Raw genomic sequence first — 144,179 nt, forward strand, 5'->3', positions numbered from 1 at the left:
CATGTTAAAATAAACCTATTTCTTCCATTACCTACTCTGTGGAGCAATAACAAACCGAAAGCAGACCATCATTCTTGCCACTTCTTACTGTTGCTACTACACCTCCGCCATTCTTGCCACTAAGCTGAAACAACCCACCAATGGCTTCCGGTGACTTGAAAATGTGGAGTTGCTACTGAGATCTACAACCTGCAACCATTCCACCACTTTATTTTCCTTGCTACTGAGACCTACAACTCCTCCCATCTCTATTTTTGTTGTAGAGTAAGTAGACCTGCAACTCCTCCCATCTCGGTTCAATCTGCAAATTAAGAGCTAACTTGGCTGTAAGTAATTTACCCAAGTTATGATATTGCAATGGAAGTTAATTACTAATTAAAAAAGTATCATCTTTATCATCTATTTCATAGAGTTCACACTGAACTCGAACTATGTTACCTGTAAAGGGAAAGGAACCCAAAACACTCTCAGATGAGGTTGCAAGTATTAACAAAACCCATGTTCGAACCATATCTCTGTGAAGACCTTCTCATACCCAAACCCAAATTGGAATTAAAGTGATACTTAAAAACATATCTATGTGAAGACCCTCTCATACCCACACCCAAATTGTAATTAAAGCGATGCTTATAATGCATCTTTTCATTAAATTTCCATATTCTCAAGATGCTAAAATGTTATGATGTGCAATCTTTAAGGGTTGTTTTGTAAGCTTTCAAGTATTTACAAAATTCATTTTTTATCGATATCTCTTGAGAGCTAATGTTTAAATTCAATGCAGACTGCTATTTTTGCAGGTAAGTTGTTTTCTGCTAGTATAAATGAGTGCAATTCAAGGTACTTGAAATTTGAGAACAAGCAATGTTTTTGTAGAAAAAGAGCTGTTGTGAGGATCTTAAACTTGTCAATAACCCAACTTGAATTTATTATAACTATGCAGACAAAAACAAGGGCTGCAACTTCTTCCAATGGTGTACTATCATGGATGAACCAGGTCAATGTGGCTTCACCATTGATACACCAAATATTGTGAATGAAAATAGTCTTAAAGACCAACAGAGGAGGGAGCAACAGAAGAAGGAAAAGTTCCGTAGTCTAAAGAATAGAGTGAAGGCTTTGAAAAAGTCAAATGCTGAAATGAAGAGAATATATCAAATTCTATTTGCTTTGTCTTCAATTTGGTTGTAATTGTTGTGAAGATATGACATATTTATGGGAAGGGGAGTGGACCTTTGTTGAACCCTTGAGTCAGTTTAACTGACCAAGTAGATCCTTTAAGATTTAGATGATCATTAAGTGTATGCAAACTAAAATCAAATGGAAACTCATAAAACTACTGTCAGTTCAACTGACCAAGTAGATCATTCAAGATAAATTTGTTTCAAATAAACTACAAATTCATAAACCTGTTGTCAGTTCAACTGACAAAGATAAATATGTTTCAAACATAATACTATTCAAGCAAATCCAATCATCATCCCATCATTACATAAAACATGTTTTCAGACACTTCCATTCAACCTAAAATTGTTTCAAACATAATACAAAATAGAACCAATTGTCATCCCATCATTATATAAAACCTGTTTTCAGACACTTCCATCAACCTAAAATTGTTTCAAACATAATATAAAGCAGAACCAAATTATCATCCCATCGTTACATAAAACTTGTTCTCAGACACTTCCATCAACATAAAATTATTTATTACATCATACAAATTAGACCAATATCACTTGTCCCATCATTACATAAACTTGTTTTAACACACACACATCAACTCAGTTTCTAAACTCCTTCTCAACACCTAGACATCAGCAAATTGACAGCAACTCAACAAATGAAGATGGATCAATTCAGACACTCATAAACCACCAACTCAGCTCCTTAAGATGTAGAACTTAACGAATCAGCAACTTTGTACATGGAAGTAATACCTCAAATCAGCACCACAAACTTATATGCATCTCTTGAAACAATCCACTAATGATGCAATTAAATTCATTACATACCAGTTCAACAACCACCTTAGTTTTTATTAGATTTTCTAGCTCTCCTTGCCTTCTCTTTAGCAGCCTTGACTTTCATTTTTTCTAAAGCTTATATTGTTCAGTTTTAAGTGCAGTTGTAGAAGATTGTTTAGAGGACCTAGTTACCATCTGGGTGGATGTGAGATCGTGAAGTATATCACTCCTTGATTTACTCTATAGTTGCATCAACAAAACAAATAATTAAAATGCTATTGCTTTAAGTAAACATGCTTAAATGGGAATAATATTTGTATAGTTAGTAGTAGTACTTTGACACCAATAATCTTAGTAGAAGATAGTCTCTTTCCTTTAACTAGCCCTACTTTGCATCTCCTCCTGTTATGATTAAAGGTATGGCATCTACCACATCTAACAATGTTGGATCTCTTCTCTTAACTATATTTAGGTGCCTCATCAGGTTTGGTCTGCCAACTGACCTCTTCATTGGGGGAGGAAGTAGGTTAGTATCATCTAAAATACTAGGATCAGATAATGGATCTGTTGGACAATTTGAGAGTTTTGGAGTTGTGTTGTCATTGTTGGCAATGTTTCTAGACATATTGATGATACGGCAGTGGTTTTTGGTAAGTGGAAGAGTTGAAATGGTAAAAAAAGGCTTCTACACTATGTTAAGGGCAATTTGGTAATTTAACAGGATTACAGAGGTATATGATCATGGATGATGACTATTGGCAGTATATTGGATCCCTAAGAAGTGTTTGGAAAAGGCCCGAAGCCGCAGGTGAAGGCCTCGTACATCAAAAGTTGTGATTTCATAGGATTGCACAGTGAGGTCCACTTTGAAGCTATTTTTGAAAGTTTTAATGGCATATTTGGGCAAAACACTCTTCATAATAAATCTATCTTGTTGAATAATGGTTACAACGCAATTTGTTTCACCTCTTTTCGATGTTAGACGAGGAAGTTATGGAGTTTTTTGTGTCATTGCATGAAAATAGAGCGAATCTGGAGAATGACATTTTCTCTCATACTTAGCCAAATTTTTGGCCTAAATTTAATGACCATTCTATAGACATATGTTTCCCTTTAAGTTGATAAAGTTCCAGAGTCTCCACGAGCGTCGGATCAGCTTCAAGTGCTTAGATCCCTCTTGGACGTTGCAGATTGATGCAAGATTCTTTTCCAAAAAGAAGGAAGAAAGAAAGGAAATAAGTGATTCGGTAATGGAGTGTGACATCAGCATGACATCACCTATTATTTCTAATGTAGATGACCTTGTGAAATTCTCTGACACATGTCCTCGTTACATATGGTTTTGTCGCAAAGAATCTAGTTATTTACGATTCTGCCACTGGTTACCAGTTTTTGAGCATCCAACTTTGGAAGGCCGTGGCCATCCGGAGTCCAAATGGGACGAATTTGTTTTTTTTTTTTTGAAATTGGGTATTTTTTCGAGAGGAAGCCATTGGAAGTAGTTACAGAATCGTCTGAGCACAAAAAGTTGACGATATCACTGTTTTATGCTTGATGACTTCGTATTAAAGATGGTTCGAAATAGAGCGTACACAGACACGATTGCTATGCATCAAAGGCTTCATGATTGCTGGATTACTCTGCAAGAGATAATCCTCGATTATAAATCCCCATTGTGAGTTTCTAGGTTGCATGTTTAGTTAAAAAAAAAACCTTGTTTGATTGTAAGCCAGTATTGACCATTGTATTGGGGGATTTGGTTCTGTTATTTGCAATTAATTATTGTAACTTTGTCAAGTGGGGGCTTGTACAGAGATTGGGGTAGTTACCCTCATTTGTGTGGTTACACAAACTAAAGCAGGGATTGAGAGTTCCTGGGTGGTTGTAGCCATCAAAACTTTTGAGTAGTGTATTGTGCAATACACGAAACCCTGGTTAGGGTATTGCATCGTGGACGTAGGCACTTTGTCGAACCACGTAAATCATTGTGTTTTGTGTGTTGTCTATATTATGCAATTGTGTCATGCATTTTGAGTGCAGGATGGGTGTGCATACCTTTGAGGCCTAGCCAATCTGTTGGTTGTGAGGCGAGGGTGCACACGAACTTGACTGGTACAATTGGGGTGCCCTAGCCAGTTGGTGTTTTTATACAGTGTGAAACAATCAGTACAATGACAACAAGTACAATATTGGGAGAATTCGAAAAAGGTTTTGGTGACCCTGATTCACCCCCCTCTCAGTGTCAACCTGAGTTTATCCATTGGTATCAAAGCTAGGTTACCCTAGAAAAGAAACTTAACAGTTTCGGGTTCAAATCTGAGCTTGGTTGACAATGGCATCTACTGAAGGAAGAAGCATGCATAGGAAAATTCCAATTTTGATGGGTCAAATTATAATTTTTGGAAGATCAGAATGGAGGCTTATCCAGTTATCTGAAGTCTTTAGGTTATAGAGTCTGTCTAGCAGTGAAGAACGGTTACACGCTCCTACTACAGACATCACAGAGACAACAGAGATGAAGAAGTGCGAAGACGATGCTAAAGCAGTAAATGCACTTCTAGGCTTCCTTGTGAACAACGAATTTGCTAGAGTGGTCGGTTGCACAACATCAAAGGAGATTTGGGACAAACTTAAAAATGTCCATGAGGGAGATGATGAAATTAGAGAGGCAAAGCTACAACACCACAGGAACTTATTTGAAGGGTTAAAGATGTCTGAAGCAGAGACAGTTGAATAGTTCATGAGCAGGTAAACGAAATCATAAACTCTATTAGAGGGTTAGGTGAAGAATTAAAGGATGCAGTAGTAGTGAAGAAAGTATTGAGATCTTTACCTGAATTATACAACCGAAGGTGTCTGTCATAGAAGAGTCAAAATATTTGAACACCTTGAGCATGGATGAGTTGCATGGCACTTTAACGGCTTATGAGATGAGACTGGTCAAGTCCAAACCAATAGAGAAGGAAGCCGCATTTAAAGCCATGAAGAAACTAAAAATCAAGGAAGATAATGAAGATGAGGATTCTAATGATGAGTTAATAGCCTACTTGGCTAGAAAACTCAAGAGAGGCGGAGGCAAATACAAGGGAAAACTTCCCTTGAAATGTTTTGTCTATGGTGGAATTGAGCACTTTGCTTCAAAGTGTTCCAAGAAAGGCAAGGTTATAGATTTTGGTGATGAAGATACTCAAGAGAGAAGGTTCAAGAAAGGAAAAAAGAAGTTCAACCCTAGAAAAGGGAGTTTTAAGAAGAAAAGTCTCATCTTAAAAAGTGTATTTCTTCTTCAGATCAGTCATCAGAAGATGATGATGAGTCATTTGAGACTTTATTTATGACACTTGAAGACAAGGTGTAACACAAGACTACTAAAGAGTCTGAAGAAGAGGAAGAACATGAAGATGAGTATGACCTGCAAGCAGAGTTGTATTATGCTTTAACTAATCTCAAGGGTGCCAAAAAGAAGATAAAAACCCTGCAAAGTCAGCTTGTGGAGAAGGAGGAGCAGGTCAGTCAATTAAACATTATTGTTGAAGAGATGCCCAAAATCACTGATGAGTTAAATATCACTCTATCATCCAAAGCAGAGGAGTGAACTGTCCTTAAAGAGAAATTGAAGATATTGAAGATTGAACTGGAAGAGATACAGAAGATGAATTTACAAGAAGAAATTACATCATCTCCTCTAGTTAACATTTTAAAATCCTAGGGTAAGGAAGTTGTGTCTCAACCAACTGGAGTGGACATTTCATCATCTAGCAAATCAAATAAAAATGTGTTAGATGAGATCCTTAGCCTTCAGAGACCTTTACATTTGAAGACTGGCTTAAGATATGTGAAAGAAGGATCTTCTGGAGCAGTGAAGACCAAAAGCATAGGAACTGCAGGAAACCCGATGAGATTTGTTAAGGAGAAACAGAGGGGCTCACAGGTTAAAAAGGTGCTACGAAGATAGTTGACAAAGATGGGTTTACTTCAGTTAGTTATCCGAAGGAAAGAGGTTCTTGGCAACGATATAGCTTCAGAGGGTATTGCTATGAGTGCAATAGTTATGGGTACAGAGTAACAGAATGTAAAAGACAGTCCAAGCCTACAAAGTTCACAAGTAGGAACATGTTTGCCCCCTTGGTAGAACAAAGGGTGGAGTGTTACAGATGTCACAGGATGGGACACATTACCAGAAACTGCATGACTACACTTTCATCCTAGAGGCAGCCAAGAAGAAAACATAATGATACTCATCCACCCAAGCAAGGTCAGAAACAAAAGATAAGAGAACTTATTACTATAGCAGACAAGGCAATATGGGTTGAGAAGAGACGGAAAGGGACTTGTGAATCTTTGATTGTTTAGATAGCTTTCAAAGCACATAGCAGATCATCACCGTGGATTCTTGATAGTGGTTGCTTCACTCACATGACAGGAGATAAGGGAAGGTTTTTGAGTCCGATTTCAATTGAGGGTGGTTCTGTCAGGTTTGGAAATAATGATGGGGGCAAAGATAGAAGGTAGAGGCACAGTGAAGCTGGACGCAGAAAATGTCAAGTCAAACAATGTCCTATATGTTAGCTGTCTAAAGCACAACCTGCTCAGTGTGAGCCAGATTTGTGACAGTGGAAATGAAGTCTGTTCACCAAGGAGGATTCTATGATCAAGAAGATAAAAAAAATGGAAAGATTGTTGCACGAGGAACAAGAACTGCAAGCAATCTATATACCCTTTCAGAAGCACATGAAGATAGATACACATTGGGACATGAAGATGAAAACTTGTTATGGCATAGGAGATTGGGACACATCAGCTTCAAGAATTTAGCCAACTTGAGTAAGAAAAAGGCAGTCAGATATCTACCCAAGATCAAGTCTCCAACAAATCATGTTTGTGTACCGTGTTAGAAAGGAAAGCAGACTAGGGCTACATACAAGTAAGCCTTTGGACTTAATCCATACAGATCTATGTGGACCCATAAGAACTAAAACAATTAGAGGTCAAAGGTACTTCATTCTATTCATAGATGATTGTACAAGGATGAGTTGTGTCATGTTTCTGAAGGACAAAACAGAGGCCTTAGAGTGTTTCAAGATTTTCAAGAATAGAGTGGAAAATGAAATAGGAAGGATAATTAAGTGCCTCAAATCTGACCAAGGCAGGGAGTTTACTTGGAATTTATTTTCCAATTTTTATCATGAACATGGGATCGGGATTCAACATTTTGTAGCTTGTACCTCTCAACAAAATGGGGTAGTGGAAAGGAAGAACAGGACCATTCAGGAAATGACAAGGGCAATGTTGACTGAGATGGCAGACCTAAGGACACCTTAATACAGAAGAACCATCCTCCCCAACAAATCATTAGTGACCCAAGTGCTGGAATTCAAATAAGGGAAATAAAGAAGCCCAAGCAGATGTTTTCTTTGTTGTCACAAGTTGAGCCCAAGACAGTCTATGAGGCAAGTAGAGATGAGAATTGAGTCAAGGTAATGAATGAATAACTGGACCAAATAGAGAAGAACAATACACGGGAGTTAGTCCCAAGACCGGCAGCTAAGAACATCATCGGTACCAAGTTGAATAAAGATGGCCAGGTGATTAGAAACAAAGCCAGACTTGTTTGCAAGGGCTACGCTAAGGTAGAGGGAATAGACTTCGATGAGACATTTGCACTGGTAGCAAGATTGGAATCCATACGAATGTTCTTAGCTTTAGCAGTGTACAAGGGGTTCAAGTTTATCAGATGGACGTAAAGTCAGCGTTCTTAAACGACAATCTTGAAGAAGAGGTGTACATCGAGCAACCAGATGGCTTTTAGATTGGTAAGGATCCAAATATGGTTTGTAGATTGAAAAAGGCTCTTTATGGCTTGAAACAAGCTCCAAGAGCCGGATACTCTAGACTTGACACCTACTTACATCAATTGGGTCTGCAAAAAGGCATGGTTGATTGCAACCTATATATTATGACAGAGAATAGTAGTCAACTGGTGGTTGTGGTTTATGTCGATGACATAATTTTTTGTGGACATAGTGATGAAATGTGTAAGCAATTTGCAGAGCATATGTAGATAGGGTTTGAGATGTCTATGCTAGGGGAACTATCTTATTTCTTGGGTTTACAGGTAAACCAGAAGATTAATGGCATCTTCATATCTCAAGTGAAGTATATCAAAGAAATGCTAAAGAAGTCCATGATGGAGGACAGTAAACCGGTGGGTACCCAATGGTTGTAGGATGCAAGCTGAGTTCGATGGATGAGTCACCTTTGGTGGATCAGACTTTGTACAGGTCGATGATAGTCAGTCTACTGTATTTGACGGCATCAAGACCGGACATCTTGCAATCGATTTGTTTAGTGGTCAGGTTTCAGGAAGATCCCAAGGAGACACACTCGTTGGTGCTGAAACGGATTTTTAGGTACTTAACAGGTACAATGGATTATGGGTTATGGTACCCAAGGACAGACCGCTTCACACTTAATGCATTTTTAAGCACTAGTGGCTGTGCTTTCTATTTGGGGAAAAGCTCTTTTTTTTTTTTTTAACCCGAACTTATCTGGGACCCGGGGCAGCCCCTAGCATTTTATTAAGAATCGATTAAACAATAAAGAATACACGAGGGGGACATGGTCGCCTTACCCCAACCCATCTTAGAGTAACCTCTCACATACTTCTTAAATCTCTCTTACCCATCCCTACAACAGATGGAAAAAAACTTATGTCCTCACCACTGCTAGCCCGTAGGCATCTTCCCGAGCAATCCTATGCAGCTCAGCTGGGAGATCCTCACCACCCTGAAACTCCCTATCCATCTTGATACTGCACGTAAAATTAGCCAACTAGTCTACAGCCCTATTTCCTTCTCTGTAAGTGAAAAGGATCAACGGCCTTAGGGATCTGATCATCTCCATAAATTCATTGAACCAGTACCAACACTTTCACGAACCACATCTCCCCTTCAACAGGCTTCGAATTGTTCCCATCGAATGTGTGTTGACCACAATGCCATTAATGCCTAAACGAACACACAGTTTCAGCCCATCATTCAACGCCCTGACCTCAGCAATCGTGTTAGCGCAATCCCCATAGTACCTGGCAAAAGCTGCCACTACCACCCCCTTCTTATCTCTAATAACACCTCCCCCCCTCCCATCCCCGGGTTCCCTTTGTAGGCCCCATCTACATTGAGTTTCACCATGTTGATTGGGGGGCACCAATAAACCGGTACCGGCATTCTTTCATGGGGGAGGGGGGTGAAATGACACTCCAAAGTAGCTAAGAATTAGCCTCTCCTTCAACGGTGGCTGCTTCTTGCTAGTTGGAAAATACATAACCTCCCCAATCCATCTTCTCACAACTCTGATAATAGAACTAGCAGGGCGTGGTCTTTCACCATACTATGAAAGATGAAAGTAGCCCTGTTATAATACCACATACGCTCCTCATATTAGCATGATCATGCCAGAACATTATTTCGGTAAAAGCTTGGTGGCATGGCATAGTAAGAAACAAGAGTCTATTTCATTGTCGACAATAAAGGCCGAATATATAGCAGCAGTAGCCAGTTGTACTCAGGTTATATGGATGAAGAGGCAAATAGCTGATTTGACATTGAAAGTGATGAACCAGTTGCTATTATGTGCGACAACATGAGTGCCATCAAAGAATCCTGTGCAACATTCCAAGACAAAACACATTGACATCATGTATCATTTTTTGAAGGAGAAGGTCGGCACCAATGAGGTGAGACTTGAGTTTGTTCCTACTGAGAATCGGGTAGCGGACATATTCACCAAACCGCCACTCCTTAAGGAGACATTTGACAGGCTGTGAGAAAAACTTGGAATTTACACTCCATAGGCATAATAGTGGTCGATCAGGTGTAGGGGGAGTGTATGTATGGGCGTAGGGGGAGATGCCATGTAGGGGGAGTCACACTTTGTATTTGTTGTCAAAGAGGGAGAAGAATCCATGTATACAACTCAGAGTATGTCAATGCTTCGCTATTTAGTGTTATATGGATGTGGGTTGCCAACAATTCTAAAGGGGGAGATTGTTGGCAATTGAAGCGTTCAGGAGTTGTGTTGTCATTGTTGGCAACGTTTCTAGACATATTGATGATGCGGTAGTGATTTTTGATGAGTTGGAAGAGTTGAAATGGTCAAACAGGCTTCTACAATGTGCTAAGGGTAATTTGGTAATTTGATAAGGTTATAGAGGTATCAAAACATGGAGGATGACTATTGGCAGTATATTGGGTGATGAGCACATTTATGTGTGAAATCTTAGTACATAAAGCATACATTTTACTACATTGGACAGAGTTACTCGGTGTTTTCTTGTGCTTTTCAGGTTTTAGGTGAATTCTTGTGAAAATGGAGGAGATGATTCTAAGGAAATGTTTTTAAGCTGTTTAGAGGTGTTAATGGCTTGGATGTGTAGCCCATCGAGTCAGCTTCGCATCGGTTCAAACGGCACTTGATTCCGAGTTGAAACGAAGAAGTCACGGCCGTTTCCATAACGAAGCGCGAAAATGGTCTATAGGGGTTTATTTGTAATTATTGACAGTCGGACAGGGACACAATGAAGCAAAAGTTCAGATTCCATGGGTCTTAACGCAATAACCAGAAGTTATATTTCCTATACCCGAAAGATTCCATTTGGAGGGCTCTGGACAGTCCAACTTCAACTTGAGATATCTTGGGCTCCCGAACTCCAAATTGGACGAAATTTGGGTTATTTTGGGTGATTTTTCACAAGGAACACAATGGTGGGACCTATATAAGCACCCCATGCTCCATGTTTTTTGAAGGACAGAATGGGTATTTTATTTATTCTTGAAGGAATCCTAGTCATCACCTTACTCTCTCTCTCCTCCAACTTCTCAAGGGCACTTCTAGAATTCTACTTGGGATAGATTTATATTTTCTCATCTATGGAAGGTTGAAAAATCAAAGATGCTTTGATTTTATTGCTTGGAGAAGATATCTACAAAGAAAAGAAAGCACAAGTTAGAATTAGAAATTTACTTTTATAAAAATAGAAAGTTTATGTAAACAATCTTCTCTTCTTCTTCTTTCTATTTTTTTCTTTTTTTTCTTAGGATTCAAGGCATTGTAAAAGAGGAAGGAGAAGAGAATATTCTCTTTTCTTAGGGAATATTTCTCCTACACTTCCCTCTTCTCTCTTTTCCTCTCTTCCCCCTATAAATACCCCTTGCCCTTTGGGTTGTAATAAGTTAGTTTTTTAGTTCAATTTTTAGTTAGTTTCTAGTTCAATTTTAATTCAGTTTTTAGTGTAATTTTTAGTTCATTCACTTAGTAAAATTTCTTTTCTTCTTCTCCTTCTAAGTTGTGATTTTTGGCTTTTCTAAGTTCTAGTTTGCTTTTTGATTTTCATTTAATGGTTGTAATAGGTTTAGTTTATGCTTTAATTTCAATTTAAGTATTCAATTGGGTTGTAATTTCTTAATTCTAGTTTAGGTTTTAAGCCTTCTAGTCTAAGTTCTTAAGTTGATGACAAGACTTGAAGATTTAGAAGAGGAGGCCATGGTAAGTTTATGCAAGTATTCAAGCTTTTCAATTACATTCATGCAAGCACATCCAGGTTTTACTATCTAAACTCTCAATCTCATTCTCCCTCTCCTTTATGTCTCTCTATCTTCTTCTTCTTCTCCCTCTATTTCTTTTATTTTTTTTATATGGTTGTGGTATGTGGATGCACTTTTATTCTCTTATTTCTTTTTATGTGATTATGAAGTGTGGCTGCATTTTTGTTATTCCTTTCAATTTACGTTAGTTTGATAGGTTAGATGTTCATGTGTTAGGATGCCAATTTAATCCCTTAATTTTGTTAGATGCTTATGAGTTAGGATGCATTAATTTTCATTAGTTTAATTAGTTTAATTTAACATTTTAATTTGGTTCACTTTGCATTACTTTTAAGTTAGTTAAATAGAGTGGCATATATCTCCTCGTGTTCGACCTGTAGCTACGATTGACCCGTACGCTTGCGGTAATTTTTAAAGTCAAACAAGTTTTTGGCGCCGTTGCCGGGGAGATTATAGTCCATTTTATTTTCCTGATTTTTAAGTAGTTCGAAGTATTTTAGTTTATTATTTTCTCTTCTTTTTCTGGAAAAAAAAAATCAGTTTTTGAAAACCTCTTCTTATTTCTCTTCTGTTTCATATAGTGTGCGCCCAATCTAAAGTCCTTCATATGCCCAAACCCAGCCAATCTTGGTGCCCCTTGATTCGTTGGGTGGTTTGGATTGGCATGTGACTTATCTTTGGAGGTGACCACTCTTGATAACAGGAAAGCGACATAGTGAGAGAGTTTGAAAACAGAAACGTATAGTAGTCCTCCACTCTACATCAGAATCCACTAGGAGTCGCCCGTAGGTGGCTCGTGAAGACTATACGGGTTCCCTTGCTGTCAACCTATATGGCAACCTTACAGCTTTGGAACCACTATTTCGATTTTTGAGGGATAGATGCACTATCTACCTTGGGCTCCCTCATGTTTTTTTTTTTTTAGTGAATTTTTTTCTAGTCTTGTATTTATTTATTTATTTATTTTTCTAAGGGAGACCTCAATTTGGGATAGGTGGTTAGTTCAGAATTATGGGAGATACACTTTCAAATAAGACTTTGGGGGAAAGATGGACCTATGCTAAGGCAACCATGATTTTGGAGGAAATGTTTAAACAGGTTAGGAAAGCCAAAAGCAGTGAGATAGAGAACAATTTTGCACCACCCCAGTACAATTTTGCTCCCCAACCCAACTATGGGCTTTCGAGAAATTTTGATTGGTCACTTCCCCAGACAATCCATGTTATGGAAGGATGCCCTAATCTTTATGGGGGTAGCTATGGTAATGAGAATGTGAGTCCTCAATTTCAATACAATTCTTTTGGCACTTACAATTAGGGGTGGAGTGATCATCCCGATTTCTTGTGGGATCAATGGAATAACCAAGCTGGACCACCCAATTTCCAATATCATGATCAGTTTGGTCCTCCAATGCCCAACCCTCCATTAAATCTCAATGGGCCACCTCTCCTTGAACCATATCACCAACCCCTTGAGTTTCAAAACATGGGTGAGGAAGCCAGACTGAATGAACTTGAGAAATACATAGATCTTCTCACAACAAGCCAAAATACCATGGAGAAGCAACTCTCTCAACTGATCACCATGGTGCAGGAGGAGGAAATGGGTACATTACCTAGTCACCTGAACCTAGTCTATGTTACTGCATTCTGTTCGTGAATGAACCATCCCATCCCCAATTTAATGATATTGAAAGTCCACCACCCCAATTTGAGGTTAATGAGAGTCACTCCCAACAAGATGCTTTTCATGACAATTTATTTGTTGAGATTGAATCTCCTACAGATATTAGTGAAGCGAGGTTTGATGAGCTACCTGGGGAAGTCCACATTTTGCCTAAAATTTTTGATTTTAGTGAGCCTAGTGAATTTATTGATTTAGAATCAGATTTTCAGGATAACATAGAAAGCTAGGAAATTCGATCTCCTCCTCTCTCTTTGGAAAACTTAGATAATTGTCATTTTGAGGATTTCATTGTCTCACATATTGATTTGTGCAAACCTCCTAGGTTTGACGATGTTATTGAGGAGGACAATGTTAGTCATAATGCCTTTCAAGCATATTTCCATGATCCTTATTTGGCAAACCAAGTTATGCAAAGAGCGGATAGTTGTATTGCTAGGATTGATTTGAGTAAACCTCCAATTTTTTATGATTATTTAGATGAGGTTATTCATAATCCTTTTTATGCTTATTGTGATCCATTTTTTATTGGTTTTTCAAAGAATGATAGGTGTTCTACATTGCAAACGGGAGAGGAGGGACGGATTTATGGCCTGAGTTTTAATGCCTTCATTTTCCACTGTCCCATGGGGATAGATTTTTCTATTGGAAATTTCTCAGTTGTGCTTAACTTTCATATTATTTCTCGCTTTACAAAAATTCATGGTCGAGTGTTTTCTGGGTCTGAAGCTATTTCTCCATTTACTAGCCATGGATTGAGATTTCTGTTGCTGCTCCTAGCACTTTTTGTAGAGCTCATGACTCTTCATGATCCTCTTTGTTGATTATATCTGATAAGCCCCTTCATCTCCTCCCTTGTCCTTATTCTTTCTTTTATGCATACATTGAGGACACTGCATGAATTAAGTGTGGGGGGGATGTTGAGCTTAATTGGTGAATTTTGATTGTGACAATAGTTTGGTTTTGTGCATATGTCTCTTTCATTGCAAAGCGAGAGAAAGAGGGAATTAGGTGTCCTAGCATGCGAAATAATAAAAAATTCCTTTTCAAGGACGGTAATTGGTTTGTATCCGGTGAGAGGGATTGAATTGAAAAATATGAGCGTTATTTCATTTGATGGCTAGATTCCTCTATGTGTTTTATGAACCCTTTGATCTTTTGGCTAGTAGTTGAGACCAATTTGTTTGTGGCAAAGTAAGGCATGAAAGTGGTAGTGAATGAAAAAAAAAAAAAAAAACAAGGAATAGAAAAGAAAAGTGAAATTCCTTGGGGCTAGACAGGGCACTGTGCCTCATGAAGCAGGGTGACTTGATCGAAATTCCTTGGAAGGAAACTAAAAAAAAACTCTTGCATCAATGTCTCAAAGTCTCTATGGATATATGCAAAAAATGAAGCTACCAAGTATTTGGGTGTCTGATGTATGCTCCACCATGTCATTCAGAGAACAGTAGTGGAGTAGAAATAGAGTTTGTGGTTGAGAAAAAAAAAAACTTTTGCTTTAATGCTTGAAAAAAAAAAAAAAGTATGGTCAACAATACTCAATGCCTAAGTCTTTGGTTCCATCGATGCTATGGGGGGGTTTACTTGAAGGTGAGTAGTGTTCAGAAATATGAGGAGATCCCTTGAACTTGATGCATGCATGTTACTTGAATTGATGTGGGGTGATAAAATTCAAGTGTGGGGGAACCTTTGGCTCCTGATCTTTAGTTGAGCACTTTTTGGGATTATGTGCACTGTCCTACTTATGCAATGATTAAAATTTATAGCATTCATTTACAATTGAATTTTGGGTGTATATTCACTGCAAACATCCACGAGACACAACTCGTCCACTAGGGGTAACCTAGGGGTTTAAAGGCTTGTTGCACATGCTAAGTGTAACCGTGATTCCTACGAAAGTGAGTTAGAATTATTTGCATTCTAGGTTAGTTTTTCTTTTGCTTTACTTGAGGACAAGTAACGTTCAAGTGTGGGGGAATCTGATGAGCACATTTATATGTGAAATCTTAGGGCATAAAGCATACATTTTACCACATTGGACAGAGTTACTTGGTGCTTTCTTGTGCTTTTCAGGTTTTAGGTGAATTCTTGTGAAAATGGAGGAGATGATGCTAATGAAATGTTTTTAAGCTGTTTAAAGGTGTTAATGGCTTGGATGCGTAGCCCATCGAGTCAGCTTCGCAACGGTTCAAACGGCACTTGATTCCGAGTTGAAACGAAGAAGTCACGGCCGTTTCCATAACGAAGCGCGAAAATGGTCTGTAGGGGTTTATTTGTAATTATTGACAGTCGGACAGGGATAAAATGAAGCGAAAGTTCAGATTCCAGGGGTCTTAACGCAATAACCAGAAGTTATATTTCCTGTACCCGAAAGATTCCATTTGGAGGGCTCTGGACAGTCCAACTTCAACTTGAGATATCTTGGGCTCCCGAACTCCAAATTGGATGAAATTTGGGTCTATTTTGGGTGATTTTTCACAAGGAATACAATAGTGAGGCCTATATAAGCACCCCATGCTCCATGTTTTTTGAAGGACATAATGGATATTTTATTTATTCTTGAAGGAATCCTAGTCATCACCTTACTCTCTCTCTCCTCCAACTTCTCAAGGGTACTTCTAGAATTCTACTTGTGATAGATTTATATTTTCTCATCTATGGAAGGTTGAAAAATCAAAGATGCTTTGATTTTATTGCTTGGAGAAGATATCTACAAAGAAAAGAAAGCACAAGTTAGAATTAGAAATTTACTTTTCTAAAAATAGAAAGTCTATGTAAAAAATCTTCTCTTCTTCTTCTTTCTATTTTTTTCTTTTTTTTTCTTAGAATTCAAGGCATTGTAAAAAAGGAAGGAGAAGAGAATATTCTATTTTCTTAGGGAATATTTCTCCTACAGTTCCCTCTTCTCTCTTCTCCTCTCTTCCCCCTATAAATATCCCTTGCCCTTTGGATTGTAACAAGTTAGTTTTTTAGTTCAATTTTTAGTTAGTTTCTAGTTCAATTTTAATTCAGTTTTTAGTGTAATTTTTAGTTCATTCACTTAGTAAAATTTCTTTTCTTCTTCTCCTTCTAAGTTGTGATTTTTGGCTTTTCTAAGTTCTAGTTTGCTTTTTGATTTTCATTTAATGGTTGTAATAGGTTTAGTTTATGCTTTAATTTCAATTTAAGTATTCAATTGGGTTATAATTTCTTAATTCTAGTTTAGGTTTTAAGCCTTCTAGTCTAAGTTCTTAAGTTGATGACAAGACTTGAAGATTTAGAAGAGGAGGCCATGGTAAGTTTATGCAAGTATTCAAGCTTTTCAATTACATTCATGCAAGCACATCCAGGTTTTACTATCTAAACTCTCAATCTCATTCTCCCTCTCCTTTATGTCTCTCTATCTTCTTCTTCTTCTCCCTCTATTTCTTTTATTTTTTTTATATGGTTGTGGTATGTGGATGCACTTTTATACCCTTATTTCTTTTTATGTGATTATGAAGTGTGGCTGCGTTTTTGTTATTCCTTTCAATTTACGTTAGTTTGATAGGTTAGATGTTCATGTGTTAGGACGTCAATTTAATCCCTTAATTTTGTTAGATGCTTATGAGTTAGGATGCATTAATTTCCATTAGTTTAATTAGTTTAATTTGACACTTTAATTTGGTTCACTTTGCATTACTTTTAAGTTAGTTAAATAGAGTGACATATATCTCCTCATGTTCGACCCGTAGCTACGATTGACCCGTACGCTTGCGATAATTTTTAAACTCAAACATTGGGTCCCTAAGAAGTGTTTGGCAAAGACCCAAAGCAGCAGGTGAAGGCCTCGTACATCAAAAGTTGTGATTTTATAGGATCGAGCAGTGGGATCCACTTTAAAGCTATTTTTGGAAGTTTTAATGTCATAACTGGGCCAAACACTCTTCATATAAATGTAGCTTGTTGAATCATGGTTACAACGTAATTTATTTCACCTCTTTACGATGTCAAACGAGGAAGTTATGGAGTTGTTCGTGTCGTTTGGCGACAATGGAGCGAATCTGGAGGACATTTTCTCTCATACTTAGTCAAAAATTTTGGCTTAAATTTAATGACCATTCTGTAGGCAGACATTTTCATTTAAGTTGATAAAGTTTCAGAATCTCCACAAGTGTCGGATCAGCTTCAAGTGCTTAGATCCCTCTTGGACGTCGCGGATTGATGCAAGATTTATTTCCAAAAATAAGGAAAAAAGAAAGGAAATACGTGATTCGGTAGTGGAGTGTGACATCAGCATCACATCACCTATTATTTCTAAATAGATGGACTTGTGAAATTCTCTGACACGTGTCCTCATTACACATGGTTTTGTCACGAAGAATCTAGTTATTTACGATTTTGCCACTGGTCACCAATTTTGGAGCATCCAACTTTGGAAGGCCGTATCTTGGCCATCCGGAGTCCAAATGGGACGAAACTTTTTTTGAAATTGGGTATTTTTTCGAGAGGAATCCATTAGAAGTATTTTTAGAATCGTCTGAGTACAAAAAATTGATGATATCACTATTTTATGCTCGATGGCTTCGTATTAAAGATGGTTGAGCAGTGGAACACACACAGACACACTTTCTATGCATCAGAGGCTTCATGATTACTGGATTACTCTGCAAGAGGTAATCCTTGATTGTAATCCCCATTGTGAGTTTCTAGGTTGTATGTTTAGTTAAGAAAAAATAACCTAGTTTGATTGTAAGCCAATATTGGTCATTGTATTGGGGGATTTGGTTATGTTAATTGTAAATAATTATTGTAACTCTGCCAAGTGGGGGCTTGTACAGAGATTTGGGTAGTTGTCCTCATTTGTGTGGTTGCACAAACTGAAGCAGGTATTGGGAGTTCCTGGGTGGTTGTAGCCATCAAAACTTTTAAGTAGTGTATTGTGCAATAGACGAAACCCTGGTTAGGGTATTGCACTGTGGGCGTAGGCACTTTGCCGAACCACGCAAACCATTGTGTTCTGTGTGTTGTTTGTATTATGCAATTGTAGCAAAGTGCATTTTGAGTGCAAGATGGGTGTGCATACCTTGGAGGCCTAGCCAATCTGTTGGTTGAGGCGAGGGTGCACACAAACTTGACTGGTACAATTGGGGTGCCCTAGTCAGTTGGTGTTTTAATAATGTGTGTGACAATCAGTATAGTGACATCAAGTGCAGTATTGAGAGAATTCGAAAAAGATTTTGGTGACCCTAATTCACCCCCCTCTCAGTGTCAACCTGAGTTTATCAGGATCAATTACTCCCCCCATTAGCCAGAAGATATCTTTTTGTTGTGTAATATGCATCTCAATAGTCCAAGAGAGGTACCTTGTTAAACTGAGTGCATGCACCTACGTGTCTACATGGCAACCCGGGTTGCCATGTAGATCCCACATTCACATGTAAGATTTCTTAGGTCCATCACATACCTAGTAGAGCTATCTTGTACCTCATACCTATCTCCTCCAGAAACTGTTGGTCTATAGTACCTCACATTTTTTTTGCAAACAATCAAGCTTAGACTTGCTCCTTAGAGTCGGGATATCTGAAAAGTTGCAGCCGTTCACCAACCTTTTTTGTAACCTGCACATCAACTTCAGCCTAACTTGGTTGATTACGGTAAAGATGGGCTTGCTCCTCGTAGGTCCAGCCCATTGGTTGAATGACTTAGTCATATTGTTGGTTATATGATCACTCTTGGCACTGTGATCAAATGCATGTCTTGCTTACATATCAACTGGAGTCTTCATCAACCAATCATAAGCTTCTTTCATTTTTTCTTTCATCCCATTCATAGCCTTCTGAAACTCATAAACATTGTATGCTTTGTTGGCAGCCCAGAAATAACCCCTCAATGTGGGCCCACCTCCAAATGTTTCTTAAAAATGTTATATAAATGTCTGTTGCAGTGTCTATGGTTTGTTTATGGGAAAATGATTGAAATTGTTTCAATGAAACTCTATAAAATAAAATAAAACAAAACATATTAAAAACCATATATAATTGAAAGAGCAAACCATGTTAAACAATCATGACTTAAGAAAAAATTGCAATCATACATTTTGTTTGTCTGTCATAAATGTGATTGGTATATCAGGGACTGTGGCTATGGTTGTGTCTATGTTTGTCTGCATGGTCTCACTAGGTTGCACACACTATTGTCCAATCTTCAAATTTATGCATGTAATCACAAACAATATTACTCAAAATACATATAGAGTATATAACTGTATCATTGCACATCTATGGTTAGAAATGAAGAATTCTAGCACATTGCACATTTGTGGTTAAAAGTTCTTGATCAGCAGATTAGCATGTACAACCATTCATTAATATTTAGTTTACTCAAAACATACAATTAACCATTGTTCAACCATTCCATAATCTTACACCATACATTGAACCTTTAGTTTCCTAATTTTACACCATTCCATAATCCCTCCAAGTTGTACAACCATTAATGAATTTTATTAGTTCATACCCTTTAGCTGAACTATTGTTGAATCATTTCATGGAATATCAGAATCATGTCTTTAATTCAGTTTATTAGGTTAATGTTGAACAACTTGGATGTATAACCCCTTCTATAATGTTGAATCATTATTCAGCTACAGGGTATTATCAGGTTAATGCTGACAAGGATGAACTAATAAAATTCATGAATGGTTGCAGTAGCATTCCATAACTTATAATAGCTAATGATGGAGGTATTATTCAACTAAAGGGAATTATCAGGTTAATCATCAATGGTTGCAGTAATATTCCATAATCTTACAGTAGCATATTGTTGAATTAACCATTCTTGTCATAGCTCCATATTGTTGAACAACTTGGAGGTATGACAAGGATTATAATTTGCAGTTTCATACCCCAAATCCCAAAAATTCTCCTTAAAAATGACAGAGATGCTAGGTAATGATTCAACATACTATATAGTTCATTCATAGAGCAATAGAATATGGAAAAGATGACTCAAATCATTACAATTTAACTACACATGCTCAACACTTAAAACAATTTCAACCTGAAAAACCAAATCATATAAATTTTTTAGGGATTTTACCTTATAAAGATGGCTTCGGAAAGATGAGTTGCAGGTTGGGATGAACATAGCTGCCGCTAAATCATGTAAATAACCAAAAAAATTGGTTTAAGGTTTGGTCATGATTTGCAGAAGTAGAATAACAAAAAAGAATACCAAATCATGTAAAATTTTTAAGGGTTTTACCTTACAGAGATGGTTTTTGGTGCAGAGATGGCTTCGGGTGAAGAGTTGGAGGTTGGGATGAATAGGGGTGCCACTAAATCATCACTCCTCCAGGGATGGGTTGCGTTCAAAGAGGGTAAATCAGCATACAATTTTATCGCAAGTGGAAGAGGATGCTTAGCTTCTTGAGTACAAGTTCACAGCGAGGTAATCGTCGGCGGGGAAAATGAGTTGCACGTGTTCTTGCACAAAGAAGAGGAATTGCAAGTGGTCTTGTACAGAGATTTTTAGGGTCTTCAAACCCTAAACGATGGATCATGGGTGAAGGGCATTTCTATACCCTATCAAGGGTATATTGGTCATAAAATGACACTTTTACCATTCGCAATCAACAGGGACAACTAACGGAGTGAGTTTACTTATTAATTATTTTAGAAAGTAGGGAAGTACGTGTAAATATCCAAAACTCACAGGTGGATCTATAACTAGGCCTTACAGGTATGTAAAAATTTTTGCAAAAGAAAAAATGTAAAAGACATTTTTACCCTTATTGTATCTTGAACTAAAATGATAAAATGGAAATACCATTTTATATTCTCAAACCTAAAATCCCCAAATCTTCTTCTTCTTCTTCCTTCTCTTGCAACCCCCACCTGCGATTCAAAGTCACACCACCCATCCAAAATTCTTCTCGTTGCTCTGTAAGAACTTTTCTAGTGTCTATTCGAATTTGCTTTGTGATGAAACCACTTGCAACTGTTAGATAATGAAAAGAAAATCACAAGTTAAAATCTGTGTATTAGAAAAATTTGCAGTTTACCAATAAGAAGATGAACCTTCAAGGGACATTGAGCTTTGATGATATAAACTAAAGCTTGGAAGCACTACCCAAAGAACTCAAGAACACCATAAATATAAATCTCTCTAAGAGAGATGAACTGATTTCTTAAGTTATCTTCAATATTTTGTCACAGTTTGTACTAATTTTTCCAGTAGACACCATGCCATGGTGAGGACAATTGCCATAATTCGGCCTAGTACAAGTCCAACGAGAACAATCAAAATCATTAATATATCCATAATTATCCTTTGTTCTTTTTCCATTTCCTTCAATCAAATCGGCATTAGTGTTCACCTGTGAAACATAATTAGAACCATTGACTTCCTTGTCTTCCTTTTCTTCTTTTTCCTCCAATTGTTCTTTTTCATCTTCTGGTTCTCCTTCTTCTCTCTGTTCTTGTCCTTCCCCTGTTATTGCTTCCTCTTCACCGCAGCTAACAAATAATTCACAACTTAAAGCAGGTTGGTTCTCCTGATCATCTGCTTTCTTTGAGCTACAGAACTTATTTGGAACTAGCTTCTTCGGTTTGATTTTACCAATGCTTGTCTTATGATTTCTGAGCTCTGCACTTTGAACATTATTTTTTGGTGAATAAATATATTACCAAACCCCAGGAGGGGGTAGGGAAGGGGAAGGGAATATACAATAGAAACAAAAGAAAGGGGGGAAAGAGAGGGGGAGGGAAGAACAGATTGCCCAACCTACATAGAGGTGGGAGGCTGCAAAAGAGACAAATCAAGACCCTAGAAAACAACAATATGCCTATTCCTTGGGGTATCCAAAAAGTGCCTATGACGCATGCAATTGAGATTGGAGGACATGTCGAAGAAGATGGCTTTCCAAATCAAATCAAAAGATCGGGATTTGGAAGTCCATCTCCTGAGGTTCCTTTCCATCCAGATATGATAAATATCGGCGCAAAACACAAGCTTCCCAATAGTGTTACCTATAGAAGTCCCAAAGAAAGTCTTGTCAGAATTCTTCCCCCTTTTGGTTGAAACTGCAACTCCCCATCTATTCTTATGACTAAGCAAGCCCACATATGGTTCTACAAATTGAATTTCTCTACTTCGAGCTTGACCACCCTCATTGAAACGTGTTCTCCTTCTCTTCTCTTGACTGGTTAGATCCGAATCAGGTTCAACAAGTTGAATTTCTTTGCTTTGAACTTGACCACCCTTGCTCAGACCATATCTCCTTGTATTGACTCCAAGTTTTTGAGCTTTATTGATATCCCTCGGATCAGTTCCCCATCTTCTCTCACGAGTTAACAATCTAGACTCAGGCTGATGGTTGAATTTCTTTGCACCGAGCTTGATCAATTTTATCTAACAATAGTAAGTGGTTTCAATGTTGTGAGAGTCCTTACAATTAGCTTAAAAATGGCAGATATCTCAAAGATCGCCAGTGGAGAGTGGAGCTCCTCCCTCACAGATCGCCGGAGAGGACACTGGAGGTTTGCAGATCACTGAAGTAGAAAAAGGTGAGATAGATGGAGAAAGATAAGGTTGGAAAGATAGTTGAGCAGATGGATTTGGGTTATGTAACGTAAGTGTAAAAAGGTCATGTACATTATTGAAGGGTTATATGGCCATTTATGAATGTCTAGCTTCAACTAAACGGACAAGGCTTACTTTTAAGCCCCCCCAACAATGGGGTGTGTTTTGTAAGATTCAAACACGAGGGGGGTGCATGTAATTTACTAAAAAAATAGTATCCATCATTTTTAAAATTAATCCTAAAGGCTTAACCTTAAATGTAATATACAATTGGAAAAAAGATCTCTACTGGGGGGTGTTTCCTACGCCCTCTCATAGGGCACCGAGAAATGACGCCTCTCCTCCTAGGTAGATACTTAGGTGTGCTCCCTATTGATCTAGACGCTTGTGTAGAATCCATGCGATCAAGTAGAGATCTTTTGCCCTATATACTTATATAAGGGTTGGGGTTGGGCTGAGATCAGCTTGAGACTTAGCCTAGACCAAGTCTCAGAACTGAAAATCCCAATCTAGGCCCGCTATGTAGGTTGAAAAGTCCAACCTAGGCCCTGTCTAGGCTCGGGTGGGCTCTGAGTTCTCAAGGCCAACTCTACCATGACCGGACATTGGATCCCAACAATAAATAGGCCCCACGCTCGTTACCATTGCAACAGTTATAGTTTTTTTTTATTATTTTAGAAAAGCCATAGTTATAGGTTAACTATAATTAGTCGTGATGTGTGATATGAAGTATTGTATAATTTTTCATTCTTTATCTTATTACCACATTTATCAAGCTCTCCCTTTGGGCTTTGGCTTTGTAGAAAGGAAACCTCCAAAAGATTTTTCTTTTTACTAATTTTCAAACCCATCGCACTTGTACATAAAAGACATAAAAAGCTGCTAATTTCCAGCATAAATGGCACTATCAAAGCCGACAAAAAAAAGTGACGTCATACAATCCCTCTCTCTCTCTCACCCCCACATCTCACATTCTATGAAGTATTGCAGCAGCTGGTCCTACTTCTTTACACTGCAAATTCGTCCTCTCTGAACAAAGGATGAAGGGTCATTACCGAAACAAAAAACAACAAAGGATGAAGGGTCGAGTGGTCGACAACATTTATTTTCTTTCAATGTTTGGTTTTTGTGTTCTTCTAATCACACATTCATCTATGTAACATTCTAACCATCTTAGGTCTAAAAACCATCGTCTCTTTCTCTTCTTTTTCAAATTTTTTTTTTCTGAGTAAGAATCTCTCAACCTTTTCACACAAACATGTTCACTCATGTAAATAGTACTTTTTCTCCCGTAAATTGGTTAGATAAATTTTCCAAATATTCTTCTTGGACTTCCTCTTTCTTTACCACCTAATCTCTGTGGGGAGTGGGAACTGAAGCTTTCCTTCTCCATTGGACTTCACAGTCAAAATAGTCTTCACACATATCCACCATTACTGCATTTCTTCACACACACACACACACACACACACACCTCCTCTCTCATCCTGAGGGGAGGCTTCAAACTTGAACCAACAATGCACTTCTCATTCATTCCTCTCTCCTTCCTCCTCTGCAACTTCCCCTTCTTGACCTCCATCCCCATTATTCCCCTCCACCACCACCATCACCGTCGGATTCTCCACCAACCCTTCACTCCTCTTGACTCCTTACCTCCAACGCAACCCCCATCTTCCTCTCCCGCTCCTCCACGACAACCCAAATTTCCCTTCTCTTCTGGTTCCAACAACCAACCATTCTTCCCATCTTACACTTCTCCACCTCCCCCTCCACCTCCCATTCCCACCTCCTACGCCACTTTCCCTGCTAACATCTCCTCTCTCATCTTCCCCCAGTCCCCTCACCGCAAACCCTTCTCTCCAAAACTCGTAATACTCACTGTAATCCTCTCTCTCCTCACCATCTCCTTCATTGTCGTCTTCGTCGTTCTCCTCTACCGCAGAAGACACTACAGCAGTAGCAGCAGCAGTTTTACCAATGGCAAAACCTCCAGATCCGACAGCAACCGCTTGTTTCCGGCAAACACAGCCCCTTCCGACGCCCACCACCACAGGGTTCGTGGCATCTCTGCAACCAGCTCTGAGTTTCTCTATCTGGGTACTCTTGTAAACTCTAGTGGGATCGATGGTGATGGTGGTGGAACCAGTGCCGGTGCCGGGGCCCTTCTGGGTCGGAAGCTGGGCTCCCCTGAGCTACACCCGCTACCACCGCTGTCAAGACAGAATTTCAGTCAGAGTTTTCGGAACGTTAGAGAGAGTTCGTCGGAAAATGAGGAAGAAGAGGAGTTTTACTCGCCGAGAGGCTCTGTTGGTAGTAAGGAGAGCCCAGCTATTACTGGATCGAGCTCAAGAAGAATGTTTGAAGCTGTGGTTGCAGAGAATTTCGAAAGCAGGAGCTCGAACTCAAGTACTACCTCTTACCCTTCTTCGAATTTGGCATCTCGTAGTCCTTCTCCTTCTCCGCCGGTTAGCATCAGCTCGAGAAGCTCAAAGTCGAAATCGCCTGAATTTTTGACCAAGTTGCCTCCTCCACAACCTCCACTGCCGCGTTCATTGACTCCGTCCCCCCCTCCGGGGAAAGGTTTGGAGAAAATGAGTTCACCTGGAAGATATTCTTTGGAGAAGAACACAGAGTCTCCTGAAAGAAGTTCGTCGGAGAAGAACCCCCATTCGCCGGCAAGAAGCAAAGTGGACATGAACGCACTGTCGCCGGCCAGGAATTCCAATGTTTCACAGCAAAAGCCACAATCTCCGGCCTGGAATTCCGACGTTTCACAGCAAAATCCGCACTCTCCCGCAAAAGTAGGCAATATGTCCTGGCAGCCGGCGTCTGTTCCGCCACCTCCGCCTCCGCTGCCTCCTCATAGATTCTGGGAAGCCCCCATTCTTCCTCAGCCGATCCGTGAACCCATTAATTTGCCTCCAGAGATTGTTGTTCCTTCCAGAGTTGTAGGGTTCCAGATGCCTACTGCACTTTCTCCAGCTGAATTGACACAGAATTTAGATTCTGTGGAAAGAAATGAGGAAACTCCGAAACCAAAGTTGAAGCCTTTGCACTGGGACAAGGTCCGAGCAAGCTCTGATCGTGCCATGGTGTGGGATCAGCTGAAATCGAGCTCTTTTCAGTAAGATATTGAACACTTTCTATATGCTCATCTCTTTTGTTTACAGATAATTTAATTATCTTTCCTCTTGTTTTTGTTGGGTTATGTGGTGGTTTTTTGTGTAAGTTTGTAGAATTTGGATTTGATTGCAGGTTGAATGAAGAGATGATTGAGACACTGTTTGTAGTAAATGCCACGAACTTGACTCCAAAGGAGTTGACTCGGCCTCTGGTTTCTCCCATGCCAAACCAAGAGAATAGGGTGCTTGATCCAAAGAAGTCTCAGAATATTGCAATCTTGCTGAGGGCACTCAATGTGACTATAGAAGAAGTCTGTGAAGCCCTTTGGGAAGGTAATAGTCTTTCTACGAGGAGCACACTCCTTTGAACTCCCCCTACTGTTTCCTAGACTGATTATGTTACAATTTAGCATGGTAGAACAAATTTGTTTTCTTGGAGTTTATTTAATATTATGCTAGTTTGGTTCCCTATATGATTTTTTTAAAGGGAGTTTCATAATGTTTCAGTGACATTGTATTGAAGTTGAAAAATATTTGGCTAGAGTTTTTTTTTTTTTGGGGGGGGGGGGGGGGGAGGGGAGTAGGGGGTGGGATGCAAATTTAGCCAGTATTTTTTTGAATGGTCTGTGTGTGAATTTGAAAACAAATGTTCTTGATGTTTAAGACACATTCTTCCATTTTGTATTAGCTACTTTGTCTCTAGGGTTTAGTGCTTTTTCGGCCTTTTATAGGTCTAAACATGTGGCTCTAAATAGGGTGGAATATTGAAGCACAGATGCAGATGCATTTGTTGGGATGAGGCTTAGTTGATGTTGGGCATTTGGGATAGTTGTTTGATGTCAGTGTTGGCAACAGTGAAATGGTGGAGGTGTTCAGTGTGTATTGCAGGTGTTTGGGTCCATTTAACAGTGTTTTACATGCCCAAGGGAATTCTGGTAATTATGACCATGTTCCAATATGGTACAATATTTGTTTAATGTGTAAAGTGGGTCACAGTGTATTTGATGTGTTGAAGAGATGCTTAGAGTCATACAGGCTTATTTGGCATTGTTTTATAGCTCAAGGATATTTCAGTAATTTTGCACAGGCTCTGGTATGACTAGTGATGTGCCGCCCAGTATGCATGGCATGTTGATGGGCATACAGATCATGTGATTTGAGGTTAATAGCATGGTGGTATGATTGTTGATGGATGAGTTCATAGATGCATGTGAGCATAGCAATTTTATGGGGCCATATGATGAGATGATGATGTATATGTGCTGATGTGGTAACACATGAAGTGCCGAGGCAGCAGATGCTGAAGTGGCACCACATGGTTGTAGCAGCACACGACATTTGGCCAGAGTATGGGAGTATAGCTTAGGCTGGGGGCCATGACACATCAATTTGCACATCTGGGTGCGGCAAGCGGCAGGGGTATGGACCAGGCCATGCGTGCTGGGCGGCCTGCAGGCAGAAGCCCCTGCGTGCTGGGCCAGCCAAGCTTATTGGTTGAATGAGGCATTTAATTTTAAGAGTGCTTTTCACATACTGACAATTTTCCTATGTCAAATTTGAAGAGCTCTTGTGAACCTAAAGGTTGACAGGCACTGATCATTCAAATTAATTGGTTCCAAAGTTTTTCATGGGATTTTAGCGGCCATATGCTAATCCAGTGATGCACACATGGCCAGGCGGTGAAGATGCTCCCGTGTGTTCCCTGATTGGTTTGGTGTATTATGCCTTAGAGGTTGCACTCTCATCAAATAAAGCGCATACTAGCATTATGAGAAGATTCAGTTGAGTATAATATGGTTGGTCATGCATGATCTCATTAATACGTGGTGCAACATAATATACAAGTCCATATCTCACGATATTTGGATGTGTGATGGTGTACGTTGCACACTATCTTAGATACTATTTTCTTGGCTCGCAGCAGTCGCGCTGACGGAATCAGTCAGATCCGACAACCCTTGTTCCACGCACCGGAATCTCACAAGATCGAATGGCTCAAATTTAAGCTGACCGCAGTAGTGACATAAAGTTCTATAATGTCACCCCTCGTGCTGCTCTCCGTGTCACGATTTTTAACTGAATTGCCCAAAATGCCCCTGAAACTTTGTTCGGAAATAACTTGGGCTATTCAATTCCATTTTTTGCCCATTCAAGTAGCAGATTTTTGAGAAAAACAGGAGGAATTATTGGGAGTAAGTGTGGGAGCTTGGTGGTGATGGAAATGATGATTTTTGGTGGTCTTAAATGCTCTACACCTTTTGAGACTCCGGACTTGGGTGAACTGCGTTGAATACGTTGTTTGGGCTTCCTTGGAGCTTAGTGGAGTACATCAAGTAGTTAGACCTCTTTGGTGAACTCTAAACTCGATCCCCTTGTGTTTTTGTAATTAGTATGAGTTCATTGTTATGATGTGTACTAGTTACATGTAATTTGGGCTGGCAATTGTAATTTTGCATTGATTTTATCACTTGTATGGGTTGTTGAGTGGGTGCTCAACAAGTGTTCGACAAATTGTCTACTGACATAGTTGGTGCTGGTGTAAGGGGGGTTGTTGCTCTAGACTGTATTGAATTGGAGTGTATTGGGTAAAATATGAAGCCCAGGGTTGGGCATTACCCCGTGTATGTAGGCACACTGCCTAAACATGTAAATTGTGCTGTGCATTGTGCATAAAAGTGTACTCTATGATTGCAGCATGGGTATGCAATCCTTGGTAGGCCTGACCTCTTTCCGTTGAAGGCTAGGGTGTATACGATCTGTAGCCAGTAAAATTGGAATTGCTCCAACTGGTGGTGCTTACAGGTGACTGCATTACGGTTGGTACAGTGTGTGTGTTGTGATACAAGTACAGAATTGGTAAGCAACAGTCAGTGACAGTTCAGAGTAGGTTTGAGTTTGCAACCAGTGAGAAGAAAATTTTTACACAACACTGATTCACCCCCCTCTCAATGTCGATCTGGGAATATCAAGAAGTGTAATTGAGTGGAGTTTTATAGCTCAAAACAAGTAAGAGCTATTTAAGAAGGATACACAAGCATTTGCATTTGTACTCTCTCTCTGTCTCTGTCTTTCTCTTTCTCTCTCTCCACACACACACACACACACTCTGACACACACTCACACATGCACACACAGACTTAAACATACACTGACACATTCAGACACAAAAACAAAATAAAGGTCAATTTTTAGTAATGGCAAAGGTAGGCTCAAAGTTTGGGACTTGGCTTGCCTCCCATTAAATGGTGCTGAGTATTCTAAGCTTTGCTTGGATGTGCCTAAACATGGATTCCTGCTAATCCATTGATTCAATTTATATATATTCTAGCCAGAGACATCCTATGCTTTGATATGGTCTTCTGCTAGATGACATCCAAAATCACTAATATTATGTGTATCCTAGAAATTTTGGCATGGTTCTAAAACTTCCTTGTTTTTTTTTGTTTTTTTTTAACCTCCCACAGGTAATGCAGATACCTTGGGGACAGAACTTCTTGAAAGTCTATTGAAGATGGCTCCAACCAAAGAGGAAGAATGTAAACTGAAAGAGTACAAAGATGATTCACCATACAAGCTTGGCCCTGCTGAAAAATTCCTCAAGGCAGTGCTCGATATTCCTTTTGCGTTTAAGAGAGTGGACGCAATACTTTACATGGCCAATTTTGATCCTGAGGCTGAGTACTTAAAGAAGTCATTTGAAACTCTGGAGGTAAGGCAAATCCTTGTTTCATTTTGCAATTGGTCATTTTATCCCTGCTTTTACTTATGCTGCTGAAAACACATATACAGAGAATGCTTTAGTTTCTATTTCAACATGCCCCTCCCCACCCCCACCAAAAAAAAAAAAAAAAAAAAATCCTAAACAAGGAGGAGATTGGGGTGGAAATCACCGACTCTGCTATGCCTGGACTTGACCTGAATTCACCAATGTTAACCATTGTACCGTGGGGTACACTTTGTGGTTTAGTTTCTTAGTAGGACCAGGAATAGTTTAAGTCAAGTTTATTTTAATTTTGTTTCTAATATTTCTGATTCCTTCTATTAGAAGGAGTCCTATCTCTATGTAATTCCCAGGATATAAATAAAGTGATGGAGGGGACTGCTAGGTATCGGTTCTTCTTCTCTAGTTAATCCCCCTTTCCATCGATCTCTACTCTTTCTCTCAGCTTTCTTCTTCTTCACCGGTTCTAGTTCTCTAGTTCTTAAGTTGTCACATGGTATCAGAGCGATGAAGAAGCAGCAGGGAAAAAAATTCCTGCAAATCAGAGAGGAGAATAGCAAAGGTTTTTCCAAATCTAAGAAAAAAGGGGGTGGGGGGGGGCATTTCTGCTGTTTTGATTTAAAAACAAAACCCTGCTGAAGGGTTTCGAAGATTGAATCAATTGATCCCTCTTGTATGCTTATTCTCCTATTTGCTGGAGTGTGCTTGAGGCCTGCAAATCCGCCAATCCCTAACCAGCACTCTTCTGCTTGTTCGAGTCTGGTCTTCAAGTCCGCCATTGGTATCTTTATGTCTGTCTTATGCAAAAATCAACAGCAACATCATCATTACCACTACTGCTACTGGTATTTGTTGATGTCTTTTGAAGGTCTTTCTGCGATGGAGTGAATCTTGTTTTTTGTCGCTGTCCTAATTGCTGCTACTGGTTTCATCTGTTGCTTGCTGGTTCTAAGGGCTGGCAGTGATGTCTATTCTATCCTAAGTTGAGGGATATGCTTAGGTAATGGTTCTCTTTTTTGTTTTTTGGAATTGTCGCCCATTGCCCTTGTTTCATGGTATTAGTCTAGCTTACCACCTCCTCCTCCTCCTCTGGTTCTCGGTTTGGAGGAGTAGAGTTCGTGTGGAAGAAGACTCCCTCTACAACTTGAGTACAACAAGAGTCCCTTCATGACTTCTTTGTCTTTTATTATTTGAGTTCCCTTTTTGTCCCTCATGACGCAACTTGTTCTTTTGTGTCCATATTTTGTCAGCCTTCCTGTCCTTATTTAATAATTCAAATCCCAATTGTGTCCTTTGTCCTTTTATCCTACTTAGTGACCCCTTAAAGTTTCTGATTATTTACCAGAATGCCATTACTTTCTTAATTGGGACATGTATTTTGATTTAATTTCAATATTACCACTGCCATTATACATTGACATGTTCAAGCACTTGGGTGGGTCCATAGCAAGCCCAAATAGGGTTTTCGAACCCAAGATTCCCTGAATTAATTACAGATTTGCCATTTGTGTGTACATAGCCCTCAGTTTAGGGTCTTGGACCCCCAGTTCACATCAGTTTGGGATTTGAAAATTTTGGAAGATTGGTACTTGCATGGAATTATTTACTACTGTGAGGGGAGATTGGAGATTTTTTTACTAGATATTATTGAAACTACTCTTGATTATGGGATTTATTATGATGCTCATCCTTCGCGATGCTGATTATTGTAGCTACATGATGGTGGAATGTTTTTTATTGCATCCTCTACACTATTTGTCCACGTATAATGTTGAACGTGAGGGGGAGGATTGGAGTTATTATCTACTAGATTGGAGATTCTTATCCGCTCAAGTCATCACTTGGAGATTATTATTACGTATTTGTTCGTGTCCTCAACAACAATTTTATCTCGTGAAGATGCTATTCAACAACAATTCATATTTGTTTGATCTACAACAAAGATAATTTGAGCGTGTAGGAACACAACCTTAAAAAAATCATTTATTGTGAGTACGAAAAACAATGACTTTGCGATTAAGATCACGAGTAATACTACTAATGGAAAGAAGGTTAGTAGTAAAATTAGGAATATGTAAAGCAGAAGACAAAGGAAGAGAGGAAGTGCGGTTGATGAGTCCTTTTCCGAGATATTGAAGAAAGGGACCCATCACCACAGCTGACCTTATCTTTCCTGAGTGGGAGAGAATATCGTCAGAAACATTGACTAGAGGAACGGTCATATGATCAGCCAGCTCGAGAATCTATGATCCAAGGATGGGAAACCCACGGAAGCACAATGACCTACAAATGGAATACCTCGGCCGGGCAAAGTGTGAACCTGAAGGAGCCGAGGAATTGGCGGTAGCTGATGTAGTAGAGGCAGCAAAGACGTGAAGTCCGAGCATACGAAGGAGGGCTGTAGATCATCTGGGATAGACCGGTGTCGATGCAGAGCTGTTGCGATAATGATCTCGATCGATGGGCCTTGGTCTTTGTCTTTATCTTTGTCTTGCAGCCCTTTTAGTTTCAAAATCAGCGGGTTTCCCATGAAGTTTCCAACACTTCTCCTTGGTGTGGTAAGGTTTGTGACAGTACTCACAAACAACTGCACCTGTAGTAGAATCACCAAGAGAAGCAATGCCACTAGGTGTAGGATGGCAGGGGCAGCGGCTTTGGAGAGCCGTCGTCGATAATAGGAGGGTGCAACATGGCAGCCCTACGGTTTTCTTCAGAGGAGACGAGGGCATAAATTTGTTCAAGTGTGGGAAAAGGCTTGTGACCCAACACTTGAACCCGAATCTGATCATACTCCACATTTAATCCTCGCTTAAAGAAATCATAAACCCCTGATCTTGTCCATGTGTTGCTTATAAGAAGTAATATCTCGTTTGTACTTGGGTGAAAATCGGAAAAATGGTCCAATTGTTGCCAAAGGCTGCAAGGTAGCATAGTATTTGGAGACTGTCAATTCTCCCTGAGTAGTGTGAAGGACCTTCTTCCTGATTTCATATACCTGCAGGCATCATTGCCAAGTTTGTCCATAAGTCTCCTTGCAAGCAGCCCAAATTTCGAGGTCAGTGTCAAGAAGAAGAAAATTGTGTTGTAGATCTGTAACCATAGAACCAATCAAGTAGGACATAAGAACTCCATTGTTGGCAAGCCACTGTCTTGAGCAGCCCCAACCTCGGTAGGCATAGGAGTGGATCCCCTAATATGACCAAGAAGGAACCACTGGCCAAGCAATGGCAAAGGAGGCGAGACCTAGACCAAAGTAGGTAATTGGTGCCATCCAACTTGATTGGATTTGGAGAGAAAGTATGATACTCACGGTTTCTGTTTCCATCACCAACATAAGTAGCGATCGAATCCATAGAGTCACCCATGGAGCATAAGTGAAGAATCCCAAATCGGAGAGAAGAGGGCTGTTGTGAAGAAAGCCAAGAACACCTCCAAGTTAAGGGCTGAAACAAGGATGAAAGCCTCTAATAATAAAGGAATAAGTGTCTCCCCAAGAATCGCAAACAGCAGTGAGAGAAAACCTTGAGATCGATATTTTCTCGTAGGGTTTTGAAAAAACTGAAATTGCTGAAATCGATAAGATGATATGAGGCACATGAAAATGACTGTGTGGAGGCTAATTAAGTACACTTGAACAGATGTGAAGCACTCTCAAAAATCAGAATTAATCGATAAGTGGAACCCAAGATCGACAATTGTCGGGGTTTTGAAAAAACCACAAAGTGTGAAGAGATATCGATCTTGAGGGCTGGAACTTGATGTAGCTTGATGTAGGTTTGGAATACTGATCACGCACGGTCCAGTGCGAAGCTCCAATATAGTGAACAAAATCCTTGTAATATAGTGTGAATCTGTCGATGAAGGTGAAGTCTTCAATATTCGCAAGAAAGGAGTGCAAAGCACCTTATCGATCAATTCTTCATATCATGGGATGAGGTAAAGGAGGGCAGCAATTTGGATCAATTGATCACCTCATCGGTCTGCCCTATGGGGAGAGAAGAACAAAACGAAACAAAGGGAAGAAGAGAAGAAAAGAGAAGAGAAAGGGAGAAAGATCGAGAATTAGAGAGGGAAGGAGATCGTGGATTGCAATACGAGTTCTAATCCAGCCTCGATACCATGTTAAGAGGACGGTTTAGAACTCGATGCTTGGATGATTAATCCATCCCAAGCACATTCTTATTTATAAGAATAATTGAATAGTAAAATATGTACATGAGCAATGTGGGACTAAACCACATAATACAAAAACTAACAAAATAACAAAGAAAAGGTCCAGAATACCCCCACGGTATTCTGGCCATATATCTAACAGAAACTACTCTTGATTATGGGATTTATTATGATGCTCATCCTTCGCGATGCTGATTATTGTAGCTACATGATGGTGGAATGTTTTTTATTGCATCCTCTACACTATTTGTCCACGTATAATGTTGAACGTGAGGGGGAGATTGGAGTTATTATCTACTAGATTGGAGATTCTTATCTGCTCAAGTCATCACTTGGAGATTATTATTACGTATTTGTTCGTGTCCTCAACAACAATTTTATCTGTGAAGATGCTATTCAACAACAATTCATATTTGTTTGATCTACAACAACTTGATGTTGTATGGTCCATAGTAACCTAACTGCTTATCTGGTCCACGGTAACCTATACTGCCTATCTCGTCCATAGTAACCTATACTGTTTATCTGGCCTACAACAACCTGATGTTGTCTGATTTGCAGTAACCTATACTACTTATATATCATTGGAGTTTTTATCTTAGACCTCTGTTTAGGGCTCTATATTTGCCTTTGTTTGAGCAGAGTACTACTTACTACCTGCCTTCCTTGAGAAGGGATTTTGATGTTGTCGTTGGATGTTGCACTTTTATCTTTCTTTGAAAAGATGCCTTCCCACTACTGGCCTTCTTTGTGAAGTGCTTTTGATATTGTTGTTGGTGCTATGATATTGTGGATTGCGGTTAATGTTCACTACTGTCTATTTTGTTCGTTGCTGATTGGATTTTTATTCGACACGGAGATTATTATCTACTGAAGTTGCTGATGGTTGATGTGCTTGAGTTGATACTGCTACCTGAATAAGGTTTTCCTGTGTTCTCTGGTGTCTATCACTATTGTTTATGCTCAAAACTGATGCGACTTAAAATATCTATTCTTATTGGTCCAAGTTGTAGCCTTCTTTTGATATATGTATACTCCAGCTTGAGGGGGAGTGTTAACTATTGTACCTTGGGGTACAATTTGTGGTAGTTAATTTTATTTCAATTTTGTTTATAATATTTCTGATTCCTTCTATTAGAAGGAGTCCTATCTCTATATAATTCTCAGGATATAAGTACAGTTTTCCGGGAGAGGGGGGGGGGGGTGAGGGAATGCTATGTATCGGTTTTTCTTCTCTAGTCAGTCTCCATTTCCATCGATCTCTTCTCTCTCTCAACTCTCTTCTTCTTCACAGTTCTGGTTCTCAAGTTCTTAAATTGTTTCAACCACAAAGCATGTCCTTTCCTTTCTACTCCAGTCAGCTTGTCGTGCCTACTCTTCAGATCGAAGTGTAGATTTTTCACTTCTTTACACAAAATATGGAACAACAGACCTAAGCATACAAATGAAACAAAATCTTTTACTGGATAGAGTCATATGAGTTGCAAGTGATTTCCTAGCTGGGGTCCAATGGTGACATGAGTACTTCTCTGCATTGGTTTTATGGTCTAATGACTAACAGACTAATGTCTTGGAATTTATTTTTCCGTGGGCTTGTTCTTGGAAGTTGAAGTGAGAGTGTGAGACCGGCTTTGGAGACTTTACCTACTATAAGAATATTGATATTGTTTGTGATAACTTGCAAACATAATTCAATTCCAACTGCTTACAAGTTATTGATTTCTCCATCTAATATACCTTTTTTAGAGCTTAATATGTATCAGTGGTTTTCTCTCTCTTATTTTAACATATTAATTTGTGAAATGGGTAGCGTAATGAACTGTCCATAGTCATTTTTGGTGCTGTTGCTGGATCTGCATGGTAAATTGATTAGTTGTAAATGAACCATGCACGTGAATGTTAATGAAAAGAAATTTATGTCAATAGCAGAATAGAAAAGTGTTGGAATATGTAATCCAGAATACCGTGGGGGTATTCTGGTCCTTTTGGGGGTAGTTTAATTCTTATGGTATTAGGTATTTACTGTTGCTCTTATAGAGTCAATTAGTTGGGTAATTATGTCTATTTCAGTCCCTTTGTAACTTTCCCCTCTATTATAAATAGAGGGGCTTACCTATCAATGAATCTAATACATTCTATTCTCTAATTTTCTCTTTCTAATCCACGGTTCTGCCAACATGGTATCAGAGCATGTCTGATCTAGGTTAGAGAACAAGGAAAAACCCTCTTCCTTCTCCATCCTTTCTTTCTTTCTCGGCTTCTCCTTCTTTTGTTTTTTTTCTTCTTCTCATCCTTGTAAGGGGGCAGCACTAATGTGGTAATCAAAACATCCAATGATTTAGTTGCTGCCCTCCTCCCATACTACCTTTTTTTATTAAAAAATTCTGTTCGAAATCTGCTGGAAACATACCTGCGATATTGGAGCTTTCCAGAATTTTTTGGAGATCTGATTTCTATCACTAATGAGGGCTGATCCACCATTGTTGGAGACTCCTATGCACCTTTTTCCAACGCCTTTCTACCCTATTCCATTGTCCTCTATTTTTTCTTTTTTCTCCAGCTTTCATTAACCATTCCAGCCCACATACCGAATCGATCTCAACTTGTGAGGGTTTTTTTTTCAAAACCCTGACTCCAATCGATTTTTGGGTTTCTCCTTGCAGATGCAGCTGATTTTTGGGGGGTGATTCTCTACTACTATAAGTCCCACTTGACCTAAGTTTGGACCTTTTCTGATGGCTGGATTAGTTTTTACAACAAAGCCTCTTTAACCTTCTAATTTGGTTACCTGCCAAAAAATCCTGACAAAACCCTGAATCCAATCGAATTTAGGGTTACAGGTTTTAGCTTTTGCTGATTTTTGGAGGACTGATTACTTCTATTACTAGGACCACTTGACCTCAATCTTGCACCTATCCAAGTTTTTCAGAAGACCCCTACTGATCGTGTCGTTAACCGGTCAAAAATAAAACCGTAAATTAATCTAGCAAGTAGCAAGTAAGGGGTCGATCTACGGGGAACTGGAAGGCTAAATTACTAAAAGGATAAGTTGGAAATGATGAAAATTAAATTGCAATAAATCTGATTTTAAACTAAAAACAAAGGAAACAAATCTAAACTAACAACGATGTGAAGTTATGAGATGGAGGCTATCTTTGGGGTTCGAATCCCCAATGGAATTGTTATTCAATTCGGTTGCATGCTTCGGTTTATTATAACCATAGGCCTAATAATACCACAGAATGTAGGGTTCCTCCTAGGTATGGACTATCTTGACGAGTACTATCGTCCTTCACTTGTAGGGCTTGGCATGCTTAGTTCTTTCAGCTATAGTCCATCATCGGTACAACCACATAAGAACAAAATACTATTGCTTGAATGAAAAATAATGAATCACAGAAACAAAATTCCTCAACTAAATATATCAATTAAAATCATCCAAATAGGGATGGGGTCTCAACATCAAGCAATTAAGAATGCAAACCAGAATTTTAAATAACAAATACCATCAGTTCATCTACACCTAAAGATAGAAAGAACTTAGCCGATTATGGCTCTAAGAGACAGGGGGCAGCAATGGTGACGACGATCTTCCATGGTGATGAAGCTGATGGAACGGTAATCACTCTCTCCTCCCCTTGCTGAACCCAAGATCCAAAACAAAAAAAAAAAAAAGAAGAGAAAAACGAGAGAGAGGGCCGTGAGAGGGAGAGAGCAGGTTAGAGGAGAGATGGGACGAGTTATAAAAGGAGAGAAAAGCTAGATTGGGAGAGGGAGAGAGAGAAACGTGTGAAAGAGTGAAATCAGATTTTAGGGATGGGGAGAGAGGGATCACGTGGAAAGATTTGGGAAAAACAAAATAAAAAAAAATTAAAAAATAGAAAAGTGAATTGGAAAGTGGATGAAATCCTCTTTTTGAAAATCTCTCCATCTTGGCCCCGGATGGACTCTATCCGAGAATTAAAATTGCTCCAATTAATTTTCTGAACGATATGAGCCCAATATCAGATATCTTCTGAAAATTTCTTAATTTTCTGAAATTACGATTATGCCCTTGGGTTTTCAGTGAAACTTCTTCCCATCTCGCCCTTGGATCTTGGTCTCCAAGAGTGTAAAGAATCCAAATCAGTAAATTTCCAGCTCAACATGCTACATCACCCTCATGCAAAATGACCAATATACCCCTAAGACCAAATTCAGTGGAGATAGGTGGGGACCACCCCCTGAACTCGAAAATACAAGAGGTCTTCATTGGGCCGGGCTTGTGTAGCATTGAACTCTTCCAACTTGGTTTTCTCAATTTAGGCTTCGAAAATGCACTTTTTTTCCAATTCGTCCAATATGCTGAAAATACCCCTGTACCCTGAAAATGCAGAAAAGTACCCGAGTAGCTTCATTCTAAGCAGATAAAAATGCAGAATTAAATGGAGTAATTTCACACAAAATGTGCTCATCACCTACCTAATCGATCTCTATCTTTCAGGGTTTTACAAAACCCTGACACATCGATTTTTGGGTTAGGGTTGTTCACTGCTGCTGTAATTTTTTGGAGGTGTTTCTACCATCAAGAGAGGTAATCTACTTCAATTATTCATGGCTTGAAGAAGTATTTTACCTAAGATAGCGACTGCCCTATTTTTTTTGCACTTTTGGGTGTTTCTCCCTCTTGAAGATCAAGTCTCAAACACTACAAGAGATTGGTTGTTCGTATTGGAGATCCATTCAAGCAGCTGAGGACAACATCTATTACCTGAAATCATCACACTTTGACAAGTCATCATCAGTTTTTTGAAGCCCTCTACCCTCCAATCGATCTCAAGTTTCAGGGTTTTTACAAAACCTTGACTAGAATCGATCTAAGGGATAGGGCAGTCCTCTCTTGCTGATTTTTTTAGGAGTGTTTTATCACCATCAGAGGAGTACTCGACCCAAGTTTCAGCATCACCTGGAGTTTTTCTAACAAAACTCAGGTTTCATCCTTATGGTCACCTTCTACATCAATCAACCAATGTATTTTCTAGTTCCTATGTGGTTGGCTGCATCACTTACTATTGGATCTGCTGAGTTATTATCTTATACTTGCTGGTTCTATTGAGCTTTACTACATACCTTGCTGATTCTATTGATTGGCTTCTGTAAACATGACTGGTTGACATGTTACTGCTGCCTTTATGAGGACTACTGCTGCCTTGTTCTTGAGACTGAGTATCCTACTATTGGAGATCGAATTACTTTCATTGTTAAAGACTCAAATCTACTACCTTGGAGATCCTTTTATTTGGGATTACAACAGTGTGTTCAATGGTTATTGGTTGCAACTGCGAACCTATTCAGTTGTGTGAAGCTTTTCTATTGGTTCAAATCCAGCTTACTTTGAGAGTTTGATCTTAGCATTGTTCACTAATTCAGATCTGATCCAAGTTTTTTTGAAGTTTATTACATCAATTCTGTCCAGATATCTTCGTCAGTTCTATTTAGCATGTGGGAGTTTACAAATTGGACTTTAGCACACTGGCTCTTCCTTGTGTGAAGATCGATCAAGTTTTGAAGAATGGTGCCTTCTCCTTATAACAATCAGAACTGTTTTTTTTTATTTAATTCAGATTTGATCATTGGAGATTGGTGTTTCAGAGTTAGTTTGATCGATTAACGAAGGTTGAAGATTACTGTGTGTTGTTTTTGTCCTTGGTTCTTTATCCCACTGCCTTTTTTCTTTATCTATCTCCCATACCATACTTTTGGCATTTACTAATAGCCACTTTGGAAGTTTATGGTATAATCTACTTTACCATTACTTCCTCTTTTCCATTACCCATGGCACCTTTGGAGAACTCTGGCAGGTTATCCTTTTGCACTTTCTCATTCATCATCTCTGTTATGTCCATGTGTACCACTACCATAGTTGTCATGGCGACGCCATGGCGTCCTGGCGCTAGAGAGGTTTGCATGGCGACCGTCTTTGATTTCTTCTTCCTGTCTCTCTTTCCCTCTTCGATTTCTTCTTCCTGCCTTCGATTTCTTCTTCCCTCTTCGATTTCTTCTTTCCCTCTTCAATTTCTTCTTTCCCTCATCGATTTCTTCTTCGATTTCTTCTTCCTGTCTTCTTTCCCTCTTCGATTTCTTCTTCGATTTATGAATTTTCTTCTTAAAACTTGAGAGACAATAGAGAAAAAATAAAACATGGCTTGAGTATACATCTATTAACACATTAAAAATAGAGAAAATAAAAAATGAAACATGGTCGACATGCTCGCCATGTCGATATATCGATGTGACACCCCTCCACCGACTTGGATCGCCGTGACGCCGTGACAACTATGACCACTACACGTGAGGGGGAGATTATGTACAGTACACCTGCAGCCATTGTAGAAAGCAGAACTTGCAAGAACATTGGTGGAAAATTTAGAAGATCAGTCTTCTCCACCATTGCTATTGGGTATTCTTCATTATTGGGTTGAGTTTGCCGTAAGTGGGAGATGAAAAGTATTGAAGATGTTTGGTTATTGCCTACCTATTTGAGGATATACAGTGCCTATATGAGGATCTACAGTTGGGTTGATCATTACTACTGCCTGATTTATTTGTTTCTGCTGCTTGCTGCCCTAGTTACTTATCTTCAAGATTATCAGTCAGAGATTCATCACTAGACAGCTGTAGAAGATTGGTGAAAGCTGTCTCTTTTGCTGATCAAGTCTGCCCAGGTTTTGAAGATTTGTTTTTTCAAGTTCTTGAAGGTTTATTTGGGAGCTACATTCATCTGTCAAGCTGGATTCTGCTACAACTTAGTATCTTCCCATTTTGTTCAAGTTGGGCATTAGTACCTTATATGCGCCAACTTGAGGGGGGGTGTTAGCATTATTATGGAGTTCTTTTTTTTATTAATTCAAGTTGGATTTTCTTTCTTCTCTTATTTGTATAATCCAGTTGCTCTTATAGAGTCAGTTAGTTAGGGGTAATTATGTCTATTTCAGTCCCTTTGTAACTTTCCCCTCTATTATAGGGCTTACCTATCAATGAATTTAATACATTCTATTATCTAATTCTCTCTTTCTAACCCAAGGTTCTGCCAGCAAAAAGCTAATATTTCCTGTGTACCCCAATTATTATAAAGAGGTTTTCTGTGGGAAAAATAATGGGATAAAGACATGCTAGCATAAAATGTTTACTTTTAAAAAAAAAAAAGTATTGGGAAGATCTTGTCACCACATATGGTGACAAATGCTTTGTTAACATGGCTCTCATTCTGCCATGTGGAAAAGTTGTGGCAAATCCGACCATTGGTATCTAGGGAATGGTCAGGATTAGCCACATTTCCAATTTCAGCCTCAAATTCAATCAATTCATCATCCATGTAATTCCATACCCTTTTATGTATGTCTATGCATCTCTCTATAGTCCAATGCATCCTCTTTGTAGTCTCAAATTTTTTACACCTTTTTACCCTTCTGGATATATCTAATTAGGCTGGAACTTAACATGTGAACAAAAGGGACCATGGGATCCCGTCCACAAAATTTCAGCCCATCTTACTGTTGAGCGAGGTGTTTTTTTTTTTGGGTCAATTGTTGAGCAAGGTGTTGTTATTGAACAAAGTGTTTTTATTGTTGTCAATGCCTTCAGTCGGTCTACACACTCACCTGGACACTCACTTGGTCTTGGTAGCTTATGGATGAAATGTTTGAAGCAAGGAGTTGCAGATTGCAGGTTTCATGTCAGGGCAGTAACTTTTTTGACTTATTTCTTCACATCTGACTGTTGGGTCCTAGAGTGGTAAACATGAGATTTGTTGGAAATGAAGTTAGCTTTCATCTGGAATTTGAATCAGATTGATCGGAAATCTGGATTGAAAGTTATGACTCTAACATCAGACATGGTCTGTGAGCTTCAGGATTCTGCTCTTGCACATCCGGCAGCTTCAAGCCTAATTTTGGACCTTGTGCACTGAACATGAAGTTTGATTTTGAAATACCATGGAATCATTCATCAGACTAGTTGTGTTTATTATTTCGTTTTAGTCCCACATTGATTTTGTAATCTTTTTTATTCATTCATTATGATTATAAATAGAAGTGCTTGGTGATCACATTGATTATCCAAGTCTTACCCTAATTCAGTCCTCTCTACATGGTATCAGAGCAGAATTCGAATTAGGGCCACCCATCATTAAATCTTGATCTCTCTTCTCTCTCCATCTCTCTCGGATTTCTCCTCTCCTTCCTCTCTTCTCCCTTTGTTCTCTATTGTCACATAGGGCAGCACTGATGAGGTGATCATACGATCCAGTTGCTGCCTCCATCACCTCATGAATGATATTTAATTCTTCTCGATAAGAACCAGCCATTGCAGCTTGCGGAAATTGGAGCTTCAGTTTTTTTTTTTTGGGATTGCTTCTACTACTCATACAAGGAATCAACTCCACTTTTGAAGACCACAACCTGCCGGCAGTATTCCCTATTGGTTCAAGTTCTTATCTCAGTTTTACAGCACTGTTTCAAGACCTCCTAGGATCGATCTTCATCAAATCAGGGTTTTTTCAAAAACCCTGACAATTGTCGATCTAGGGGATTGGGCTCTCTATTAGTTTTGATTTTTTTGCATGCTTCTTCTCCACTTATAAGGAGTCATTCGAATGCTATTTGGGCCTCCACAGTTCTGGTTTTTTGTGGAGACTCCTTGAGATCGATTTCACCATCATCAGGGTTTTTTTCAAAACCCTGACAACTATCGATCTTAGGGATTGCTGCTGATTATTGGATCTGTTTTTTTTTTTAGGGTTATTTCCTCCATTATAAGGGCTATATTGACTTCAGTTGGGGTTATAATTCTGCAGTTTGGTGTCTTCTTATTCCCTTCGTCGATCTCAACAAATCAGGGTTTTTTTTCAAAACCCTGACCAATATCGATATAGGGATCCTACCTTGCTGCTGTTTCTGATTTTTTAGGAGCTCATTCAGCTTAGTATTTGAAGACATTAGTGGACTTCTCTGCTGCCAGTATGGGTGACTCTACCAACTCTATGGCTACTTCTGTTCATGATGGCAATAACAAGATAGGTTATCACAGCTTTCCACCTAATCCTATCAAACTGGATGGCAAGGTTCGAGAACTCGGGTCTCGGTGGCATCTAGGCCAGGCCAGAAACCGAGTCAAGTCGAGATCTTGGCGAGTGCTGCAATTTTTTTTTTTTGGACTCAAACCCCCAACTCGGTGGGTTGTACACATATTTTGGGTCTGAAACTTGGTATCAAGCATATTTCAGGCCATTTAAACACAATGGCATGCTCAGATTTGCCAAAAAAAAGCCCAAATATGAGTTTCACTTTGGACCATAGGTTGGTAGGTGACGAGTCGTACTAAAACAACCTAATCTACATATAATTTAGTAAAACATAGCAAATTAGCAATCAAAACATTCTAATTAGTACACATCAATCAAAACATTGAAATAAAATGTGCATTACATCAATGTTCACTTAATTTGTTACATAAAATGAGATTGAACAAGAAATTCATCCCCATATGGATCCACATAGAATTCCCATGACATGGAATTGCTATAGTGTTGCAAATAGTGTGACACAGTTTCCATATAAGTCTTCTGATCAACATATACCAATTTCCCTATCTTAGGGTACATGGGAGGTTGTTGGTATGAGGTGTGAGATCCACTGCTACTGTCATATTGAGTTTGAAGCATGTATGGCTGGTTTGGGACTAGGAATGTGTACCCAACACCTGACGCAGAGCTTTGACTGTCACACTCAGCTGCTGACGGCCCATACTGACCATAGGCACTATAATCAGAACCGGTGCTCTGTTGGCCATAGTCATAACCATGATGATGCTGAGATGATTGCCATGACTGATGCTCACTAGTAGTATCTATACTCATGCTTCCGAAACTTGTAAGTATGGTGTTCATACTGCTGTTGTCCTCCTCCTGAGCATATGACTGATGTGAGTATTTGCGATCCTTCTTTCTGTTGTATCTTTTAGGGTGGCCACCATGGTCTTGATCTTGAGTGGCATGCGTAAACTGAGACTCACCGGTGAAACGCACAGGGTCCTCCTGCGTTCCAACTTCTTGCTCGTACTCTTCGCGCATCCCCTCATGACGATCATCATAATAACCGCCACTCCGCATGCCACTAGCAGCAGCAGCTTCACCACCACCACCACCACCACCACCAGCATCACCATCACCATCACCATCACCATCACCATCACCATCACCATCACTAGCATCACCAGTGTCATCACCACCACCATCATCATCATTAGCAGGACTTCCTACAGCAGACTCAAAAGGTTTCAGTGACTCTGCATGTGCACGCCCCTCTTGCGTCGACATATATTCATCAACATCAGTGCCTGTTACAGACGCAATGGTGGGGTCGGGCCTACCCCCAGGCTGATCCATATCAGGTGTACCACGATCCCTCACCCACTGGAATAGGGGATCCTCATCGTCATCAGAGTCCTCTTGATAAATGTTGGACAGTTCAATGGGTTCTTTATCATTGGCCTCAATTCCTTCACGTATGTGCCTCATCCTTAATCTCATATTGTAGTGCACATACACAAGTTGCTCCAGTCGTTCGCTACCCAACCTGTTCCGCCTCTTTGAATGTATCAATGAGAATGTACTCCAGTTGCGCTCACATCCGGAGGATGAACAAGTTTGTGAGAGCACTCTCACTGCTACCTTCCTCAGGTTGGGTGAACTTGTACCATAAAGCACCCACCAGTCGGCTGCATTACAAATATAGAATAGTAAGAATATGTACATTCTAAAGAGACAAAATTATAATTCATAAATGTAATATCATGCCACCTACCAGGGTTTGACTTTTGTCTACCCTCCACTGCAGCTAGTCGACCAAAACTTGCTGAGGCCTCTCTGAAGTATTTGATCTATTTTCAATTTGAGGCATTAGTATTTCCTATTTAGTAATTACATTCATAAACTAACTACCAAAGTGCCAAAGTCCCATACTCTCACCTCATCATTGCAAGCGACTTGTATCTTTGGATGGGGCTCCAACTTCGAGTAAGACTTGAACGCCTCTAACAATTCTATGTCTAGCCCAAGATCATGGGAGTAGTGATACTTTGGATTCAAATAGTATGCTGGTAAAGTAAACACCACAAATATGATTTGTTAGTGACTTAATGGCTTTAATGCCTTTAGGGTTTTGAATATGTAAATGTAAAAAAGTTATAACATTTAAAGTATAAAGTATGTTGAACTCACCAGCCTTATGCAATGGATGACTCAAGTGCTTCTTCCACCGCTCATCAATGATGTTAGTGTAGGACTTTGCACTTCGAGGTATAGCAGCTCTAACCATTTCTTTCATTTTTTGGATGGCGGCATAAATGTGGCCCAAAGTAGGCTTCTTCTCTCGTATCAACCATCCTCGATCGCCACCACTGGCTCTAATATGCCAACCACTTTCCCCAAGTTCTTCCAAAATCCATCATTTGCAATGGTTTGTTGTGCTACCTTTGCTTCTTCCGACTTAGAACCTTGCCAACCAAACTATTCATGACTTGCAAACATACACCTTAGACCTATCGCCTTACTCTGAAAGCTCTTCAATGCAATGTAATTGGTGGCAAATCGAGTGACACCAGGCCTCACTAAATCTCCATTGCATTTCTCCCTCATCAAGGCTAAAGCATAAGAATGGTTGTACACAAAAGTTGTCACTTGTCTTGCCCTATTTACCACACCCGCCACCAAAGTCTTTTTCCCCATGTCCTTCAGCATTAAATCAATAGAATGGGCTGCACATGGGGTCCAAAAGAGCCGGATCCTCTTACTCTTCTTATTCATCAACTTCTCTCCAGCCTTTTTATAGTTGGAACCGTTATCTGTCACAATTTGGATAACGTTCCTTGGTCCTACCTCCTCCACCACTTGCTTCAACTCCTTATACAAGTATGATGCATCCTTTATATGCTTTGATGCATCGATAGACTTCAAGAATATAGTCTTTCCATTGTAACTCACCATGAAATTTATGATGGACAGCCTAGTAGGTCCAGTCCAACCATCAGCCATAAGAGTAACCCCATATGTCTCTCACATTGGCTTCAAACCATCAATGTATTCTTTTAGCTCCTCTACCTCCTGAGGCAAATATACATTGTATAATTCAAATGGTGAAGGTCCCTTCCATCCTGCACCAGCCCTCCCTGCAGCATCAAGGAATGCATTATAGTATGTTCCTTGTGCTACATTGGCTAGAATGCCATGGTAAAGCATGAACTTGTTAAAGGCTTTTCGTGCTTCCTCTTGTTTACCACCAAATACTTGTGGGATGGTTGGCTGGTAGGCATCTTGTTGCCTAAAAGTGGTGGGATCCTGCTCAAAAATGGGTTCTAGACCTTGTACTCGTGGTTGGGTTTGGGGTCGTGGTATATTTCTTGTCCCAGTGCTTCTCCTCCTCTCATCTTCTTGCACTGGTGCAGTTGAGCCAGATCCACCAGCTCCTCTTGCTTGCTCATATGCTCTTATATTATCAAAAATGAAAACTTTGTCTACTCAGCCAAAGTCTGCTAGTAAATTCTCCATTCAGCCTTTGATTGAAACTCACCAGGTGGAGGCCCAATGTCAGTATCATCGCCGCCACGGATCTCTACACCAGCCCTCTCTAGTGTTGCCTCATTAAACTCTTGTTGCATTCTTTCCCTCTCAGATTTTTTTATCTTCCTCCTTTCAAATGTTGTGCTATTGCCACTTTCACTTGGATAGGAACATTTGGGCATGATGAAACATCCTTGCCTGTACCAGACAAGTGTTGCTTTAACGTGGTGGCTCCTCCAGATAGCAACTTCCCACAATAATTGCATTTGGACTTCTTTTTGTCTGCGGACATGGGAACTCCATGTTGCCATGCTATATCAGACATTGTATACAAAATGTCTTATGTTTTACACTGGTACATAAAAAAATATCTATTAATAACCATGGATCACTTAAAGTAAGGTATTCAAGACTTAAAGTATGCTATTCATAACTCTTAAACGTAATGTCAAGCTACTAGAACTATGAAATAACTATCTCTTATTTAGCCCCTAACCCTAGTATTTATTTGTTAATTAAAAATAATATTTTGATTTTTTTTAAAATCTATTTATACCTTAAAGTATAAGAAAAATATAATGTAATGATGAATTTGACACCATTTGAAGTTCAATATTATGTACATATGTTGTTCATAATTTTCCATAAGCAATAAGTATTTTTCCTTAATATTATATATATATTTTTAATTTTTATAATATATTTATTAAATCTGAAAAATAAAATAATTTTTTTAATGGGTGAAAATAAAAAATTAATCCATGGGGCTGTAGAGCATCCCAAGTAGTTTAACATATATCAAAATCATTTTCAAACAATCACTATTCATCCTATTTTTTTTATTTTTTTTTCTTCAAATAAATCATTTATTTTTTCCAGAAATTATAATAAATAATTTATTAACTGAAAAAAAAATCCGACTCCATCAAGTGATAGATCGGGTAAAGATGTTCAACATATATTAAAACCACATGAATCTAACAAGGATTACAAAATTTTTTTTTGGAAAAAATAGATTTGGGGAAGAAATAGAAAACACCTTTGAAATCTTGCAAATAGGTGATGATGCTCCAAATTGGCACTTGAATCTTCACTTTGGTACTTCAATCTAACTCCAAACAGTGCATTCCAGCCAACAATCGAAAGAAAGAAGAAGAAATTTGAAGGAGAGGTGTTTTTCCCCTTGGTTTAGAGCCTATCGAGTTCTGTCCCTGCTCTCTCTTATGTTGGAAATGGGTTTTTGGGTGAAAATTGGGCTGAATACAAGTAAATAGCACTTTTGGGCCCAACCAAGATATCGCCGAGATCTCGATATCTTGCCGAGATATTGGTTTTTTTGCATTGAAAATATCTTGTTTTTGAGCTTCGAGATATCACTGAGATCTCAGCCGAGAAATTGCACTCCTAGGAACCGACTAGTAACTTGACTCGGTATTGCCCAAAACCGAGAAACTCGGCGAGATCTCGAACCTTGCTGGATGGCTCAAATTACCTTCTATGGTCCAGATCAGCCTCCTTTGCCATTGCTGGTCGTGGCCTCACCGACCATATTGATGGCACTAGTGTTAAGCCTAGTGATAAAGGCCCTGCTCAGACTAAGTGGCTTGCCAATAATGGTGTTCTCATGTCCTACCTCATAGGCTCTATGACTTCAGCTTTACAGCATAATTTTCTTCTTTTGGATACTGCCGACCAGATTTGGGCTGCTTGCAAGGAGACCTACGGGCAGCTTGGCAATGATGCCCAAGTTTATGAAATTCGAAAGAAGGTCCTTCACACTACTCAGGGAGACCTTTCTGTTTCGGACTACTATGCTACTCTCCGCAGCCTATGGCAACAGTTGGACCATTTCTCTGATTTTCACCCTTCTACAGTTGATGACATTGCTTCTTATAAGAAACATATGGACAAGATCAGGGTCTATGATTTTTTGGCTGGTTTAAATATGGAGTATGACCCCATTCATGTTCAAGTGTTGGGCCATCAACCTTTTCCCACACTTGAACACTCTTATGCATTGGTTTCTTCTGAGGAGAACCGCAAACCCTCCCATTACTGACAGATCTGCTCTCAAGGCTGTTGCCCCCTTCATTCCTATACCTAGTGGCACTGCTTCTTTTGGTGATTCTCCTACGGGGACTGTCGTTTGTGAGCACTGTCACAAACCATATCACACCAAGGAGAAGTGCTGGAAACTTCATGGGAAACCAGCTGACTTTGAAGCAAAAAGTGCTGCCAAGACCAAGACCAAGACAAAGACCAAGGCCCATCAGACTGAGATTGTTACTACAACCCCTACTACTGACACTGGTCTATCCCAGGATGGTCTACAGGCACTCCTACGTATGCTGTGGTCTTCTGCTGTTGCTGCCTCTACTACATCAGCTACTGCCAATTCATCCGCTCATTCAGGTTCACACTTTGCCCGGTCAGGTATTCCTTTTGGAGGTCATTGTGCTTCTGTAGCCTCCCATCCTTGGATCATAGATTCTGGGGCTACAGATCATATGACCGGTTCCTCTAGTTTGTTTCATAGATATTCTCCTACTTCTAGGAAGGACAAGGTCAAGGTAGCTGATGGTTCCCTTTCATATATTTCTGGAAAGGGAATCATCAACTGCACTTCCTCTCTTCCATTAACTTCTGTTTTGCACATTCCTAATTTTACTACTAACCTTCTTTCCATTAGTAGTATTACTCGTGATCTTAACTCTAAAGTTACTTTCTTTCCTTCTCATTATGTGTTTCAGGATCTGACCTCTGGGAAGACGATTGGATTGGGTAAAGTGCACGGTGGGCTGTACCTGCTTGATGATGGTCGCTTCTCTCCACCACCATTACTTTCTCCACTACACCAGAACTCCATGGTCTCTTCTGAACTCTACCAGTGGCATTCTAGGTTAGGTCACCCCCCTTTAGGAATTTTAGCACATTTATTTTCTAGTTTGGTCACCCTACATACTAAGGATGACTTTTTTTGTGAGGCGTGTGTTCTGGCCAAACAGACACGTTCAAATTATCCTATTTCAAATAAAAGAAGTTCTTCTTGTTTTCAGTTAGTGCATTCTGATGTTTGGGGCCCTAATCGTAAACCCTTTATTTTTGGCCATCGGTGGTTTGTATCTTTCATTGATTGTCATTCTAGGAACACATGGGTCTATCTCTTGCACACAAAAAATCAAGTTTTTTCATGCTTTCAACACTTTCATAAAATGGTCCAAACTCAGTTCCAGGCTACTCTCAAAATATTGAGAAGTGATAATGGAACAGAGTATAAAGAATCACAATTTCAAAAATATTTGGTTGACCGACATTTCATCAAGGAGAAGCTTGAAGCTGACCTCGTTTGTGTTCCCTTTGTGAAGTCTACTGATCAGCTAGCTGATGTGTTCACTAAGGGATTGAGTAGCAAGCTGTTTCATCCTATCTTAGTCAAGTTGGGCATGCATGATATATATGCTCCAACTTGAGGGGGAGTGTTAGTTATATGTCCAGAATACCCCTACGGTATTCTGGACCTTTCTTCTTTCTTAGTTGTGTTTATTATTTCGTTTTAGTCCCACATTGATTTTGTAATCTTTTTTATTCATTCATTATGATTATAAATAGAAGTGCTTGGTGATCACATTGATTATCCAAGTCTTACCCTAATTCAGTCCTCTCTACACTTTTTAAGTTCTTTTTGGCTCAAGAATCAAGTCAATCTGAGGATGTTTAAGCAAGTTATGGTCGATTTATTTGGGTACTTTTCAGGGACAGAACAATGATGGACGACGCCCTTCCGGGTAGGCCCCACGGAATTTCTCGTGTAAGGTTTCATGTGCCACATGAGGAGTGTTGAGAAAACAATGCCTACAATGGCAATTTGCAGAAGAAAATGCAAAGAGAAAGAGAAACACACACGTACAAAACAAGATTTACGTGGTTCACCCCAAGAAGGAAGGCTACGTCCATGACCGATGGAAAGTACGATTCTACTAATCTCTGAAGAAAAATACAAACCATCTCGCTCACATCTCTCAAAGAGATAACAAAATAATATAGGAAAACCCTAACCCCAAAAAGTACAAAATTGCCCCCCTTTGTAAACCACCCGGTTCGGACCTGAACCGGAATAGGTCGAAGGAATACATATCAAATCGAAGCTCTCGATGAGCTCTACAGGGTGCCTACGACACTGTTGTATGCACTTTTTGGCCGTTCTGGCATGTTTCAAAGGCGAAACGGCCCGCCGAAGAATCACCACAGCACTTTTTGGACTAAGATCAGGCTTCACCAATAACAAGGATGTGTTGTGAGTGCAAAAAATAATGTGAGAAGGCCCTACACAAGAGAAGAGAGGGCAAGAGAGTCTCTAAGAATAACCCAAGAAGTGAACCTGAAATCATTCATTGAAGCCATCAAGCATCATTTTTTGTGAAATAATCAAGGGTTTGCGTAGTGAAGAAAGGAAGAGGTTGAGAGAAGGTTTAGAGTTTTGTGAAAAGCTTCCAAGAAGTGTTTAAGCCTCCATAGAACATTGGGTAAAGCCTTTGAAGTGAAGAGCTTGAGTGGGAAAATCAAAGAGAGACAATATTGGTTATAGGTAACTAATTATTTGTTCTCTCTGTAAATAATTAGAGTTAGGGTTTTAACTTGTTGGAATATAAACACACAGTGTGAGGATCCTGATTACTTGAAATTATGAACTCAATGTGTAAGCTTTTGATCAAAGTTTCTTCTCTGATGATACCTTAGGGATCTCGTCGGGTTTCCTTCGACGGGAAATCCACACACCAAGTCCAAGGATTTCAATGGATATCCTTGGAGATTACTCACACACAGAAAGAAAGGAAGAGAACAATCGAGAATGTCAGTTAACCAGAATTTAGTAACCAGATCAGAGAATGAAGAAGGAGAAGAAGAAGAAAGAGAGGAGAAGAAGAAGAGAGATACACGCAAGCCTCAAAAGAGAGGAGAGGACTTGCAGACAGAATAGAATAATCTGCTGCAGGTCTGCTCCAATATATTTAGCATTAAGTCAAAAAAGTAAAGATGACAAATATGCCCTCATATAGAAACGACACAATAAAAGGGTAAAACCTAAAGTATAAAGACACCTCTGCTCCTATAACTACTTATTTCAACACTCCCCCTCAAGTTGGAGCATATACATCACCCATGCTCAGCTTGTTACAACAGGACCTAAAACCAGGGGCAAACAAGGACTTTGTGAACACATCAACAACCTGATCAGACGAAGAGAGAAATGGTGTTTCAACCAGTTTCTTCAAGATAGCGTTGCAAACAAAATGACAATCCACTTCTACATGCTTAGTCTTCTCATGGAAGACAGGATTACTAGCAATATAGATAGCAGCCTGGTTGTCACAAAACATCTTCATAGGGGTTGGAACAGGAAACCCCATCTTAAGCAGGAGAGACCTAATCCACATAAACTCTATAGTGGTATGAGCCATGGCTCTATACTCTGCTTCAGCACTGGATCTGGCAACCGTGGTCTGTTTCTTGCTTCGCCACGTAACTAGATTTCCTCCAACAAAGGTACAATATCCTGTAGTAGATCGACAGTCACTGGCTAAACCTACCCAATCTGCATTAGAGTGGGCAACAAGCTCTATATGTTTATTTGGCTGATAAATCAGCCCCTTTCCAGGAGCTCCCTTCAAATATTGAAGAACCCGAACAGTTGCATCCCAATGTGGCTTGCAGGGGGATTGCATAAACTGGCTGAGAACCCCAACAACATAGGAGATTTCTGGCCTAGTGACTGTCAAATATAACAACTTTCCAACCAAACTTCTGTAAGAGTGAACATCCTTAAGACCCTCACCTTCACCACAACCAAACTTGTGATTAGGATCCATGGGGATATCTATTGGTTTGGCGGCAAGCATACCAGTTTCGGTCAAGAGGTCTAATACATACTTCCTTTGAGATAGGCTGATTCCCTTTTTACTTTGAATAACCTCAATCCCAAGGAAGTAGTGAAGGTGGCCCAAACCTTTAGTTTGAAAATGCTGCTGTAAATAACTTTTCACCTTCTTGATCCCACTCTCATCATTTCCAGATATGATGATGTCATCAATATAAACCACAAGAACCACCAATCTCTCTCCTTGGCGGCGAACAAACACAGAATGGTCTGAAAAGCACTGTGTAAACCCAAAACCAGTCACAACAGAACTAAACTTCTTAAACCAAGCATGGGGAGACTGTTTCAGCCCATAAATGGCCTTGTGCAGCCTACACACACGTCTACTATCCTCCTCCTGAGCAACATGCCCCGGAGGTTGCTCCATATAGACCTCTTCGAGCAGGTCACCATAAAGAAAGGCATTTTTAATGTCCAATTGGTATAAAGACCAATCAAAATTCACAGCTAGAGAAATAATGAGGCGAACAGAATTCAGCCTAGCCACAGGAGAGAAAGTCTCAAAATAATCTACACCATGAGTCTGGGTGTACCCCTTAGCAACCAGGCGGGCTTTGAGCCACTCAACAGACCCATCAGAATGATACTTAATAGTGTACATCCAACGACACTTAACCAGGTCTTTACCAGGAGGTAAATCTATCAACTCCCATGTATGTCGAGTCAGTAAAGCATCCATTTCCACATCCATGGCTTGTTTCCAAGCAGGGTAGTGCCTCAGTATGAGTGTGAGGAACAGTATAAGTGGACAAAGAGGTAGCAAGACTATGAGATGAAGCCGGAAGATGGGATAGAGAGACAAACTTCTCAACAGGATAGGTTTAAAGATTTCTGAGTAGGCGAACGTTTACCTTTCCGAGTGACAATGGGTAAGTCATCAGGATCCGGATCAGCTGGTAAGTCAGGAAGAACATGTAAGACTGGATCTCCACCGGAGGTCGAGGAAGGTACAGGAAGCGATGCAGAAGGACCAGACTGATCTGTATGGAGCTGCCCAAAATGCCTCTTGCGCCGATACACCTGTGGTGGAGACGTAGACAAAGGAACGATCGTAGGGATGGGAGGAGGGTCAGATACAGCCAACAGATCACTGGGCACGGTGGGCTGATCGGAAAAATAGGATGTACCTTCAAAAAAGGTGACATCCGCACTCACAAATTGCCTTCTAGTGAGAGGGTCATTGCACCTATACCCCTTCTGGGTCCTAGAGTAACCCAAGAAGATACATTTTGTAGACCGAGGGTCCAATTTATCACCATGGAGATGGAGATTATGAACAAAGCAAACACAACCAAAAACACGAGGAGGCAAACTAAAACTCGAAACATTGGGAAATAAAATAGAAAATGGTGAATTGTCACCAAGAACAGAAGATGGCATTCGGTTAATCAAAAAACATGTAGTAAGAATTACATCACACCAAAAATGTTTGGACACCTGCATATGCAACATGAGGGCCCTGGCAACTTCAAGTAAGTGCCTATTCTTTCGTTCCGCTACCCCATTTTGTTGAGGAGTATAGGAACAACTAGTTTGATGAATCATTCCGTTAGCAACACAAAAAGATGAGATCTCAGTTTGAACAAACTCTAAAGCATTATCAGACTGAAAAATTTTAACAGAGGCATTAAGCTGAGTCTTTATTTCAGTGCAAAAATTTTGAAACATAGATAAAAATTCTGATCTATCTTTTAAGAGGTACAACCAAGTAGTTCGTGAATAATCATCCACAAAAGTGACAAAATGACAAAAACCATTTCTATTGCTTACACGACAAGGACCCCACACATCTGAGTGCACTAAGGAAAATAAAGAATCACTACGGGGCATAGGACAAGAGGGAAAAGTAGCACGATGATGCTTACCCAACTCGCAGCCCTCATATTCTAATTTATTTAAAGGCTTAAACTGGGGAAAAACAACTTTTAACCTAGACAAAGATAAATGGCCTAGCCTACAATGCCATCGAAACGGAGACTCTCCACTAACAAAAGTAGCTGCTGCTGAAGCAGATGGGGGCAGCACCATTCAGATAATATAGTCCATCTTTCTCACACCCTCCACCAATCTTCTCCCTCATGTGAAGGTCCTGAAAAATATAGTAAGAAGGAAAGAAGGTTACTGAACAATTCAGATTTTTAGTAAGCTGACTAACAGAAAGAAGACTTAAAGGAAATTGGGGAACATGTAAGACATAAGAAAGAGAAAGGTTAGAATTAAGAGAAATAGTACCATATCCGGTAAAGGGAGTAGAGGAACCATTGGCCACAACGACAGGAGGGGTGTGAGAGCTAGAAATAATAGTACTAAAAACAGATGACTTACCAGTCATGTGAGTAGAAGCCCCCGAATCAATGATCCAGGGTGTGGAAGTAGTGGAAAAGAGAGCAGCAGGTGTACCTGCATGAGCTAGCGTGGCAGCAGTGGTGGATGCCCTCGAAGTGGAAGTGGAAGTGGATGATTCCAGACTCTTGACACGACGCATGAGTTGTTGCATCTCATCACGGAGGTTGGTAGACAAATCTCCCACAGTAGAACCAGCCTTAGTATCACTAGGCGTAGCACAATCAGTACCATCTTCAGAAGCTGTATGATTGGCCAAGTTTTGAGCCCATTCGGGTTTCCCATGCTTGGACCATCATGTGTCCATAGTGTGATTAGTCTTCCCACAATAAGAACACAATCAGGCTGCTTTATCAATATGCTGCTCACCAGAATTGCGACCACCAAAGCCACGTCCTCCCCCTGAACCACGGCCTCTAGTAGTAGTGAAAGCAGAATTTTCCTTGGGGTTTGTTTCAGGCTTGGAGCTAGGAGAGACAATACGCTGCAACCTAGAAAATGTGTCATTCAAAGTAGGGACAGATTCACTAGCCAACAGATGTCCTTTAACAGCCTTGAGACTAGGACTTAAACCAGCCAAAAACTTAGAGACAAAAAACTCATTCCTTTGGGCCTTCAACTTTTCAATGTCCGTAGTAAGAGGCTGGAAGACATTTAACTCTTCAACCATGCCCTTGAAAGAACTGTAATAGTCTTGGAGAGACTTGTCTCCCTGTTGAAACTGAAACAATTCCTCATAAAGGTCGAAGATATGTGTCATACTCTTCTCTTGAGAGTATGTCTCCTTGAGGTTGTCCCAAACTCCCTTTGCCGTGGTGTGAAACATAACATTCGCAGCAATATCCGACTCCATGTTGTTCCACAACCAAATTAAAATAATAGCTTTCTCCTTGGTCCATGTGCTGTAATCCTTAGAGTCAGGTTCTGGAGGAGGAGAGGTAATGTAGCTAAACTTGTCCTTAGCTATAATGTAGACCCGGACAGCTTGTGCCCATAGTAGGTAGTTGGAATTCCCCTTCAAGTTAATGGAGGTAATCTGAACATTAACATTGTCCTGGGTTGTCTTCGAATCAGCCATGATAGGTATTATTTAGGAACCAATAAAGACAAGCAACAGTGGTAGTTGATTCAGCAGTAAAAGATAGATGGTAGCAGCAACCAATAAAAGGATAACCAATCGGCAGCAATAAGAGAAGGAAAAAAATAGCAGCAGTACCACACTTGATGAAGGCAGCCAAGAACAAAAATAAAACAAAGTCGATCTCAGGGTGTCCAAACAACAGAGTCAATCTCAGAATTTCTGGGAAGGATAGGTAGACCTTCAAGTAAGCAACTCCATCAGGCAAACCAAGTTGCAACAACTCCCAGAAACAATAAATAACATGTAGAAGCAGTCTTGAACCGCAGAACTTCACAAACAGCCTTCCCAGAGACAAATTGATAATTGTCAGGGTTTTATTCGGACATCGATTGAAGCAGCCTTCAAGTGTAGGTAAGAGAAAACTCTAATCGATCATCAAGTAGGGTAGATAGTAGTAGAAATCACTCCATTAATTCTTCTATAGTAGTGGATTTACACCATGGTAAAGGCAGCTATAGGTGGCTGCACACCACAGGCTAAAAACGATAGAGAGAAAACAGAAGAAGATCGGGGGGGGGGGGGGGGCTCTAATCTGGTTAAAAAAGCTTTGATACCATGTTAGTTAACCAGAATTTAGTAACCAGATCAGAGAATGAAGGAGAAGAAGAAGAAAAGAGAGGAGAAGAAGAAGAGAGAAACACGCAAGCCTCAAAAGAGAGGAGAGGACCTGCGGACAGAATAGAATAATCTGCCGCAGGTCTGCTCCAATATATTTACCATTAAGTCAAAAAAGTTAAGAGGACAAATATGCCCTCATACAGAAACGACACAATAAAAGGGTAAAACCTAAAGCATAAAGACACCTCTGCCCCTAATGGGAGGGCGAGAGCGAGAGGGAGAGGGAGGGAGGGAGGGCTGCTTATATATATAGGATTAGGGTTCCCAACCCTAATGGGTGGGCTCCACATTGGTTCCCCTATTTGGGCACAAGTATTATAATATCTCTCACTTGCCCACACAGGACGGGTCTTTTCAATCGTACATCCAAGCCACTCTTTTATATGTAGCTCCTCATACAGGAAATGGAGCGTGCGACCTAACGAGATAAAACAAAAGGTAGGAGTGCTATATCAAGTTTCCATCCAACTAACATAGCACATCACTCGTAAACAATCTCGAAATACCCCAAACGATCCAACTACACTGGATTCAACATTCTCTATCGCTCATGATGAGCAGTGCTAACCTAAAAACATGTAATGTACTCGTGACAGTATCGAAAAAACAAATACGACACGTCGCCCAGGCAATGAGTCACAAAACAAAGATGCAATGTCGAATAGTTTTCCCTAAGCCTTCATACCAATCCAATTATTCTCAATGTTTTTCGAGTCATGTCTTGCGAGATCGCATCATCCTTGATCCAAGGGAGTATGCTAAAGTAGCGACATTGAGCGTCCTCTTCATGACATGGTCGCAAGTAATAAAGGCTATCCATTGGACCAACTCAGTATGGTCCATGTGGCTCACACAATGTCGAAGCAGGGATCCATTCGGTCACTCCTACTCACGGTTGACACAAGCACATACAGCATGATATGTATGTGTTAACAAAAAAGGTTTGTGGAATAATGCTTGAATAATCTATGAGATCAGTCAAGCTCTCTATTTATAATAATAATAAAAGAGATTACAAGCGAAAACACTATTCACGATACTGTTCACGTGAACAGTGTCACAACCCTAATTACATTTCTACCCTTGCTCATAAATACATAAATAAAAAATAAATAAAATACCCAAAAGACCAGAATACCACCATGGTATTCTGGTGTACATAATTTAACACTCCCCCCTCAAGTTGGTGCAAATATATCAATCATGCCCAACTTGACTAGAATGGGATGGAACAATTTTCCAGATAATCCCTTAGTGAAGATATCAGCAACCTGATCAGCAGACTTCACAAAGGGAACACAAATCAACCCTTTTCCAGCTTTTCCTTGATGAAATGTTTGTCCACTTCAACATGTTTAGTGCGATCATGTTGTACCGGGTTGTGTGCAATGCTGATTGCAGCTTTGTTATCACAGTACAACATTATGGGAAGATGAAGGAACACCAAGATCTTGTAGCAAGCCTTTCAACCAAAGTAACTCACAAATGCCTTGTGCCATAGCCCGAAACTCGGCTTCAGCACTAGAACGAGCCACCACATTCTGCTTCTTGCTACGCCAAGTGACCAAATTGCCACCTACAAAAGAACAGTACCCAGAGATAGACTTCCGATCTGCAGAACCAGCCCAGTCAGCATCAGTATACGCCTCTACCCGTAGGTTACCATTAGGAGACAGAAGAATGCCTTTTCCAGGAGCGACTTCAAGTAGTGGAGAATCCGAAGAACAGCCTCCATGTGAGAAGAATAGGGATCGTGCATCAACTGACTCACAGTACTCACAGCAACAACAATATCTGGACGAGTGTGTGAGAGATAAATCAGCTTTCCCACTAGGCGTTGGTACCGGCCTTTATCAACAGGTTCACCCTCCTTTTCTTGGAGACGAACAGTAGCCTCCATAGGAGTATTTGAAGGGTGACATCCTAACAGACCAGTTTCAGCCAACAAGTCTAGGACATACTTCCTTTGGGAGAGAAAGATGCCTTTAGAAGATCTGGCAACCTCAATCCCAAGAAAGTACCGTAGCGGCCCTAGATCTTTAATCTCGAATTCCTACCCAAGAAACCTCTTCAACTGGCTGATCTCATCCACATCATTGCTTGTAACCACAATGTCATCCACATACACTATAAGAACAGTGAGCTTCTCACCAGCCCTCTTTATAAAGAGAGTATGATCAACATTACTTTGCTTGTAGCCAACAGATGTCATTGCCTTGTGGAACCGACCAAACCATGCTCGAGGTGACTGCTTCAGCCCATACAGTGCTCGCTTCAATTTGCACACCTTGCCTTCATTATTGTCAGAAGAAAAACCTGGTGGAATATCCATGTATACCTCCTCACAAAGTTCCCCATTTAGGAAGGCATTCTTCACATCCAATTGTTGGAGATCCCATCCAAGATTAACTGCACACGATAGTAAAACCCGAACTGTATTCAATTTTGCAATAGGGGCAAAAGTTTCCTGATAGTCAATCCCATATGTTTGGGTGAAGCCCTTTGCAACCAAACGTGCCTTAAACCGATCCACAGACCCATCAATCTTTTGTTTGACCACAAATACCCACTTACATCCCACTGGTTTTTTTCCTGGAGGGAGGGTTACAAGATCCCAAGTGCTGTTTTTTTCTAAAGCTCTCATTTCTTCCAACATAGCTGCCTTTCACTTTCCATCTGTATATGCTTCCTGCCAATTTTTAGGAATAGAAATAGAAGAAAGAGAGGACACAAATGCACGAAAAGATGGAGAAAGAGAACTATAAGAAACAAAGCGAGAAATGGGATGCAGGGTGCAAGTCCTAGTACCTTTTCGATGAGCAATAGGTAGATCGGAAGGAGAGGTCTCACCACAAGGAGGAGGAGGATCTGAATCCTGGGTCGGCAATTGGATAGGTATTGGTGCCACAGTGGATTGATGCTGCCCTCTGTTGGAGTGTCTCTTGTAGGTGATGATATTAGAGTTGTCAATTCTCTTTTGAAATTCATTGATGGTTCTCTGGATTGGAGTCAACTCCCCCTGACAATGATCATTACTACCATTATTTCCTACACACCCCCCCTGTAAAGGCGTCCCTACAGATGAAGGGACAGCAGCCAAAGGAGGAATTTCAAGGAGAGGAAACACAAGCACATCTTCACTGGAACCAGAATTCTCCCCCTGAAGATGTGTAGACTGATAATAGGCCAGACTTTCATGAAAGACCACATCCATACTGACCAAAGTACGACGAGAAGGAGGGTGGTAACACTTATAACCTTTCTGGGTTGGAGAGTAACCCAAAAAAATGCACCTTAACCCACGAGGATCAAATTTGCCATGAGGTTTAGTGTCTCTGGCATAACACGCACAACCGAAAACTTTGGGAGGAACAACAAAGGTGGAATTCCCATGTAAAATATCGGCCGGACTGCGGGAGTCAAGAACACGGGAAGGCAACCGATTAATAAGATAGGTTGTGGTAAGAATAGCATCCCCCCAATATTGGGTGGGAACATGGCGTGAAAACATTAACGCCCTGGCCACTTCCAACAAGTGTCGGTTCTTCCTTTCAGCCACACCATTTTGGGCTGGGGTATCAACACAACTTGTCTGATGAACAATCCCATTATCAGGAAGGTATTTCTGAAATTGAGTCTCTGTATACTCAGTCCAATTATCACTTCTTAAGACTTTGAGAGTAGCATTGAACTGAGTTTTGACCATGTTATGGAAATGCTGAAAACAAGAAAAAAACTTGATTTTTGGTGTGTAAAAGATAAACCCATATGTGTCTAGAATGACAATCAATAAAAGAGACAAACCAACGGTGACCAGAAACCGAAGTCTTACGACCGGAGCCCCAAACATCAGAATGTACTAAGTGAAAAAGTGAAGGACTCCTTTTATTAGACATAGAATAAGTTGAACGTGTCTGTTTGGCCAGAACACAAGCCTCACAAAAGAAATCAGTCTTATCACAATGTTTGACCAAAGTAAGAAATAAAGATGCTAAGATGCCTAAAGTGGGGTGACCTAATCTAGAGTACCACTGATAAATTTCAGAAGATACTAAGGAATTCTGATGTAGTGGTAGTAATGGAGGTGGAGTGAGACGTCCATCGTCAAGCAGGTACAGGCCACCATGCACTTTACCCAATCCAATCGTCTTCCCAGAGTTCAGATCCTGAAAAACACAATGGGAAGGAAAAAAGGTTACTTTGCAGTTAAGATCACGAGTTATACTACTAATAGAAAGAAGGTTAGTAGTAAAATTTGGAATATATAAAACATTAGACAAAGGAAGGGAAGGAGTGCAATTAATGATTCCTTTTCCAGAAATGGAGGAAAGGGAACCATCAACCACCTTGACTTTGTCTTTCCCAGAGGTAGGAGAATAACGATGGAAGAGGCTAGAGGACCCAGTCATGTGATCTGTAGCTCCAGAATCAATGATCCAAGGATGAGAAGTTACAGAGACACAATGACCACCAAACGAAATACCTGACCGAGCAAAGTGTGAACCTGAGGGAGTAGACGAAGTGGTAGTAGCTGGTGTAGTAGAGGCAACAGCAGTGGAAGACTTTAGCACATGTAGGAATGCCTGTAAATCCTCCTGAGATAGGCCAGTGTCAGTAGTAGGGGCTGCAGTGACAGACTCAGAGTGATTGGCCTTGGTTTTTGGTTTTCGCTTGGCAGCCCGTTTAGCCTCAAAGTCAGCGGGCTTCCCATGAAGTTTCCAACATTTGTCCTTGGTGTGATAAGGCTTATGACAATGCTCACAAGTAATGGTGCCGATAGTAGTACCACCCACAGAGAGAGTGCCAACTGGTGTAGAAGGAGCCGGTGCAGTAGTCTGGAGGGCTGATCTGTCAGGGACAACAGGGTGCGACATAGCAGCTCGGCGATTTTCTTCAAAGGAGACCAAGGCATAAGACTGCTCAAGTGTGGGAAAAGGGGAATGGCCCAACACTTGAACACGAATTGGGTCATACTCAACATTCAACCCGGCCAAGAAGTCATTGACCCTGATTTTATCCACATGTTTCTTATAGGCAGCCAGATTAGTAGCATTATCTGGTTGGTAATCAGAGAAGTGGTCCAACTGTTGCCAAAGGTTGCGCAGAGTAGCATAATATTTAGAGACTATTAAGTCCCCCTGAGTAGTATAAAGAACCTTCTTCCTGAGTTCATAGACCTGTGCATCATTACCAAGCTGTCCGTACGTTTCCTTACAAGCTGACCAAACCTGAGAAGCTGTATCAAAAAGGAGGAACCCATGTGCAATGTTTGAAGTCATAGAACTAATCAAATAAGACATGAGAACACCATTGTTGGCAAGCTAGCGAGTCAGGGCAGCACCTGGGGCAGCAGGCTTGGGAACAGTGCCATCAATGTGGCCAGTGAGACCACGGCCAGCAATAGCAAAAGAGGCTGACCGAGACCACAATAGGTAGTTGCTGCCATCAAGTTTGATGGGATTGGGCTGAAAAGTATGATAATCTGATTTTTCATGTCCAGGTTGATTAGAAGTTGCAGTGGAATCACCAGAGTCGCCCATAGTTGCAACAAGGCTGTAGAGAATGAAAAACCAGCAATTACACCAAACCAAGAGCTGAAATCAAGGTCGAGTGGGCCAATATGAAGGGCAAAACAGCTCCCAAAAAATCACCAGCAGCAGAGAGATCCCTTCCACAGAGATCGACAATGTCAGGGTTTTGGAAGAGAACCCGAAATTGGAGATCGATGTGGTGATGGGGATCCAAAAAAAAATGGACGAAGAAGCTTGATCGAATCTGTCCAGGAACCTGTAGAGGATGTCCTTGATGAAGAGAAGAAGCTCCAATAAAAAAACAGCAGGAAACAACCCAATTCCCAAAAATCGATAATGATCAGGGTTTTAGAAAACCGTAAAAAAGAGGAATCGATTGGGAGGAGGAGTCTTCAACAACCAAAAAAGGCTTGAGGGCAGCTGGTCCAGATTGCAGATGAGTGTCCAATATGCAGAAAACCAGCCTTGATCAATGGTAGTGGCTAGGGCTTCAAAATTCTGGAAACTCCAAAAATTGCAGACAGGAACCAGCAGCAATCGAACCAAATAAATTATCTCATAAAGGGGAAAAACAGAGGTGGGAATAGGGCGGCAACTAGATCATATGATCACCTCTGTAGTGCTGCCCTTAGGAAGGGAGGAGAAGCAAAGGAAAAAAAAAAAAGGAGAGAAAAGAAATTGAGAGAAGGGGAGGAAAGAAAAAACGATAGGAAGGGGGTGGGTTTTGAAAACTTAGATGAGAGAAATTTTGGCTCTGATGCCATGTTAACAAAACAGGTTTGTGGAATAATGCTTGAATAATCTATGAGATCAGTCAAGCTCTCTATTTATAATAATAATAAAAGAGATTACAAGGGAAAACACTAGTCACGATACTGTTCACGTGAACAGTGTCATAGCCCTAATTACATTTCTACCCTTGCTCATAAATACATAAATAAAAAATAAATAAAATACCCAAAAGACCAGAATACCATGGTGGTATTCTGGTGTACATAATTTAACAGTATGTTATGACACAACTCCCACTGAAATGGGCATGTCATATATAAATAAAAGCTCCATACGAATCTTGGTTCAGTCGCTTGTTCAAGCACCTAACCTGAGTCATTCAGCTCAGTCGACCTCACGGTGCTTGTTTGAAGTTTCACATTCGGCTACATGCAGGCTACATAGATATGTGGAAATTTCTATTTTCGACCATAGAAGGTCTAATCTTAGCTATAACTAAGGTGCCACTTAGCATAAAAGCTAGTAGGCTCATCTGCTTGCTATTTCCAAGTGCCAAGGTGAATCACCTGTGTGAGTAGGTCGATTCTAACTTGGTGACATATTTACAAAAAATTTGTACACAGATAATCACTCAAAAGGAATATGTCTCATATATATAAAAGAAGAGTGATGCAAAGAAATGTCCATAAAAAAATTGTCCAATGAAGATACATATCAAACACATCGTAGTCCCAAATTCCTGACATGAATAAGGAAGACATCTCTAGCAATGGGCTTAGTCAAGGGATCAACCACCTATTGCTAGTAGAGATATGCTTTAGGACCACTTCTCCTTACGTAATCATGTCTTGAATGTAGTGATAACGAATGTCGATTTGCTTGGATTTCTAATGAAACTTGGGGTCCTTTGCAAATGCGATGGCTGTTGTATTATTACAGTGTACAAGCACAACATCTCCTGAATGGGCAGAAATGCTTAGGCGTTGCAAGAACCTCTTGAGCCAAACGACCTCCTGAATTGTCTCCGAGCATGCGACATATTCTGTTTTCATCGTGTATAGGGCAATGCAAGTCTGCTTCTTGCTGCTCCAAGAAACAACCCCACCACCTAGGACAAATGCATACCTCAAAGTAGATTTGTACTCATCTCTGTCACTAGCCCAAATTTGCATCATTGTACCCTCTGAACCTCAAATCCGAACCACTGTAGGCGAGAATGAGATTAGTGGTCCCACGTAGATATCGAAAGATTCTCTTTACCACTTGCCAATGACCTAGTCCTAGGTTATTTTGATAACGACTAACCATGACAACTGCAAAGCATAGGTCTGGACGTGTACATCAAACTACCTATTGCTGCTGCATAGGGTACTTTGACTCTTCTCCTCATCAGTCTTAAGGCACTGGTCAAGACTCAAAGCACACGCCTTGTCCATGAAAGTGTTCATAGGTTTTAAGTTGTGCATGTGAAATTGTTCAAGGATCTTCTTAATATAAGTCTCATTAGACAAACCAAAAAAAATTCTTTGAGCGATCCCTCACAATCTTGACTCCATCACCTATGTCCTTCATCTCGAAAGTAGAAGACAACTACTCTTTAGTGGCAACAATCATCTCAATGTCATTCTTAGCTAGCAGGATGTCATCAACATATAAAGACATGACAAGGAAAACTTCTTTGGCTTGTTTCACATACATACAATGATCTTCCTCAATCATATCAAAACTAATTGTCACACCCCAGCCTGGTGCTTAAGGGCCAGGAGAGACTGGATGTCTCTGACATCCAACTAATCCCCCAAGGATCGCAAGTGCAGTACCCTATTTACAATCATTATCTCACAAATACAGTAATCAGAGGTAGTGGAAACAATTTAAATAATAGAGGTAACATTATTAGTAAGAGAAGTATAAGTGATATTTCATATATATAAAGGATAAAGCTTGTGATACAACTATACAGTTCATAAAAGTACCAGAAGGTAAAATTACACAAGAAACTATACTATAACTATACAACGTGTTTATAAAGCATAAAAGAGTGGGGAGGTAGCCTGGACTGTCAGGCCAAGATCAGGAGATTGCGCAATCATCACGTGCGCACGAAATATCGTGCACTTCAAACTCCAGCGCCGCAAATCCATTATTAAAAGTAACTAAATCACCTGAAAAATAAGGATATCCACAGGGGTGAGCTCTCCACTGAGCCCAGTAAGGGGGAGGGGAAGCATACATACACAGTAAATCATGATGCATGTCCTAACTGGTATGCTCCTAGCACAATTACTAAGTCTCATGAGGTATAAGTACTACTAATGGTAGATGCTAACCTCGGTCTCGGAATTCACATATCGGTCACCCGAGTGAAACCATTCTACCACGGTGGGGACCCGCCAGATCGGCATGACACCAGGCAGCGGACCCGACAAACCCCTAAAGACCAACCCTGTTTGTTTATTCCCACAGCGGAGCAGACACGCTAACATGGGACAAAAGATGGCCACCCCGGCATGTCCCTTTGGCTGTACCACGGGTTGTCCAACACCTCTACACCTGTTGGTAAGGGGCGTGGTACTGGATAATGAATATCAACCTAGCCCAGTGCAATCTAATTATGATGATACAAGCATGGATTGAGTTATAGAGTACTGAATTCCACCATCAACAATTTCCAAATAATAAAAATATCAATGCAGTATGCTAATGTGCAGCCTAATTCACATTCATTCTAATGCATTAAATCATAAGCTAGAAAACTATATGCATCAGTATATTTGTAATGATGCATGACATGGCATTCAGCATAACAGTGAAATTAAAATGATGAACATGCTTAAATTAAGGTCAAGGTCCCCTTACCTGTAATGGAGCTTAACCTAGTTAGATAACTCTCCAATAAACCAGCAAAGCAGACAAACATAGCAGAAAACAGACCTAAGCAACATGTAAAAATAGCATTTATTAGGTCCCAATAGAAGTTAGGGCATTTCCTAACATAACATGGCCCAAATTTGGGGTTCCAAGCCAATTTCAAGGTGGGTCTTCCTTTTTGGGGTTCCAATTTGATATTTGGTTCCCAAATTTAGAAATCTCATCATTAAATCTCAAATTGGTTAGCTTAGGTTCATAATTTGCCATTAAGGATCAGCAAATAGGCTCATTAGAGGTACAGCCATGAAGGTTCAGGCATGGCTGAACCCAATTAGCACTAGAACAGCAGGAAATTGGGTAGAATTCCTAGTATTTGAGCTCAGATTTAGAGCTTTAATGGCAGGAATTCAATTAGGCCTAATATGTTGAAGATTAGAGGAAGAGGAAGGTGGAATATGTACAGAAGCATGGCCTACCTGAATTTCAGAAGTGAAAACAGATGCAGGCAGCCCTTCTTTTGTGCAATTTAGCCTTCCAATAGAGAATCCAAGCTTAATCCTAAGTATGGAAGACAAGCCCCAAGTGTAAGCTTCTTCCTCTCGCTTCTTCTCTTCTCTTTTCCTCTTTCTTTCCTTCTCTCCCAAGCTGGAACGAATTTCTTTAGCTCCCTTAGACTTGTGAATAGTGATCAATTGGAAAGGCTTTTGATATTTATCTAACTACTTAAGCACTAAAGGGTAAATCTGTCTTTTGGACAGAAACTAATTTCTAAAATAGTTTATAAACCTGAATTCGTATTTATTGGTCTATTCTATCCATAACTTGATGCCGGACGACATTAAAGGTCATCTGAACATGGGTAATTGTCTGGAACAGCAATCCCCACTGGGGAACTAGGTCCCACAGGGGCAATTTGACTAAAATACCCCTGAATTTCTATTTGGTCGTACATCAATATATGTAAATTACACTGACAATAAATTTAATCGAGGGAGAGCCTCTGCATGGCCTCCAGGCAACAGATCCGGCACAGGTAACTCCGGTGCGGGGTCTCACAGGGGTCCTCTGACTCCAGAAGAGCAGGTTGGGAAAATTCTCACCTGGCACTCGGCCTAAGACAAAGTGAGGCTCCGCAAGCCATCAATCTAACATGCCAAGCTTATGTGTTGTCTTCCGTTAGACACCTCAGACTCATTTAAGGCCACGGTAGTTGGCTGATCGGAATGCCTTTACAGATGAGTCATGAGATAGGTCTGAATTTCTTAGTCAAGATGGCCCTCAACTTAGAGGCTAGCATGGGCAAAGTTGAACCAGAACCTAAATCACACAAGTTCCAAAAGTTCAAAATTTATTTATTTATTTATTTTTTGCGGGTTTCACACTAATGAGGTAATGACATGATGAAATCTAAAGTACTACTGCCTAGACGATTGCTTAAGGCCATATATAGAATGTTTGAGACAACAAACGTTGCGCTCTTATCCTTTGACGTCAAAACCCATTGGTTGAGCCATAAAGATCTCATCCTCTAGTTCTCCATTGAGAAATGTAGTTTTAATGTCCACTTGGTAAAGTTCCAAATCTAACTTTGCGAAAATGGCCTAGGATGAGGCGAATTGAGGTAAATATCACCACAAGGGAGAAAGTTTCATTATAGTCTTTACCCTTTCTTTGGGTATAACTTTTGCCAAAAGATGTGTCTTATACTTGTCAATTGAAACCATTCGCCTTGCGGTTGACTTTTAGGACCCACTTGTTCTAAATGGCCTTACGCTCAGGCGGGAGGTCAACTAACTCCCACACTTGGTTCTTGTTGGAACTGTTTCCTCTAAAAGGCCGACCTTGTAGGAAAGAGAGGAAACAATATGTATATCATACAGGAGCTCTAACACGGCGGACTATCCAAAGGGGGACACGGGTGGATAAATAATTCAACACCTGCCCGCTCCCAGGGGGACTCGATATCGTGACCCCTGCCTGTTCTGATGCCATATTGGAACCACTTCCTCTACAAGGCTATCCTTGTAGGAAAGGGAGGAAACAATATGTATATCATACAGGAGCTCTATCAAGGCGGACTATCCAAAGGGGGACACAGGTCGATAAAAAATTCAACAGTTCTTTCTCATAGAACTCAACTCATCCTCCATAGTAGCTTGCCACTTATCTTTAGTAGGTGAGGAGAGTGCCTCTCTTACAGAGACGGGTTCATCTTCATCTATTAGAGCACAAATGAAAACATCCCCCTCAATTTCAAAGCGACGATAGGGAATGTGCCCATGCATACTCTTATGCGTGAGGGAATCTTGATTATCTAGCGGTACACTCCCCCTAGGTTGATGATCACCCTCACTGTCTCTGGCGATTACAGGATGAGTTAATTCCCCACCCTCGCTAAGAGAAGGTGTGATGCTTTCATCATCCTCCATCTCAAAGAGGTCAAGATCCCTATTGGCATCATTTATACTAGGAAAATATGTCTTAATAAAATCAACATCGTATGATTCTATCTCAGTCATTCCTCCATCAGGGTATTCACCGTACATAACATAACCTTTTGAGTTGTCGGAATATCTAATGAAGATGTGTTTCCTAGCTCTAGGGCTAAGCTTCTCATATTTATGGGAAGTGTTGTGAACATAATCCGCTGACCCCCATGAGCGCATATGCCCTTGATGTAGATCACAAGTCCATATGTACCCGTAAGAAACAAGCCCCAAAACCAGCCCAGTAAGGTTGTGGATTCGATTACTGTGAGAGGCAGCCTGGTCTGATGATGTGCCAAGTTTCTGTTAGTTCGATGGAGCATCACCTAAGGCAGCCCCAGCCCAGAGAGAAGCATGAAGAAGAAAAGAGATCAAGACAGAATTAATGAACGGAATTTTAAGCCATTCTTACACTTGATTATGGGAGTAAAACCATTGTTCAGCCCTAAGTTGGGCTTTGCGCCTTTCCACAACTCATAGGGTGGTCAAAACTGACTCTGAGGGTACCTAGTTATGGATGTAGGCCACAATCAAAAGGGCGCCCCTCAGAAGGATATTGGGAGGCTGACCTGCGCCATCATCTACCTAACCATATCTAAAAGTGTCCTATTCCTTCTCTCCGCTACACCATTTTGTTGTAAAGTACAAGGAATGGTCAATTGCCTTTGTATCCCCTTCTCCATACACAGTTCTTTAAACTGATCAAATAGATATTCGTGTCCTCGGTCAGTACGTATAGTCTTTAAACTCTTATTTTGTGGATTCTCAATCTCTGCTACGAAGTATTTGAAGCAATCCAATACCTCATAGCGGTGAACAATCAGGTAGACTTAACCATATCACAAATAATCATCTATAACAGTAAGGAAGTAAGAGGCGCCATGGCGTACCTTCACATTCAGATGTCCTTGTGGACAAGCTCTAGAGGTTGGGTTGCTCCGGATTGCCTTCCCAAAAGGCTTCCAATGAGCCTTACATACTAGATAGGGCTCACATGTAGGTAGATCGACTTAGCGAGTGGGCCTTGGAGGCCTTTTCTAGCTAACCTAGTTATCATATCTCGCCGAATGTATCCTAGTCTAGCATGCCAAGTAATAGATTTATTACATGCTTTAGCCACAAAAGATGAAGCAGGAGAAGCATCAAACAAGTCTAACTTAAAGAAACCATCAATAAGTAAACATTGTCTAAACAAATTTCCACTCAAATAAAGTTCCATAGAACCACTATCAATTAGAAAAGAGTATCCTAAAGGCAAAAGTGCAGAAACTGAAATTAGATTATGTTGAACTTCTGTTGTATAAAGCACATCATGAAGAAGTAAGGTGTGCCCTGTGCGCATCTTGAGCTGATACTCTGGGAGCCAGCTGAAATTATGCGATAATCTACAAATCCCGCTCTATCTCGCGCTACGTGTTTGTTGCTCTTGTATCTATAATCTAATCAGACTGTGTGTTGGCAACCAAAACATGAGTACACTCAAAGGTACAGAGAGAGTGGGCTTGAGAGGGTACCTTCATTGGCTCAGTGCAATTACGAAGGAAACGTCCCATCTTCTAGCAGTTGTATCACTTCATCTTGGATATGTCTCTCTTCCCGCCACGCTCGCCTCTTTTGCGGTTGGCAGTCTTGCCTTCTTTTGGTGTCTAGTTCTGAGCCTCAACCTGTTTTCCTGGCTTGCCCTGTCTTTTGCGTTTAGGCCCATTAACCTTTTGTCTGCCTACTTGGGCAACAAGGGTAGTATTGTGGTTCGCCTCTTAGCGCTCCGCCTCAAGCTCCACATGTTGAGCAATATCTGCAAAGGTAGTAATATTCTCGTTATGTGTCAGAATGAGCTTCATGGGTTCTTGGAATCAAGTAGTGTCCTAATGACGGTTTAAACCTGCTGCTCATCAAAAAGGACGTTCCTAGGATCTTTCAGTTTTCTAATCATGTCTTTCACCACCCTAAGGTGTTCAGACATGGAATGCATGGGCTCTTTCTTGTACATCTCGAACTTCAAGGTCATGCCCCTTAACCTCGAAGTTGATGTAACCTCGTAAGCTATATTCAGCTTGTCCCACATGGACTTGGCTGTGGGGCAATTCTCATATGCCCCAATGAGGTCATCGTGTATGCTGCTCAACATAATGAAGCGCGCGCTACGATCCATCTTAACCCACGTGTTATAGGCATCCATATCTCTATGGTATTGAGCAATAGTACCCTTGGGCTTTTTCATCTTGTTAGTTAAGTACTCTGGGTTGTCTCGCTCATTGAGAAGGTATTGTATTTTCCGATGCCACATGTCATAGTTGGATCATTCCAACTTGTCACCCTTGGTGAGGTTGACGACGATCGTCTAGGTGGCCATATAACTACAATGTGTGAGGTTGGCATTTTAGTACACATTATATCATTCGTTCCTAGAAATCTGATTAACATTAATGGTTCCATACTCCACATGGTGAGACCAAATATTTCGCTAAGTTCATAATCAAATCTCACATGTGCGTGGGTTAGGAACTTATGATTTTAATCGATTTCAAACGAGGAGGCATCTCTAATGTATGATCCATAAAAAAAAAAAATTGTGCCATACAACGGGTGTGCATGGGTCCCACAAACAAACCCAACTGGTATTTGGAGTGGCATGTTGAGGTAGTATAAGTGTATGCTATACAATCCAGGGCATTTTCCCTTTACAAAGCTTCCAAAAAGTAATATACATACAACCCATCCTACTACATCAATCTAATGTATAGAGAGTGCCTCACTTTAATCACACACAAAGACTACCTCTACCGCACATACATATAAAACATGCCCACTTACATAAATATCAATAATGATCTCCATCCCAAAAAGAATGTAAAGGAAATAATTTTAGGCCAATAGGTGGAGATCAACATCGCTTCCCAACTAATGGAGCAAGTCAAGAGTTATGAATGGCTCTCAGGAAGGTTAAATTGTCAATTAGCTCAGATGGTTATAGGGTCGTGCCATAAGGCCCATAACACAACCATTAAACGTGTAAAAGCAACTACCAAAAGCCAGGGTGTGCCCAAACGGGACTCACACGTGAATCGCACAAGGAACAAACAATGCATGTGTGCATGTGGGTAACAACAATATAACGGGCATATTGGTCCATAAAATAGGGGTTTAATCTATTATTATTTTTATTATTATACTGGCCGAATGCAGTGCATAGGTAGGTTGCGTGTCACTGGACTGCGCAGTCCCAACCCCCTGCCCCTTTTGCCACGGCAGTCTGAGCATACACGCACTGCTGCGCGCAGGTCTCTGCTTGCACACGCGCTGCTGCGCACAGGGCCTGCATGCACAGACACTGTTGCACACATGCTCCTGCTGTGCGCAGGGCTATTGTAACACTCTCAAATACTTGTATGTTAGACTGTTGGCTAAATGTCTGATATATTGCCAGATCATAACTTTGAGCCTATTGGGGACGTCCTTGTACGTCGACTTAATTATATTTTGTAAATATCAAGTGGGTGCTTGATAGAGGGGTTGGTGCTCCTTTGTAGTGGGTGCTACATAAACTTGGGGGTTGCTGCTCCTAGTAGTAGGTGGTTACTAAACTTGTGTAGTGAATTATACTATGGTTAAATTTGGATTGTAGTCCAAGTAGCCATTTGCACCGTGGACGTAGCCACATTAGTGAGCCACGTATACCTTGCATTATGAAGAGCAAGAAGAAAAAATGAGTCTGATGGTGAGGAGTTAGAGGCTGAAGTTGACCTTGAGGGAGAACTTGTTGCAACTCTAGATGAACTAAGTTCTGAAAGGAAGAAGCACAAGAAGGCCACAAAAAGTCTCAAGGAAGCAAATGAGACTATCCTAGAGTTGAAAGTGTTAAGTAGAGGAATCCAAGATCATTGATGATCTTAAAGCTCAAGTTTCCTTGAAAGTTGAGAACTGTTGCACGCTTGAAGAACAGATAACCACCTTGAGAGCGTAGTTGGTAGAACTGAAGAGGTCAAGCACCCACCATGAAGTTGAAAAAGGAAATAGCATATTAGATAAGTTTCTGAGCTACCAAAGAGCACCCCATATCAAGGGCAAAGCTGAAAACCCACAGAGGAAAGAAGAAAAGAGACCTCAGGCAAACCAAGCAAAGAAGAACAGTGTGTGGCATGGAAGAAAGGTGAACCATGATGGTTACTACAAGGTCATATATACGAGGCCAAGGAGGTTCATGGTCTGCTCTTGCACATCCAGCAGTTTCAAGCCTAGTTTTGGACCTTGTGCACTCATTCTGAGTTGAAACCGAAAACATGAAGTTTGAAGCCCTTTAAGTAAGCTTTCTTTTGTCTCAAGAATCAAGTATATCTGAGTTTGGGAGAACAAGTTATGGTCGATATACTAGGTATTATTCAGAGACAGAACAGTGATGGATGCATTGGGTGGGCTCGATGACTTTTTCTCTTCTGAAAAGGTCATGTGCCACATAAGGAGGTGCTGTGAGTACAAAACTATTGTCAGACGACCCTACACAAGAGAAGAGAGAGCAAGAGAGTCTCTAAGAAGAGAACCTTGAAGCCATCAATCATTTTTGAGATGGATTCTTCAATCTTTATTGTGTAATCAAGGGTTGAGAAGTGAAGAAGAGAAGAGCTTGAGAGCAAGTCAAAGGTTTTGTGAGAAGCTTCTAAGAAGTGCTCAAGCCTTCGTTTCTATTGGGTGAAGCCATGTGCGCCGTGGGTGTAGCCACATTGGCGAACCATATATACCTTGTGTGCATATGTTTGTGTGATTATTGGTTTGCCAACTCGTGAGTGTTTGACTAATTCCCATCCAAGGAAAGAATTTTGTCTGCCACTGATTCAGCTCCCCTTTTGGTGGTCCTTTGAATTAAATACCAAGTTACTACATGGCAGACAAGATACGTGGTTAAAAGAGCATCCCAGGGCACGAGGGTCCCAGTGCTGCGGGGTCTGGGAGGGGCAAATGTACACAGCCTTTTCCCCGCTTCGGGGAGAGGTTATTTCCATAGACAAGATACATGGTTACAAAAAACAAATGTCACCAACCAAATGAGTGGGAGGGCTTATCAGGATTCCCAGGACCAGAGTACAAGAACTCTCTGCATCTGTGCTCGTAGAGAACAGATGTGGTGAGGTTTTGCTTGGAACATAGAAGTTAATTCAGGCTATCTGGACCATTGATTCTCTCATCTTGTATTAATTAAGCACACTTTCTCTTTGGATATTCTGTATGGGGGTTGGATTTTCTTTGTTCTTTTTTTTCTTTTGTTGGTTGGGGGGTGGGTGGGTGGAGGGAAAGCTCTGCTATTATCTCTACCTGTCAATTTTTGAGTTGGATAATTTGTGAACGCCATAAAATGGTTCCTCCCCTGCCATTTGCAAATACTTGGGCTTCTTATTACTGTTCTCCAACATGGTTAATGTACTTGGTTATTCCTTTGTTTTTTGGGTCCTGAGCAATATTTCATTGTTGCTGTAAGCAAGAGTCGTTTTTATAGTTCTACACTCATGAGTGACATTTGGCAGGCAGCATGTGAAGAACTGAGGAACAGCAGGATGTTTTTAAAGCTTCTAGAAGCTGTTCTTAAGACAGGAAACCGCATGAATGTTGGGACCAACCGTGGCGATGCCCATGCCTTCAAACTTGACACCCTCCTTAAGCTTGTTGATGTAAAGGGTACTGATGGGAAGACTACACTATTGCATTTTGTTGTACAGGAAATCATAAGAGCTGAAGGCTCTCGTCTTTCTGCTGCAAATCAAAGTCAGACCACTGCAAACCCTCAGCAGCCCACTCTCCAGGAGGATGTTGAATTAAGGAAGCTTGGCCTGCATGTTGTTGCCGGCCTCAGTGGGGAATTAACCAATGTGAAGAAAGCTGCTGCAATGGATTTTGAGGTGCTTAGCAGTGATGTCTCAAAGCTTGCTAGGGGGATTGGGAATATTAGTGAAGTTTTCAGATTGAATGAAGCCATAGGATTGAAGGATACCAATTGCAGATTCTCGGAATCAATGAACTCATTCTTGAAAAGGGCTGAGGAGGATATCATACAGGTTCAAGCCCAAGAGAGTGTTGCTCTCTCTTTGGTAAAAGAGATAACTGAGTATTTCCATGGGAATTCAGCAATGGAAGAAGCCCACCCTTTCAGGATATTCATGGTAGTGAGGGATTTCCTGTCCATTCTTGATCAGGTTTGCAAGGAAGTCAGGAAGATCAATGACCGAACAATAGTGAGTTCAGCCCGACAATTTCCAGTACCAGTAAATCCAATGATGCAGAAAGTTTTTCCTAGATTTAATGCTTGCCAACAGTCCAGTTCCTCTGATGATGAGAGTTCATCGTCATGAGAGTATTATACCGTACATCTTTCGTTCCCTCTATTGAAATCACTGGTGGACATGGAGGAGCTTGAGTTGCTGGCTACTGCTGGATGTTTAAATTAAGATCACTTTTTTTTTTGTACTTGTATGAGCCCAATGTAAAAGATTTTGGAATTGTTTCTCCCTATATGTAATATACAGAAGAGACTATCTCAGGGAAGAATAAGGTGGTATCAATTGATTTGATATTTGTAAATTAATTAAAATCGACGGAAATATTCTGCCATCATACTCTAATTTAAATGTGTGAATGGCCAGTTGATGCTCTCTGTCTGCCAAACTCTTGATGCTTCAGGATGTCTAATCTTGTTGATCCTCGACCCTGTAAGTAAGATCTTCCATCGAAGGTGAGGAGCACTACCCTAGACCTAAAATCGTGGAATTTTTATCCTCTCTTGTTACAGCACGGTGCTGTACTGCATCGTGTGATGCTGTAAAGGTCATGTGGCACAACGGGCCCCACATGATGCATATGGCCTCTGCAGTCGTCGCACAATGCAGTACAGCACCGTGCTGTAACAGGAGAGGATAACGATTCAAAATCCTGTTGGTCCAAACTTGACTGCAAACAAGTCCAGTCATGACCACTTCTTGGCATGTGTTGTTACACATAGGTAGGTTCGGCAAGACAGGATTAATGACAATCTGAATTAGGGAATGATAAAAGTCCAATAGATCCAGTGAGGAATTTAAAAGGAAAATAGACGAATTGGAACTACATTCATTGATGCAGATTGTGACAGAATATAAGGATTAGGTTTAAAGGTCCAAATCAACCAATAGGGCTGGCTCATGAACGGATTCCAGTCCTCTGCCCGGATCAGAATGGGCATGAATGAATTTGAAACCTGGTTCCAAGCTGTAAAATCCTTGATCGCAACAGTAGGTGTTTTAGGTGAAAAGGTAGAGTGTATCCCATCAATGTATCTTAAGGCACTGGCCGGGAAGAAAAGCTTTCTGGAAGGGAAACCCGGGAGTAGGCAGTGGAATGGAGATTGGAGGTGCGTTTTTTTTGGAGAGCAACCAGAGGGAATCTCTGCATGCAGGCCAAGTTCTGTTGGGGAGGGTGATCGGCCGCCAAAAGGAGATAGGAGTGTGGTGGATCTGGGTGGCTTCCTAGGCTTTCCGGCGCTACAACAGCTTTCTAAGGCATCTGTGATCCCTCAACGTTTTTATGCTGCAGTGACTAAGCCTAGGCTGCTTGAGTTAGCAAGTTTGCCAACAACGGTAAGAGATGGCACACTAACGAGAATTAAAATCCCCCAGGCAGCGTATGTTTCCCAATTTGAAAACCATCAATTCTCGTTGCTGGGTAGAGTGAATTTCAGATTCACTTCAATGGCTAAGGTATGCGAAGCAGCCAATAAATGGGCCCTAAAAGATGATGTGACTACGAAATCTCTCGGCAAAGGTTTTGTGATTTTCAGATTTAATAATGCTGACGATATGACTAGTGTCTGGAGGAGAAGTCCTTTACATGTTGATGGTCAGATCCTGCGGTTTCAGCAATGGCGTAAGGATTTCCAGGTTGAAGATCAGTCTATCACTCATTGACTTACTTGGATTTGTTTCCCAGAGTTGCCGCAAGAATATTGGCATGAGGACATTTTGTTCTCAATTGCAAAGGCAGTGGGGAGGCCTATTGCTATTGATAGAAGAACCACAAACTCTTTCTACGGCCATTTTGCAAGGGTTTGTGGACATTGACGACTCTATTCCACAAGTGAAAGAATTCTATGTTCAAAGGGAGCAGGAAGGGTCCTCTGAGCTGTATGTTTTCAAGCAGTCCGTTATCTTTGAAGAGCCTCCTTCTTGCTGTTCTGGTTGTCATTGCTACGGCCATAAGGTGGACGCTTGCACTTATCGTGATAAGGAAAATCTTGAGGAAGGGGCTATTCCAGGGGCCTCTTATGTGGACATTCTGCCTCAAAGAAGAAGGCGGTGGCGGGAGTGGTGGCCAAAAGAAATTTCGGCAGGGAGGTCGACGGTGCAAGAGGGTGAGAAGAAGGTGGGTTGGATAAGGAAAGGGAGTCGCATATCCAGGAGGGTGTTGCTAATTTTTTGGCAACTCCTAATTTGAGGGAGGATATTCAGGAGAATTGTGGAGAGGATAATCTAGAGACTTTTGGCAACGCAATCTCTAGAGTACTTAACTCTCTCTCCCCACAAATCTCGGCTGTTAACTCTGGGGATTCTTTGTGCGGGGGGGTTGTGGCACGTGAGGACTTGGAGATGGGGCTAAACCTTTTGAACACTGGGTCACCAACCCGGTCTGAAGCCGTGGCTCAACCAAGTGTGCCTGGCCCGGTTGGCTCGGCGAGTTTAATTGCTCAAGAGGAAGGGCGTTTGGAAGTCGTGCTCTCTCCAATCTCTGTCACTAGCCAGAACAATGGTCGTACTGCAGTGGTAGTCCATGCCATGAATGATCAAGGGGATGTAGTTAGGGATGCAGCTCTATACACCAAAGTGCAGCGATGCCGGCAGATTAGAGACAAGAATATGGAGTAGGCAAACATTATTCCAGGGTCGCACCGTCGGTAGTGAGAGACAGAGGTTGGAATGGTTACGAAAGCCATTCAGAATTCTCATCAAGAGGGTGTAGTGGACAGGCACAATGTCGTCTCCTCCTCTCAATTCCCATGAAGTGCATTTTTTGGAATGTTAGAGGGATTGGAAACGACAGGGCTCATGCTCATTTACGTTTGATTGTCAAGGAAAATAACCTTTTTTTCTGTGTTTGGTAAAACCAAAAATTGGTGTTGATAAGTGTCCTTTGAGATTTTTTTCTCGGCTGGGTTTGAGGGCGGATCTTATTTCCAATCTCAGGGTAGAGGGTCCCTCAAATATCTGGTTCCTTTGGAAGGAGGGGTTGGTGCGCCCAGTTGTTATTCTTGAATCGGACCAGCACATTACTCTTCAGGTGGAGGTGAATGGTGTTAAGAGCTTTGTCTTTGTGATCCACACAAGTTGCTTGTGAGCAGGTCGTCGTCAGCTCTGGTGTGATCTGGTGTCGCTAGCAGGGGTTGCCCGCCCATGGCTAGTTGTAGGTGATTTTAATGCGTGCTTATTTTCTTATGAAAAAAGGGTTCCTGGACGTTTCAATTTGGGATCCGCCGAAGAATTTACTGCTATGGTGGAGTTTGCTTCTCTTTCGCCGATTCCCTCCTCTGGTACCAAGCTCACCTGGTCTAACAATAGAAGAGTTGGAAACGTTCATGCGACTTTGGATAGTAGTTTTTGTAATGATTATTGGTGGCAGCAATATGCAGGTTGTTTGCAGCGAGTTCTGGTCAGGGGATCTTCAGATCACTCCCCTCTTCTCGTTTCTTGTGAGGTTGTTAGCCGCCCTTCTAATGTGTCTTTCCGCATGCAGCGATTTTGGGCGGAGCATGGAGATTTTAGGAATTTAGTGCAAAATTCTTGGGCAGATTCTGTGCAAGGCACCCCTCTTTTCGTGGTGGACAGAAAATTGAAGCGTTTAAAGGGTCCTCTCATAAACTGGGTGAGAGAGGTCTTTCCCCATATTGATCATGAAGTTTCTCGCACCAGGGCTTTACTTGAGTCCATTCAAAATGCAATGGATTCGGAAGGAGCTTCTGAAGATCTATTTGATAGTGAATTAAAGGCTAGAAAGGAATATGACAAGGCAGTTTTGCATCAAGAGAAGCTGTGGAGTGAAAAGGCTAGAGAGAAAAGGGCCAAGTGTGGAGACAGATGTATCAAATTCTTCCACTTGATTGCAAAAATTCGGCAAGCTTGCAACTCCATTCGGGAGATCAGAATTGATGATGACTCGGTGTTGATTGATTCCAGAGAAATTGGTAATTGTTTGGCCACTCATTTTGAAATTTTTTTTAAGCAAGGTGAGTCTATTCAAATGGCGGATTTACTCTTAGTGATCCCCCCTAGTTTTGGATTCTGACAATGAGATGCTTGTTAAGATCCCCTCGCATGAGGAGGGAGATAAAGGCGGCTATGTTTAACTTAGACCATACTAGTGCTCCTGGTTCTGACGGTTTCCCAGGTACTTTTTTCAGAGTTTGTTGGGATATTGTAGGAAGTGATGTCTGTCGGGGTATTCAGAATTTTTTCAGGGAAGGTGTGGTTAATAAGGGGATTAACAACAATTTCCTTAGCCTGGTTCCTAAGGTGGACAATGCTAATAAGGTGGGGCAGTTTCGCCCAATTTGCTTGGGGAATTTTTTTTCCAAGCTAATCCCCAAAATTATGGTTAATCGACTGTCAACTATCTTACACAAATTGATTTCGGCAGAGCAAGGCGCCTTCCAAAAAGGAAAAGTAATTTTTGAAAACATTGGGGTCACTTTAGAGTTAACCAACTTAATGTTTGTGAATGCAGGGGAGGTGGTTTAGGGATGAAGCTAGATATTCAAAGCATTTGACACTCTTGAATGGAATTATCTGTTTGATGTTCTCAGTGCTTTCGGCTTCTCTCAGTTATGGATTTCTTGGGTGCATCAGATCCTTCTATCTACAAGGCTCTCAATGTTGGTGAATGGAGGACCGGTTGGTTTTCTTGGGGTGGAAAGAGGTCTGCGACAAGGAGATCCGTTGTCCCCTCTTCTTTTTATGTTATCTGAGGAGGTCCTATGTAGAGGTCTTAGAGAGTTACGAGAGAAGGGTTGGATCAACGCTTTACTAGGCCCACGACAGATGACTACCCCCTCCCATCTTCTTTATGCTGATGACTTATTTATTTTTATGAAGGCTGATTTAAAGGGGGTAAAGCAGGTAAAGCGTTTCCTAGACGACTATGGATCGTTCTCGGGCCAAGTCATCAACCTTGCTAAGAGCAAGGTCTTCATGGGGCGAATCTCTACGATCCGGCGACAACGCTTGGCTTTGGAGCTGCAAATTCCAGTCTGTGCATTCCCAACGAGATATTTGGGGGTTCAGCTAATGAAAGGAAGGGTGAACCGAGACATGATTTTGCTCCTTGTTGATCAATTCAAGAACAAACTAGCTACTTGGAAGGGTCGGGTTCTTTCTATGGTAGGGCGAGTTGAGCTAGTCCGATCTGTTCTAGGAAGTATTCCCATTCATAATTTCTCAGTCTATCTTTGGCCGGCTACTATAATCGAAATGGAGCGATGGATGCATAACTTCATCTGGTCCGAGGAGGCTGATAGTGCTAAGTCCATCATTGTTAGATGGGACAGCCTTTGCAAGCCCAAAACGAAGGTGGTCTCAGGATCCTTCGTCTAAGAGATTTAAATTTGGTGTTGCTTTCTACATTGGCCTGGTTAATCAGGACAGATAATATGGTTTTTGCAGCTTTCATGTGCGGAAGATTTATTAAAGCCAATGGTTCTCTGAAAAAAATCTTTAGAGTCATCAACGATTCTTCCAGGTCTTCGCAAGGTTTGGGATTTTGTTTGCTCGGCAGATCGATGGGTGGTTGGCAATGGAAACTCCATCAAATTCTGGTATGATAAATGGTTAGGAGATCACAACGTTTAGGACTTACTACAGCCCTCCCAGATTCCCCATTCCCTCTCTGTGTTGGTCTCGAATTTTGTGGAGGAGGGAAATTGGCTTTTTCCAGAGACGTCGATTCCTGTTCTTCCAAATATTTATTCTACTATTTGTGGTAGGGATATCTTGGTTTCTAGTAGGAGTGACTGTCGTGTCTGGGCTCACACAAAATCTGGAATTTTTTTGGTGGCATTGGCCTGGCCGACTTTGAGAGTCAAGGCTACTCCCTTTGAGTGGGGTTGGGCGGTTTGGCAAAAATGTTTACAACCCCGGGCATCTGTTTTTGGGTGGCGCTTGGTTCATGGAGCTCTTCCAATCGATGATAAAGTCCATTGCAGAGCTGTAGCTCTGGTATCCAGGTTTGAGCTTTGTGGTAACGATTGTGAATCAGGAAACCATATTTTTATGGACTGTGCTTTCTTAAGCAGCATTTGGAGGGAAATCCTTTATTTCTTCAATGAGAGCTGGTGTGACTTTCCTTCCATTGAGCTTTTATTTTCTTGGTGATGAAGAAAATAAAAAATCGTGGGAGTCTCTTCTTATCATGTCACTAGTTATGGTTGGAGCGAAACAGGTGGAGGTATGGAAACTTGATAAGACTCCACTCTCAAGTGATAAACCTGTGCTTCAGAGAGGTTTCAGATTGTGCCAGTATCGTAGGGGTGAAGGTTACTTCAGTCCAGGACCTGATCCATGCTAATAAGTTTCGTGTTGCTATCACCAAATCGCCAGAAAATAATATAAAAGAAGTGAAGTGGATTCAACCTCCTCCAGGGTGGTTGAAATTAAACATTGATGGTTCCTCGTTGGGAAATCCAGAGTCAGCAGGAGCAGGGAGGATTTTTCGGAATCACTTTGGCTCTCCTATTAGATGTTTCGCTTTCTTCCAAGGGACTGGAACTAATTTCATGGTAGAGATGGCGGCTTTCTTGGAAGGTATTAAAGAAGCTAGGAAGATGCGCACTTCAAAGCTTTGGATTGAAAGCGACTCTGCGGTTGCGGTTACTGCTATTCTATCTCGCAAGTTTCCTTGGAGTTTAATACAAAGTTGGTGGTCCATCTCACCCTATCTTGATTCTATTACTTGGAGAATAACCCATTGTTACAGGGAAGATAACGTGGTAGCAGATGCTTTGGCAAATCATGCCGCCAAAGGGAAAATTTCAAATGCTTGGCAAGACTCTACTTCTTTCACTTCTCAAGCTGTTTTGTGGGATGCCCTTGGTCGCCCTCACTACAGATTTACTTAATTCGCTATTTCGAGGCTTTGGGATTTATTCCATGTACGTGTTTTTGTTTTCTCCTTTTTTTTCCCGGGTCCAGGCCTTTTGCTGATGGCATTGTCGAAGGTGATTGGCCGGTTCTCGGTAAGGGATTTTTGGTAGCTTTCTAGTCTTCAATTATGTAAAACCAATATTTTATTCTCAATACATACTTTGCCGACCTTTAGCAAAAAAAGGGCTGGCTCATGAACTCAACTCAGGCACTAGGACTTAGTGAGCTCCAAATATGGACTACTGTATCCCAATTTGGCTATCTGATAGCCTGAAGGAGAATTCGGCATTGTAATTTTGTTTCTTTAGCATACTATATTGAAGTCTTATTAAAAATTAAAATAAAAAAAATCTCTGATAGCATTGTTTCTTTTTTATTTTGTGGTTATAATTAAGTAGTGTAGGTGGATTGGTTATACTAGACATGGGAATGAGTAGTTGTACTCCAGTAGAATGACTTTTTATGAGTAACAGAAATGAAAGAGGATAAAGTTTGAACTCCCTTAATTTTCTCTTTGAGAAAGAGTTAAGCGACCTCCAAATCACACCAGATTGCATCGAGAATTCCTTCCTTGTTGTCTCTTGATCTTCTTTCAAGAAGGTAGACGAGGAGGTGAGCATGTACCAGCCTGGTAACAGAGTCGAAGCATGAATCAGAGGGTGGAGAAGATAGAAATGAGGTGGAATCTCTCATTGAAGGTCAACGAATAATCATGAGCAAGCTTAATGAGGTGCTTAAGAGGCTAGGATCTCGAACAGCTGAGTCGGAACATGAAGGATAGACCTCCATGGCTCCACCTCCGAACCATGGCGATTGACCGGGTAGCACCACGGGTAGTAGGCCGACTGGGTCATCCAATACTTCTACTCCAAAACTTGTTAAGATAGATTTCCCATGCTTCAACGAGGAAGAGGACGCAAGAAGTTGGACCCGTCGTTTGGAGCAATTCTTCCAGTTCCATCAAGCGCTCGAGGAAGAAAGGGTGACACTCACTTCCTTCCATTTCGAAGGAGATGCCCATCTCTGATGTAAATCGAACACGGGCCAAGCCCGGTCCAAGCCGCCCACAAGGGGCAGGCCAGACCTGACCCGACCAGCTGTGCGTGGAGAGAACCAGCCACTTAAGTGGATGGGTCTCTTCCCGCTTCTTTGGTCGATTCCCAGTGGGAATCTAAATAGGGGCAGGGGTCTTAGGGTTTTGGCTTTAAATAGAAAGTCTGTAACCCTAAGACCACATCATCTGAGAAACCAAATTCTCCCTTTCTCTAGTGTTTTGTATCAAGATATTCGAAGATCGTGAGAGAGATTGTTCGAGTTTGTGAAGCTAGTAACCAAACCCGTATGAGATCCTCTTCCGCTGCCTTTCTGTACATATTCAGGTATGATCCAAACCCTAGTTTATTTGGATCTTGGTTTATGTGAACTAACATCTGGTATCAATTATTTGTCATATTTTGACAAGAAAGAAAGATAACATGGAAACATTTCTATGATGGACTGCACATGAGATATATATGGGCCAATCCAATTTGAAGATTTTTTTGGTGAATTGGCAAAGCAGGCAGATGTGAGGATCGACACCTCCATTCACATCTTGTTCAACACCTACCGCGCCGACTCCCCTCCAATCATCTATAAATAATAGGGGGAAGGGAGAGGTGTTTGAGTTACTGGAGAGCAATAGAAAACGGAGTATTCGAGTGGCGTTCTCGTGTTTGGAATTCGGGTCACTTGTAGGAATTTGTTGGGTACATTATCTCTCCATATGTCTTCTGTGGGGATTTGTAAAAGTTTTACTATGAGAGAGTTTCTATGTTGAGTGGGTCCCAAGTATAGTGTCGTGGGGTAAGGTGTGTAAGTTGTATTTTAACTAGGATATAGGTTTCCATTTCAACAAGAATTTTAAATCTCTTTATAATATTCTGTGTAATATTTTAGTCAATGACTAGGGCATCTCTTGTACTCTTGTATAACGGCATCTCTTGTACTCTTATATAACTTTACAATGGAGATACAATATATTAAGATCAATGAATATATTTTTCATAACTTAACATATCGGATCTTGAGAGTCCAGCTCGCTATGGACACTCAAGATCGGTATCTCCTCATAGTAGGCAACACAACTGATATGGATTCACCAAATATTCACATACCATACAGATTTCCATTTCAACCAGGATTCTAAATCTCTTTATATATTCTGTATAATATTCTATTGCCAGCGATCCCGGAAGGGCCCAAAACCCTTATCCCCAAGAGGGCCGACTCTAACTCTCTATAAAGAAATAGCAATTTAAATTCTAACATATGTAACAGATTTGGTTCGGTAAGAACAAAATGGTTCTTTTGTAATACTTGGTTCAGCCTAGAATCTGATTCGATTCAATTCAATTGGAGTCGTTTTCGATTTGGACATAATCAAATCAGTTCAAAAGTAAAACCATTTTACTTTGGGAAAATTTCACGGACACCCCCTTTAAGTATATAATATATCACGGATACCCCAGACATTGTCAAAATATTAACTTTCCCCCTGACGTTAAGTACAGTTAGCACCCAAAGTTGAAATGTCCATTTTAACCCCATTAGATATTTAAAGGGTTAATCTGATTGTAACTGAGGTGGTTACAACACTATTGTAACCAAATTTCTTTTTCCACTTTTGCCCTCCATATACTTTTCATTATACTTTAGACTTTTTTTTCTTCTTCTTGTAATTTCACTCTCTCTCCCTATCCCTCTCCTTCTCCGTCTCCGACACCCCTTCCCCTCCTCTACTCAGACTCTTCCTCTCCCTTCTGGCCTTCCCCGACTTCTCTGGCTCCAGCTCCCCCTCCCTGTGCTCCTCTGTAATTTTCGAATCCAACCCCAATATCCATCACAAAATTGACAAGGTTTAACCTGTTACAAATATACAAGCCTATGGCTGAAGGCAATTACACCAAAAATCTTTCCTCCATTACATATATGCAAGCAATGATGTCAGGTTAGGCATCATATTAAGATGATTTGGAATTTCCCATTGTTCAATCAGCCTGGCAAAGCTGGAGGCAGATGTGTTTGATTCTGTTGAGAAAGTGGTAATTTTGAGAATAAAACCTTTTTGATCTGAGTTATGTGGGTTATGTGATTCTTCATTGTGGTTTTTCTGGCACTCCATAAGTTGTGTAACCAAATACCCAAGGAATTCCTTTCCCCATTTTTGTCCCACCTTGATTTCTCTTAATTTTATCTCCCAGATCTCTTTCCATGTCATGTATGTCGGCAAAAGCTAGCCCACAGATATAATCAGTTATTCTAATGGTTGATAAACTCAGGTTGACACTGAGAGGGGGGGTGAATCAGGGTCACCAAAAACTTTCTTCCAATCTCTAACAGATACCACACTGGTGATGTGTTCTCAAGTACAATTCAAGATTGGCCGGGGCAGTCCCATAATTACCAATCACACACAGACACGTCCACCACACACCACAACATGGTTGGGTCTACCAGACAGTGTCCCTCCACTCTGCATAACACACACTTCAAATATATGTTGAAAAATAAGTGCAAGACAGAACACCAGATATACTTGGTTCGGCCAGAGTGCCTACATCCACGGAGGAATACCCATATAGGGTTTCGTATTCCCTCAATACACTACTCAAATTTTGATGGCTACAACCACCCAGGAACTCCCAATCCCTGCTTCAGTTTGTGTAACCACACAAACGAGGGCAACTACCCCAATCTCTGTGCAAGCCCCCACTTGACAGAGTTACAATAATTAATTGCAAGTAACAGAACTAAATCCCCCAATACAATGGCCAATATTGGCTTACAATCAAACTAGGTTTTTTCAACTAAACATGCAACCTAGAAACTCACAATGGGGATTTACAATTGAAGATTACCTCTTGTAGAGTAATCCAACAATCATGAAGCCTCTGATGCATAGAAATCAAGTCTGTGTATGCTCCACTTCTCAAACCATCTTCAATACGGAGTCATCGAGCATAAATCAGTGATATCGTCAATTTTCTGTGCTCAAACAATGCTGCAACTCCTTCCAATGGATTCCTCTCAAAAAATTACCCAATTTCAAAAAACATTTCGTCCCATTTGGACTTCGGATGACCAAGATATGGCTTTCCAAAGTTGGATGCTCCAAAACGGGTAACCAGTGGCAGAATCGTAAATAACTAGATTTTTTGTGACAAAACCATGTGTAACGAGGACACATGTCAGAGAAATTCACAATGCTATCTTCGTTAGAAATATGATGTGATGTCATGCTGATGTCACACTCGACTACCAAATCTCTTATTTCCTTTCTCTCCCTTCTTTTTTTAAAAAGAATCTTGCACCAATCCGCGACGTCCAAGAGGGATCTTGCACTAGATGTTGATCCGACGCTCGTGGTGATTCTGGAACTTTAACAAAACAATGGGAAACCTCTGTCTCCAGTAGCACTTAAAAAAAACGACCAAAAAATTTGGCTAAGTATAAAACTTTTTGCCTATTCCAGATTTGCTCCTTTTTTGCGCATCAACACGGAAACAACTGTAACTTTCTCGTCCGACACTGAAATGATGCGCGACTAGTTGCGTTGGAACCATAACTCGACAAAATTCATTTCTCTTGAAGACTTCTTCGCCCAGTTCAGCCATTAAGGCTTCCAAAATGCTTCAAAGTGGACCCCACTGTGCGATCCGATGAAATCGCAGCTTTTGATGTACAAAACCTTCACTTGCTGCTTCAAGCCTTTGCCAAACACTTTTAGGGACCCAAAATACTGTCAATATACATCCTCCATGCTTGGATGTCACTATAACCCTATCAAATGACCAAATTGCCCTTGACGCTGTGTAGAAGCTTGTTTGACCAGTTCAACTCTTCCAACTCACCAAAAACCATTGCCGCATCATCAAAATGTCTAGAAACATTGCCAACAATGACAATACAACTCCAAAATGCTCCAATTTCCCAACAATCTCCCCCTTTGGAATTGTTGGCAACCCACATCCATATAACACCAAATAGCGAGGCACTGTCATACCCTGAGTTGTAGAGTTGTACACATGGATTCTTATTCTTCTCCCCCTTTGAAAACAAATACAAAGGGTGACTCCTCCTGCATGGCATCTCCCCCTATGCCCGTACATACACTCCTCCTGCACCTATACCACTTACTGTGCTTGTGGATTGCAAATTCCAAGTTTTTCTCGCAACCTGTCAAATGTCTCCTTAGGGAGCAGTTTGGTGAATATGTCGGCTACCTGATCCTTAGTAGGAACAAACTCAAGTCTCAACTCATTAGTGCCGACCTTCTCCTTCAAAAAATGATACCTAATGTCAATGTGTTTGGTCCTGGAATGCTGCACAGGGTTCTTTGAAATGTTGATGGCGCTCATGTTGTCGCACATAATAGCAACTGGCTCATCACTTTCAATGCCAAAATCAGCTATATGCCTCTTCATCCATATGACCTGAGTGCAACTGGCTGCTGCTGCTATATATTCGGCCTCTGCTGTCGATAATGAAACAGACTCTTGTTTCTTACTATACCATGCCATCAAGCTTTTCCCCAAATAGAAAGCACCACCACTAGTGATTTTTCTGTCATCAATAATGCCGGCCCAATCTGCATCTGAAAACGCAATAAGTGTGAAGTGGTCTATCCTTGGGTACCATAACCCATAATCCATTGTACCTTTCAAGTACCTAAAAATCCGTTTCAGTGCCAATAAGTGTGTCTCCTTAGGATTTGCCTGAAACCTGGCCACTAAACAAACTGATTGCAAGATATCTGGTCTCAATGCCGTCAAATACAGTAGACTGCCTATCATTGACCTGTATAAAGTCTGATCCACCAGAGGTGATTCATCTGTCAAACTCAGCTTGCATCCTACAACCATTGGGGTACCCACTGGTTTATTGTCCTCCATGTTGAATTTTTTCAACATCTCCTTTACATATTTCACCTGTGAAATGAAGATGCCATTTTTCTTCTGGTTCACCTGCAAACCCAAAAAGTAGGATAGCTCTCCTAACATGGACATCTCAAATTCGGTCTTCATCTTCTCTGCAAATTGCTTACACACCTCATCACTATGTCCACCAAAAATTATGTCATCGACATAAACCACAACCACCAGTTGACGACTATGCTCTGTCATAACATATAGGTTGCTATCAACCATGCCTCCGCAGTCCCAACTGATGTAAGTAGGTGTCAAGTCTGGAGTACCAGGCTCTTGGAGCTTGTTTCAAGTCATAGAGAGCCTTTTTCAATCTACAAACCATATTTGGATCCTCACCAATCTAAAAGCCATCTGGTTGCTCGATGTACACCTCTTCTTCAAGATTGCCATTTAAGAACGCTGACTTTATGTCCATCTGATAAACCTTGAACCCCTTGTGCACTGCGAACGCCAAGAACATCCGTATGGATTCCAATCTTGCTACTGGTCCAAATGTCTCATCGAAGTCTATCCCCTCTACCTGAGCGTAACCCTTGCACACAAGTCTAGCTTTGTTTCTAACCACCTGACCATCTTCATTCAACTTGTTTCTGAAGACCCACTTGGTACCGATGATGTTTTTATCTGCCGGTTTGGGGACTAGCTCCCATGTATTGCTCTTCTCTATTTGGTCCAGTTCTTCATTCATTGCCTTGACCCAATTCTCATCTCTACTTGCCTCATCAACTTTCTTGGGCTCAACTTGTGACAACAAAGAAAACCTCTGTTTGGGCTTCTTTATTTTCCTTGTTTGAATTCCAGCACTTGGGTCACCAATGATTTGTTGGGGAGGATGGTTCTTCTGTATTAGGGTGTCCTTAGGTCTGCCATCTCTCTCTGTCACTATTTCAGTATCATGAATATATGTATCTGCATCATCATCATTCTTCTGAACTTCCACAACTTCATCATCCACAACTGTATCATCATCAAACTCTTCAAAAGCTTGCTCTTCTGACTCTACTGGTTTAAAGTGGGGAAATTGTTCGTCAACTCTTACATCTGAACTCTCTACAACCTTCCCCAATCTTTTATTGAAGCATCTGTAGGCCTTGCTTTTTGAAGAATACCCCAAGAAAATTCCTTCGTCCGCTCTATCGTCAAACTTTCCAAGATTATCTTCCTTTCTCTTGATGAAGCATCTAGACCCAAATACCTTAAGGTATTTCACTGTGGCTCTCCTTCCATACCATAGCTCGTATGGCATCTTGGATTCATTTGGTCTAAGCAGGCACCTATTCTGGATGTGTACTGCAAAAAAAACTGCTTCTTTCCAAAATCTCCTAGCAACATTGTTTTCAGTCAACATTGCCCTTGCCATTTCTTGAACGATCCTGTTCTTCCTTTCCACTACCCGATTTTGTTGAGGGGTACGAGCTGCAGAATGCTGAATCCTGATCCCATGTTCATGATAGAAATTGAAAAATAAATTCCAAGTAAACTCCTTACCTTGGTTAGATTTGAGGCACTTAATTGTCCTTCCTGTTTCATTTTCCACTCTATTCTTGAAAATCTTGAAACACTCTAAGGCCTCTGTTTTGTCCTTCAAAAACATGACACAACTCATCCTTGTACATTCATCTATGAATAGAATGAAGTACCTTTCACCTCCAATTGCTTCAGTTCTCATGGGTCCACATAGATCCGTATGGATCAAGTCCAAAGGCTTACTTGTATGATGCTCCTTTGACTTGTATGTGGGCTTAGTCTGCTTTCCTTTCTGACATGGTGCACAAACATGGTTTGTTGGAGACTTGATTTTGGGTAGATCTCTGACTACCTTTTTCTTACTCAATTTAGCTAAATTCTTGAAGCTGATGTGTCCCAATCTCCTATGCCATAACATGTTTTCATCTTCATGTCCCAACATACATCTATCTTCATGTGCTTCTGAAAGTGTATATAGATTGCCTACAGTTCTTGTTCCTCATGCCACAGTCTTTCCATTTTTGATCTTCTTGATCACACAACCCTCCTTGGTGAACAAGACTTGATTTCCACTATCACAAATTTGGCTCACACTGAGCAGGTTGTGCTTCAGACCGCTAACATATAGGACATTGTTTGTCTTGACATTTCCTGTATCCAGCTTCACTGTGCCTCTGCCTTCTATCTTTACCCCATCATTGTTTCCAAACCTGACAGAACCACCCTCAACTGAATCAAGACTTAGAAATATTCCCTTGTCACCTGTCATGTGAGTCGAGCAACCACTATCAAGAATCCACGGTGATGGTCTGCTATGTGCCTTGAAAGCTGTCTGAACAATCAATGATTCACAAGTCCCTTTCTGTCTCTTCTCAACCCATACTGCCTTGTCTGCTATGGTAATAGGTTCTCTTACCTTTTGTTTCAAACCTTGCTTCGATGGATGATTATCATTATGTATTCTTCTTGGCTGCCTTTGGGATGAAAGTATAGTCATGCAGTTTCTGGCAATGTGTCCCATCCTGTGACATTTGTAACACTCCACCCTCTGTTCTGCCAAGGGAGCAAACCTGTTCCTACTTGTGAACTCTGTAAGCTTGGACTGTCTTTTACAATCTGTTACTCTGTGCCCATAACTATTGCATCCATAGCAGTACCCTCTGAAGCTATATCGCTGCCAAGAACCTCTTGCCTTCTGATAACTGACTGAAGTAAACCCATCTTTGTCAACTGTCCTCTTAGCAAGCTTTTTAACCTGTGAGCCTCTCTGTTTCTCCTTAACAAATCTCACTGGGTTTTCTGCAGTTCCTGTGCCTTTGGTCTTCACTGCTCCAGAAGATCCTTCTTTCACATATCCTAAGCCAGTCTTCAAATTTAAAGGTCTCTGAAGGCTAAGGATCTTATCTAACACATTTTCACTCCAGTTGGTTGAGACACAACTTCCTTGCTTTTGGATTTCAAAATGTTAACTGGAGGAGATGATGTAATTTCTTCTTGTAAGTTCATCTTCGGTATCTCTTCCAATTCAATCTTCAATATCTTCAATTTCTCTTCAAGGACAGTGCACTCCTCTGCTTTGGGTGATAGATTGATACTCAGCTCATCAATGATCTTGGTCATCTCTTCAACAGTAATATTTAATTGGCTGACCTGCTCCTCCTTCTCCACAAGCTAACTCTGTAAGGTTTTTTTCTTCTTTTTGGCACCCTTGAGATTAGTTACAGCAGAATACAACTCTGCTTGCAGGTCATACTTAGCTTCATGTTCTTCCTCTTCTTCAGACTCATAAGTAGACTTGTGTTGCACCTTGTCTTCAAGTGTCATAAATAAAGTCTCAAATGACTCATCATCATCTTCTGATGACTCATCTGAAGAAGACTTGCACTTCTTTGAGATGAGACTTTTCTTCTTGAAATTCCCTTTTCTAGGAATGAACTTCTTTTTCCCTTTCTTGAACCTGCACTCTTGAGTATCTTCATCATCAGAATCTATAACCTTGCCTTTCTTGGGACACTTTGAAGCAAAGTGCCCAATTCCACCACAGTCAAAACATTTCAAGGGGAGTTTTCCCTTGTATTTGCCTCCACCTCTCTTGAGTTTTCTAGCCAAGTAGGCTATTAACTCATCATTAGAATCCTCATCTTCACTATCTTCCTTGATTTTTAGTTTCTTCATGGCTTTAAATGCGGCTTCCTTCTCTATTGGTTTGGACTTGACCATTCTCATCTCATAAGCCGTTAAAGTTCCATGCAACTCATCCATGCTCAAGGTGTTCAAATTTTTTGACTCTTCTATTGCAGACACCTTCAGGTTATATAATTCAGGTAAAGATCTCAATATTTTCTTCGCTACTACTACATCCTTCAATTCTTCACCTAACCCTCTAATGGAGTTGATGATTACGTTTACCCTGCTCATGAATTGTTCAACCGCTCTGCCTCAGACATCTTCAACCCTTCAAACAAGTTCCTGTGGTGTTGTAGCTTTGCCTCTCTAATTTTATCATCTCCCTCATGGATATTTTTAAGTTTATCCCAAATCTCCTTTGATGTTGTACAACCGACCATTCTAGCAAATTCGTTGTTCACCAGGGAGCCTAGAAGTGCATTTACTGCCTTAGCATTGTCTTCGCACTTCTTCATCTTTACTATCTCTATGATGTCTGTAGTAGGGGGTGTGTAACCGTTCTTCACTGCTAGCCAGACTCCATAACCTAAAGACTTCAGATAAGTCTCCATTCTGATCTTCCAAAAATTGTAATTTGACCCATCAAAAATTGGAATTTTTCCATGCATGCTTCTTCCTTCACTGGATGCCATTGTCAACCAAGCTTAGATCGAACCCGAAACTGTTAAACTTCCTCTCTAAGGTAACCAAGCTCTAATGCCAATTGATAAACTTAGGTTGACACTGAGAGGGGGGGTGAATCAGGGTCATCAAAAACTTTCTTCCAATCTCTAACAGATACCACACTGGTGATGTGTTCTCAAGCACAATTCAAGATTGGCCAGGACAGTCCCGTAATTACCAATCACACACAGACACGTCCACCACACACCACAACGTGGTTGGGTCTACCTGACAGTGTCCCTCCACTCTGCACAGCACACACTTCAAATATATGTTGAAAAATAAGTGCAAGATAGAACACTAGATATACATGGTTCGGCCAGAGTGCCTACGTCCATGGAGGAATACCCGTATAGGGTTTCGTATTCCCTCAATACACTACTCAAATTTTGATGGCTACAACCACCCAGGAACTCCCAATCCCTGCTTCAGTTTGTGCAACCACACAAACGAGGGCAACTACCCCAATCTCTGTGCAGGCCCCCACTTGACAGAGTTACAATAATTAATTGCAAATAACAGAACTAAATCCCCCAATACAATGGCCAATATTGGCTTACAATCAAACTAGGTTTTTTCAACTAAACATGCAACCTAAAAACTCACAATGGGGATTTACAATCAAAGATTACCTCTTGTAGAGCAATCCAACAATCATGAAGCCTCTGATGCATAGAAATCAAGTCTGTGTATGCTCCACTTCTCAAACCATCTTCAATACGGAGTCATCGAGCATAAACCAGTGATATCGTTGATTTTCTGTGCTCAAACGATGCTGCAACTCCTTCCAATGGATTCCTCTCGAAAAATTACCCAATTTAAAAAAAAATTTCGTCCCATTTGGACTTCGGATGACCAAGATATGGCTTTCCAAAGTTGGATGCTCCAAAACGGGTAACCAGTGGCAGAATCGTAAATAACTAGATTCTTCGTGACAAAACCATGTGTAACGAGGACACATGTCAGAGAAATTCACAATGCTATCTTCGTTAGAAATATGATGTGATGTCATGCTGATGTCACACTCCACTACCAAATCTCTTATTTCCTTTCTCTCTTCCTTCTTTTTTTAAAAAGAACCTTGCACCAATCCGCGACGTCCAAGAGGAATCTTGCACTAGATGTTGATCCGACGCTCGTAGTGATTCTGGAACTTTAACAAAACAATGGGAAACCTCTATCTCCAATAGCACTTCAAAAAAAACGATCAAAAAATTAGGCTAAGTATAAAACTTTTTGCCTATTCCAGATTTGCTCCGTTTTTGTGCATCAACACGGAAACAACTGTAACTTTCTCGTTCAAGCTGAAATAATGCGAGACCAGTTGCGTTGAAACCATGACTCGACGAAATTCATTTCTCATGAAGACGTCTTTGCCCAGTTTAGCCATTAATGCTTCCAAAAATAGCTTCAAAGTGGACCTGACTGCGTGATCCTATGAAATCACAGCTTTTGATGTACAAAACCTTCACCTGCTGCTTCGAGCCTTTGCCAAACACTTTTAGGGACCCAAAATACTGTCAATATACATCCTCCATGCTTGGATGTCACTATAACCCTACCAAATGACCAAATTGCCCTTGACGCTGTGTAGAAGCCTGTTTGACCAGTTCAACTCTTCCAACTCACCAAAAACCATTGCCGCATCATCAAAATGTCTAGAAACGTTGCCAACAGTGACAACACAACTCCAAAATGCTCCAATTTCCCAACAATGGTCAATCCAGAATTTTCTCTCCAGTAGAGAAGAAGTTCCAGACAACAGTTCCTACCAGATAGAGGCCAACTGAAACCTTGAAGACATCATCCCAAGATCCTGACCAGTCAAGTGATGGGAGAATCATTAGTAAAATGAGGAAATCTAGGCCGATGGTGTCAAAGTCTATATGAGATACATCACTTAATTTCTGTAGATTCTTCGCAGAAACAAGAAAGACAGTTCGATTGCATATGCTTGCTGAGTGCTTCCCTCTACCCCTCAAATGCATATGCTTGCTGAGTGCTTCCTAAACCACTGACTGCGAAGTTTCCCTTCACAAAAACCACCATTATCAAATTTAATTGGACCATTTTCTTCATTTTCCCTCTCTTCCAGACTCTAATCGCAAGCCTCCATCATTTCTTTCCATTTCCTATCCAGCAACCCTAAATCTACCTATCCAGTTCGATTTTGCTTTCTTTTCTTAAATACACGAATGATCCCTAATGGAAGTTGATATTTTATGTGATTTTCCTTAGATTGAATTACAATTGTGAGTGTATAAATAGGTGAGAGGAATCCACATGTTGGAAACTCAATCACCTATAATACACATACCATAAAGAGAAGATTACAATAAATCATATCTACTATATATGAGAGATTGAGGGAGATGATATTGAGATCATGGATTGTCAAGGGATTGCATGCTTGATGCTCAAGCAATGGCAAACATAGAAAGAAATCGGATATGTGTGATATGGTCTGATACACCCCCTCAAGGTGAAGATTGGAGTGATCGAATCTTTAGCTTGTCCCGAAGAAACGAGAATCTGGCCGTACCGAGTCCTTTGGTCATAATGTCTGCAATCTGATCTTTGGTAGAAATAAACCTGACTTGAAGATCATGTTTGGCAACTTTATGGTGAACAAAGTAGATATTGATTTCTACGTGCTTGGTGCGGGTGTGAAAAACTGGATTTGCCGAGAGATACGTGGCGCCGATGTTGTCCGGTCCTCCACTGAGTCGAAGTACAAGGCTCATGTTGACGCCTATGCTGAGCTCACCTGGATTCAGTCTCTGTTTGGTGAACTTGGTCTCTCTACTTCTCTGGCCCCTGTGTTATGGTGTGACAACATCGGCGCCACGTATCTCTCAGCAAATCTAGTTTTTCACGTCCGCACCAAGCACGTGGAAATCGATTTTCACTTTGTTCGCGATAAAGTTGCCAAACGTGATCGTCAAGTCCGGTTTATTTCTACCAAAGATCAGATTGCAGACATTATGACCAAAGGACTCGGTATGGCCAGATTCTTGTTTCTTCGGGACAAGCTGAAGATTCGACCGCCCCAATCTTCACCTTGAGGGGGTGTATCAGACCATATCACACCATATCCGATTTCTTTTTATGTTTGCCATTGCTTGAGCATCAAGCATGCAATCCCTTGACAATCCATGATCTCAATATCATCTCCCTCAATCTCTCATGTATAGTAGATATGATTTATTGTAATCTTCTCTTTATGGTATGTGTATTATAGGTGATTGAGTTTCCAACATGTGGATTCCTCTCACCTATTTATACACTCACAATTGTAATTCAACCTAAGGAAAATCACATAAAATATCAACTTTCGTTACTACCCCGCAATAAAAAACCACAATCCATCATTTAGAAGAAGGTTTCGCGAGATGGGTAGCACCAAATCGGCAGCAGAATCAAACCCAGAAATGGGAGGCTAACCTGGTATTGCTCCAGATGTAAGAACTTCTCCATAAGAAGTCCGATTAAAGTGAGATTTCAGGGCATGAATCTTAACACAATACCCGTTTGAATCTAGTTCCAAACCACCCGAAAGAACAACCCAGAATTTTATATCAAGCTACTGAAATTATACCTGGCGGAACAAGGGATATCAGATCTAAAACTCGATTTGTTTCCCCCAACCCATGTAAATATTAGGCACCAGATTCCATAGACTAGTGTCTAATACCTAGGGTAGGTATTAGCACAACAAATTTGGGGTTTAAAGGGTTAAGGCTGAGAGAGATCGATCAAATTAATTGTGTTGTGAGTACCGCTAGAACATAACTGACAAACAATAGCAGTATAGCACGAAGACAAGAAGAAGATGGAAGAGGAAGGAGGAAGGAGCAAGGAGCAGGAAACAAGAAAAGAATAGGAAGGAGAAGTTCCCTATTCTTGCTTCTTTCGCCTTCAGAGCATGGAAATGGGTCAAAAAATGGCGTTGATTGTAGGTGGAGAAGTTCCATGTTATTGCTTCTTCTTCCTTCAACCTAGCAAAAATGATGAAGAGAGAATGGGGTTTGTATTTGGGGTTTTACCCTCAAGGGTATTATGGGAAGGTCAACTTGTGGTAAGGGTGATTTCTCCATTATAAAAGAATTAACAACGACTTAATTGCACAGACCTAACAGAGTGGACTAAGTTGAAATAAAATCATAAATTAAGGGGTGTCTATGATATTTTGACAATGTTTAGGGTGTCCGTGATATATTGTATACTTACGGGGGGGTGTCCGTGAAGTTTTCCCATTTACTTTTTACATTTTAGTATTATTACATTAAAATTTAAAACACATTAATGCACTTTGATTTTATTTAAAAAAATATTTTTTTAATAAGTAAATGACGAAGTTGTAACAGTATGTGAAATTCTTTTCACTTGTAATAACACTTACATTTTAGTATTATTACATTAAAATTTAAAACACATTAATGCACTTTGATTTTATTTAAAAAAATATTTTTTTAATAAGTAAATGACGAAGTTGTAACGGTATGTGAAATTCTTTTCACTTGTAATAACACTTATACTATTAACTATTACCAAACAATAAAACACTCATACTATTAACTATAAAACCTTTTAATAGCCTTACGTTTTTATATTTTATTGAGGTATCACAATTGTTGACCACACTTTTAGCTTATGTTATCAATAACTTTTGAACAATTGCATTAAAAGTCAAACATCTTTTGCTTTTATTGATATAGACCTTTTTTTTAATTAATTAAAAAGATGACATCAGATATAATGCATGACAACAGTTTTCTTTGAATGTGTTAACAGACAACCAAAATGCATGAGAGGTAAAAATTTAAATACAATTGTAGAAAATAGCATGTGAATTTGTTAAATGCAAATAAAATACAGAGGCTTAATTAAGGACAAAGAAAAGAGGAAGGAAGATCAATAGTTCAACACGTGCATGTATGTATCACACAGAATAATAACACTCATACTACTAATATTACCAAAAAAAAGAAACACTCATACTATTAATTATAAACCCTTTTAATAGCCTTGGGTTTTTATATTTTATTGAGGTATGACTTGTTGACCACACTTTCAACTTATTTATCAATAACTTTTGAACAATATTTGAATTAAAAGTCAAACATCTTTTGCATGCGTCACACAGAATAATAAGGTGGCATGAGGCATGAGGCATTCCTGTATGAAGAAAGAAGTACTTGAATGTTGCATGCTTCTTCATGCCACCAAATGAAACCTCTTGAAGTGTAAGGTAAAGAAGTGTCGTTTGAACCATAACTCTTCTTGGATGCTTGCTTCTATATAAAAATAGATAGCCCAAGACAGAACAGAACAGAAGACCTTCGCTTATGCAGTTTCAAAAAAAGCATTAGCAAGATGATGAAATTATTCTTTGCAGCCTTTTGTTTTACTCAATTGTTCTGTTTAACTAGTTGCCTCTTGCATCGCAGCCAGTTTCCTCTAGCGTTTCTTTTTGGAACTGCAACGTCTGCTTATCAGGTAATTAAGGAAACACTTCGACCAGCCATATATGGTTTAAGAAGTCATATTCTCTCTCTTTTGTTTGATTTTTTTTTTTTTAGTTTTGCATGGATTTTTGATATTTCCCCATAGCTCGTTTCTTTCTTTTATGTTTTTTGGGGACTTCTCTTGAATCAATTCATTTATTCTTTGGTTGATCTCCATAGTTTATTTTCATTTGTCATTCAATGAATATAAGGTTATAAACACGTCCTCATAATGAGAACATTGAACCTTAAGGGGGAAGCTCAGCTGGTAAGGACCAATACCTCATAATTAAGAGTTCGGGTGGTAAGCATGTTTAATTTCACATTAGTTGTTCAAGTTATTTTTTACTAGGAAAATCTTGTTGTAACTAAGGTTGGTTACAACAAGATTGTGACCTTACATTTTGGCCTCGTCTTATTAATAAAAGTTATTTTAATCAAAGGTATAAAAAAGTTTTCAAAATAAGTTGAAAGTGATTTATCATTATCATTTTCAAACGTTGTCATTGTTCATGTGAAATGACAAGATTACCCTATATTAAATAACACACGTCACCCACGTGGAAGTAATAGATATGCAAGGTCTTGATTCACCACATATCCAATTTTAGAGTCAAATGCAACAGTATACCTCCATATATTGGGATTATTTTCTAAAATTTTCAGCATTCTATTTATTTTTAAACATTTTTTTTAACACTTTTAAATTTCTATGTGGCATACCGAGTTGAACAAACCGAAGAAGAATTGATTCAGTTTTGGTTTTAAAGTAAGAAATTTTTTCTTGATTTCGGTTCGGTTTCAATTTCAAGGGTAAAACTGTTTGATTAGAATTGAACCGAATTTACTCTAAATTGTATTAGTAGTTTAGAGTTAGGGTTTGTGGGCTGCCACAAAAAAATAGTCTGAAAGCCCCTAGTACACAAAGGAAAGTTCTATGTGGAACAATCTTATTTAGAGCTTGTGCAGATATGGTGAAGGGAAGAATCAGCCGAATTTTCTAGGATAAAGGCATAAAACATCATTAAGTCACAAGAAAATTGCGACATTTGTTTAATATTCATCCTCATGAATCCTAGTGATTAAATATATATTGTTAACTTTGAACTATAATTTTTTTTATTCTTCCCAAAATAAGATACTTGAACCTTCTTTCTTCTGGATTGTGCACTGTTTCAAGTCAATTTGTATTAGTAGTTGGAGGCTCAATTCTATATTATGTATTGGTGACATATCTAAGTAATAGGACATAAATCGAATAGGGAACCGAAAATGAAATCGAATAAAAACCCAAATTGAACCAAATCGGTTTGGTTTGGGTTTTGAAAATATGTTATTATTATCGATTGGGTTTAGTTTTGATTCTACATTCTATATCTTGAACCAAACTGAAACAGAATTGAATAACCAAAACAAACCGATTATCCCATTTGGTGGTCTACCCAGATTTGATAGAGGGTTTCATGAATGGACACAAGAATTTTTACAAAATTTATTTAGTGTCCTCTCAAGTTGTCGTCGTATATTAAATTTCATGGATATATGTTATTTGAACTATATGAGATAAATTTTGGTAGGGAAAGATAACGCGACCTAGTCACGCAGTGCACGCCACGCTTACACCCAGACATGGGCACGCAAAATGATCATCACAACCCTGGTAATTCCCATCTTTCCAAGAGGGTTGCAGTGGTCATTACGCGTGCCCCTGTGTCTTAGTGCAAGAGCGGCATGCATTGTGCAACCAGGTGGCGTTCTTTCTCTCATCTTGGTGTTATCAAGCTACTATATGTCTTGCGCAATTTCTAGAAGCTCTGACCGTCTTCATAAGCGTTTTGATTTATTCATTAATACATACATTTCCAGATTGAAGGTGCCTACTTAGAAGGTAACAAAAGCCTCAACAATTGGGATGTATTTACTCATCTACCAGGTAACTTTCCACTTCCTACCTTACATTTTTTGGATGCAGTCTACATTCCACTAGTTCTGGAGTTCCTTTTTGAAATTACTAAAATCCACTACTACTTTGAAATCTTTTCATGAGGTGGGAACAAATAAATTAAATTTAGGGCATTACTCTTTGCATTAAAGATGATATTCCTAAATGAAAAGATTAGAGAATCAATATTTAGTTCTATTTGTAGCATATTGTGGGACCCTAATTAACATATCTCTGGTATCAACAAATTTTTTTTGGATGAAAAGATAATTTATTAAAGAAAAGAGACAAAATCTAAAACCCAAAGACTAGCAAAGGGGAAAGACCTCAACAAAAGAAAACATAACAACCATCAAAACGGATACAACAAAATTCAGGGGGACAAAAAGCCAAACAGGATAACTCTAGGAAAAAACCAATAGTTTCTGAGAATGCTACCCCAAACCAACTTGGAGAAGAGAGAGAAAAAAAAAATAGATGGTCTACACTCTCCAGAAAGTTCTAACAAAGACAAAAATTTAGGATGAACAAATTCCAAAATAATGAATTTTAGTTGGGTCCATAACCTTTTTTTTTTTTTGATAGTTGCTCACGAAGGAGAGTTGAATTTATGACCTCTTAATTCTAAGGTTTTGGTCATTGCCAACTTAGCTACACGCCCTTAGGGTAAAACAATAATTTCCATAGCCCCTCTTAACAATAGTTACGGAGCTTGGATTTATTCATTTGTGACCTTGGATAATAAGTGGCAAGAGAAGACAATGGAAATGACACTGATGATCACTTATTGACTTAATAATTGCTCCAATGTCTAAAATAATTTTCTTTCGTTCATCTTATAGGAGGTATCAAGGATGGAAGCAATGCAGATGTTTCTACTGATCACTACCACCGCTACATGGTACTTGTTCACATACCTTTCATTTCTTATTAAGTTCTTCATAATAACAAAGCATTTTGGGAAACTAGTATAACTCTTTTGCAGCAAATACTTTTTTGGGAAAACTTGTTGTCACCAAGGTTGGTTACAACAAGATTGTAAACTTGCTTTTTTACCCTTTTAGTATAACACTTATTTTTTCCATGAGGGTAAATCATTTCATTTCACATGGACAATGACAACTATTGAAAATAACATAATAAGTACCCCAAGGGTCATCTCAGGTGGCAAAAGACCAACTCCTCAAATAAGAGGTTATGAGTTCAAACCACCTTGGGGCCTATCCGCATCCCCTATCAAAGCTTTCCAATTCCAAAAAAAAAAACAAAAAAAACATAATAACTCACTTTCATATCAAATAATCACGATCGAATACAATGTAGTCCAAACCCGGCCTTAAGGACTGAAGGTTGGTCCACACTCATCTAGTCCCTAAAATTATAATGAGCGCATTATATGGAAGGGTCAAATCTTAACTTTAGTCAAATTCTGATCTTTGTAAGCTTATTATTCTTTTTTAAGTTGTTTTGTTGTATCAAGACCAAATTTATTGCATCTTACTTGGATAAAGATCTAGAATTTGTGTCTATAATTTCAAGGTTTATTGTCAAACAGGAAGATGTGGAGTTAATGCATTCCCTTGGAGTGAATTCTTATAGATTCTCCATTTCATGGTCAAGAATCCTACCAAGTAAGTTTTACTATGGTGTTTACCAAAACAAAAAATTTTACTGTGGTTTATCCTATTAACATTAATTGAAACTGATCAGGACACTAAGTGATATTCATGTTTAAATTCTGTTCTAAATGCAGAAGGTAGATTTGGAAAAGTTAATCCGGCAGGAATTGAATTTTACAACAAGCTAATTAATGCTCTCTTACAAAAAGGTATACCTCATTATTTATTTATTTTTAGTTTAATTTTTTAGCGTTGTTTGGAAGTGAATTTATGGGAATGGAATTAAAATTATGAACAAAATGGAAACCTTTAATTTTAATCATTACCACCAATGACATAACAATATATATCTCAAATTTCTTTTCTAAAAAGGCAGTAATTGTATTCTAATTGATTCTCAACCAGATTCCTTGGATTTGAATTAAGGGTGTAACTCAAATGGACTAGGCCAAGAAATGAATAAAAAAAAGAATCCAGCCACTTGAAAATTTTAAGAACCACATTTTCTTTTTCTTTTTTTTTTTTCCAAAAGATCCTTTGTATTATAAGAAAAAAAGAGAATACACCTTGATAGAAAACCAGAAAGCCAAAAACAGCAGCAAGACACAAGGTCGAGATTTCCACATACAGCATGGCCATTAGCAGGAGATATCGACCTTCCAAACAATAAAAACTAAAATTAAATCCAAAAATGGGATCTTCCCAAAGCATCAACCTCCATCTCACTGACGATAGGAGGAAAAGGCTGTAAAACAAAAGAATCACCACTTTTCGCTGAAGATTTTGATAAATAATCCGCAATCGGATTAGCCTCTATGTAACAACGAGAGATTTTCCACTCCATGGATGCTAAAAAAGGTTGAAGAAAGATTCAATCTTGATGCACACACACTAAGGGATAGAGTTGGAATAAACTGATGTCACCATAGCTACTGAGTCGCATTCCACCCACAATTTTGAAACTCCCAAATTTTTGAAAAACTTCAGATTGCAAACCATGGCTAGGAATTCTGCTTCAAAATTTGTCTGATGGCCAACAAACGAACCAAATGAATGAATTACTCTAGCGTTTTCATCACAAAAAATCTGCCCAACACCTGACCTCCTAGGGTTACCAAGTGAGCAACCATCCACATTCAGTTTCACCCAATTTCTAGGAGGACGACGCCAATAGATCTCCAACTGCATAGCTGACTTCCTTGGAATTATTGTGATGCCTAGGCTTCTTGCACATATCAAGTCTGTAACAAATGAAACCGAACCATGGGAATGGGTAGGTCTTGATCTGATCTCATTAAAAATAATTTTGAAAACCTACTGCTCTCCCCTCCTCTGCCCCTCAAATCTTCTATAATTTCTTTCCAGTCATATAAAGTAGGGAATGGAAATAAAACCTGCACACCATGTACCTCTAAGTGATAAACTACAAGCTTTTCTCATCCATTATACCACCATCTGTTGAATCGATGAATGGTTCTGCCAAATAAAACCAAATTGGCTCATATATGCATCCCACACCGCCAAAGAGAATGTGCACTCTAAGAAAATATGCTTGAAGGACTTAACAAACTCATGGCAAAAATCACATCTTGAAGGCATTGGCACCCCACTTTGACAAACCATATCATCAGTACGAAGATGTTCATGTAACTATTTCCACCAAAAAATAGACTGGCAAGGAAGTAGAGAAGTTCCCCAAACCAAAGACGCCCATGGGACCTTTGGATTATTTGCTCAAAACTCATCCCAAGCTAATTTAATAATGAAGCGGCCTGAAGATGTAGGCCTCCAATCACATATATCTTGCGACTGAGTTGATGGAATACAAACAACCAATACCTATTGGAAAATGTTCTTCAAGAAGACCGATTTAGCCTGCGGTAACACCCATTTTTTATTTTCTATAAAGTCTGACACTCGTGTATTTAAGTCGCTAAAAAAATTAGAACTCAGGTTTGACATGTCCTCTATCGAGGCATCTCCTAACCATATATCTTTTCATACTCGAGTTTTAACCCCTCTCCCACTGTCCACCTCTCCTTCGAAGAAACAAGGTCCCACATCTCCTAGCCAAATGAAAGATGCTTTGTATCCTTTCTTTAAAGAACCATCACTGTTCACAAACTTGGCCTTAAAAAAAATTGCTTGAGGGCGAATGGTCATGCTTAATATGCCATACCAATTTGCCAATGAGAGCTTTGTTAACATCATACAACCGACGAATGCCTAGTCCACCCTCTTCTTTGGGTTTGCAAACATCATTTCATTTTACATAGATCTTCTTAGATGCATCGATATGCATGGTTCATATGTTTACCAAAAAAAAAAATATGCATGGTTCATATAATATGTTGCATCCATAATTCCAGTGTCAAAATTATTGAAGAAGGCCACAATATAGAAAAATTATGCACTGGAATCCCTAAGATCATAGATTTCACCAATTCGACTATGCTTGCCATAAATAGTAATTTGCCTTTCTAGCCCTGCAACCTACTTTTGATCTTGTCCATTAGTATCATGCTTAGTAATATTTTAAGTTAATTGCATAATCATGAGTATAATTTTTTTTAATTAAATTCATTTCATTCCCTTTAATTACCTGCAACTTGAGAAAATTTTTCTTATCTTAACTGTTATGGACTCGAACAGGAATACAACCATTTGTTACGTTGCACCATGTTGATTTTCCTCAAGAACTTCAAGATCGATATGGCTCATGGTTGAGCCCGGAAGTACAGTATGTCTATTTTATTTTCACTATGATTTTTTTTTCAATCTTTTAGTTTTATTCTTATCATTTTATTAATTCATGTTGTTGTATTTTCTTCAAAATTCCACTACTTACACATGCAGGAAAGATTTTGGATATTTTGCGGAAGTATGTTTCAAAGCTTTTGGTGATAGAGTGAAATATTGGGCAACAATGAATGAGCCAAACCTTGTAGCAAAACTTGGTTATATCATAGGTGATATCCCACCCAACCATTGCACCAAACCCTCTAATGGTTGTCATTATGGGAACCCAGCAAATGAACCATATGTCGTTGCACACAACATGATATTATCACATGCCACTGCTGTAGACATTTATAGGAGAAAATATCAGGTATTATATAAACTCTTCTTCTTCTTCTATGTGTTCTCTGTATGCATATGGTTTATAATTGGAATCTCATCAAGCATTTTTTATTTATTTTTTCCTTAAACAAAGGTTAAGCAAGGAGGTATGATTGGGATTGTTATACATGCAATATGGTATGAACCACTTAGAGATACCCCAGCAGATCGCTTAGCAGCTGAACGGGCTGTTGATTTCCTCCATGCATGGTAACCAATCTATAATTTATCATGTTTTTATGTAAAGATAGATGCCAGTAATCAATTATTCTACATTCCTCACACATAACCTATGTGTGGATGTAATAAGATGAAGAACTTAAATTAGTGCTATTACTACTAATAATATCTTGTTATTTTTTTATTTCTCCAAAATCACTCTTGTTGTGTATCTTGTTAATTATAGCACTTCTTCTTGGTTATAATAGCTTGTTTAGTGAGTTAAATTTTGTATTATGCTTTGTTGGATTTATGTGTCCATCAAACCCAATTTATATAATTTAAATAGTAGATAAAATTCTTATTAATTTATTTGGATGTTTGATTGTCCTAAGCTTATGCCATAAATTGTTCCCAACTAGGGACAAAACTCGACATTTTGTTCATGTGATTGTCGTATTGATGGGAATTGTGATTCCAAACACAAATGTGAGTGTTCATAATTGTGTATAATGAACTGGAGCACTTATGAGTAAATATCATTATTTATTAATTATTATTTCTTGAAGGTTTTCAAAATTCTGGTGCGTTTAATCTATAATTGAGATTCTCTATATAAGATGTTTTGATGGACTAGGGTGGTGGTAGTAATTATTTCCTGCTCGTAGATCTGCTATTATGCGATATTCTTAAATGGAAGGACTAAACCGTAATGAAAATATTTCTTTGGAAATTTCGTTGCTATTTCTACTTAATACCATCCTAATGAATAATTATCTTTATTTAAGAAATAAAGAAAGAGACAGATGAGTAAGATCATTCAATAAGATCTCACCACTTGGAAAGTTGTATAGTATAGGATTTTAGCATCTCAAAATCTATAAGTAAAGCAGCAGGGAAGAAAGAGACACCTCTGATACACAAGAAGCAGGCTCGCTCTCTCTCTCTCTTCCCTCTATTTGTGAGTTACGATTTTGACCCCAGTGAGTGAATTGTTTTTTTTTTGTTCCGCATCTCGGGCAAGTGTTGTTTGAGGGATTGCGGATCAACTTGTGCTCACTAATAACATATTCTTCGGAGACACTACGATTGTGGACTGTTAGATAACCTAAGTCCCTCTTGTTTTAGTTAGAATCCCCTAATGTTGCCTAAGGTAAGACTCAAATGGATTAAAATTTTTAATGACTCCTTAACAACCAACATAATCATCATGCTTCAGATGGGGTTACATTAAAGAATATAGGTAAATTTGAGTCCAAATTGTTTTTTTTTTGTTGAATAAGTCTTTCAATAAGGGGAAACAACCAGACTAAGAATATGATTCCACTAGGCAGAAAGCCAAATTAGCCAAACAATGGAGAATCAAAACACCACTATGACCACACCAAAATAAAGAAATAAATAAAAATGTTATTTATGTTTTCTTCAATTATTTTCTTCTGAAATATTCATATGTTTTATGTTTGCAGGATATTGGACCCCATAATGTATGGTGATTATCCTTCTGAAATGCGTGATATATTGGGTCCACTACTACCAATATTCTCACTAGAAGAAAAAGAAAAGTTGAAAAATCAATTAGACTACATTGGCCTTAATCATTATACAACCTTCTATGCACAAGATTGCATGTTCTCTCGATGCAACTCTGTGACTTCACAAATTGATGCGTTTGTGAACCCCACAGTAGAAAGAGATGGTCACCCTATTGGAGAACCGGTAAGTGAAATAGAAATTACGGTATGAATATATTTATTTCAAACAAATTAAGCTGTAAAATGGGTGAACTTATTTTAAAAAAAGAACAATAAAATTTAATAGTTAACCCACAAGACTCAACAACTTAGATTTTAAAAAAAAATTATTTAACGAAGTCCAAAAAATACAAAACTCAAGAAGAAGAGAATGAAGGAGAAAGAGAGAAAAAGAGGGAGAGGGGGAGGGGGAGTCCGGCCTGGCCCCAAAGAAGAGAGGCTGTCACAACAAAGAAATTACATGGGAATTACAAGAAGGAAACTGGGATTCCCTAACTTGTAGCTAAGTGCAAGTTGCAAGTTCCTGGTAGAATCTGGGATACAAGGGATTTAGGATCAGTGATACTTATAATCTCAAAACCTATTGTGTCCCAAATGAGCTGGTTTGTTCTAAACTTGATCGACCACTACTTCGATTGAATGGACATAACTTGACACTTTTTTTTCTTCGGGGGGAGGTGTGTGGGTTCCAACATTCTAGGTTTTGGGAGATGAATCTTTTCAGTATTAGGTTCATGATTTGACTAATAATTGTAGTTCATGGTATCCCCCGAATAAAAGAAGAAAAAAAAAAAAAAGCAAAAAGATGCACTTTTTCTACCATTGCCAATTCTATAAAATTGTTTATAATTCTTTATTTATCATTCTGATAAATTTATTACGTACCTTTAATGATGTGTTTTTCCCTTTTCAGACAGGGATGCCAGACTTTTATGTGGTTCCTTCTAGCATGGAGAAGATGGTCATGTACTTCAAAGAAAGATATAACAACACTCCAATGATGATTACTGAAAATGGTATGATATGCTAAAATAGTTGTCCTATGTTTATCTCTTCATATAGACCATCTTTATAATGATTTATTTAATTGGACCATTGAATCAATATTCCACCTCTTTAGCCAAACTAAAATAGCTATGAAAATGAGCATCTTAAAATTGGTTGTCTATTAAACTGCAACTATAAGAGTTGAATTGCTTTTTGCTTTTTTGCCCCTTTTCTTTCATGTATCATTTTCTAAAATTGTATGTCATCATTTATATATGAAGAAAACACTAAATATTGGGTGGGGGATTGCTACTAAGGGTGTCAATCCTTCTTTTGGTTCGATTTCCATCAGCTATATCAATTTGGGTATGTTATCATGTTAACCTGAGATCAAACAGTTAAAGAGGTTTTGATTCTAGTTGGTTTCAGTCCATTTTCTTATTGATATTTTGTTATCGGTTTCTAATCGGGTTGCTATTGGGTTTGGTAAAATCTAATTTCTATTTTATAAGTACACATAAGGAAATCAATGGGAAAAATTGTTTCTCTTTATGGTGTGTTTTTGGTTTCTTATTGGCTTACTAACAGTCTAATTTCAAATTCATATCAGGTTCAATCTTCTTTTTGGTTTTGTTTTATATTGGTTTCATAAAATCAACTCGAAACCAAACCAATAAGGACTCGGTTGGTCCAGGCTGAATCGGTTAGATAGGTCTGACCGGTTCAGCTAAACTTTGACTCCCTTAATTCCTACTTCTTTTAAGCAGAGAACTATCAGGTCTACAAAAATTTTCTGGCATGTGGTAGGTCAACCACAGCAGAATTTTTGTGAAAAATTTGACATCAAGGTTCCTTGCTTACATGACAAATTTCTGCCCAGTTGGCCAAGTGGCAAGTTTCAACTCTAAAAATCCAAGGCTATGTTGCATGTCAATACTTAAACAATTGAAAAGTACCAGGGTTCATGTACATACATGGGTTGTTGTATGACTAAGTTTAAGTTTAAAATTTGACGCGTGGCTAATCCAGAATATCCTTTGCATATCCAATGTTCCATATGTATTCCCTCATGACCCTTTCACATGTCACAAATAGGTTTTAGACCTAGTAAGATAGAAACAAGTAAGGCTTTCTAGTTGATTAATATGAGTAAAACCCATGGATCTCTTGCATTGTTTTGCACACAAACGATCTGCATTTGTGCACATACATACACTAATAACCTAATAATAATATAATACCTTATTTGTAGGGTATTCTGATGCAAGCCATCCTGATTCTCCTATTGAGGATTTTCTCAATGATACAAAGAGAGTAGACTTTTTAAATGGCTATTTGACTTCGCTAACCAAGGCAATGAGGTACGTAAATACAAGAACAAATCTTTTAATTATTTAGAGGTGGAAATTACGTGTACAATCATTTAGGTATTAAAATTAATAAGCACCAATAGTAATGTTTTCCTACACATCTAGAATCCAACCAATTGCCACCTTTTCTAATTTTATATTTATCATTTGTTTTTTTTTTTTTTTTGTCAAATCGTACTAAAGGCTCATAAGCCACTAGGGGTGACAACCCAAGAGGGCAACCAGGGTGGTTTCCAACTCTGAGAGGAGAGGAAGTCCAATGGGGGATGGGAGGTGGAATAAAGATGTCTAACATCCGATAGGGGGAGTCAAACCAACAACTTCTTCCTTGGACATAGGCTAGTGCCCTACTACACTGGAAGGCACCACCACGCCAAGAGGCGCTTCCCCATATTTATTGTTTATTGCATAAATGTTTTTCCCTTTATTAATCCTTGCTAACTCTTGCTCTCTTGCTGATCATATTTGTAGCAATGGAGCTAATGTGAAGGGGTACTTCATATGGTCTCTACTCGACAATTTTGAATGGTCAAATGGATATTCTTTACGATTTGGGATTCATTACGTGAACTACAATACATTGAAAAGAATACCAAAATTATCTGCAAAATGGTACAAGGAATTTCTAAATGGAGTGAAGATGGTGGAACCAACAGGCAGTGACATTAAAATTCGACGTCTCTTATCATAATCAAAATTGACTTCTATAAAAATTACTTGAAGTTAGATATATACTTGTATTGATGGAAGTGTGTTGAGGAATCTAGGTCATGAAAGCATTGGAGGAATTTTTAGAAATTCATCTGGTGCGTATCTAAGTAGTTTCAGCTCTTATGTAGGTGTTTCATCGAATTTCTTTGTTGAATTTTTGTGTTCTTTCAAGGTCTGAGATTTATGTAAAAACTTGGATTAAATAAGTTTTGGGTGGACTATCATTTAGATTCTGTTGTGGAGGCATCAACAATCTTTCGATCCTTTGGTGTTTTCTGCAGAAGTGAATTTTTTACAAACCATTCCTTGATGTGTCGACATGAAGAATCTCCCATTTCTATCGTGAGATGAATTCTATTGTGGAGTCTTTAGCTAAGAAGACTACTTAATCTCATGCATCTGACTCTTGGATGTTTTTGCCACCGTTTATCGTAGAGGATTTCAAATGGGATTCGGAAGAAAGACCTCGATTTAGATTGAGTTGCATTTGAGTATTTATTTGTTTGGGTCATTTCCTCTCTACTGATGGCATTGCCGAAGATGGAATGGAAATCTACCTTCAATTTTCTGTATTTTTCTTTTTTGTGATATCTAGTTCCTTCTATATATATCTTTGATGTACATTCTTCTTCCATTCTTTCTTCTGGTTTTATAAAATCAATTGAACATTAGCAAAATAAGATATATAATTGTATTCATTATGTCATGATCCCAATCTCACAGACCCGGTAGGACCCATGACACCAGATCTGGCTAGGACGGCACAAAGAAAAAATATAACTTAACATTCTTAACATCCCATAATGGGCATAGGAGTCCGAAAGGCTCATTCAGTTCCTTATAATCATCAGAGTTCTATAAGTGAAAATATAAAAATTTGAAAATGTTACACATCTATCAAGGGACTGATGACATCTAACAAAAACCTAAAACTTTACTTAATATAACATTCATTACTTAAAACATTACAACTTTCTTAGGAAAATGCATGGGAGTCCCACTCTCCTAAGTTGGTCACAACTTGGTTTTGATGATAACAAACACCTTCCAAGTATGATGTTTTGTAGTGTTCCAATATGGAGAAACAAAGAATGGAACATCAGTGAACATCTCTATTGTAAAGGATCGATATAGAAGATTAAAGAGGCCCAAGAATTGAAATCAATGAAGCCTAAAGAAGAATGAAGAGAGCAGACCACTTAGTATAGAATAGAACACTACATCACTTGTATACCATATGCATTCATACATTTACTCTTAAGTCTGGATAAACCTTAGGAGATGCCAAACAACCCATTACACTGACCAAAATATGTAGGAGGACCGTTGGTGAAAATTCCCCAAGAAGACTGGACTGATAAATCTCAAAACAAAGGAATTTTTCACCAACTGGTCTGACCAGTTCATCCAATCGAATTGATTAGTTAGTTCTAGTGGCTAAGGAGGGGCCAAACCGGATCAAGTTGGTTAACGACCAGATCGACTGTGCTATACAATATAATAGCCACCCAATAACTCCACGACACGTGGCACCGAGAGAGACAACCAATGGGTCTACCAGGTAAGAACTATTTGCCCAAAGACCCATAACGGATTTGTCGGGTAAGAACTATCCGCCCAAAGACCCATGGCTACAAGATCCAAAGGTCCCCTCAAAGAAGCAAAAAGAAGCTGGGAAATCCATCAAGTCATAGAGCCTACCAAAGGTAAGCCTACACGCCCTAGCACTTTGCCTCTCCATGGGCACACCATGAGGGACCTTGGCACATCAAGAACTCTTAAGAAGGTGACGATCTAGTGAATCAAGCCACTCATATATCTCCACTCTCCATGGCATTTATGAGAATTTATTGATGCCCACCGAAAGGAGCCCCTACACACATAAGAGGCCTTCCCCGATAAAGTATTATCCACATAGGACTCTCCAGATAAAAAGACAGACATCTACGACAGCGAGACACACCACTTCCTCCCTTGAGGAGGGCTCCATCATTGGTCACATCAAGACCTCTACATCTCCACAACAACCCTATAAAAGGGAAGGTAATCCCCCATGCAAGGGATCGAACTCTAGAATCTCTTACTGTTTCATCTATGTGATAAAGAGACCTAACTTAGGCATTAGAGAGTCCCCTGCTGGTACCCCACCAACACTCATCCCCTTGCCTATTTGCTACCCTGTGTAGGTCCTACCCTCAAGATGACCCACCGAAGGTTTCTTGATGCAACAGATTGGCATCGTCCATGGTAACGATATCTACAATCCAACCCACTTAATCAACCTCTACTGATGACTGAGACAGTAGGAAGCTTACAACCCAGCTCCTCTTGTAGGAGGGGTAGTGGGCGTCCCCCAGGGAAATACCAACGGAACCAATCACCCCAGGAGGATGGCTTGGTGAGTGGAACAACAGACAAACCAAGAATATCTGACAGTGGAGCTGGGAGTACTAGTCCCTGGTGATCTTCCTAGGAGACACACTTTCCCGGTGGAAGAGGAGCTTCCACCCCCACCACCTATCCCAGCCATGATGATACTAGAGGCCTTAGATCCTGATGCTCCAGCCACCAACGCGCAAGTTCAAGATCTGTAGCTTCAGACTCTATAGACCAACACCTTCCTCAGGGACATCGTCAAGTAAGGAGGCCCTATTAGGTTTCCCATACCACCTCTCCCAACAGCTCCATAATAGGTATCGGCTATAGCTCAGAACCTATAGGCACCTTTGGAAAGTCGGGCGGGATCATCATGGTCATCCCACCCCAAAACAATGGCTCCTACCGTTCAAACGAACATACTCCCTAGGAGCTCGCCAGCGCGAGAAGTGCTTTCTAAGGAACACAGAGCCCTTAACTCGGTCGTGGCCCCACCCAGAATGGGCGGACCCTTGTCCAAAGAACGACGCGTTGAAGACCAAAGCAAGCACAGAGAGCATGGCAGAGACCCCACACAGAATGGCCTGCTTGACGACCATAAGAAGACCCATAGGCGAAGCCACAACAATAGTCAACATATCATGGTGTCCAACGACCTAACAAACCAAGACCTGGAGAGAAGGATACGAGATTTGGACGCACGGCTTAAGAGCCTTGGTAGACCGGTGCTACCTCTCGGGCACTCCCTCCTAGGAGATCATCCGTTCTCAGCAGAAATTATGAGTATTGAGTTGCCATATGGATTCAAACTACCCATCTTTATACCCTATAGCGGGACCACAGATCTGAATGACAACACAACTACTTCAATGCCATGATGACCATCTACGAGGGAGGAGATGCAGTTTCTTGTAGGGCCTTCCCTAGGTCCCTGTAAAGAGCCGCAACTACATGGTTCTCACGCCTAAAGTCAGGCTCCATCAAAAGCTTTGTAGAGCTCGGGAAAGCTTTCATTCTGCACTTTCAGAGTAGCGCTAAGCAAAAGAAGACTGCCGTCAACCTCCTGGCAGTAAGACAGAGAGATGATGAACCCATTTATGATTACATCACCAGATTTACCAAGGGTCCTTGGATGACGCCATGGCCTACAACGCACTTTACACCGGTGTCACGGAGAAGGAGCTTGTTCGGTCCATGGCCTTGGATCACCCTGACACCATGACGGCCCTACTGCAGAGATGCTATCAGTTTGTAAACATGGCAGACATGCTGGAAGCTAGAAAGTTGGTAGACAGGGGATCCAGGAGAAGAAGAGATGCTCACAAGAGAAGGAAGACTGGAGGAGTGGAGAAAAGAGGCAAAGGTCGACCTGACCTGAGGATAGAAGAAGGGCCAGAAGCCCCGACTGTACACCACTGAACACTTCCTGGACAAAGATCCTGATGTAGATCCATGACCGAGAACTTCTCCAGAAGCCCAGGCCTATGTATTGAACACCCAAAGATAGGAATTCAAAGAGGTACTGCCGGCTTCACAGTGATAACAAACATGACAATGAGGACTGCTAGTAGTTGAAGAAAGAAATCGAGGACCTAATCTAGGCCGGCCACCTCCAACGATATGTGAAGGACTATAAACAGATTTCCATTCAGACCTAGGAGAAAAGAAGAAATCAATCCACAAAGGGGAAAGCAGCGAACCAAGTAACTGAACGAGGTACCACAACAAAGAAAGAAGAAGAACGTTGCCCAAACCTTGAGGTCAATCAGCCAGTAGGCGCTAACATCCACACCATCTTTGGAGGGCCCGACTAGGAGTCAGTCAGGAAGGCGAAAGCCCACATTCGCTTTGTTGGTGTGGTAGAGGTGCAGAGCAAGCCCGTGAAGCCTTACTCCCCAATCATTTTCACAGATGAAGAGCTCGGAGGGCTGACCTTCCCATATGATGATGCAGTGATCATACAGGCAGTAATTGCCAGGTGGATGGTTCACCTAGTGTTGGTGGACACCGGAGCATCCGTAGACATCTTATCATATGATGTCTAACAGCAGTTTAGGCTCGAGGAAGAGAAACTTTCATGCAAATGTACATCTTTGTATGGTTTTTCAGGTTCAGCTGCTAATATCGAGGATCGGTCAAGCTGCCCCTCACAGTGGGAGAGACGCTTAAAGTCTTAACCATCATGGTTAACTTCATGGTGGACAAAATCAATATTGTCTTTAATGCCATTCTAGGGTGCCAAAGCCTCTACCTGCTAGAAGCGGTGGTATCTATGAAGCACCTTAAGGTGAAGTTTCCAACACCCCATGACATCGGAGAGTGCCAGATAGAGCAGAAAACATCAAGAGAGGGCTACGTAGCATTCATGAAGCAAGCGAAGGGTAATTGTTGAGGCATGTGTAGACACTGAATTTTGTTACCCCCATAGCAATGCTGACAATCAGACTCAAATGACTGAAAATGTTCCTTGGAAACCCTCCAAAGACCGCAGAAGCACCAAAAAGCCTCAAAACACTCATAACGCCCTCATAACCCCTATGGAACGAGCACCACATGCATGGTGGCACCGCATGCACAACAGCACCGCAGACAGGCATGACCCAGCTACACGGCACCACAGATGGGCACGATCCCGCCACGCGGCACAATGAGCATAACATATGCATAGGAATGACATAAAATATCCACAAGTGTATGCCATAACCCGGTCACTTTACTGGTCTACATCATGCCAAAGTTGGAATAGAACAAGAAGATACAAATACCTGAATTCGACCTATGTATAGGAATTTTGGCAGCACTTCTGGACTATATTAGAGTTTACCGCTGAAATGCAGGCAGAACCTTGGTGTACCAAAAGAACTTTATCAAAAATCGGACAGAACCTCGGGTCAGGTGGAGGGGAAAAGGCTTCTTCTCTCTCACTTAAAGGGCTATACCTTTCATAAGGTAGGGTTTGGAACTATCCCTATTATGTATAGACTAGGGACCTCGAGGGACTTATCAAGGGACTATCTGTAGAGTAACAGGGCATGGGGGGACAAATCCATGTTGGCAATAAGGGATGAAATATGAGGGGTAAAGGTACAGATCTTACTCACTCATAGTATCCAAAAGAAAAGAAAAAAAATAGGGTAAAGGGATTTTAATAAAAAAACCTGTTTTGAAGACCTCCTTCTCCTTCCTCTTAAAATTCAAACCAGAAGAAGATTTCTAAAAAAGTTTGAAAACCAAAGCCAAGAAAGGCTTCTGCCAATTCAAAAAAGGAATTTGAATTCTCAAAAAACTAAAATATGTTTAAAAAACTGAACTCTTTGTTTAAAAAAAACTTGAACTCTTTGTTTGAAGAGGGGCATATTTATAGCTTAGAAATTTAGGATATTTTATTTTTTTATGATTTTTTATTATTTTATTAGTTTTTTTTCTTTACAAAAGCTTATTTGAAGCTTGCACGGATCCAAAGAACTGCCCTTAGGTTCCACGAATCCATGTAAGCTTACAAGGATCCTTGTAAGAACCGCCTCTAGGTTCCATGGATCCGTGTAAGCACCAACCCTGGGTTCCACGGATCCGTGGAGCTTAAAAGGATCCCTGTAAGCTCAGGCTGATCCATGGGCTGTCACATGGGTCCGAACCTTCTAGTTTGGCCTGGAAACGCAGATTTCGACCTTTTTTTTCTCCATTTTGCGCCCGGGTATGGGAATTTGACGTGTAATATACCATTGGAATCGTCTTTCTGAACATTATCCATTGGTAAAATTTTTAGTCCAAGATTAGGTAAAAAATATTTTAATTTTGGAAACAACGATTAATGCTAATTTGGTGTCAGCAAATTGCCGACAGTGTTTCCAATCACTGCTTCTTCACCCTTGGCTATTATTGAGTATTTGACACTTAAAAAACATTTGTCCAAACCTTATCGGGATAAAAATTTCTTAGGTGGTCAAGCCCTTTTGGAGAGAGAAACTTCGTCGATTCACGTCCGATTGTCATCATTGCCAGCGGGTGACAAAATTTAGGGTTTACAGAATACCCCTCTTAGGCCGAGGCCTATGCACCAATCGAAGGGCAAAGACCAAAGAGCACCTGATTTTGTCGCCTAGAGCATGTATTGCTGGTACCCTGCTCAGGGGTGACGGAGATGCAATGCAAAATGCGAACGATAAGACCAAGCCTGGTAAAGTCAATCGATTGAAGGAAATGGAGTTAACCAAAACCAAAACATGATGGTTGCCCCTCATAAGGATCCAATAATCCTTTATGTAAACCTCTCATAAGGTTAACATCATTGTGTAAACAAAACCCCTCGTAAGGTTAACAAAATTGTGTGAACAAAAATCCTCAGAAGGTTTAACAAACCCCTCATAAGGTTGACATAATTTGGACAGATAAAACCCTTCATAAGGTTAACAAACCCATCATAAGGTTAAAAAATCCCTCTTTAGGTTAATTGTGTAAACAAAACCCCTCGTAAGATTAAAACAATTGTGTAGGTAAACCCCTCGTAAGGTTAAAACAATTGTGTAGATTGGTTTTTATCGAAAATGTACGAAAATGATGCAGTGTTACGATAATTGTCGAGATGAACAAATGGATACATGGAATAGTCAAAACAGACATAAAAAGCCCTGTTAACCAATAAAATGAACTAAAACTCAATGCAAATCCATGTGTCAATGAGTGTTCATGATGTTTGAAATTGGCGAAAAATAGGTCCAAGGCACAGTTAAAATGGACACTTTAACATGAAGAATGGTCAAATATATGATTAAATAAATGCGTCAATACACATAAAATCATGTTAATTTGAGACATGCTCAAAAAATGGTTGAAAATGACGTGATTCGGGGTCAAAACGGGCTAAATCAGCTCAAATGGCCCAAAACTAATTGAACCGGACCAAAATCTGGCCCAAACCAAGTCCATGGATCCACGGTGCCTTACAAGGATCCGTGTAGGCTACCCGGATCCGTGGAACATTCCAAGGATCTATAGAAGGCTCCACAAATCCATGGAATGTCCAAATCTTCCTCTATAAATAGGAGAGGACGGTCATTCGTACCTCCTCATTTTGGTGCGAAGCCCTTACAAATTTTTCCCTTGAGCTCTCCTCTCCTTCTCCTCCTCCAATATTTTATTAATTTTGAAGTGAACATGAGTTGCAAGAAGCATTTGCGCCCCGAAAAGTGGGAGTACAAGATGGGGGATTTGAAACATGTAGAATTGAGAGCACTGTAGTACCACGGGAGCATTCTTCAACATTCGGCGTGTCATATTTGTGGGCAGATCATGGAGGATGCGGTAAGTCCTACTTACTTCCAACATTACACATTTTCCTTCCTTGTTTTTTTTAACATTCGCCTGATCCCTGTATGATGTCCTGCATATGAAATATTGGCTTGCCACCATGATGCCTGGTCTTGTATTTTTATACCCTCACATATGAAATGTTTACCCTGCAATGATGATCCATAATCTTGTATTTTATGCCCTTGCATATAAAATGTTTACCCTGCAATGATGATCCATAATCTTGTATTTTTGTGCCCATGTATATATACTGTCATATTGCAACCTGCGATCCCTAATCTTGTACTGTTATGCTCTAACATGTAAAGTGTGTTCTCACAATCAAGATCCCAATCTTGTATCATTATGCCCTAGCATATAAAATGTTGCCCTGTAACCAAGATTCCCAATCTAGTATGGTTATGCCCTAGCATATAAAATGTTTGTCGTGCAATGATGATCCTTGATCTTGTATTTTTATGCCCATGCATATAAACTATCGTATTGCAACCTGTGGTCCCTGATCTTGTACTGTTATGATCTTATTAGGCCCCCCTAAGTATAAGAGATACAAATTCCCAAAACGGGTACGGAGTCAGTACTTGACTCTTTGTCCCCAAGTGAAAGGTCGTATCGAGAGGGCAGGTTTCAAGTATACTACCTTGTTGGATGTATTTGGGATACCGACCCAGTAGTTGTGCGTCTTCTTTCTGAGCTCTAGTGGCTAGGGACCCATACTTTCCACCTGGTCACGGGTGAGATGACCATCACTCCCCTATGTTTCCATGCCCTGATTGGGCTTAACTTCAGAGGTATTCCACCCATCCTGGAGGATGTAGTATTTCCTCCTAATTCTGAGAGTATTGAGGACTTGATTGGCATGCTAGTTGCAAGCCAAATAATTTCTCTTGTCAGCTTGAGGACCCATTGGGAGAGAAAAATAGTCTTTGATGCTTCTTCATCGCAGACTTTAGATCAGCTTGCTTAGAGCTTCTTGCTTTACATGATTGGGCAATTATGCTTTGCAACCTATCCAGAGAGAAGCCAAAGGAATTTGCCCGCTTCTTTGCTACTTTCGAGCGTGTCCAGGAGTATGCTGGGCGGCACTGCTTCGGCTCATTTTCTACAGATGATGGACCTTCTTCCTCTAGATTCCATCAACTTATATGGTCCGACCTTTATCATTCAGGTATTCTCCCTTATACCCATAGCTAGCCTTCATCCTCTCTCTTTTTTCATTTTTCTTGTTGTATTGCTTTGATATTTGTTCTTTCCTGTACAAGCATGGGCAAATGAGCATCTGGGGTTCCTAACTCCAGAGTTAAAAAGGGAGAATGTGGCTTACTTGCCTCACACTTCTAGATGGGGAGTAGATAACTCCATAAAGGGGAATCTTAAAGGTTCATGGCGACTACGAGGAAGTACCTGAATGACCTTGATCTCTCCTTTGTACGAAACCCTTGCTTCTATCTCTATTATGTGAATTTGTTTCCCTTGAAACAAAATTGTCTTCTAACTTTTGGTCCACAAGTTCGTTGCCATCCTTTTGAAAATGCCATCCCCGACCTGGAAAAGAAAGAGAAGGCCGAGCAGTTAACCTGCCAGTGGGTTCTCTTCAGGGTATTGAGGGCTATGCCTAGTGCTTGGGAGAGCATGTCTGCCACCAGTGGCCAGGGTCGATGATTCGTATTGTTCCTCAACCTCCTCCTGATTTGATGCACAAGCCAAAGCGTCTCGAAGATGAGGATACGGCTATCCAGCTTGAGGGCCTCGATGCTCAAGAATTTCTTGATCGGACGGCTAGCTACCAGGAGTACATCCTGAGAGTGACCATATGCGTGCCTTTGACGGGGCTGGTCCTCAGGTGAGTTCTAGATCATGCTTCTATAAACCTTGATCTCCTTTGACATTTTCATCTTTTCCTTTGCAATACCCCAATCCATCCTTGGATTTTCCAACAAATCCTGTCTCTTGATCCCGGGACGAGCACAACGGGTAGTACTGCATCCGTTGACCCCTTGAGCGGGACTGGGATTCCTCCACCATTACCATGGTATAGGTTGGCATATGCCGGAGACCAGATCCCTGGTTACCCTGGGAGGTCTGTCTTTGATGCCCGTACACCTAGGAGGGCTGGCCATGATACTTCCCAACACTACAACCAGCGATAATATGTTAGGGATACCAACCACTTATGACTTTGTGAGAACCCTCGCCTCTTTTGTTTTAGCCAGTGCGTTTTGAATATTTTATTCATGCACATTGCTTCCTTGTAGGTCCATGTCACTCGATATAACAAAATGGGATGGATGATTAACATCCTCCACAACTTGGTCTTTTCTCAAGCTCAGATTTGCAGACCCAGGTAAACAACTCTCCATGCACTGATTTTAATATCCTCAAGGAAAATCATTAATGAACAGAGAAATCTTTGCAAGATATTGGGAATACCAACTTGAGGGAACAAATGAGGATTCAATCCAGAGAGATGGAGCAAATTAATGCCTCCTTAGCCCAATTCTTGGGAAAGACCGTGCTCCTTGTAGGAGAAAATGAGCGTCTTCAAAATGAGCTATATCTAGCTCAAGGAGGTGCAGGACCTAGCCTTGTGGAGAGCAACATTTTCCCTCCTCAGATATACTGACCTAGTAGTTTGATGATGATGACTCAAAGGGAGGGGAAGAGTCATAGCCCCTAAAGGCCGTCCCCTCTCCGCTTATCTTTTATTTCTATTTTTTTTTTTTTTTTTTAATGCAAAAATAGTATGGTTTAATTTCAAAGTACTTGGTACGCCGGCTCACATCTTTTGTCTACCAAAAATGGTCAGATCCGGGTATCTAAGTTGCATTCAACTATTGAGGCAAGGATAGCCAAAGCGTCTACAAATCTGTTGTTGACTCTTGGCAAATATTCGAATGTGATTTCTTCAAAATTCTTGATTATCCCTTCCAAGTGTTCCTGATAGGGTTTCAATTTTTCATCTTTCATTTTCCATTTCCCTTGAATTTGATAGATTACGATTGTCGAATCCCCATAAACTTCCAGCTTCTTGATTCCCAATGCCATGGTGGCCTCCAGGCCAATCACACATGCTTCGTACTTTGTGATATTGTTGGTACATGGGAATTCTAATCAGAAAGCGGAAGGGAGGTAAAGATCTTCTGGGGTTATCAGCAATATTTTGGCCCCATATCCCCTTTGAATGGCTGCGCTATCAAAGTATAACCGCCACCAGTCTTTGCATTCTTCTTCTTCCATGCATGCTAAGTCTTCATCTGGGAAAAGATCTTCTGCGGGTCGTGAATCCGATTCCACTGGATGCATAGCTAGATGGTCCGAGATTGCTCACCCCTTCATAGATTTTTGGTTGACATATGTTATGTCAAATTTTGGTATTAACAACAACCATCTGGCCATCCTTCTAGTTAATGTTGGCTTTTCAAACAAGTACTTTATCGGGTCCATGCTTGAGATGAGTCGGATTGGATGTGAAAGCATGTAATGCCTCAATCTTGTAGGTACCCAAACCAAGGTGGTACATGTCTTTTCCAAAGGGGTATAGCAAGTTTCGTACTCTAACAGTTTCTTGCTCAAGTAGTAGATTGCATGCTCTTCCCCATTCTTATGATCAAACTGTGCTACCATTGATCCCATTGTCATTTCTTCAACGGATAATATAGCAGCAGCAGTTCACCCAACATTGGCGGATGAGTACTAGCGGATGAGTCAAGTACTCTTTTATCTTTTTGAATGCCTCTTGGCACTTGTCGTTCCATTCTTTTGGTTTTTCTTTTCTCAAGAGCTTGAAGATGGGTTCACAAGTCGCGGTTAGGCGTGCCATGAACCAGCTTATGTATTGGATGCGACCCAAGAATCCTCGAACCTCTTTTTCTATTTTTGGTGATGGCATTTCTGTTATAGCCTTTATTTTGTCGGGATCCACATCTATTCCTCTTTCGCTGACGAGAAATCCTAGAAGCTTACCTGCTGTTGCTACGAATACACATTTCTGAGGGTTCAATCTGAGCTTGTAGTCTTTGATTCGCTTGAGGAACTTGCTCAGTGCCAAAAAATGCTCCTGCCAGGTGACCGATTAGACGATCATGTCATCCACATACACTTCTACTTCTTTGTGTATAATGTCATGTAGGATGACTGTGGCTACTATCTGACATGTTGCTCCTGCGTTCTTCAGACCAAAGGGCATTACGTTGTAGCAATAAGTTCCCCATGGTGTGGTGAACGTTGTCTTCTCTCTATCCTTTGGACACATGCTAATTTGATTATACCCAGAGAATCTATCCATAAATGACAATAGGGCATGCTTTGCTGTGTTATCTACTAGTAAGTCAATGTGCGGCAATGGGAAATCGTCCTTGGGGCTGACTTTGTTGAGGTCTCAAAAATCCACACACATCTATACTTTCCCATATTTCTTGGGAACTGGGACAATATTGGACAACCATTGAGGGTACTGTACCACTTAGAGAAATCCTGCATTCCACTGCTTGACGAGTTCCTCTCTAATCTTTTCACTCCATTCAGGCCGCATTCTTCTGGGCTTCTGTTTGACTGGCCAAGCGTCTGGATATATGGACAGTTGATGTTGTACTATCTTTGGATCGATGCCTGGCATATCTTCGTAGGACCATGCAAACACTTCTTGGAATTCTTTCAACAGGGCTGTCATCTGACTAACTTCCTCCTTATCGAGTGAGGAGCCAATTTTAACCATTCGGGGACACTGTTTTGTTCCCAGATTTATAAGACACGTGTCCTCTCGGATAGGCTAGGCTTTTCTTTGCTTTAGTTGTTTTATTAAGTGATGTTGTTCAAGGATATCCTCATCATCGGAAGATGAATCGGAAGAAGAAGAAGAGACATACTTGGAATGGTTGACTTTACTCGACAGGCTAGAAGGTACTACCTTCCTTAATTACAATAGGCTTATTAACATATGAGACTAGTTCGGAGTTGAACACTCCTTGAGACTCTATTTTCTTAAACCTTTCAGAGACACTGATCCAGTTTATAATTGGTTCTTGAAGAGGGTGAATCAAAAGATGAGGTTTTGGCTCCTTCTTCGTCCCTTGCAGAAATCATGGCTCTCTCAAACAATCATTTGATGCTCAATTCTTTTTTGGCTGCTTTCAATTCTACTTGTTCCACTTCTAGTGTCATCCATTCGATGTTGTCTTGAAAGAAGACTTAAAATCCCGGCTGGAGGCTTCCCTTGTCATGATCAAATCAAGACTCAATGTTCCCGCAGTATGGGAAGTTCTCCCCTTCCTTGACAAAATATCCGTTCAAAGTCTTGAAATATGGAGATGGTCCTATGGCGGTGCTCGCCTTCTTACATTTTTGGCTTTTTTCAAGTTTGCCTTCCTTTCTTGGTGCTTCATATCCCAGTCCGTGGAGGTGGTTGTAAGTTGGAAACTCAGGGAATTCAAGAATCCCTTGCTGATTCTTTCCCAGTCCAAGCCTCGGGAAATATTCTATGTTGTTCATCATCTTCAAAGTTGTCTTATTCCATATGGATGGATATCTGAATGGGATTATCTCTCTTACTTCTGAGGTTGTCACACCGATTGCCCCAATCTCGAATCCACCTAGCTGGGTGTCTTCTGGAGTTTCTACTCCTACCTCAATGCTTGCCAAGGTGTGGACTATTTCTGGATCATCAAAGATAATGATCATCTTCCCTTTATGGATAAACTTCATTTTCTGTTGTAGACTTGAGGCCATTGCCCCTACGGAATGTAGTTAGGGTCGTCCTAATAGCATATTGAATGATGCTTGAATGTCAATCACTTGACATTACACTATGAACTGAGTAGGTCCAACTCAGATATCAGTGGTCAAAACTCCCAGAACTTTCCTTCTTGTGTTGTCATATGCTCGGATTGTCTGAGAAGAGGGCTTCATACGAGTGAGGTCTACCCCTATATAGCTTGCGACCTTGAGAGGTATGACGTTGAGAGCTGATCCGTATCTATCAAGACTTGGGGGACCCGGTTCCCATTACATTCTACTGTAATGTGCAACGCCCGATTATAATTCTTCCCTCCAGGTGGCAGATCATCTCCAAAGAACGAGAGAAAATGTGTGGCATAGGTAGCCCCCACGATGTTTGAAAGTTCTTCTGGGCCCATTTGTATTGGTACTTGAATTTTGTTAAGTGCTTTCAGGACTGCTTCCCGATATGGTGGGGAGGCCATCAACAACCCCCAGACAGAGATGTTAGCTTGTAGCTTCTTCAGTTGATTGAACACTTGGTTTTCTGGCTCATACTTGCTCTGAGGTAAGGCAAGTGCGTATGGTTTCTCTACAATCAGACCTTTATCTTTGAAATTTCTTCCACTCTGGGTCTTTAATACTTTAAGTTCTTTTCCTTTGACAATGAGCTCCACCGGGCATAGCTCGTCATCCTCCAGGTCACTTTCAGTTATCACAAGGGTTCCTACCATTTGGCTCTTCCTTCTTAGACAAGTAACTTCGCTTTCTGCCTTCAAGGCAACGATCATCCTTTGGGGCCTTTTGCAAGATCTTTAGCAGAGCCTCTTTCTTTCCCCAGAGGTGTCTGATAAGTTGGTCAATATCTGGTTTTCGCGGGCCAACTGGCATCATCTGTTGGATTATTTTGAAGATTTCACTGGCTAACTTCTGGAACCTCATGGCTTCAGCTAAGGACTCGAAATGTTCCTCATCTTCTGATGTTTCTTCATCATTGGAGATTATAGGATGAATGTTCTTTGTGGGATCTCTCATTTGTTCATCCGTGTTGATGTTGTAGAGGTAGAACCTATCATGTGCTTGTGCCCATTCGTGATACTCCTCACTTCCACGATCTGGAGACGCTGGGGGATTTTTGCATAAATCTCTTATTAGAGTGAACACGAGGGTGACCACATCTTCCAATTCTTTTATGACTTGAGGTAATGGCCATTTTTCATTTACTGCCTGGCTGTCATCGTTGTAGTTCTTCATGATATCTTTTGTCCAAAAGTGCTGCCTTAAAGAGCATTTGATGAATCTTATCAACCATTCTAAGGATCCCTCTTACTTCGAATGGAAGGGACCAAGCTCTTGACCCATAGATTTTCTCATACTGGTTGACAATAGGTTCTTACTCCATTTCAGACAATTTGCTAAGTAGTTTACTACTAATGTCTTCATTCATTACTTCATTGTTCAGACTTTCGTTGGATGTTTCTCCATCTGACTGTTCTTCAGAATCTTGATGACCTGGGTCACCTTCTTCTCCCCTATTGCTATCAACATAGTGCATTTTTTTTGTTGGATCAAGATACGGATCTCCAATATTGATGTTACTGACCCAATTTTCCCATTCCTCTATCATTCTCGGCGGACCAGCATAGGGGAAGTCATCTAAGTATAACATAGGATCTTGAGGTGGATCCCCAAAGAAATCCTTTGGTAAGGCAAGATTCCGCCAAGCCAGATTTCTCAACTCATGCAATATTCTCTGATGCACATCTTCTTCTGCTGGTAATTCTATCTTTTCAACTTGCTCCGCCAAGTGACCTCACACCATGTTCGGGAAGCTAGAGGTAGCTTTGTACATAATGTCATGGGCTGTGGATATTAGCTCAAGGATGTCTTGCCCTTCATGGAAGACGCTCATACCCCATCTGTTAAAGTCCTCTTCTTTGATGAACCATACCCTTTTCGGATTTTCTAGAGATCTTTCTTCCTCACTGCTGCTACTTCCCTCATTTCCAGGAGGGATGGATTGGATGAAATTAGTTGGGTCCATTCCATTATTGTCTGCTCTAATATTGTTTATTATAGTTTCAATGGAGAACTCATCTTCAGATTGTGACTCAAAGTCTTTTTCTTCACTGTCGTCGGTGTTTCCTCCCATCTGGACAAGGAAAGTGTATCCAGAGAGAGTCTTGTCAATGGCTACTGCAGATATGGCTTGGATCAAGTTTGGCGTGACCTCTTCAATGGCTTTCATGTTACCCTCAGGTGGCTCTTCCCCAATGGGTTGACTGTGAACTGTTAGGTCAGTGCATTCTTCTTCATCTTCTAAATTTTCCACATGTGTTCATGTGGCTGATCTCATAATCGGTGAACCCAAACTTTTTCAATTGCATATAAGGCCCAAGGCTATGTAGCCCATTCTCTAGATATTCCAGTTTCATAGTTCGGTGGTCAGAGGCTAGGCCCTTCCCTTGGTCACATTGCTGCGCATCATCTTTGAACTTTCCATTGCAGTTGGTTCTTGCACAATAGGCACACACCATCATCCTTTTCGCTCTCGTCTTCCGAGCGTATCGGTTTCGGCCACGAATGGTGTTGGCTGCCTTTCAATCATCTCTTCTTTATACATAACTCTTAGGAAATTACTAATCTTAGTCCTTGCTTCTGCTAGGAGGTCCATCTGCCACATGAGATGCTTCCCTCCAAATTCTCTTTAACTCCTTCAAGGGACCCCTATGGGCCGAATCAGTGAGGTTGGGTCCAAACCTGTTGTCCCTTCTGCCAAGGCATTCACAGATTCCATGGACGATCTCGGGGAGTCAAGTTTATCTTCATCAAGTGACCCATTTAGGGTGGTGAATTCTTCCAGTATCTCACGCCGCTGAGGGTAAAGATATTCATGATATATTCCATGCAGATTTTCAAGGATTATCCCCACTTGCACTTCCTCCGTTAGGCGAGGTTGTATTTGTTCAGCTTCTTCACAGAATCTTTTGACGAAGTCGTAGAATCCTTCATTTATCTTTTGTCTTAGTGCCTCCAATTCTTTTCTTTTCTTTTCTTCTCACTCTCCTTAGTTTGGGCTGCTAGGATAGCCCTATAAATTCGAGAATCTATCACCCTCCGTTCTTGCTTCACAGGTTGAATCAGGACCATCGAATCCTCACAAGTGACATCCTCTTACAACATATTTACCCTATGATTTAGCAAAGGCTTAGTAGTTACATTGGGCTATTGTTCCATTTTCAATGTTATCTTCCTTGTGTAGATCAAGTCTTGTATGGCGTGCTTGAGGTGTATGCATCTGTCGGTCTTGTGAACTTTCTAATTGTGATAGTAGCAATGTAACTCTGACTTGTATCCTGGAGGCGGATTGGCCAAATCTACATGTCTTGGTGGTACAACATCCAGCATCCCTTCCCTCTTGAGCTTAAAGAAGAGGCGAGTAGGAGTCATATTGCCAAAAGTAAACTGTCTAGGAGGAGCTGACTATTCTGCTTGGATAACCAATGGTGCAGTGACTATCGGCGAAATCTTCTTCTCAGTGTACTGACCAGTGGTGACCGCATTCACTTCGGGTCCCTTCCCTCTTCCTACTTTGTTGTTCTTATTAGGATAAGGTCCAAAGGCCTCCTTAGTTGAAGCCTGAGCTTGCTTTCCTTTGAAGAGCTTGTCTTCAATTCGCTTTCCTGTAGCTATGAGTGCTTCAGAGGTTTTGATGTGATTCTCCCACTTGTAAATTAAACCCAATGTCCAACAGGTTTTATCCCCATGTTCTTAACATGTCTATTAAATACTACTAGAGTAAGTCCCTTGGTTAAGGGGTCGGATAAATTATCTACAGAATCAACTTTGGCAATCGATACGTCCCCTCTTTGTATTATCTCTCGAATGAGATGATACTTGCGCTCCACGTGCTTGTTCTTCTGATTTGCTCTTGGTTCCTTAGCTTGAGCAATGACTCCTTTGTTATCACATAACAAAGTCATAGGGTCTTTAACGAGGTTAGGTACTACCTCCATGTCGGCGAGAAATTTTCTCAGCCATACCCCTTCCTTAGCTGCTAAGTACTCAGCCTCAGTTACGAAATCCATCGTTGACTTCTGCTTTGCACTCTTCCATATGACAGCCCCTCCTCCTAGCATACATATAATGCTAGATGTCGATTTCTAGTCATTTTTATCTGACTGAAAATCAGAGTCTGTGTACCCTACTACTGATAAGTTATCTACACCATAAACAAGAAAATAATCCTTTGTTCTTCTCAAGTACTTCATGATGCACTTAACATCTGTCCAATGTTCCTGTCCAGGGTTTGATTGGAATCGACTAACCATACCAACTGCATGACAAATATCTGGTCTGGTACATAGCATTGCATACATGAGGCTTCCAACGGCCGAAGCATATGGAACCCCTTTCATAGTCTCTATGTCCTCAGGGGTCTGTGGACATTGTGACTTAGAAAGTGTTGTGCCATGTCTAAAGGGAACGTTTCCTCTTTTAGAATCTTTCATTCTAAACCTCTCCAGAACTTTGTCTATGTAATTAGCTTGGGACAGACCTAAAATTTTACGTTTCCTGTCTCTGACTATCTTGATGCCTAGTATATACGTGGCATCACCCAGGTCTTTCATCGAGAAGTTGGTGGAAAGTCATTTCTTAACAGAAGTGAGCATTCCAACATCATTCCCAATGAGAAGTATGTCATCTACATATAGGACAAGGAAACAGACCGAACTCCCACTGAATTTCTTGTAGACACATGGCTCATCAACATTCTGATCAAAACCAAACTCTTTGATCGTTTGATCAAACCTGATGTTCCAGCTTCTAGATGCTTGTTTAAGTCCATAAATTGACTTCAACAATTTGTAGACTTTGTTCTCTTCTCCATGGGAAATGAACCCCTCTGGCTGAGACACGTAAATGTCCTCATCAAGATGGGCTGTCTGGACATCCATCTACCAGATCTCATAATCGAAGTGTGCCGCTATGGCAAGTAAAATCCGAATGGATTTTAACATTGCGACTGGCAATAAGGTCTCCTCATAGTCTATGCCTTCTCTTTGGGTATAGCCCTTGGCTACCAACCTTGCCTTATATCTCTCCATGCTTCCATCAGCGCCTTTGTTCTTCTTGTAGATCCATTTGCATCCTATAGGCTTAATGCCTTCAGGTGGATCCACTAGAGTCCAATTATCATTGGAGTACATAGAGTTCATTTTGGCTTTCATAGCATCTAACCATCTAGTAGCATCCCCATCTCCTATAGCCTCTTGGTAGGTGCAGGGATCTGTATCCGAAGTATCGGTGACCATGTAGAACTCTTCTACTTTGTTTGATTCCTCGCTAAAGAAAACCAAATGGTCAGGAGCCCTGACTGTTCTCCCACTGCGCCTAGGCTCTATAGGATTCATCACCAGTGGTGAAGTTTTAATGGGTGGTGATTTTGGGACCATCTGAGTATCCATGTTATCCAACTCTTGAATTATAACCGGCTCAGTTTTGGGTGCAATTTGGTCATCCTTGAGAAACATGGCGTGTTTACTTATAAACACCTTTTTCTCTGTTAAGTTATAGAAATAGTAACCCACAGTGCCTTTGGGGTAGCCTAGGAAATGGCAACTATTAGTCCTGGGTTCAAACTTGTCTGCATGCTGTCGTTTTACATGTGAAACACAACCCCATACCTTAAAGTCTCGTAGACTAGGCTTGCGCCCTGTCCACAACTCATATGGTGTCTTGGGCACAGACTCGCTTGGAACCCTGTTTAGAATGTATATAGCTGTTTCCAATGCATATCCCCAAAATGACAAGTGCAGCTGAGAATAGGTGAGCATAGATCGAACCATGTCTAACAAAGTTCTGTTTCTATGCTCTGGCACACCGTTTTGTTGTGGTGTGCCTAGTGTCGTCAGCTGTGATAAGATCCCCTTATCTCGTAAGTGGTCCAAGAATTCGTCGGATAAGTATTCATCTCCCCGATCGAATCTGAGGCATTTAATATGCCTATCTAATTGGTTCTCAACCTCGGCTTGGAACTCTTTGAACTTTTCAAAGGTTTTCGATTTGCGATGCATTAGATAAACATAGCCATAACGTGAATAGTCATCGGTGAAAGTGACGAAGTACTGATATCCCTACCTAGCAGTGATATTCAGAGGTCCACAAATGTCTGAGTGGATTAAATCTTACGTTCCATTGGCTCTTCCTCCTTTCTTAGGAAAGGGTAACTTGGCCATTTTACCTTGTAGACATGATTCACAGGTTGGAAATGGCAGAACCTCTAAACTTTCAAGAGGTCCATCCTTAACTAACCTGTTTATCCTATCAATCCCTATGTGGCCTAGTCTAAGATGCCATAAATACGTTTGATTATCTAGAGAGTACTTTCTCATTACATTATCATTCATGCTAGAATCATCGGATTCATTCAAGATAGAATTGAGAAAGTAAAGGCCATTCAATTTAAACCAGAGGCAATAAACTTGCCCTAAAGAGTAATGATCATATCATTATCAAATAAAACCTTATACCCATCACCAATAAGTCTTGAAACCGAAATCAAATTCCTACTAAATCCAAGTACGTAATAACAATTATTAAGTTTCAAATAACCAGCATTGCTAAAACAAATGAAAAAAGTTCCTACAGCTACTACTTCAGCTTCATCTCTAGTTCCAACTTTGAGGGTGATCTCATTCCTTCTTGTCCTTCTATTCTCCTGAAACCCTTGCAACTTATTGCAAATGTGTGCGGTGGACCCAGAGTCCACACACCACATGTTAGTTGGTCCAACCAACATAAGAGATTTAGAAACAACAAAAGATTCAAAAATATCTGTCTCTGGCTTGTCCTTCTTCAAGGAAGCTAGGTACTCTGGGCAGTTTCTCTTCCAGTGTCTAGTCTTGCCACAATAGAAACACTTTCCTTTGTCAGCTTTGGCCTTTTTCTTCTACACTCCTCCCTCTTTTGCACCGGTTGACTTGCCTTTCTTTCTTTTCTTAGTCCTCTTCATTTTCTTGTTCTTTGAACCCTGAGAACTCTTCTCAATAACAAGAGAAACAACCTTATTTTTCTTAAACATACTTTCTGCTTCTATAAGGATGTTAGTAAGCTCAGAAATGTTGTTAACCACTACTTTATTCATGTGGAAGTTCATGATGAAGGAGCTATAGGCGTCAGGAAGTCCAACTCAAATAGAGTACCCTTATTCTCCAATCCAGAGAAGAGCTTGGTAAGCTTCATCATATAATCCTGGATTGTGGTACTGTCATGCATCTTTGCAGAGAACATCGTTGAGGAGATTATTTGGCGTACAAGACAATCTTGCTTGCCAAAAGTCTACTCTAAGTGTTCCATCACATCCTTGGCGGATTCCAGGGCATCACATGAGCTCTGGAGGTTCTTATCAATGGAGCTAAGAATATAGGTGGTGGCCGAGCGTCCTTCTCTTTGAAGGTCTCCCAAGCCACATAGTCGTCACCTTCAGTGGTGTGGGGTAAGGGAGGTCCATCAGTAGAAATGACATGGTGGATCTTCTCTGCCTTCAGAACGAGTATAAGCTTTCGCTTCCACTCGGGGTAATTAGTCTTGGTCAGTCTATTGTCATTAAGTAGGGAATTGAAGGCGGCGTTGTTGGTCATATTGATGGAAGTTAGGGTCTACAAATAACGTACAAACAATTAATTAGCAACCATACCATCGAAATAATTAAGGAAACATGCATCACATTCCAATGGTAACTCACAAAATCAACATCCCTCTCAGTCGAAAATGTGAATTGGAGTCTTTTAAGCCTTTAATATGCATAGCTTAGCCTTTCGGAGTTCACTATGTATATACTTTACTGTTAATACCCTAATATAAGGGTTGACCTCCAATATACTTTGGCCACCTGAGTGACAGCTTAGACTTTCGGAGTTCACTGCACACTCAAGTCAAGTAGGTACCTATCTCCTCAAAATAATTCATGGCTCTTAGGTAATGCTGACACTCAGGCTATACCTATTTACTATGATTGTTTCTATCACGCCGGAGATGGGAGGATGCTACTTATCCACTGATCACTAAGGTCAGCCTTTCGGAGTTCCCAAAGTGGTCTATGGATAGTCCATTCTCTCATCGAGATAGGAGGCCATGGGATTCTAACCGTTAAAGCTTCCCGCACTATTACTTGTTTTACTTAGTCAAGGGTATTAAGGTAATTTTAACATTACTACACATTAACCATGTTACTCTTAACCATCATACATCACATACATCTACTAACGCGCACAAGTAAATATTACCCTATGTACTAACATGTAGCAAACCATATAAAGCAAATAAAGTAAGCAATAATATGGTATGATCATGGGATTCTCGAAGGGCTTCAACTCCTTGAAACTTGAGAAGCATCCACTCAAAAATTTGTCTTCCTTGAAGTCACATTCCTCTTCTTTCATCTCAAAGATCATCTCATGTCTTCAAGCGGTTATATCCATTGGATTTTAAAATTAAATTACATCTCATGAATTTCAAAATAAAGATTAAAATTTTACAACCATTTAGAAAACCTTGGAAAACCAACCCTCCAAATATAGGGCTACCCAAGGGGGACACAACCATTTAGAATGGGGTAAGAAGAGGGGGGGAAATTAAAAAGTGACATAAATATAAAACAACCATCACATACTTAATGCCATGACCATTCCATGCTACAAAATAAATGGTTAGATTAATTGCTCAAAATCAAAGTGCTAGTACCACATGAATCTCATAATCCAACTTTTAACTCTTTAAAAATGATTTAAGTATCAACTTTAATACCCAACACTTGGATATGCAATCTATACATGATAGGTAGGCATGTACTCAAGAAATCATTGCATTCTCTATATTATCTCATAATAAAATGCAATGAGGGCAAAATTATAATTTTATACAGACTTGTTTAATTACACAATTTCAAGAACTATTCTAAAATTTCTTTAATTAAACAATGTTAGAATGAAAATGCACTTCGGTTCTCATAAAACTCGATGTCAAATCAATTCTCAATTAATCACACCAAGTGGAACCTTAAATTAAAAAATAAAATTTGCATATACTTCATTCAAAACATTTTTTATGGGTAAGTTACAGTGCCACCCCCTAAGGTTTATATAAAATATAGAATGACCCCCTGTGTTTCTAAAATATACAACCAGACCCCCTAAGTGGACGGTGAGTGAACGGTGTTAAATAATATATTTTAAATACCAACTTTACCCTTCAATTAAAATAACCCTATTCTAATTTTTTATTTTTCTAACATAAAAAAGTGGGACCCACCACTATTTCTTCTTCTTCTTCTTTCTTGTTCTTCTTCAACCACCACCCCACCACTGCTGCAACCTTCGTCCCACTCCACCAGATTCTCTTTCTCCTTCGATCCCTTCCACTTGAATTGGCACCATGTGAAAGCGCCACTTGTGTGGCGTCGCCCCTGATCTTGAATCCTGAAACCAACACCGAGAGATCCCGAGAGTCCAAAAAGAAGAGGAAGAAGAAACCTTCGAATCCGAGCAAGAATCAGAACCAGACGAGATAGAAATCCCCTTGAGAACAACAGAGTTATTCCTCCAAGCTCATCAAAGCTCTGCGTCAAGTTCGTCGTAATCCTTCACCTTCACTAGCACCGGCATCTTCTTCTTCTTCTTCTTCTTCCACTTCTGATTCTCCTTGTCCAGCGAAATCTATCCTGTGCGGGGGTCGTGCCGTGAGAGAAGCAACAGACATGGTCTTAGCCGTAGCAGCGAAGGGACGAACGAGATGGAGTCGAGTGATCCTGACAAGTAGAGGAAGCAGAGAGTAGCTATCCCCGACAACTGTAGATCCACGAGATGAGGGGGGATTAGCATCCTTGCCTAGAAAAAAGTCAAGAGGTTGCCAACGGTTCAACGGAAGGTGCGTGTCCTTGGAAGCTTAGTTCCAGGATGCCGGAAACTCCTCTTCCCTGATCTTCTCGAGGAAGCCACAGATTACATAGCAGCCTTGGAGAAGTAAGTCAGAGCCATGACCACCCTCACTCAACTGCTTTCCGTCGCCGGTGGCGCTGCACCCACCGCCGATCCTTCAAGTCTGGACGACCTCGGTTCCACGCAGAGGTGACCACCAAAAAAAAAAGAAGGGCCAAGTCTCCTACCTCTGGTTGTTCTTGCTCGCTTGTCGCGACCCTTTTTCTAAATTTTTTTTCATTTGCCCATTAATCACTCATCATTCCTTCGCCTTGAGTTTTATATTCTTGTATTTTATTTGTATAATGGCTCTCTTGTTTTTTAGCTTTTTCTCCAACATTGTTTAAATGCTTTCCAGTTTCCACGTATTGGGGGTCTATGGACTCCTGGAGGGAGTAACGCTCATCGTTTTTTACGACCGGCTGGTTCTAGTGGGGCTAATGGGGGAACCTGAGGACTTGCACGGACTGGGGCTCTGGGAAGTGGATTATGACACCTACAAGTGTAGGCCGATCAGGGAAATGCTGCCGGAGATGGTGGAGAAGATGAGGAACAAAAACTCATCGCTCTCGACCATGCGTGATGGTGGAGAAGATGAGGAACGAAAACTCACCTTTAATCTGAACCTGTAGATCTCGCAGAGACTTTGAGTCTTTTGCTACCAATAGTAGTAGTTAGTTGAATTGATCATCAGGGAGGGTGGGGACTGGTGTTGTTAGGTTGCAGGGGGGTAGGGCGGGTGGGATTGAGTTGCAGCAGGTGGTGGGGCCAGTGGGGTTGCAGAGAAGAAGAAGAAGAAGAAGAAGAAGAAGAAGAAGGAGGAGGAGGGATGGTGGGTCCCATTAAGTTTGTTTCAAGAGTAAAATTAGTAAAAAGGAAAAAAATTGAGAATTAGGGGTATATTAGTCATTTTAAATCATGAATTACCAACACAGTACCACTTAACAGGAATGATATAACAGAGTGGGGTTGTCTGTAACAACTAACCAAACCTCAGGGGGTGTAGCTGTATAATTTAGAAACACAGGGGATCGTTCTGTATTTAATACAAACCTCAGGGGGTGGCAGTGTAATTTTCCCTTTTTTATTTATAATTCTGGTCGGCCCATGGGTCCCGATCCACATGGACCGGCCCATGGGTCTAACCCATGTGGGTCGGCCCAAGGCCGAACCGTGTGGGTCCCATGGGTCCAACCCATGTATTAATAAAGTGGGTCCCATGGGTCAATTTGCAATTAAATAGAATCCTATTTTAATTTGGACTTTCCTAATCAAGTTAGGATTCCTATTTAAAATCAATTTCCATTCATGAGAGAAAATAGTTAGAGTTTGATTCAAAATAGGAAATCAGAATCCCACTGCTTTTAAATTCTCATTATATTGTGAACAACTTAATTAGATTTGATTTCTATCCAAAATAGAAAATTAATTCAAATATAAGTTTCCTAATCTAATTAGGCAGTCTTGCTCACAAATCCAATTTTTCTAATCTAATTAGGAAACTTTGCTAAAAGTCCTATTGTGTTCAAAACACAATTAGAGCATCTTCAAGCAATCTCCATTAAAATAGCTTCAACTAGAACTCCATTAATGGAGCTTACAAGATGGAATTTGACATGAAAAATATAAACTTTTTAAATCTACATCACATGCACACATAAAAAATTTCAAAAATCATCATCTTCCCCAACCCCCATGGACCCCCTTTTTTTTTATGAGCATGCAAGGATCTCAATAAACACATTAATGTACTAACCTCAAGGGGAGAGCAAGGTCACCTAGAACACTCAAATGGTGTGTTCCTCCAAAGGAATGCAACACTTGAAGAAGATCCCCCAAACTTGCTTCACCTCCAATGGCCAATAGTGCTTGAGGAAGAAGAAGACCTTTTTTTCTCTCTCTAAGCTCTCTCACAATTTTGTGCAAATTGTTCTAATGATTTTTTCTCTATCATCATCAATCATCTTTGGCCTTAGGTCTCTTTATATATATATAGACCTAATTGAGGAGGTGGCAAACCTATGGTCCAGATCTAACCAAGTGGTGTGATCCTAAAGGGTAGCCCATAAGATTATCCTAAATTACACATAAGGATAAAACCTATCCAAAATTATAGTAAATGATGATCCTACCAGGACGTAACCTGAAAAACCCCTTGCAGTACGTAATTTTATTACATTTTTTCCCCACACTACTAACACCTATAATAGGCCATCGCAACCATGGAATAAATGTCATCACCACAATCCGGGTCCATTATAATTTATCACGAGAATATGGAGGACTTAGATTGACCATAAAACTCTTTGAAAACTCTTTTCCAAAATACATTTAATTTAATATTAATAAAATAAAATACTCTTTTTAAACACTTTACAAAATACCAAGGCCCTGGATTTGGTACAATCAAATCCGTTCACTCTCCTTTTGGTGTTCTCCCTTTACGAGCAGTGGAAAATTTATTGAGCATCACATCCATAACTATTTACACTGTGCACACCAATCGGCCGATATATAGTCAGTCCTTTCGGTAAACATCAACCATTGACACACCATAAATGTACAGAACATAAACAAAATGGCAAGTGCCTCTCAAGTATAGAGAAAATAACTACCAGAGATTCCCGTTGCAACTACAACTTGACAGTGAATAATTCGGGAATCCTCGTGGATCATGTTCAACATAAAATGTGCCTATATTTATATTTTAATCCAATCACTATTGTACGAATGTAAAATATAGCAACCATAGAACAGATTGTCCAAATCTATCCGTAGTTGTGAACAAAATGGTTTGAATTGGGCAGATACAATATACAATTATGACAAGCACATAATTAAATAAAACTAAATTAATTAATTTAATCAAATTAAATTGCGTTTGATGGACACATAAACGTTACATCCAACAGTGATGACAGTAGAGGCGGTCATGGTACTCTCTATGCAAGTTCTCTAGTATCATTTCCACTTGTTCTGCTTCATTTGGATGTTTCCACATCCTAGGCGCCTTCTCGCGGAAGTTCATAATGAAATTAGAAAATCTTTCATCGGCTCCTTGCCTTAAGGTTTCCAACTCACGCCAAGTGATGTCTACCTCAGTGTTGTAAGAATATTGCTTGGTGAATTCCTTCACCACCGTCGACCAGGTTTGAGTTTAAGTCTGGTCTAATTGAGTGAGCCACCTCAGAGCTGATCCAGCCAATGAGTAAAGGAAGGCTTGACCCATTTGGTTTTCTGTAAGCTCCCATGACTTGGCCACAGTAATGAAGATTTTTAGGTGGGCTTTGGGGTCCCCTGTCCCGTTGAATTTGTCAAGCTTCCACTTGAAGTCTTCAGGTATTCTCCCCTTCAGGAAGAAGACCAAATCATCTTCTAGCTTTGCTACTGCTTTCCCTTGCACAGCAATCTCCTATTTTTCAACTTTCTCTCTCATCTGTTTCTCTCTTTCAGTTTCAGGGGGATTCTATGGGTGTTGATGACCACAACTTCTTCCTCCTCTATCACAGCTTTGGGTTGTGCTCTAGGTATTGGTGTCACCCTAGGTTCTTCGGGGATTTGTACACTGTCCCCTCGAGGCTAACTTTGCATTTTCTGAACCATCTGTGTAACTACCTACTTCATCTCAGTCATCTCTCTTCGCATGCTGATCATTTCTTGGCTCAAAACTTCTTCTGAAGAGCCGGCTTCTGGTGGATCCATGGTACTCGTAAGAGGAGGTGACTTTACTGGACTCTACCTTGCGGGACTAGATGATGGGCTAGGACTTCTATTGGACAAAGAGGATGGAGACTAGTGGAGGTCGGCCCCGAGTTAACTGGCCGGCCTGACGGTCCTAAGTAGGCAACAAAGAGTTCTTTCATCGCGGAATTGTGCCTTGCAAGGGCAAAAGATCATTTTAGGATTTTAAGTGATAAACAAATTATCATTTTTTTTTTCTGTATATATGTATATGTACATATTTATGTTTTGGTTTACAAGGCAAATATACAAACATATATATACAAGCAGCGGTTGGGTAGCATAATGATCCGTTTCTGACCTCTTAGCTCCATCTTACTTGGGTAATGGTGGTGAGATCTTCATCAGACTTTGAAAATGACCTAGGAATGACTCCTATGGCCCTGTAAGTCGATATAATCTCGTCATAAATCCTTCCTTGATTGATGGATCCTAGAGATTGAATTAGGATCGTTACGAAGAGGCCTTCTCAAGGATCTCCCGACAGTCTATCCTTCGTTAATGTAGGGTACCTTCCATTTTGCGGTAACCAAAGCTCCATTGCTGACATAAAATCCTGGGCAGTGTATCCTTTTTTGAGGGACTATCGAGGCTACATGTTTTTGATACACCATCTCAAACAATTGTGTCACTTTTATCGAGGGACTGTCGAGGGACATTCGAGGGATAAATAGAGCTCTTTCCCATGACGTTTAAACTACATTAAGGAGGATATACTGCCAAGAACCTCATTTTCATCCCCGAAAGGTTACTACGTTAGTTTGTGGCGTATCCTAATCATATATGGTCTAATTTCCTACATGATGCATGCAATAGGTAGGCTGATAGGATAAAACAAGGTTACCCTTAACAGAATCGATATATCTATTGCTCGTGGTCGTAAATTGCCGGCACTTGGTTCTTTTAATATACCTGGAGAGTAGGTCACACGATCTCAGAGTAATCAAGCTAGTGCCCTTTTTAAGTAGCGAAGTACCCCACGGCACACTAGTGAATACCCTCATCGGTGATTCTAAACTCGTATAATAAATATCAAGGGCTATGGCTTAGCTGTGAACTACCCATATCTACATATGGGATCCAAGGACTAATCATGGGGCTGTGTGTTTCCATGTCGAGTGTATGTGCATGATAGTGGTGGTGGAAGCGGGTATCATTCGATTTTAGAGTACTCAATATGATGTGCCCCACCTCCCCGGGGGTAAAGGCACAACAGGGAGTACCCTCGTCGTTTGATTTCACTTCAAACATGATGCATGATGCAGTTAGTACATAAAAGGGGTTAGCCAAACATCTTATCAATCAAATGATGCGGGAGGGAGAATATTCTTGCATTCAACGGTAGCATCTAGTATTGAAAGCTTGATCATTAATCTCCAGCGGAGTCGCCACTATGACGATCCGTTCCTCCCTATGGGGGAAAAAGGGGTTATGCTCCTCCGTTGGAGAGCGAGAAGGAAAGCGTCTTCTTAATGGTTATATTGATTTATCAGGGGATGGGGGTCATACAATCAAGTGAAATGGAGTCACCACCTAGGATTAGGGTCTAGGACCCATTAGTGTAGCCCTGTGAAGGGCTACGAGACTTCGTTTGGTCTGGTCAGAGATTTGGGGTAAGTTGTCAGGTTATGAGAGTGGAAAGGTGTTAGGCACCCACCTCACCCGGGTAAAATGATCTTTATACTAGATGCTGGTTTTTGAATATTCTCCCTGTATGAATGTCCTATTTCCACATGTATAGCTAAAATGATGCGAACTGCTTAATATTAAACTAATCTAAATTAACTATTGTACACTACACAAGTATAATTTAAAAGTCTACATTGTTATGAAATTAAAGTGCAATGAAAGAATTAAATACTGGCATGCTTTAAACCAATGCAATTATACGGGATGGATCGTGTGCCCCCAGCTCAGGTGGAGGCAAAAGATTGGTTTTGTCCTTCGTCGGACAGAGTAACGGCGTTAGAAAGTAATCGCCCAGATGTCGGGTAGAGTAACGGCCCATAAGTATTGGCACTAGAATCTCGGACAGAATAATGACGTCGGAAAGCTTCGAAAAGTAATCTCCCGGATGTCAGGCAGAGTAACGGCTCACAAGTGTCGAGTACTAGGACCTTGGACAGAATAAAGGAGTCGAAAAGCTTCGAAACCAGGTATTAGGACATAGGACAGGGTGACTAGGCCATGGGAGACTTCTAGGGTTTGGGTGGAAATGGATTAGGGAAGGCGGATCCAGGGGACCCGGACTCCGGATAGAGGGACGAGGCTCAAAGGCTCGAAATCGGACTGGGAAAAGGCCCTGAAACTAGGAAAAAGAGGGAAAAAAAATTGGAGCTCTGGGGGTGCCCCCTCTCCTTAACTTGGAACTTGTTGAAATGAGAGGTGGGGGTATTTATAGGAAAAAATCTCATCTGGCACCGCCGGGCAAAAAATCACATTTTGGGTTCCCCGCAGCGTCGTCGCTTGGGGCGAGGCGTTGTCACGGGGTGTCATAGGGTGGATTCCTGGTGGGGTGCGGCGCTGTCATGGCCAGATGCTGCATTGCGGTGGCCAGGCGCGACGCTGTTGAGCGGTGCCAAGGTGCATGCGGTGCTGCCGGGCCGTGGCTTCAAGCCGGGGCATCATGCAGGATCGAGGTCTTTTGTGCCAGGCCACACTGAGGATACAAAGGGATCGTGGGTGCCTTAGAGGTGGAACAGGGGTTGTCTGGGTTACTCTGAAAAAAAAGTGTTTAAAGGGCATTGCCAGTCTTTCACGTCTGGTTGTCATCCTCGCTGAGGGGTGACAAAATTCAACGTCTACACCATCAATTTTGTCAAGCTTCCATTGAAGTCCTCTGATATTTTCTGTTCCAAAAAGAACATTAAGTCATCTTCTTGTTTCCTATGAGCCTTGCCCTTGATTGCAGTTTATAATTTTTCAACTCTCTCTCAATTTTCTCTCCCTTTCAGTCTCAGGATGATCTTGAAGTGTGTCAATGGCAGGTTCTCCATCTTCTTTAATCAAAATTCTGGCATGTGCCCTTGATGATGTGGGGGTTGCTTTGCGCTCTGTTTTATCAAAGATAGGTGTTGCCTTAACTCTAGACTGTCCATGCACTACCTGCAATATCTGTGTCATGATCTGCCTAACTTCTATCATTTCAGTCTGCAACTGATTCACTTGTTGCCCAAGCTGGTCTTCTGGTGAATCACTGCCTTGTGGATCCATGTTGTCTATGCCTGATGACAGTGTGACTAGACTCTGTCTCACAAGGTTAAGTGGAGAGAAGGAAGATCTGAAGGCTTGGGTATGTGGAGGCAATGAAGACTAGATCGAATTGATTCGGGCTAAATGCAAGACGAGCCTACGCAGGTAATAAGAAGCATTTTTTATATGGAATTGTGCCTTACATCATCAAGAAAAACTTATTTCAAACTACAAGAGAATTACTTGGAATGTACAAGCTTTTATCTTTTCTTATTATTTTTCATTATATTTAGACAATATATATATACTAGTAAAGGTGCACGTGCAAATGCACATGTGACCATACGTTGATTCTAAGTAGATATATTAGTGAGTCTAACTTATAGAATCATGATATACTTTTCTTTACACTACCGTTGATTTTTAAATTAAAATATAGTTGTGTTGTTGATGTAGTGGTTGTTGTATTCTGTTTTGTTTTGTACTAATTTGTATAATGCCACATTTTATTATAGTTTAGTTCATTAAGACCAATATTTAAAACGAAATAGAAAAATTATAAAACTCTTGATCGTTTGTTATTGTGATTCTATTATTAGCTTTATTTTGAAGTTAAAATCATTCCCTAAAAAAAGAAATTGAAGTAAAAAATTAAGATTAATTAATTTAAAACGCTGCTATCGTTAATATTTACATTGTTCGTTATCATCAATCCTTAAATAACTTCTAAGTACACTTTTTGTAACTATGCCTTTTAGCTTTTCAAATCTATTCCTTCTCAATTTTTATCTTTTTCTTTTTTTGATCTTCATTGTCTTCTATAATTCATTGACATCCTTCTTTTCCGCATTTCTTTTCTTGAGTGTATCTACAACGATTCTTTTGGATGTTCTACTTGAATTGTTCCTGTCATCAATTTTGAAATAGAAACAGTATATTTGGGATACGCAAGACTTTAAAAACTCTTTGTGCTGCAAAATAAAAGATAAACATTAAATATATATTTAGGTGTAGTAATTTATTTAATTACTTTAGTAAATTTATTTTTAAAAATTAATATAATTTGTTTACCTTTTCTGTTGATTTTGCATATTCAACTACTGATAATTCGGTAATTGTTTTAATATCATTAAATATTATCACAATTATTGTTTCTGTGTCATCTAAGACCCTGAATTTTATCAAGTACCTGTGAATGTGAAATAATTGTTAATTTAAAATACTATTAAAATAAATATTTGTTGTATTGATTTATTGGTAAATTAGAATCTTACTTTTGTGTATACTTCGTATCATCATTTACACATTTTTTGCATGTTGCTTTTGCACCTTTGAGGTGTATCTTTTTGCTACATTTTGTGCACGTATTGTACCATGGTTTTTCAGTTTCAACTTTTAAGATTATTCTTTTAATATTACAAAATTTATTCTGTAAATTAGTATATGTTAGAATCCTTAAAGCAAAATTGCAAACAGTTGTTATATTTTATATTTTACTAACTTAAGTTACAATATATTAATTTATCGAATGTGCAAAAAATTGATTCTTTATTAAATCATTAATTGTAAAAAGCTCCACTTCTTTGTATTTGTGTTATTTTGATTTGGCTTGATTTATTTTCCCAATTTCACTGTTTTCTTTGTACTTGTAAAATAAATTTAAAAAAGTTAGATATATATATTTTTTTATATAATTATTAGATATACGATCTTCTTAATTCTTTAATTTTTTGGTTTGAAACATAACATCTTCTTAATTCTTCAGTTTCGAGAATTTTTGGATTTATTCTTATTGATGTTGTTCCAGTAGTATTCTGTGAGAATCTTGATAATTTAAAAGCAGTATTTTTATTATACTTTATGAATAATAATTAAAATTAAAAATTTATACATTACCTTGGTAAGTTGATGTTACAATTGATGAGAAGGCCACAATCAAGTTTTATGATGTCAAATTCATTATTTCGCTTTCTTCATTTGTAGCATATTCTTCCCATAATGTTAACATTATTGGGTCCGAACTATTAATCAATATCAATAATAGTTAAAAATATTATAATATAATAATATATTATATTATATATTATTTAAAATATATTATAAAATTATTTAAATTTAATAAATCTTACTCCATGTTGTTGATCTCAATTTCTGTTTTATTCTTTTTTCCATTGTTTTTTGTTTGTATTATGATCACATTTTTCACTTTTGAAACTATTCCAATAACATCTGCCAAATGACATAAGTAAACAAATAAAATTAGTCTTTTAATTTCATAAGCAATTAAATTAAATTAAATTTATATATAATTATTTAATATTCTAAACAATATAATTATTTACCAAATAGTGCCTCCTTTTATTCAACATGATTTTTCAAATCTGTAAGGTTGTTGAAGTTGTATTTTATGTTGACTATAGTTGTCCCATTCTCAACTTCTTCTATTACTGACGTTTTGGTCAAAGTTAATTCATGTTCCTTATGAACATTTGAGTAATTTGAATTTATCATTTTCACCAATCCATCCAGTTAAATTTGGATCTTGATGGTTTACTCTTCTTAATTCTTCCACCAACCAAATTATGGAAACCATAATTGAAGCTCACACTAAAGTTCAGTGTTCTAAACTTCAGTTCAAACCCACATGCCTCTGCAACAGGCTAATTAGTTATTTTGCATCTTCTCCATAGAAACACAATGCTTTTCTTGTATCATAATAACAGTCACAAAATATCACAACCATGGAACATATGGTTTGCGCTGATGTTCTTGGATGTTGCACTCAAACTACAGTCTTTTGGAGCATCCTTCCCATATTTTATTAGCAGATATTGTGGATCTAAATGAGATAAAAATTCTTCTTTTTTTTTTTAAACAAGGAATCAGAGATTTAAAATGTGTTGGTGACATAGTTGCTAAGAACAAAAGGAGATAATTCTGGTTCCAATTTGTGGGATAGTTTTAGGAGTTATTTTGTTAATTTGAATTTATTTAATGTTCAAAAATCCATGGGAGTTAACTTGTAGTTTCCCTTGGTAATTCTGAAACTTTGGGATTAATTCTTTTGCAATAATATTCCCATGGTTCCTTGTCGGGAATTTAGATTTATTAAACTAACTGCCCTGTTCTCTTAGTACTAATAGGACTATTATGCTGCACCATTGTTAATTAACTAACTGACCTATTCTCTTAGTACTAATAGGACTGTTATGCTGCACCATTGTTTTTATCTAAGATTACTGAGATCTTTTACCAGTAGATAATCATAATCTCTTAAATCACTCGACCTCAGTTTCTGATCCATCAGATCAGCCACTGTCTAGTTAACTCAACCTCCCATTCTCTGTTCAATCTGAACTTTCCGGTTATATCCATTAAGACCTATTAAACTCTAGCCTATTCTCTATTGTTTGGAGATCCAACTCAGATTCTGATACATCAGAACCATAGGGAGGGGGAAAATGCAGCTAATATTTAACATTGAAGCGCTAATAGTAGATTCCAATTTTAATAGAAGAAGAGGTACAAATGAATCCCAATCACACAGAATTATATTGGGAGATGGAAAATGAACAAGAATGAAACAAATGATTATGGTTCAAAAACTCAGAATGGGCATTGAGAATTCAAATGAAAGCATCTTTGAGAAGCTCCAAAATGAGAGTTTATCACCCTCCAGATATGTGTTCTAACCTTTGGAGAAATAGGGATATGCCAGATCTTTTGTCATAGAGGATTAATAAAAGAATGAATCCATATAGGAAGGGTGTGGGTTGCAGAAAAATCAGAGTTTTCAGGGTTATGGGAAATGAAGAAGTCGAAGGTGTGGGTGAAGTTGAGAAGTATTTGACGATACATAAGTAAATTAATTGATAAATTGCTATCATAATCCCATTAGTGGCAAATGATTAAAGCTAAAATCTAGTAAAGATCATGTTTCACCTCAGGGCCGATAATTACAAAACAAAAATGGATCTGCTCAGTACAGCAACATACCTCAAATCAATTCTTTCATAAAACATAAAAATAGAGGAATAGGTAAGGACTCACATGTTTGGCGATTCCGGTTGCAACAAAGTTGTAAATCCGGTTGAAGATATCTCCGACGAGATGTGCTAGGCAGGAGATACTATGATTTCCCCAAGTTCTCGGACAGATAACCGGAACCAGAAAACCTTCTTGCTAGATTTTGGAAGGTCTGTTCCATAGACAGAGAAGGCTGAAGACCAGCAATTGAACAACTCTCTCTCTTGCTTGGTGAATCGACAATATCTCAAAACTTTTATTGCTCTTTTTTTATTATTTATTTCAAAAAAGTCCTTTATTCTCAACGATCTTTCTCTCTCTCTCTTGCTTGCTTGCTGAATCAACAAAATCTCAAAACGTTTCTTGCTGTTCATTTTTTGTTCTTCAAAAAATCATCCTTTATTCTCAACAATCTCTCTCTCTCTCTTACAGGGTAAACCTAAACGATCCTGACCGAAACAGATCAATATCTATTGAGATCAATAACGATTCTTTAGCAGATACCAATACCGATTCTTGGCCGATACCTTATCAGTGGGTCGATATGGACAAGGGTAAAAATGTACAAAAAAAATCTAATTTTTTAACAAAAAAGTGTAAACCTAACCGATAGATCAATTTGGATCGGTATTGAGTGAGACCAATACCAATTCCTGGCCGATCCTGTATCGGTGGGTCAGTACAAACAAGGGTATAAATATATTAAAATAAGTTTTTTTTGTTTTAAGAAAATAGGGTAACCTAACTGATGCAATCCGATACCCGGACCGGTATCGGTGGAGATGGAGATCAGTATCGATTCCTGGCCGATCCTGTATCGGTGGATCAATACGGATAAGAGTAAAAATGTAATTTTATTAAAAAAGAAGACAAGGAACCTAATCAATCTCGACCAGCGCGAATCGGTATCTACTGAGACCGACACCGATTCCTGGTTGATCCCATATCGATGGATTAGTACGGATAAGGGTAAAAATATTTAATAAATAATAATTTTGTTGGAAGAAAATAGGGTGATCTAACCGAAGCAGACTGATCTGTGATGCAAACCGATCCGTGTTGGTCGGGATCAGTTAGGTTTACCCTTGTTTTCTTTAAAAAAAATTACATTTTTTTCATTGTCCGTATCGATCCACCAATACGGGATCGGCCAAGAATCGGTATCGATCTCCATCTCCACCGATACCGATTGGAGACCGTATTATGGGACTGCATCGATTAGGTCACCCTATTTTCTTCCAAAAAAACTTTAGCTTCATAATAAGATAAATATAACTAATCTTCCATGTTGCGCACTTGAGATATTAGCTCATCCCAAGTGACTAAGTTCAAGCACCTGAGTGAGCTCGAATTGCAAATCTGCTGGCATAGCATCAATAAACCAATCAATGAGATGTTGTTGGTTGCTTG

At 40.0% G+C, this 144,179-nt stretch overlaps 2 protein-coding genes, 2 long non-coding RNA genes and 1 pseudogene across 4 annotated transcripts; 4 read left to right on the plus strand and 1 right to left on the minus strand.

Moving 5' to 3' along the window:
• The first annotated feature begins 24,259 nt into the window (after window positions 1–24,259).
• On the plus strand, window positions 24,260–74,609 carry LOC122654807 (formin-like protein 1). The gene is made up of 4 exons (XM_043849066.1): window positions 24,260–25,913; window positions 26,045–26,244; window positions 29,376–29,620; window positions 73,574–74,609. The coding sequence occupies exons 1-4, from the start codon at window positions 24,307–24,309 to the stop codon at window positions 74,393–74,395; spliced, it is 2,874 nt and encodes a 957-aa protein (XP_043705001.1). The 5' UTR covers window positions 24,260–24,306; the 3' UTR covers window positions 74,396–74,609.
• On the plus strand, window positions 35,139–41,745 carry LOC122654808. Its single transcript, XR_006331966.1, has 3 exons — window positions 35,139–35,745; window positions 40,886–41,349; window positions 41,383–41,745. It is a non-coding gene; the product is annotated as an uncharacterized LOC122654808 (long non-coding RNA).
• A 9,811-nt stretch (window positions 74,610–84,420) lies between the features above and the next one.
• On the minus strand, window positions 84,421–93,362 carry LOC122654809. Its single transcript, XR_006331967.1, has 3 exons — window positions 93,199–93,362; window positions 87,351–87,356; window positions 84,421–84,499 (listed from the first exon to the last, which is right to left on the minus strand). It is a non-coding gene; the product is annotated as an uncharacterized LOC122654809 (long non-coding RNA).
• Window positions 93,363–99,776: 6,414 nt separating this feature from the next.
• LOC122655298 (beta-glucosidase 18-like) lies at window positions 99,777–108,415 on the plus strand. Its single transcript, XM_043849503.1, has 10 exons — window positions 99,777–99,835; window positions 100,490–100,565; window positions 100,688–100,762; window positions 103,206–103,293; window positions 103,410–103,662; window positions 103,768–103,883; window positions 105,302–105,551; window positions 106,281–106,383; window positions 107,607–107,715; window positions 108,196–108,415. The coding sequence occupies exons 1-10, from the start codon at window positions 99,833–99,835 to the stop codon at window positions 108,413–108,415; spliced, it is 1,293 nt and encodes a 430-aa protein (XP_043705438.1). The 5' UTR covers window positions 99,777–99,832.
• Window positions 108,416–129,354: 20,939 nt separating this feature from the next.
• On the plus strand, window positions 129,355–131,973 carry LOC122655299 (annotated as a pseudogene).
• The last annotated feature ends 12,206 nt before the right edge of the window (window positions 131,974–144,179 follow it).

The sequence above is a fragment of the Telopea speciosissima genome, chromosome 3, assembly GCF_018873765.1.
Source record: "Telopea speciosissima isolate NSW1024214 ecotype Mountain lineage chromosome 3, Tspe_v1, whole genome shotgun sequence".
Classification (NCBI taxonomy): domain Eukaryota; kingdom Viridiplantae; phylum Streptophyta; class Magnoliopsida; order Proteales; family Proteaceae; genus Telopea; species Telopea speciosissima.

What these genes read in the sequence shown, in the direction of transcription:
- LOC122654807 (XM_043849066.1), top strand. Translation starts at nt 24,307, where the DNA reads ATGCACTTCTCATTCATTCCTCTCTCCTTCCTCCTCTGCAACTTCCCC. An exon ending in CTGAAATCGAGCTCTTTTCA is followed by an intron (nt 25,914 to 26,044) that starts GTAAGATATTGA and finishes ATTTGATTGCAG; the next exon opens with GTTGAATGAAGAGATGATTG. An exon ending in CTGTGAAGCCCTTTGGGAAG is followed by an intron (nt 26,245 to 29,375) that starts GTAATAGTCTTT and finishes AACCTCCCACAG; the next exon opens with GTAATGCAGATACCTTGGGG.
- LOC122655298 (XM_043849503.1), top strand. An exon ending in ATGGTCAAGAATCCTACCAA is followed by an intron (nt 100,566 to 100,687) that starts GTAAGTTTTACT and finishes TTCTAAATGCAG; the next exon opens with AAGGTAGATTTGGAAAAGTT. An exon ending in GTCACCCTATTGGAGAACCG is followed by an intron (nt 105,552 to 106,280) that starts GTAAGTGAAATA and finishes TTCCCTTTTCAG; the next exon opens with ACAGGGATGCCAGACTTTTA.